Below are 144,179 nucleotides of genomic sequence, written 5' to 3'. Positions count from 1 at the left end.
GTCTCCATCTCCCATGTCCCTCTAGGCTCCCTGGGATTAAAGATGCACACTAGCATAGCAGGCTCTTTCTGGGTTCTGAGGAGTTGAACTCTGAATGCTCGGGCATGTGTGGTAAGTATTTAATACCTGAGACATGTCTGCAGCCATGAATTATTAAGACTATGCCATACAATGTCAAAGACACAAGCATATTTTCCTTGTATGCTTCAAAACTGTCAGATGTACAATTTTGTGTTTCTCTTGCATTAAATGAGAAATAAACACCCTTAAATGTCCTCACTACAGGGAAAGACAGGCCCACCAACTGGATTAGAGGTCTAATTCAAAGTGTTCTGCACACAGAAGCCTTAGCTCCACAATTAGCAATATAATAATTTCTTTAATTTAGGCTCACAGTCTTCTTCAAAAATGTTGGTTTTAGGGCCAGAGAGATGGATCAGCAGATATGTATTCTTGTCACACTTGCCCAGAATTTGAGTACCTGGAAATCCAGAAAAAGCTAGAAACTGTGCGATGTGTCCATAATCCCAGCTTTTATAATGGATGGGAGGTGGAGATAGGAAAATCCCAAAGAGGCTCCCCAGCCTGCTACCTGGAGTAAGTGGACAAGTGCCAAACAAAAACAGAAACTTTGCCCCCAAAAAAGATATAAGATAAAACCATCACACACTGTTGCTCTGTGACTTGGATAGGAATATCATAGCATTCATGTCCCCTGACACAAAAACAAGTCCATGCAGATGAAGGAGGGTAAAACCACGATCAGAGTATATGGTATTTACAAAAATATATTTTTAATAAAAATAAAGTACACAAACATACACTCAATTTTTTTAAATTAACGCTTTTACTTTTTAGTTCATCTGACTGTAAACTGACATAATGGACAAAAAGAAAGAAATCATTTGCTTTTTATTGCTGAACTCATCTTGAACACCAAATGTCCTATTTAGAGCTGCTATTACTATGCTGAAACAACATGACCAAAATCAACTAGGGGGTGAAAAGATTCATTTGGCTTTATGGAAACATCATAGTCCATCATTGAAAGAAGACAAGGAAGAACTCAAATGGAGCAGGAATCTGGAGGCAGAAATAGAAGCCATGGAGGGGAGCAGCTTACTGTCTTGCTCATTCTGCTTGCTTATAGAACTGAGGACACCAGCCCAAGACTGGCACCACCCACAGTGTGCTGGACCCACCCCACCCCCATCAATCACTAATGAAGAAAATGCCTGACAGCTAGATCTTATGGAGGCATTTTCTCAATTGACTTTTTTGGGGGGGTTCAAAGACAGGATTTCTCTGTGGCTTTGGAGACTGTCCTGGAACTAGCTATTGTAGACCAGGCTGGTCTCCAACTCACAGAGAGATCCACCTGCCTCTGCCTCCCGAGTGCTGGGATTAAAGGTGGGAGCCACTACTGCCTGGCTCAATTGAGTCTTAATTCTTTGTACTCTTTGTGGATAACTGTCCCTAAATATATTAGTTGTTTCAGGAGTTTAGGTGCAGAGATTCACATCTGACCAACACAGTGTCAAGACATTTCAGACAAGAAAAAAAGGAATAGCATCTGGAAATAACATTTAATTGTCATGATAGATAACCTAATTATTTGATTATTCAAAAGCCATTTAAAGCATAGTGATAAAAGAGACAGCATGATTTTCAAAAACCGTTTTTTAAAATTATTATAGATTTCACTGTCAAAAATTAAGTTGACACTTTTAAAAGAAAACATGACTAATGTGAAGCTGTCTTAAATAGTAGAAAACCACCAATAAAATCAGATTATGGATGACCAACTGTTGTTTATAAATGGGAAGCTGAGCCCTGGTACACACTGTTCTTTTGTTTTGTTTTTACAGTCCTTTTTCCAGCTCACACTCCCTGTGTGCTAGGTTTTCCCAATGTGTGCTTCTGAGTTGAAGCCATCGCCCTCCAATCATTTTAGTCGTCCTTACTTAAGCAATTGTCACCCCCAATAACAGCACTAGGATTGTAAAAAAAAGACTCTACCTTTTTGACTGAACTTCCGAATGTACATTCGCACCATTCTGTATTAAAAACTCTGCCATCTGTTGTTGGTTTTCATATAAGGCAAGTTTATATGGTGTCAACCCATACTGCAAAGAAAAAAATTTCATTTTATAAATCCACATAGATTTTCTTTCCTCACTGCAGTTTCACACACAGCTGCCCTCTTCCTTCTGACACAACTTTCCCCTGTTAAACACTGCCCATGAAGACCAACCCTCTCCAGAGCTCTACACAAACACTCCCTGGTTCCAAGCTTCTGAGCTCCATGGAGCTGGACCTCCATTGCCCCACCCTAAAACATGGAGTGTAGATTTGCTATACCTCTGTTGAATGAGAGAGGTCAAGTAGCATCTCTGGAGCAGTTCTCAATCTGTTTTCCAAAACTATTTCTTCCCTAAACTAAGAATTATCTCCCAAACTGAACATCACTTCCTATTGTAGTGTTCCAAGGAAATTCTGGAGGAAGACTCCAGACTCAGATAGTATGTACACACAAAGAGCCTTTATTCAGCAGAAATAGCCACTGTGCAGGGGTCAATCACTCATCGAAAAAATTGAGGACCCAGATGAAGGCATGCAGGCCCTTTTGAAGAGACTTGGGGAATTCTAGGCATCTTTGTTCTAATTGCCCAATCAGGGGCACATGTTGATTGGATGGAGCTAGTAACAGTTTCATCCATCGTGGGCTTGCTTTGTCACATATGCTCAGTAGCAGCCAGATCCTGCAACTCTGGGTCTCCCAGCCTCATAAGGCCAGGTTAGGAGCTAGCTGATTGGCTAAACGTGGTGGACGACTTCCTAGATTCAAGCTTAGGCCATTAATTACAATGGAGTTGTTCCTTGTTTAAGATAGAGTCACATTTTAGCCATTTCACTATGTACATAGAAAATTTGAAACAGTTAAATAAAAAATGTCTTCATGGTATGTTTTCTTCAATGACCAAATTTGCAAATTTGCCTGTGTGCCTGTGACATTTCTCATTTTCCACTCTAGCCAAACCTCTGAGAGACAAACCACATCAGTAATGTATTTTCAACAGATTTGGTTTTTTTCTACAGACATATACCTTAAAATTAATTTATTTTTATTGTCTGTGTATATGTCAAGTGTATATGAGCCCAAATCCTTCATTTATTTAATTTTAAAATAAAGCCCAATTCTGAAACAAAATATGCTGTGCTGTGTTCTTTGAAACTACCTACAAAATATGAAAAACAGTATTTGGAGAAATATTTTACTCTCAACAGATTCATTGAGACTGCTTGCGCTTTTGAACGTGGAAAGTGGGTCTGAGTGGCATTGCTGTTAACACAATGGGAGGGCAGTTGACTGATCTTTACCTCTGTTTTGCCTTCAATATCTACATTGTATTCAAGCAGTTTGCTGACAATTTCTGTTTTGCCCCTGCACACGGCATGGTGCAGGGCTGTATGCCCGCTGAGATCCATCAGATGGGGATCAGCATCCTGTGTCAGTAATATAGAAACACACTCCACATTGTCCCGCTGGGCGGCCTGTAGGTATTGTGTAAAGAAAGAGATCTTCAATTCAAGAACATCAAGATAAACATTCCTACAATTGCATTGAATAGTTACCCTTAGATCAGACAAAGTGTTTAGGTTATGCCTATCATCCCACTCTTTTTAAGACAGGGTCTTCTTAAGTACCCCGGCTTGCCTGAATTCATCACCTCCCCACCAAACTTTCCAAGTGGTAGAATTTCAGGGATATGCCACCACACCTAGATATTACAATTCACCAGCATTGTCTGGTTGTTGTTGTTGTAGTTGGGGTGGTTGTTCACTTGTTTGTTTTGATAACTTGTCTCAGGCTGAAGACACCTGGAAAGAGGTGTCCTGACTGGAAGAATTGGCTCTATCAGACTGTGCTCTGGGGTGTCTGTAGAGCATTCTCTTAATCGTAGTTGCTGTGAGAGGCCACAGCTTCCTAGAGGCGCAGGCATGACTGGGCAGGTGGTCCAGAGTTGTATAGAAAACTGAGCAAGCCTTGAGAAAGCCATGGAAAAGCAGTGTCCCCACCCCATGAACTCTGCTTCAGTTCCTGCCTCTGGTTCCTGATTTGTGCTCCTGCCCTGGTTCCCCACATGTTGGACTGTGATGTGGAATTGTAGGCCAAAGAAAGTTTTCCTTTCCCAAGTTGGTTTTGGTCAGTATTTGATCACAGCCACAAAACCAAACAAGGACAAGATCTAATCCATTACATACCAAAACTGTTGTCCAATAGCTACCTTAATCAAGGGTGTGCAGCCTTCATCATCAAGGATGTCAATATTGGCTTTGTGGGATAACAACAGTCTTACAACATCAGGATGATTGTGCGCACAGGCGTAATGTAGAGGGGTCCTGCAAATTGAGAGGACATTTTAGGAAATTACAGGTTACTATGTAAATGTACATTCAAGTGTGATGCTAGACAGCAAAGTTCCTTTCCTCCTGATGGAAGAGAAGTAACTGGAATTTTCATATTTGCACATTTCTCTACTCAAGTGTTCATTTGCTGCATGTATCTGTGCCATTCAAGGCAAGTGCTCTGTCACAAGCTTCATCCTTCCTCAGAACAGCCTTGCTGGAGAATAGGAGACCACAGATATTCTGAACTCAGCTTGGGTTTGAAACCTACTCTAGTCACTGTTACTAGTTACTCCTCAGGCTTTCTATCAGCTCCATAATCAATTTCCCATCCATAGGATGGGGATTCAACACTGTAGCTATCTTACACAGTGCTACTGTGATGCTTCAGTTCTCATCTTCAAGGGCATGTACAAATGTTTCCAACACCTGAGAGCTAAGTGTCTGGTGGGTACAACGATCACTAGTCTTCCTTCCGATAACTAGCACAGTATCTCAATGAAGAGAAATAACAGAATTCTACCTTATGTGCAGATGCAAAATTTTTATTCAAATAAGTTTATAGTATTTTAAAACTAAGGCTGGAGAGATGGCTCAGTGGTAAGAGCACTGTCTGCTCTTCCAAACGTCCTTAGTTCTATTCCCAGCAACCACATGGCGGCTCACAACCATCTGTAGTGAGATCTGGTGCCCTCTTCTGGCCTGCAGGCATACATGCAGACAGAAGACTGCATAATAAATAAATCTAAAAAAAATTTTAAAACTATATTCCCTAAGCTGGCCTTGAGCTTGACAATCCTCCAGGGTTGCAGGCCAGTTTCTCTGTGCCTACCTTACTTTTTACTTCACATTTTAGCATCACTGACATCTCTGCCACTTATAACACATATTTTATGACTATAATTGGCAATAATTTTAACTTTGCTATTTTACGAAATAAAAGGTTATCTTGCAGTCCGTTATGCCTTCCATGAAATCAAATATGACATAATTCACAGATCAATGGCAATTCTACAGGTCACTTGTATCTATGTAAATTTTAGCTCTTAAGTTGATGAAAGGGATACAGGTTTAGAATAACAATAACAACAAACAAGAATCTAAATCCCCACTAATCAATATTTTGAATTTTTCATTTCTTAATATCAAGAAGTAATGTTTGTTATTTGATGCCCACAGGGACACAGCTTAGTACTCAGACAATAGTCACAGTGTCCATGGTAATACAGACACCAAATGGCAGCAAAGCAGGCCATCACACTTTGCTTTATAGTTAGTTCTCAATGTGTCCATGACCTCACACCAAAATTGAACAAATCTCTCTATAAGGAGATAACCCATAGCATCATAGTTCCCTTGCTTTGATTTTCAAAGAGCGTTAAATCAAAATCTTTCTCCTTTTACCAATGTTTAAATTTATAGAATTTAAATTTATAGAAATTAAATTTATAGAATCCCCAAAGCTTGCTTGCCTGAAAGTCTAGATGAAATCAGTATACTCCAAGACAAAAAAATCAAACACAGTGGGGATTTGGATGAGAGAACCTATCTTACAATCTGAGGTGTAGGGACCACAGGGTTGTTCATCAGGTGGAGGGACCTGCCAGAAGACTTAATGGCCTGAGATCAACCCCCAGAACCCACAATGTGGCAGAGTACAACTGTCAAATATAGTTCTCTTCTGAACTTCACACACACCAGCATATGTTTGGGTTACATGTGCTCGCACGTGTGTGTGTGTGTGTGTGTGTGTGTGTGTGTGTGTGTGTGTGTGTGTGTGTTTTCAATTTGATGTAAAGCAACTGAGAAAGAGAATTGTATACACATGTAGGGAAACGCTTTAGAGGCAATGATGACCACGAGCACATGTGGCTGGAAACACTAACCGCGCCCACTTGGGGATGGACACAGGTGTTGCTGACCACGCCCATTTGTGCATGGCCAGAGTGACATGGGAAAGGTTTAAGTAGACAGGGGTGGAAGTAGAAGGTGCGGGGCACCTTCTCTGGCTCCCTGCCACCTGGCTAGGCAGACTTGCTTGAGAACTATTTTCTAACAAACTACCTGTCATTCAATGTAGATCTGGCTGCACATTGCTTTCAGCTTTATACACACAGTGTGTATACAAGGGAGGCAAGGGGCAGAGTCATAGCTCCAGCTGAAAATTTTCATAACGATGTTTAGATTCTTTTTCTGTCTTATTGTTGCTATTATGTGTGAAAATTCATCTCACAATACAATTTTCTGGATTGTATATAACAGCTGGGTCTAATTCTAAACTTGAGGGCTAACCCTAACGCTAACCATAACCCTAACCCTAACCATAACTCTAACCCTAACCCTAACCCTGGGTCTAACCCAAAACCTAACACAACTGATATCCTAAGCCTAACAGAGGACTAACCCTAGGTCTAACCCTGGGTCTGAAACTAACCTTAACCCCAACCTCAATTTCAACATTAACCCTAACCCTAACACTATCCCTAACCCTAAAAGGCATATACATTAAGAACTGGAGAGATACAGTGACATTTATTAGTCTAGTTTTTCTGGTAAGGGAATGGGGGTTGATTCCCTGCACCCACACCGCAGATCACAACTGTCCATAACTCCAGTTCCAGGACATCCAGCGCCCTCTTGTGACGAATGTGGTGCATTGAAAATACATTCTGGGAAAACATTCAATACATAAACCTCAAAAATTTTAAGTGTACGCAGAGAAATCAATTAAGTGCAGTTATATTAACTAAGTTACTTTAAAGTACCCAATAAAGTGCTCTTAAAGGGACAATTTAAAACTTATAAACTGAAATTCGTGGCTTTGCTTTGCTTAAAGAAGGCCTAGGAGCTGCTACTCCAAGATGTGCAGGTCCCTGATGGCTAGTGACCTAAAACAGTGGGCTACACAAATGAGAGCCTTAAGTATAACTACTCCTCTCCCACAGGCTGAGGCCCTGATGGGAGTGTTGCTCCCTGGTTGGCCCTGACTGTCCCCAACAGCTCCTGACCCTCCTGCCCCTCACCTCTCTCCAGGCCCCATTACCTGCCCCTCCTGTCAACTTCGTTCACATGGCATCCTTGGACACTGATGAATCTCTCCACCGACGCCACATCACCCACGCTGGCCGCCCTTTGGAATTGCCCCACGGGGTCATACCCGATCAAGAAGAGTGGAAATTGCTGCCTATTACGAGACAGGCACGCAGGACGCAGGCAAGCAGGTAACAGGCGGGTGTACCAGCGAGCCCGCCTAGGGGCTTGGAGAGTTAGAGAATCATACTCGAAGTCCTCCTCCATGTTGAGCCTAAAGGTCCTCCCCCTCCCTTCCCTGCTCTCCCTGCCCCCTATTTTTGCCACCCAAAGCCTCCCAAACCCCACACTAAATATTTGAAACACTGGTTTAACCTCGCCACTGAGCCAGAAATGCGTCCGTTAAGGACAAGTCCTTGGTTCAGTGTGAGCTGAACTCTGCTTCATCCTTAGCTACACAGCTGCTGGGGCATAGTGACGTTCTGTGAGCAAACAATGAGGCTCAGCGGCTGTCTACCCGCCTGGGCTCTGGGCATGCCCACTGCTGACTCGAGGGATAAAAGCCTACCATGCTCAGCACACGTGCAAAGCACTGTCAATTGGAATATTGAGGTGGAACTACCTTCATGGCCTCCAAGGAAAAACAGAGGAGAGTTGGGTGATGGTTCAGTTCCTTGCAGCCATGCAGCCCTGAGAAAATACTTCCCTAAGACTGGCCTGATGGAGTTAGAAAACATTCACCCTCATTGAGCAAACCCAGAACCAAAAGACAAATACTGAATGTTTTCTCATTGAAGGATGTTAGCTTTTAAGGTTCTGATATGGGAACTACAACTGGAATATAAGAGACCAGGAGGGAGGACAGTATCTCTCAAGGAAGGGGAAATAGTCTATAGTGATGTGAAGATATAAAGGTAAACTAGAATGAGAGGGTTTAATGAGAGGGGGTGGTACAGAAAGGTAAAAGAAGGAATATAGGGAGGGACAACCAATACTAAAGGTACTTTGAAAAACTGAATGGAAACCAACCACCCTATAAGTCTCCAATACATGTATGAAAGGAACCCAAATGGGGCCAAAAATTAACAGGGGATACAAGGCTCCAACTAGACATGTGTTACCAAATTAATCCTCCAGTGCCAGGAACAGGTTACAGCCTGTTGAGTCATTAACCAAAGGAACCCATGGAAACTTCGAGACAACACAGGCTATTTATTGCCAAGGCTGTTGATTGCTCTACACTACCTGGTGTTAAGGTATTGTTTTGAAGGTAACAGTTCTGCCATGGAAAGCAGAGAAATTGAGCTGGTGTCTAATTAGATTATTCACCTACTAAACAGAGTTCATGGTACTGGAAAGTACTCTGGATGCTACTGGGGAAGAAAGGTCATCCTCAGTATCTCTCAGCACAAACCCTGCAGCCTAAAATGGTGCCCACAGGGAAGCTCACAACCATCTGTAAATTCAGTTCTAGGGGGACCCGCACCTATTTGTACTTTTTTGCAGGCACCGGATACGCACACAGTTCCCATACATATATTCAGGAAAAACATACATGTCCATGATAGAAATGTGATTATTAAATAATGAGAGGCTTATTGAGATGTAACACACTATGTAGTAAGTTCACTCTTTTAAATTGTGCAGTCCAGTAGGTTCTTTTTTGTATGTTCTTAAAATTATGCAAATATCACCCTATTAGATTTTAAAATATTGTTATTCAAATAGAAACCCATTATTCATTAGTATTTACTCTTCATTTCCCCTGACTCTACCCCCTATCAGTTCCCAATCTCATGTTCTGATTAAAGTTTCTCTTTCTGGATATTTAATAGAAATCAAACCATCCAATATAGAAATATCCCATTCTTCAGTCCTTTGGCTACTTTCAACTGAGATTAATGATTGTAATGTTTACTTATGATATGGATTTTATCAGTTCTCTACCCCTTTCCGTGGCTAGATACTACATCATCTTATTAACACACTACCTTGTTTATCCATTCATCAGTCAGTAGGTATCTGGGGTTTCTCCCATTATCTGTTATCAAAACCGTGAATACACAGGTGCTGGTGTCTGCAACACGTTTTTTACATCTACAGTCCCAGCAGTAACATAGCAGGTTTCTGTTCCTCAGTTCCTTTACATACTCACATGTGCCCCAGGACTTGTGCGTGCTAGACAAGTGTTCTACCCCTGACCTATATCCCCAGCATGCAACATGAACTTTTCAGTTTTTATACCAGACCGTGCTGTCCAGCCTCAACCTCATATATGTGATATATATTCTTCTACCAAGTGCTGGGATTACAGACCCCGACCACCAGGATTGACTTAGTTCTTGTATTTTCATCATCTTAATCACATCAAGTATCATCTCATTGAACTTTGATTTGCATCGCTTGAGGGCTGATGGTGTTGGACATCTTCCAATATGTTAATGGGACATTTGGAAATGGAGAAATGTCTGTTGAGATTCATTGCCCACTGTGTCACAGGCCTGTCATTTTGGTATTTATTCTGATTTCTAAGACCCTATGTATGTTTATATATAAAATAAGGTAATAAATCAAAGATCAGGCAAAATATGGCTTCTTCTGGACCCAAATCAATAAGAAAAGCAGGGACTTGATCATCAGGCCCTGTGTATTATACAATTGCTGACTTATAGAAAATATTTAGTTACCTTAAAATGTCATGCTTCCTGTCAGTGTTAAGAGGGGAAAGCTGGAGCCTTCCATATATGAGGCAAGCTCACACTACCCCCAAGCTGCAGGCACTTTCCTGTGTGTTCTTTTATAGTTAGCATTTTGCAAGGGTTTGCTTTATTTATGGAGGGAGAGGAATATAAGAAACACTTCTCTATTTTTAATGGAAAAATATTCTTTGGTTCCATTTTTAATTTTTTTTTTACTTTACAAGCACTCTTTTTTCTGGGGGTGGGACAGTTCTCGTCAGGGTTTCTCTGTATTGCTTTGGAGCCTGTCCTGGAACTGGATCTGTAGACCAGGTTGACCTCGAACTCACAGAGATCCACCTGCCTCTGCCTCCCCAGTGCTGGAATGTAGGCATGCATCACCAACCCCTGGCTTCTTAGAAGCACTCTTATTTACATATCTCCCCATTCCCTCACACTCCCATCCTCCCATGCTCCCACTGACACCCCAACTCACCCCCCACCCATTCCTCAGGGATATTGAGGCCCTCCATGAGGGACCATCAAGTTCTGTCACAAAGTTACTGGGAAGAAAATTTGGTAAAGAGGTGATTGAAATGGCTCAGTACCTAAGATCACTCACTTTCCATACATTTTTATGACCTGGAATCCATCTTTGCAATCAATGATGCTAGAATGAAACCAGCTTTCTGATGCCTTCTGATCTCTACATATCTACCTAGACATGTCTCACACACACACACACACACACACACACACACACACCACACACACACACAGAGAGAGAGAGAGAGAGAGAGAGAGAGAGAGAGAGAGAGGGAGATTGTCTTCAATATGATGTAAAGAAATTGAGGAAGAGAGTTGTATACACGAGTAGGGGAACCTGTTTACAGTTAATGCTGCCCTCGCCCACTTGGAGCTGGACACAGGTGTCACTGACCATGTCCACTTGGACATGGTCAGAGTGACATGGGAAAGGTTTAAGTAATTAGGGGTGCACACTCAGGGCTCCTTCACTGGCTCCCTGCCACCTGGCTAGGCTAACACGCTTGAGTACTATTTCTTAATAAACTTCCTGTCATTCAATCTAGATCTGCCTCCACATTGCTTTCAGCTTTATACATACAGTATGTATACTAGGGGCACAGGGGACAGGGGGCAGAGTCATAGTTCCAGCTGAAAATTTTCTTAAAGATGTTTGATATTCTTTTTCTACCTTATTGTTACTATTCTGTGTGAAAATTTATCTCATGATATAATTTTCTGAATTATATATAACAGCTAGGTCTAACTGTAACTGTGAGGACTAACCCTAACCCTAACCCTAACCCTAACCCTAACCTTAACCCTAACCCTAACCCTAACCCTAACCCTAACCCTGGGTCTAACCCTAAACACAACCCCTACCCTAAGTCTAACACAGAGGACTAACCCTGGGTCTGAACCTAACCCTAACCCCAACCTCAATCCCAACATTAACCCTATACCTAACCATGTCCCCAACCCTGAAAAAGCATATACATTAAGGACTGGAGAGACACAGTGACATTTATTAGTCTAGTTTTTCTGGTAAAGGAATGGGATTTGATTCCCTGCACCCACTGCAGATCACAACTGTCCATAACTCCAGTTCCAGGACATCCAGCGCCCTCTTTTGACGAATGTTGTGCTTTGAAAATACATTCACATACATAAACCTCAAAAATTTTAAGTGTACACAGAGAAATCAAATGAGTGTAGTTTGTTTTGTTTTTGGTTTTTGTTTTTGGTTTTTTTTTCTTTGTTTTGTTTTTCGAGACAGGGTTTCTCTGTGTAGCTTTGGAGGCTGTCCGGGCACTCGCTCTGGAGAACAAGCTATCCTCTAACTCAAGAGATCCACATGCCTCTACCTCCCAAGTGCTGGGATTAAAGGCTTGCGACACCAACGCACTGCGGGTGCTCTTAAAGGGACAATTTAAAATTTGTAAACTGAAATTCTTTGCTTTGCTTTGCTTAAAGAAGGCCTAGGAGCTGCTACTCCAAGATGTGCAGGTCCCTGATGGCTAGTGACCTAAAACAGTGGGCTACATGAAATGAGAGCCTTAAGTATAGCTACTCCTCTCCCGCAGGCTGAGGCCCTGATGGGAGTGTTGCTCCCTGGTTGGCCCTGACTGTCCCCAACAGCTCCTGCCCCTCCTGCCCCTCACCTCTCCCCAGGCCCCATTACCTGCCCCTCCTGTCAACTTCGTTCACATGGCATCCTTGGACACTGATGAATCTCTCCACCGACGCCACATCACCCACGCTGGCCGCCCTTTGGAATTGCCCCACGGGGTCATACCCGATCAAGAAGAGTGGAAATTGCTGCCTATTACGAGACAGGCACGCAGGACGCAGGCAAGCAGGTAACAGGCGGGTGTACCAGCGAGCCCGCCTAGGGGCTTGGAGAGTTAGAGAATCATACTCGAAGTCCTCCTCCATGTTGAGCCTAAAGGCCCTCCCCCTGCCTTCCCTGCTCTCCCTGCCCCCTATTTTTGCCACCCAAAGCCTCCCAAACCCACTAAATATACTAAATATTTGAAACACTGGTTTAACCTCGCCACTGAGCCAGAAATGCGTCCGTTAAGGACAAGTCCTTGGTTCAGTGTGAGCTGAACTCTGCTTCATCCTTAGCTACACAGCTGCTGGGGCATAGTGACGTTCTGTGAGCAAACAATGAGGCTCAGCGGCTGTCTACCCGCCTGGGCTCTGGGCATGCCCACTGCTGACTCGAGGGATAAAAGCCTACCATGCTCAGCACACGTGCAAAGCACTGTCAATTGGAATATTGAGGTGGAACTGCCTTCATGGCCTCCAAGGAAAAACAGAGGAGAGTTGGGTGATGGTTCAGTTCCTTGCAGCCATGCAGCCCTGAGAAAATACTTCCCTAAGACTGGCCTGATGGAGTTAGAAAACATTCACCCTCATTGAACAAAAACAGAACCAAAAGACAAATACTGAATGTTTTCTCATTGAAGGATGTTAGCTTTTAAGGTTCTGATATGGGAACTACAACTGGAATATAAGAGACCAGGAGGGAGGACAGTATCTCTCAATGAAGGGGAAATAGTCTATAGTATTGTGAAGATATAAAGGAAAACTAGAATGATTGGGTTTAATGAGAGGGGGTGGTACAGAAAGGTAAAAGAAGGAATATAGGGAGGGACAACCAATACTAAAGGTACTTTGAAAAACTGTATGGAAACCAGCCATCCTAGAAGCCTCCTATACATGTATGAAAGGAACCCAAATGGGGCCAAAAATTAACAGGGGATACAAGGCTCCAACTAGACATGTGTTACCAAATTAATCCTCCAGTGCCAGGAACAGGTTACAGCCTGTTGAGTCATTAACCAAAGGAACCCATGGAAACTTCGAGACAGCACAGGCTATTTATTGCCAAGGCTATTGGTTGCTCTACACTACCTGGTGTTAAGGTATTGTTTTGAAGGCAACAGTTCTGCCATGGAAAGCAGAAAAGGTGAGCTGGTGTCTAATTAGATTATTCACCTACTAAGCAGAGTTCATGATACTGGAAGGTACTCTGGATGCTACTGGGGGAGAAAGGTCATCCTCAGTGTCTCTCAGCACAAACACTGCAGCCTAAAATGGTGCCCACAGGGAAGCTCACAACCATCTGTAAATTCAGTTCCAGGGGACTAGCATCTAATTGTGCTTTTCCAGGCACTAGACATGCTCACAGTGCCCATACATACATGCAGGAGAAACATACATGTACATGATAGAAATGTGATCATTAGCTGGTCGGTGATGGGGCACGCTTTAGTCCCAGCACTCAGGAGGCTGGATCTCTGAATTCAAGACCAGCCTGGTCTACAAGAGCTAGTTACAAACACAGCCTCCAAAGCCACAAAAAACCCTGTCTAGAAAGAACAACAACAAAAAAGAAACGAAATGTGATCATTAAATAATGAGAGGCTTACTGAGATGTAACACACTTATGTAGTAAGTTCAATCTTTTAAAGTATGCAATCCAGTAGGTTCTTTTTTGTATGTTCTTAAAATTATGCAAACATCACCCTACTTGATTTTAAAATATTTTTGTTATTCAAGTAGAAACCCATTATTCATTAGTATTTACTCTTCATTTTTCCCTGACTCCACTCCCTATCAGTTACCAATCTCATGTGCTGATTAAAGTTTCTCATTCTGGATATTTAATAGAAATCAAACCATCCAATATAGAAGTATCCCATTCTTCAGTCCTCTGGCTACTTTCAACTGAGATTAATGATTGTAATGTTTACTTATGATATGGATTGTATCAGTTCTCTACCCCTTTCCGTGGCTAGATACTACATCATCTTATTAACACACTACCTTGTTTACACATTCATCAGTCAGTAGGTATCTGGGGTTTCTCCCATTGTCTGTTATCAAAACCGTGAATACACAGGTGCTGGTGTCTGCAACACGTTTTTTACATCTACAGTCCCAGCAGTAACATAGCAGGTTTCTGTTCCTCAGTTCCTTTACATACTCACATGTGCCCCAGGACTTGTGCGTGCTAGACAAGTGTTCTACCCCTGACCTATTTCCCCAGCATGCAACATGAACTTTTCAGTTTTTACACCAGACCGTGCTGTCCAGCCTCAACCTCATATATGTGATATATATTCTTCTACCAAGTGCTGGGATTACAGACCCCGACCACCAGGATTGACTTAGTTCTTGTATTTTCATCATCTTAATCACATCAAGTATCATCTCATTGAACTTTGATTTGCATCGCTTGAGGGCTGATGGTGTTGGACATCTTCCAATATGTTAATGGGACATTTGGAAGTATGGACACATGTCTGTTGAGATTCATTGCCCACTGTGTCACAGGCCTGTCATTTTGGTGTTGATTTATAGGAAATCATTTTTTATTCTGATTTATAAGACCCTATGTATGTTTATATACAACACAAGGGAATAAATCACCATCAGGGAAAAACATCATGGTTTCTTCTGGACCCAAATCAATAAGAAAAGCAGGGACTTGATCATCAGGCCCTGTGTATTATACAATTGCTGACTTATGGAAAGTATTTAGTTACCTTAAAATGTCATGCTTCCTATCAGTGTTAGAGAGGGAAGCTGGAGCCTTCCATATATGAGGCATGCTCACACTACCTCCAAGCTGCAGGCACTTCCCTGTGTGTTCCTTTATAGTTAGCATATTACAAGGGTTTGCTTTATTTATGGAGGGAGAGGAATAAAAGAAACACTTCTCTGTTTATTTTTTAATGAAAAAATGTTATTTGGTTTTAATTTTTTCTACTTTAGAAGCACTCTTTTTTGACTTTTTGCTTTTTTTATGGTGGGGGTGGTTTCGAGACATCATTTCTCTGTATTGCTTTGAAGCCTGTCTTGTAACTGGATCTGTAGACCAGGCTGACCTCGAATTCAGAGATCTGCCTGCATCTGCCTCCCCAGTGCTGGGATTAAAGGCGTGCAACACCAACCCCTGGCTTTTTAGAAGCACTCTTATTTACATATCAATCTCCCCATTCCCTCACATGCCCATCCTCTCATGCTCCCACTGACACCCGAACCCACCCCCCACCCATTCCTCAGGGATATTGAGGCCCTCCATGAGGGGCCATCAAAGTCTGTCACGTTGTTACTGGGAAGAAAATTTGGTAAAGAGGCGATTGAAATGGCTCAGTACCTAAGATCACTCACTTTCCATACAAGCTTTATGACCTGGAATCCATCTCTGGAATCCATGATTCAAGAATTAATTCAGCTCCCAGATGCCATCTGAACTCTACATATATGCCTAGACATGTCTCACACACACACACACACACACACACACACACACAGAGAGAGAGAGAGAGAGAGAGAGAGAGAGAGAGAGAGAGAAAGGGGGAGGGAGATTGTTTTCAATAAGATGTAAAGAAATTGAGGAAGAGAGTTGTATACACATGTAGGGGAACCCTGTTTAGAGGTAATGCTGACCTCCCCCACTTGAAGCTGGACACCTCCCCCAGGTGTCGCTGACCATGTCCACTTGGATGTGGTCAGAGTGACATGCGAAAGGTTTAAGTACTTAGGGGTGCACACGCGGGACTCCTTCACTGCCTCCTGCCACCTGGCTAGGTGGACTTGCTTGAGTACTATTTCTTAATAAACTACCTGTCATTCAATCAAGATCTGCCTCCACATTGCGTTCAGCTTTATACACACAGTGTGTATAAAGGGGGAGAAGGGGGCAGAGTCATAGCTCCAGCTGAAACTTTTCTTAATGAAGTTTAGATTCTTTTTCTGCCTTATTGTTGCTATTTTGTGTGAAAAATTATATCATGATACAATTTTCTGAATTTTACATAAAAACTGGGTCTAATTCTAACCGTGAGAGCTAACCCTAACCCTAAGCCTAAACCTAACCCTAACCCTAACCCTAACCCTGGGTCTAACCCTAACTAAACCTAACACAACCCCTAGACTAAGCCTAACACAGAGGTCTAACCGTCGATATGACCCTGGGTCTGAACGTAACTCTAACTCCAACCACAATCCTAACCCTAACCCTAACCTTAACCCTAACCCTAACCCTAACCAACCCTAACCTTAACCCTAACCCTATCGCTAATCCTGAAAAACATATACATTAAGGGCTGGAGAGACACAGTGACATTTATTAGTCTAGTTTTTCTGGTAAAGGAATGGGGTTTGATTCCCTACACCCACACCGCAGATCACAACTGTCCATAACTCCAGTTCCAGGACATCCAGCGCCCTCTTGTGACGAATGTGGTGCATTGAAAATACATTCTGGGAAAACAATGCATAAACCTCAAAAATTTTAAATGTACACACAGAAATCAAATGGCTATAGTTTTATTAGCTAAATCACTTTAAAGTACCCAATAAAGTGCTCTTAAAGCGACAATTTAAAATTTGTAAACTAACTGAAATTTTTGCTTTGCTTTGCTTATAGGCCTAGGAGCTGCTACTCCAAGATGTGCAGGTCCCTGATGACTAGTGACCTAAAACAGTGGGCTACATGAAATAAGAGCCTTAAGTATAACTACTCCTCTCCCGCAGGCTGAGGCCCTGATGGGAGTGTTGCTCCCTGGTTGGCCCTGACTGTCCCCAACAGCTCCTGACCCTCCAACCCCTCGCCTCTCCCCTCTTGACCCTCCTGCCCCTCACCTCTCCCCAGGCCCCATTACCTGCCCCTCCTGTCAACTTCGTTCACATGGCATCCTTGGACACTGATGAATCTCTCCACCGACGCCACATCACCCACGCTGGCCGCCCTTTGGAATTGCCCCACGGGGTCATACCCGATCAAGAAGAGTGGAAATTGCTGCCTATTACGAGACAGGCACGCAGGACGCAGGCATGCAGGTAACAGGCGGGTGTACCAGCGAGCCCGCCTAGGGGCTTGGAGAGTTAGAGAATCATACTCGAAGTCCTCCTCCATGTTGAGCCTAAAGGCCCTCCCCCTGCCTTCCCTGCTCTCCCTGCCCCCTATTTTTGCCACCCAAAGTCTCCCAAACCCACTAAATATACTAAATATTTGAAACACTGGTTTAACCTCGCCACTGAGCCAGAAATGCGTCCGTTAAGGACAAGTCCTTGGTTCAGTGTGAACTGAACTCTGCTTCATCCTTAGCTACACAGCTGCTGGGGCATAGTGACGTTCTGTGAGCAAACAATGAGGCTCAGCAGCTGTCTACCTGCCTGGGCTCTGGGCATGCCCTTTGCTGACTCGAGGGATAAAAGCCTACCATGCTCAGCACACGTGCAAAGCACTGTCAATTGGAATTTTGAGGTGGAACTGCCTTCATGGCCTCCAAGGAAAAACAGAGGAGAGTTGGGTGATGGTTCAGTTCCTTGCAGCCATGCAGCCCTGAGAAAATACTTCCCTAAGACTGGCCTGATGGAGTTAGAAAACATTCACCCTCAGTGAGCAAACCCAGAACCAAAAGACAAATACTGAATGTTTTCTCATTGAAGGATGTGTCAGTTTTTAAGGTTCTGATATGGGAACTACAACTGGAATAACCACAGAGGTTTGGTACATAGTAAGAGAGCAGGAGGGAGGACAGTATCTCTCAAGGAAGGGGAAATAGTCTATAGTGATGTGAAGATATAAAGGAAAACTAGAGTGAGAGGGTTTAATGAGAGGGGGTGGTACAGAAAGGTAAAAGAAGGAATATAGGGAGGGACAACTAAAGGTCCTTTGAAAAACTGTATGGAAACCGGTCACCCTATAAGTCTCCTATACATGTATGAAAGGAACCCAAATGGGGCCAAAAATTAACAGGGGATACAAGGCTCCAACTAGACATGTGTTACCAAATTAATCTTCCAGTGCCAGGAACAGGTTACAGCCTGTTGAGTCATTAACCAAAGGAACCCTTGGAAACTTCGAGACAGCACAGGGTATTTATTGCCAAGGCTATTGGTTGCTCTACACTACCTGGTGTTAAGGTATTGTTTTGAAGGCAACAGTTCTGCCATGGAAAGCAGAAAAGGTGAGCTGGTGTCTAATTAGATTATTCACCTACTAAGCAGAGTTCATGATACTGGAAGGTACTCTGGATGCTACTGGGGGAGAAAGGTCATCCTCAGTGTCTCTCAGCACAAACCCTGCAGCCTAAAATGGTGCCCACAGGGAAGCTCACAACCATCTGTAAATTCAGTTCCAGGGGACTAGCATCTAATTGTGCTTTTCCAGGCACTAGACATGCTCACAGTGCCCATACATACATGCAGGAGAAACATACATGTACATGATAGAAATGTGATCATTAGCTGGTCGGTGATGGGGCACGCTTTAGTCCCAGCACTCAGGAGGCTGGATCTCTGAATTCAAGACCAGCCTGGTCTACAAGAGCTAGTTACAAACACAGCCTCCAAAGCCACAAAAAACCCTGTCTAGAAAGAACAACAACAAAAAAGAAACGAAATGTGATCATTAAATAATGAGAGGCTTACTGAGATGTAACACACTTATGTAGTAAGTACACTCTTTTAAAGTATGCAATCCAGTAGGTTCTTTTTTGTATGTTCTTAAAATTATGCAAACATCACCCTACTTGATTTTAAAATATTTTTGTTATTCAAGTAGAAACCCATTATTCATTAGTATTTACTCTTCATTTTTCCCTGACTCCACTCCCTATCAGTTACCAATCTCATGTGCTGATTAAAGTTTCTCATTCTGGATATTTAATAGAAATCAAACCATCCAATATAGAAGTATCCCATTCTTCAGTCCTCTGGCTACTTTCAACTGAGATTAATGATTGTAATGTTTACTTATGATATGGATTGTATCAGTTCTCTACCCCTTTCCATGGCTAGATACTACATCATCTTATTAACACACTACCTTGTTTATCCATTCATCAGTCAGTAGGTATTTGGGGTTTCTCCCATTGTCTGTTATCAAAACCGTGAATACACAGGTGCTGGTGTCTGCAACACGTTTTTTACATCTACAGTCCCAGCAGTAACATAGCAGGTTGCTGTTCCTCAGTTCCTTTACATACTCACATGTGCCCCAGGACTTGTGCGTGCTAGACAAGTGTTCTACCCCTGACCTATTTCCCCAGCATGCAACATGAACTTTTCAGTTTTTACACCAGACCGTGCTGTCCAGCCTCAACCTCATATATGCGATATATATTCTTCTACCAAGTGCTGGGATTACAGACCCCGACCACCAGGATTGACTTAGTTCTTGTATTTTCATCATCTTAATCACATCAAGTATCATCTCATTGAACTTTGATTTGCATCGCTTGAGGGCTGATGGTGTTGGACATCTTCCAATATGTTAATGGGACATTTGGAAGTATGGACACATGTCTGTTGAGATTCATTGCCCACTGTGTCACAGGCCTGTCATTTTGGTGTTGATTTATAGGAAATCATTTTTTATTCTGATTTATAAGACCCTATGTATGTTTATATACAACACAAGGGAATAAATCACCATCAGGGAAAAACATCATGGTTTCTTCCGGACCCAAATCAATAAGAAAAGCAGAGACTTGATCATCAGGCCCTGTGTATTATACAATTGCTGAATTATGGAATTATGTATTTAGTTACCTTAAAATGTCATGCTTCCTATCAGTGTTAGAGGGGGAAGCTGGAGCCTTCCATATATGAGGCAAGCTCACACTACCTCCAAGCTGCAGGCACTTCCCTGTGTGTTCCTTTATAGTTAGCATATTACAAGGGTTTGCTTTATTTATGGAGGGAGAGGAATAAAAGAAACACTTCTCTGTTTATTTTTTAATGAAAAAAATGTTATTTGGTTTTAATTTTTTCTACTTTAGAAGCACTCTTTTTTGATTTTTGCTTTTTTTATGGTGGGGGGTGGTTTCGAGACATCGTTTCTCTGTATTGCTTTGAAGCCTGTCTTGTAACTGGATCTGTAGACCAGGCATACCTCGAATTCAGAGATCTGCCTGCATCTGCCTCCCCAGTGCTGGGATTAAAGGCGTGCAACACCAACCACTGGCTTTTTAGAAGCACTCTTATTTACATATCAATCTCCCCATTCCCTCACATGCCCATCCTCTCATGCTCCCACTGACACCCGAACCCACCCCCCACCCATTCCTCAGGGATATTGAGGCCCTCCATGAGGGGCCATCAAAGTCTGTCACGTTGTTACTGGGAAGAAAATTTGGTAAAGAGGCGATTGAAATGGCTCAGTACCTAAGATCACTCACTTTCCATACAAGCTTTATGACCTGGAATCCATCTCTGGAATCCATGATTCAAGAATTAATTCAGCTCCCAGATGCCATCTGAACTCTACATATATGCCTAGACATGTCTCAAACACACACACACACACACACACACAGAGAGAGAGAGAGAGAGAGAGAGAGAGAGAGAGAGAGAGAAAGGGGGAGGGAGATTGTTTTCAATAAGATGTAAAGAAATTGAGGAAGAGAGTTGTATACACATGTAGGGGAACCCTGTTTAGAGGTAATGCTGACCTCCCCCACTTGAAGCTGGACACCTCCCCCAGGTGTCGCTGACCATGTCCACTTGGATGTGGTCAGAGTGACATGCGAAAGGTTTAAGTACTTAGGGGTGCACACGCGGGACTCCTTCACTGCCTCCTGCCACCTGGCTAGGTGGACTTGCTTGAGTACTATTTCTTAATAAACTACCTGTCATTCAATCAAGATCTGCCTCCACATTACTTTCAGCTTTATACACACAGTGTGTATAAAGGGGGAGAAGGGGGCAGAGTCATAGCTCCAGCTGAAAATTTTCTTAATGAAGTTTAGATTCTTTTTCTGCCTTATTGTTGCTATTTTGTGTGAAAAATTATATCATGATACAATTTTCTGAATTTTACATAAAAACTGGGTCTAATTCTAACCGTGAGAGCTAACCCTAACCCTAAGCCTAAACCTAACCCTAACCCTAACCCTAACCCTGGGTCTAACCCTAACTAAACCTAACACAACCCCTAGACTAAGCCTAACACAGAGGTCTAACCGTCGATATGACCCTGGGTCTGAACGTAACTCTAACTCCAACCCAATCCTAACACTAACCCTAACCCTAACCCTAACCCTAACCCTAACCCTAACCCTAACCCTAACCCTAACCAACCCTAACCTTAACCCTAACCCTATCGCTAATCCTGAAAAACATATACATTAAGGGCTGGAGAGACACAGTGACATTTATTAGTCTAGTTTTTCTGGTAAAGGAATGGGGTTTGATTCCCTGCACCCACACCGCAGATCACAACTGTCCATAACTCCAGTTCCAGGACATCCAGCGCCCTCTTGTGACGAATGTGGTGCATTGAAAATACATTCTGGGAAAACAATACATAAACCTCAAAAATTTTAAATGTACACACAGAAATCAAATGGCTATAGTTTTATTAGCTAAATCACTTTAAAGTACCCAATAAAGTGCTCTTAAAGCAACAATTTAAAATTTGTAAACTAACTGAAATTCTTTGCTTTGCTTTGCTTATAGGCCTAGGAGCTGCTACTCCAAGATGTGCAGGTCCCTGATGGCTAGTGACCTAAAACAGTGGGCTACATGAAATAAGAGCCTTAAGTATAACTACTCCTCTCCCGCAGGCTGAGGCCCTGATGGGAGTGTTGCTCCCTGGTTGGCCCTGACTGTCCCCAACAGCTCCTGACCCTCCAACCCCTCACCTCTCCCCTCCTGACCCTCCTGCCCCTCACCTCTCCCCAGGCCCCATTACCTGCCCCTCCTGTCAACTTCGTTCACATGGCATCCTTGGACACTGATGAATCTCTCCACCGACGCCACATCACCCACGCTGGCCGCCCTTTGGAATTGCCCCACGGGGTCATACCCGATCAAGAAGAGTGGAAATTGCTGCCTATTACGAGACAGGCACGCAGGACGCAGGCATGCAGGTAACAGGCGGGTGTACCAGCGAGCCCGCCTAGGGGCTTGGAGAGTTACAGAATCATACTCGAAGTCCTCCTCCATGTTGAGCCTAAAGGCCCTCCCCCTGCCTTCCCTGCTCTCCCTGCCCCCTATTTTTGCCACCCAAAATCTCCCAAACCCACTAAATATACTAAATATTTGAAACACTGGTTTAACCACCCCACTGAGCCAGAAATGCGTCCGTTAAGGACAAGTCTTTGGTTCAGTGTGAGCTGAACTCTGCTTCATCCTTAGCTACACAGCTGCTGGGGCATAGTGACGTTCTGTGAGCAAACAATGAGGCTCAGCAGCTGTCTACCTGCCTGGGCTCTGGGCATGCCCTTTGCTGACTCGAGGGATAAAAGCTTACCATGCTCAGCACACGTGCAAAGCACTGTCAATTGGAATTTTGAGGTGGAACTGCCTTCATGGCCTCCAAGGAAAAACAGAGGAGAGTTGGGTGATGGTTCAGTTCCTTGCAGCCATGCAGCCCTGAGAAAATACTTCCCTAAGACTGGCCTGATGGAGTTAGAAAACATTCACCCTCAGTGAGCAAACCCAGAACCAAAAGACAAATACTGAATGTTTTCTCATTGAAGGATGTGTCAGTTTTTAAGATTCTGATATGGGAACTACAACTGGAATAACCACAGAGGTTTGGTACATAGTAAGAGAGCAGGAGGGAGGACAGTATCTCTCAAGGAAGGGGAAATAGTCTATAGTGTTGTGAAGATATAAAGGAAAACTAGAGTGAGAGGGTTTAATGAGAGGGGGTGGTACAGAAAGGTAAAAGAAGGAATATAGGGAGGGACAACTAAACCTTCTTTGAAAAACTGTATGGAAACCGGTCACCCTATAAGTCTCCTATACATGTATGAAAGGAACCCAAATGCGGCCAAAAAATAACAGGGGATACAAGGCTCCAACTAGACATGAGTTACCAAATTAATCTTCCAGTGCCAGGAACAGGTTACAGCCTGTTGAGTCATTAACCAAAGGAACCCATGGAAACTTCCAGATGGCACAGGCTATTTATTGCCAAGGCTGTTGGTTGCTTTACACTACCTGGTGTTAAGGTATTGTTTCTGAAGGCAACAGTTCTGCCATGGGAAGCAGAAAAGGTGAGCTGGTGTCTAATTAGATTATTCACCTACTAAGCAGAGTTCATGATACTGGAAGGTACTCTGGATGCTACTGGGGGAGAAAGATCATCCTCAGTATCTCTCAGCACAAACCCTGCAGCCTACAATGGTGCCCACAGGGAAGCTCAAAATGATCTGTAAATTCAGTTTTAGAGGGACCAGCACCCACTTGTACTTTTGCAGGCACCAGACACGCACACAGTGCCCATACATACATGCAATAAAAACAAACATGTACTTGATGGAAATGTGATCTTTAGCCCGGTGGGGGGGGGCTCCCCTTTAGTCCCAGCACTCGGGAGGTAGAGGCAGGCAGATCTCTGTGAGTTCGAGACCAACCTGGTCTACAAGAGCTAGTTACAGCACAGCCTCCAAAGCCCACAAAGAAACACTGTCTGGAAAAAAACAAAAAAAGAAACGAAATGTGATCATTAAATAATGAGAGGCTTACTGAGATGTAACACACTATGTAGTAAGTTCACTCTTTTAAATTATGCAGTCCAGTAGGTTCTTTTTTGTATGTTCTTAAAATTATGCAAATATCACCCTATTAGATTTTAAAATATTATTGTTATTCAAGTAGAAACCAATTATTCACTAGTATTTACTCTTCATTTCCCGACTCCACCTCCTATCAGTTACCAATCTCATGTGCTGATTAAAGTTTCTCATTCTGGATATTTAATAGAAATCAAACCATCCAATATAGAAGTATCCCATTCTTCAGTCCTTTGGCTACTTTCAACTGAGATTAATGATTGTAATGTTTACTTATGATATGGATTGTATCAGTTCTCTACCCCTTTCCGTGGCTAGATACTACATCATCTTATTAACACACTACCTTGTTTATCCATTCATCAGTCAGTAGGTATCTGGGGTTTCTCCCATTGTCTGTTATCAAAACCGTGAATACACAGGTGCTGGTGTCTGCAACACGTTTTTTCCATCTACAGTCCCAGCAGTAACATAGCAGATTTCTGTTCCTCAGTTCCTTTACATACTCACATGTGCCCCAGGACTTGTGCGTGCTAGACAAGTGTTCTACCCCTGACCTATATCCCCAGCATGCAACATGAACTTTTCAGTTTTTACACCAGACCGTGCTGTCCAGCCTCAACCTCATATATGCGATATATATTCTTCTACCAAGTGCTGGGATTACAGACCCCGACCACCAGGATTGACTTAGTTCTTGTATTTTCATCATCTTAATCACATCAAGTATCATCTCATTGAACTTTGATTTGCATCGCTTGAGGGCTGATGGTATTGGACATCTTTCAATATGTTAATGGGACATTTGGAAGTATGGACACATGTCTGTTGAGATTCATTGCCCACTGTGTCACAGGCCTGTCATTTTGGTGTTGATTTATAGGAAATCATTTTTTATTCTGATTTATAAGACCCTATGTATGTTTATATACAACACAAGGGAATAAATCACCATCAGGGAAAAACATCATGGTTTCTTCCGGACCCAAATCAATAAGAAAAGCAGGGACTTGATCATCAGGCCCTGTGTATTATACAATTGCTGACTTATGGAAAGTATTTAGTTACCTTAAAATGTCATGCTTCCTATCATTGTTAGAGAGGGAATCTGGAGCCTTCCATATATGAGGCGAGCTCACACTACCCCCATGCTGCAGGCACAACCCTGTGTGTTCCTTTATAGTTAGCATATTACAAGGGTTTGCTTTATTTATGGAGGGAGAGGAATATAAGAAACACTTCTCTATTTTTTAATGGAAAACTGTTTTTTGGTTTTATTTTTAAATACTTTTTCACTTTAGAAGCACTCTCTTTTTTATTTGGTTTTTTTTTGGGGGGGGGGTTCAAGACAGGGTTTCTCTGTATTGCTTTGAGCCTGTCCTGGAACTGGATCTGTAGACCAGGCAGATCTCGAACTCACAGAGATCCACCTGCCTCTGTCTTCCAAGTGCTGGGATTAAAGGCGTGCAACACCAACCCCTGGCTTTTTAGAAGCACTCTTATTTACATATATCATCTCCCTATCCTCCCATACATCACACTCCCATCATCCCATGCTCCCACTGACACCCCAACCAACCCCCTCCTCAGGGATATTGAGGCCCTCCATGAGGGACCATCAAAGTCTGTCACATTGTTACTGGGAAGAAAATTTGGTAAAGAGGCAATTGAAATGGCTCAGTACCTAAGATCACTCACTTTCCATACAAGCTTTATGACCTGGATTCCATCCCCGGAATCCATGAAGGATGATGGGAGAATTTAACCAGCTCCCAGATACCCTCTAATCTCTACATATCTACCTAGACATCACACACACACACACACACACACACACACACACACACACACAGAGAGAGAGAGAGAGAGAGAGAGAGAGAGAGAGAGAGAGAGAGAGAGAAGGAGGGAGAGAGAGAGTCCATGGTGAAACACTGCTTATTGACCTGTTCTCCATCGCTTTCTCAGCCTGCTTTCTTATGTGAATAAGGAGCATGTGCCCTTACCTACAGTAAGCTGGGTCTTCCTATGCCAATTATTAACCAAGAAAATGTCCCCACTGACTTACCTACAGGACAGTGTGATGGGAAAGATCCCTCCCTCTTTCCAAAGTGTTTCTTGATTTATGTCGAGGTGGCCAAAACCACTGCAGCATGCAGGGTTGAGGTACTGCTGTGGAAGAGTGAGTTAGAAAAGACGTGAGGGTCAATACTTGCGGGAATTGTATGAAACTTGTTCTTTTGGATGTGACAAAGTGACTGTACTCATGAATTCAAAACTGCTGTGTTTTCCTGAAGTAGAGATACACAATATTGGGGCTTCACCATTCTCATGTGTTGGGAAGAGCTCATAAGGCCCCATGCCTGTATGAGGAATTAGGCATAGCTGATGGAGACTAGGTGAGGGAGCAGCATAAAATTTTTACAGATGAGAAAAATTCAGGTAAGCCATGGTTCAACTGCTTTTTCTCTCTACCAGAGTATTACAGGCAACCTGGTAATATGGAGAATGTTTAAGGAGGTAGCACTTGGCCAGAAAGACTGGTTTTCATTGGAAAAATCCACTAAAAAGCTATTAATGCCATAAAGGGTTTAAAATTAATGATTTTTACTTGATGCATTTTAATAGAAAACTCTTAAAATGGGTATACAAGTAGACTCAACAAAATTTTCTGTCATCTTTCAAAAAAATATTTTCTTTAAAATTTGTATATGTTTTCCTACTTCCTGACAGGGAACAGTGAAGACAAAGTAAGCCATAAAGACAGAAGCGGTACCTGTAAACAGCTAGACGTGAGAAAACACATGTGTGCTATGACGCTGAAGACAAAGGAGTGCACTGTGCAGTAGGTCGAGATGAGGATAAATAACTAGACAACAGCCTAATTGACAAGGATGGGTCATTGCAGGCTGAGGAAGCTGATACTTTTCCTGAGGAAAGAGCATAACAGTGACAGGGGTTTAAGTGGTATTTGGTTTTTGTGCACAGAGCGAAAAAACTACTATCTTGAAAATGCAACTCTTTTACCTTTGTTGAAATTGTAGGCTTCTAGCTGTATTGTTTCACATCTGGGTTATTTGTTCTCCTCAGACAGTTTTTCTGATGGTGCAGCGCTGGCTTCGCTTACAACTTAAAAATATATGCTGACTCCATGAATTTTGGTCTCTTGAAATGTGGTGGTCTGTTCATAGTCTATGTCTTTCTGGAGTTTTGATATTGCATGTGAATGTAGCATTGCTGTGTCATTTATCTCTGGGAAACATCATTTGAATTTTACTAGAAATTTTATTGGAGATTATATATATATATATATATATATATTATATACATATATATTATATATATGCACTATTGGCTTGCTACCTGTCTAATTTCTAAAATGAAATATGTGTTAGTTTTGGGTACTGTGGTTACAGAGAGATATGGATATTTCCATGTGTTCTTTTTGGTCAAGTTCCAAGTCTCTGGCATTTTACCTTATGGTAAATGCATGAGAAGTTACACTTCTCTTCACACTTAGAGAGTTTGTTCACCAAAACTCAATGAGTGCACAGTAAATCCTACAGCTGTAGACTTGACACAGTAAAGTCAGAGTAGATCCTGCCATACATTTGTTGTCAGTGTAAACCAAATATCACATCTGTCTTGTTGGTGGCTAATATTTTATATTCATTGAACTTCAGCAACTACTGTAATAAAGTACCTGAGTTGAGACATGCATTTTGATTTTTGCTCACTATGAGTAAGGAGAAACACAGGGGAGTACATAGGTGGTGGTCTTATTGCTACTATCTCACCTCTGCCATAAAGCGCTGTATGGACAGACCTCTACCATCTTTCATTATTTCCATACAATGAGTCTGGCCTCAATCTGTTCCTGTTTCCAGGATCTGGAGCTGTAGAGTCAGCCATTTTCTAGAGTATTTATTACTCCTTTGTGATGGAGGTGCTTCGGCAGAATTCCTTGTGAAGACAACGCTTGATGAATTCTTTTCATTCTAGGAAAAAGCAAGACCATTTTAATGTATTTTCTGGACATTTTTAACTTCACAAACTTTATTTCTAAATGGTAATTCATTATTAATTCAGATCCTATTGGTTCCTTAGTATTATTTCACATATTCTGTATTATTTTTTCTTGGAGTAATACAATCTTTCTTCCTCATTTTTGTGGAAAGAACTGAGCCTTGAGGGAAGGGCTTTGAAGAAGTCATCCCATTTAAAACTGGGCTCACATTTACTCTGTACATTTTGCACTTTGGGTCTCTGTGTTAGTTTCCATTACCCAGGGCTGATTGAAGAACAGATATATGGGTATAACTGTCATTTCATTGGTTTGCTACTTTGGCAGAATAATAGTATTGGGCCTTGCCTTAGGCTCATGACTTATCTATTCTCAGGCTCTTGGCTGTGTTAGTAGTATTGGGCTTGGGTTCCATTTTATGAATTCTCCTTAAATACAATCAGATAGGTTTGATCCTTCCATATCATTTGTGCTACTATTGTCCCAGAATATCTTACAGGAAAGTCTCTATTTTAGGTTGCAGTATTTATAGCTTAGTGATATTGATGTTTACCCTTATGTTCTGGTGGGCATGCAGATACTGTTCATATATAAGGAACACTAGTGAGTAGTGCTAAATCTTCAAGTTAGGCACCAGATCAACTTCTTAATTTTTCCAACTTTCTGATTTTTGTCATTTTTTATTTTATGTACCTTGGTGTTTTGCCATGGTTGTCAGGTCCCCTGTAACCTAAGTTACACATAGTTGTGAGCTGCCATGTGAGTGCTGGGAATTGAACCTGGGTCCTCAGAAACAGCAGTCAATGCTCTTAACTGCTGAGCCATCTCCCCAACCCCTGCTTTTTGTTTTTTTATAGTTAATATTTCAGTTGCTTTTTTGGTTATGTTTTGTTTTTGTTTTTCGAAACAAGGTTTCTCTGTGGCTTTGGAGGCTGTCTTGGAACTAGCTCTTGTAGACCAGGCTGGTCTCGAACTCACAGGGATCCGCCTGCATCTGCCTCCGCCTCCCAAGTGCTGGGATTAAAGGTGTGCACCACCACTTCCCGTCCTTCAGTTGCTTTTATATTCTGAATGTTATCTCTCTCTGATATGGAGCTGGTGAGATTTTTAACCCATGCTGGTGGCTTCCTTTTCACTCAAGTAATGGTGTTCTTTGCTGTACATAAACTTTAATTTCATGAGGTCTGATCTATTAGATTTTGTTTTTAATGCTTTACTATTGGGCTCCTGTTCAGAAATTCCTTTCCTGTATCAATGAGGTAAAGCCCATTCCCTACTTTCTCTTCTGTCAGATTCATGACATCAGGTCTTGAGTTCTGGCCTTTGGTGCCTGTGGAATTGACTTTGTGCTTGGTCTGGGTAAAGGACTGAGTTGCATTCTTTTCACTATAGCCATCTGGATTGATCTGTATTATTTGTAGAAGTGATGCCAATTCCTTGAGGTGCGCTGTGTATTTCTTTCTTAAATGATGCATGGTTATATGTGTATAAATTTATGTATAGGTGCTTAATTATATTTCATTAGTCAATTAAACTTTTTTAATAAAATTCAATACCTTTTAAAATTCATATTGCTCTGTAGTAAAACTGGAAATCTCTGATGGTAATACCTCAGTTACTATTACTGTTGTTTATGACTACTTGTTGTTTTGAATAGTCTCAGTCTTTTGTATTGAAATATGAAATTTAAGATCGATTTATCAATTTCTGTGAAGCATTGTGTTAGAATTGTTGTACTCTATAGAGTGAGTTTTTAGAATGGTCATTTCCACCATATTAATCCTGTCAATCCAAGAGCGTGGGGCCTTTCCTGCTTACTGTATCTCCTTCTGTTTCATTTCAGGAAGCTTACAGTTTTCACTGAACAAGTCACTCAAATCCTTGGTTGTATTTAATATAAGATATTTGTGAGACTCTGTAAATGGTATTTTTTATTTTCTTAGTGTGTTCTGTATGTGTATTTATGAAGGTGACTGTGCTTTGTGTATTGATTTTTAATTTTTAATAAATGAAACAGGGAGTTGGTTCTTAAAGAATATTGATAAGAATGACAAACCCTTATCCAAATTATCTAAAAGTCAGAGAATATTCAAATTAACTACTAGAAAAGAAGGGGATGCTCTTTTTGGCTGAATCGGCATTGGGTCTAGGAAAAAAATGAATAAAGAAATTAAAGACTTCCTAAATTTCAATGAAAATGAAAGCACAACATACCCAAACTTATGGGACACTATGAAAGCAGTGCCAAGCGGAAAGTTCATAGCACCAAGTGGCTACATAAAGAAGTTGGAGAAATCTCACACTAGTGACTTAACAGCACACCTTAAAACTCTAGAACAAAAAGAGACAAACTCACCCAGGGGGAGTAGATAACAGGAAATAATCAAATTGATGCTGGAATCAGTAAATTGAAACAATACAAAGAATTTGTTCCTTGAGAAAAATCAACAAAATAGAAAAACCTTAATCCAAATGAACCAAAAGGCAGAGAGAATGTCCAAATTAACAAATTCAGAAATGAAAAGGGAAACATAACAGATACTAAGAAAATCTAAAGAATTGTGTCATACTTCCAAAACCTATACTCCACAAAATTGGGAAATTTAAAATAAATGAACAATTTCTAGATAGGTACTACATAGCAAAAATAAATCAAGACAAGATTAATTGTTTAAATAGACATATAACACCTAAGGAAATAGAAGTGGTTATCAAAAGTCTCCCAAGCCAAAAAGCCCAGGGCCCAGGTGGATTTCACTTAGAATTCTACCAGAATTTTTAAGAAGAGCTAATACCAATACTCCTCTTAAATTGTTCCACACACTAGAAATAGAAGGAACATTGCCAAAGTATTTTTACAAGGATATGGTTACCCTGAAACACAAACCACACAAAGAATCAACTAAAGAGAATGACAGACCAATCTCCTTCATTAACACTGATACAAAAGTAATCAGTAAAATACTGGAAAACAAAATGCAAGAACACATCAGAAAAATCATCCATCATGATCAAGTAGAATTCATTCCAGAAATTCAGGGATGGTTCAACATACAAAAATCTGTCAATGTAATCTACCATATAAAAAAACTGAAAGAAAAAAAAAACACATGATCATCTCACTAGATGCTGAAGAAGTCTTTGACAAAACACAACACCTCTTCATGATAAAGGTCTTGAAGAAATCATGGATACAAGGAACATATCTAAATATAAGAAAGGCAAAATACAGCATGTCAACAGCCAACATAAAATTAAATGGGGAGAAACTCAAAGAAATACCACTATAAATCAGGAGCAAGCCTTGGCTGTTAGCTCTCTTTATATCTGTTTAATACAGTACTTGAATTTCTAGCTAGAACAATAGGAAAACAAAAGTATATCTAGGGGATACAAACTGGATGGGAAGAAGTCAAACTTTCACTATTTGCTGATGATACGATAGTTTACATAAGTGACCCCAAAGATTTTACAAGGGAACTCCTACAGCTGATAAACACCTTCAGTAATGTGATAGGGTACAAGACTAACTTTAAAAATCAGTAGCCTCCTATATACAAATTATAAACCAGCTGTGAGTAAATCAGAGAAATGTTGCCCTTAATAGTATCCAGAAACAACATAAAGTATCTTGGGATAACTTTCAAAAAAGAAAGAAAGATCAGTGCAACAACTTTAAGTCTTTAAAGAAAGAATTTAAAGAAGATATCAGAAAAAAGAAATATCTCCCATGCTCTTGGATAGGTATGATCAGCATAGTAAAATATGCAGTAGCAGATCAGTATTTATCCCTAGTGTACGAATGGACTTCGGGAGCCCATTCCAGGTAGAGGGTTACTCCCTCAGCCTAGACACATGGGGGAGGGCCTAGGCTCTGCTCCAAATGATATGACAGACTTTGGTGATCCCCGTGGAAGACCTCACTCTCCCTGGGGAGCAGAAAGAGCATGGGATGGGGGATAGGTGGGAGGCATGGGAGAATGGGAGGGAGAGGGTACTGAGATTGTTTCTAATTTAAATTTCAAAAGAGAGAGAAAAATGGCAATCTTACCAAAAGCAATCTACAGATTCATGCAATCCCCATCAAAATACCAGCACAATTCTCCACAGACCTGGGAAAAACAATACTCAAGTTCATATATAAAAAACAAAAACCTGGGATAGCCAAAACAATCCTGTACAATAAAGAAACTTCTGGAGGCATCACCATCCCTGACTTCAAGGTCTACTCTAGAATTCCAGTATTACAGAAACAGCTTGGTCTTGGTACCAAAACAGACATGTGCACCAATGGAATTGAATTGAAGACTCTGACACTAATACCACACACCTATGAACACTTGCTTTTTGACAAAGAAGCCAAAAAGGTACAATGGAAAAAAGAAAGCACCTTTAACAAATGGTGCTGGCATAACTGAATGTCAACATGCACAAATCTTAAGTCCAAGTAGATTACGACCTCAACATAAGTCCAGTTAAACTAAAACTGATAGAAGGGAAAGAGGTAAGTAGCCTTGAATGCATTGGCACAGGAAACCATTTCCTAAATATAACACTACTAGCAAAGACATTGAGAACAACAGTCAATCCTGAAACTGAAAAGCTTCTGTAAGGCAAAGGATATGGTCAACAAGACAAAGTGACAGTCTACAGAATGGGAAAAGATCTTCACCAACACCAACCCCACATCTGACAAAGGGCTGATCTCCAAAATACACAAATAACCCAAGAAAGTAAACATCAAAATACAAAATAATCCAATTAAAAAACAGGCACAGAGCTAAACAGAGAATCCCCTTGCAGAATCTATAATGGACAAAAGACCTTTAAGGAATTGCTCATCATCCTGAATCATCAGGGAAATGAAAATGAAAATGACTCTGAGATACCATCTTACAACTGTCAGAATGGATAAGAACAAAAATACTGAGGACAGCTTATGTTGGAGTGGATTGCAGTAAGGGAATCACTGCTCCACTGCTGGTGGTAGTGCAAACTTGTACAGCCACTTTGGAAATCAGTATGGTGACTTCTTAGAATATTGAGGATCAATCTACCTCAAGACCAGCATTACAACTCTTGGGCATATACCCAAAGGATGCCCAATCATACCACAAAGACACTTACTCAATAATGTTCATAACAGCCTTATTCATAATATCCAGACTCTGGAAATAACCTAGACGCCCATCAAGGGAAGAGTGAATAAAGAAAATAAGGTACATTTACACAATGGAGTATTTCTTGGCTGTAAAAACTATGACATTATGAAAGTTGCAGACAAATGGATGGAAGTAGAAAAATCCTGAGTGAGGTAACACAGACACAGAAAGACACTCACTCTTAGTGGATACTAGATGTAAAGCAAAGGATAGCCAGAGTACAATCCTCAGCTCCAGAGAATCTAGGTAACAAGGAGGACCATAAGAGGGATGTGTGGATCACCCTGGGAGGGGGAGTTAGGTGAAATATTCTGGGTAAACTGGGGTTTGGGGGGGATGGTAGAGAGAAGAGGGTGGTGAGTGAGAATACGAGGGGGGGAAACAGGATGGTCAATTTGGGGAAGGGATGGAGGGGGGAGCAATGAAAGATATTTTGATAGAGAAAACCATTATGGGGTTAGGGAGAAACTTCATGCTAGGGAAATTCCTGAGAATCCACAGAGATGACCCAGATAAGAGTCCTAGCAAAGGTAGAGGGGGTGCCTGAACTGGCCTTCCCCTGTCATCAGATTGGTTAATACCCCAATTGTCATCATTGTGCATTCATCCAGTAACTGATGGAATGAGACACAGAGATTCACAGCCAAGCACCAGGCTGAGCTCCAGGAATCCAGTAGAAGACAGAGAGGAGGAATTTTATCAGTAAAGGAGGTCAAAATTATGACAGGGAAATCTACAGAGACAGTTGACCTAAGCTCCTGGGAACTCTGTGGAGACTGCATGGGACTGAACTGGGCCCTCTACATATGGGAGACAGTTGTATAGCTTGGTCTGTCTGGTGGGCCCCTGGCAGTGGGACCAAGATCTCTCCCTGTTGCATGAGATAGCTTTTTAGAGCCCATTCCCTATGGTGGGATGCCTTGCATGGCTTTGATGCAGGGTGGAGGGGCTTGGTTCTGCCTCAACTTGATGTGTGAGGCTTTCTTGACTACTCATGGGAGGCCTTACTCTTTGGGAGGAGTGAATGGAGGGTGGTCTGGGGGAGAGTAAAGAGGAGTGGGAGGAGTTGGGGGAGGAGTACTGTGTTTGGAATGTAAAATGAAATAAAAAATAAAAAGCAGACAAGTTTCTAAGGGATACTAATAAACATAACAATATAAAATATAATATGATAAAATATGCTGAGACCTACCTGCACCCACCGGGAGAGGTGAACAAGGGGCTTTCTGAGGCCCACCCACCCCCCTCCTTGGAGTCTCCTGATCTTGGAACCATATGTAGTAGTCCTGTCCCTCCCACCAAATTCCAAAAATCTGGGGGAAGACCAAACAATCCAGTGTCTCCTGCAATTGGAGTCTTAGACCTGTCTGCATCCACTGGGAGAGACACCTGGGTGCAGGCCAAACCATCCAGCTTCTGCCACCATTGGAATCTTGGACCCACCTGTACCCACCCAGAGAGAGCCTTGGACCCTTATGCACTAGGAGAGTGACAGACCCACCTGCACCTTCTGTAAGAAGGGATAGGAAGACAAAAGTGTAAAAACACATTCAACAACAGAAAGACTAATACAATACAACCAGAGTATAGGGGCTCTACACCAGCAAGACCTGAACATCCAAACGCAGATGAAGCAAAAGAGAAAGACCTTAAAAACAACTTTATGAAGATGATAGAGACCCTCAAGGAGGAAATGAGAAAATCCCTTAAAGAAATGGAGGAAAAGACAAACCAAAAATGCAAGTAATAAACACATTTCTTAAAGAAAGCAAGGAAAGACAAGAAAAAATGACCAAATAGGTGAAAGAAACAATTCAAAGAGTTCAAGGCTTGAATACTGAAATAGAGACAATAAAAAATACAAACTGAGCGAATGCTGAAAATAGAAAAGCTGGGTAAATGATCAGAAACTACAGATGCAAGTATAACCAACAGAATACAAGAAATGGAAGAGAGAATCTCAGGTGTTAGAGAAACACTAGAGGAAACAGATTCATAAATCAAAGAAAATCTTAATTCCAACAAATATCTAACACAAAATATCTAGGAAATATTGGACACCATGAAAAAACCAACCCTAAGAATAATAGGTATAGAAGAATGTGAAGAAACTCAACTAAAGGTGCAGGAAACATATTCAACAAAATCATAGAAGAAAACTTTCCCAATCTAAAGAAAGAAATGCCTATGAAAGTACAAGAAGTTTACAAAACACCAAATATACTGGACCACAAAAAAGTCCCCTCAACACATAGTAATCAAAACACCAAACATACAGAATAAAAAAAGAATGTTAAGAGCAGCAAAGGAAAAAGGCCAAGTAACATATGAAGGCCTATCAGAATTACACCTGACTTCTCAATGGAAACGCCGAAAGTCAGAAGGTGCAGGTAGATGTTCTACAAACACTAAGAGACCATGGATGCGAGCCCAGACTACTATACCCAGCAAAACTTTCAGTCAATATAGATGGAGAAAACAAGATATTCCATGACAAAGCCAGATTTAAACAATACATGTTTTCAAGTCCAGCCCCACAGAAAATACTGGAAGAAAAATTCCAACCCAAGGAAGTTAACTAAACTCACAAAAACATAGACAACAGATAATCCCACATTACCAAAGGCCAGAAAAAAAGAGGGAAATCCACACACAATACCACCTCCAAAACAAACAAGAATCAACCCGATGGTCATTAATATCCCTCAATGTCAATGGTTTTAACTCACCTATAAAAAGATGCAGGCTAACAGACTGGGTAGGAAAACAGAATTCCATCCTTCTGCTGCATACAAGAAAAACACACCTCCACTTCAAAGACAGATATTACCTCAGAGTAAAGGGTTGGGAAAAGATTTTCCAATATGGAAATGGACCTAAGAAACAATATTTATCAAATTAGACTTCAAACTAAAATTAGTCAAAAGAGAGGAAGAAGGGCATTTCCTATTCATCACTGGAAAAATCCATCAAGATGAACTTTAAATTCTGAACATCTATGGCCCAAATACAAAGGCACCCACATACATAAAAGAAACATTACTAAAAAAACTCAGATCCCACATAAAACCCCACACACTCCTAGTGGGAGACTTCAACTCTCCATCCTCATCACTGGACAGGACTACCATCAGAAAATTAACAAAGAAATAAAGGAACTAACAGAAGTGATAACCCTGGGTTTAACAGATATCTATAGAACATTCTATCCAAACACAAAAGAATATGCCTTTTTCTCAGCACCTCATGGAACCTTCTCTAAAATCGACCACATTCTTAGCAGCAAAGCAAACCTCAACAGATACAAAAAAATTAGAATAATCCCCTGTATCTTATCAGATCACCATGGTTTAATGTTAGAATTCAACAACAATACAAACTGCAGAAAGCCTTCAAACTCATGGAAATTGAACAATGCTCAATTTCATCACCCCTGGGTCAAGGAAGAAATAAGAAAGAAATTAAAGACTTTCCAAAATTCGATGAAAATGAAGGCACACATACCCAAACTTACAGAACACATTGAAAGCAATGCCAAGAAGAAAGTTCATAGAACTAAGTGCCCACATGAAGAAACTAGAGAATAGTAACACTGGAGACTTATCAGCACACCTGAAAGCTCTAGAACAAAAAGAAGTAAACTCACCTATGAGGAGTAGATGGCAGGAAATAATCAAATTGAAGGCTGAAATAAAAAAAGGAGAAACAAAGAAAACAATACAAAGAGTTGGTTCTTCAAGAAAATCAACAAGATAGACAAACATTTATTAAAACTAACCAAAAGGCAGAGAGAGAACATGCAAATTAACAAAATCAGAGATGAAAGGGGGGATATAACAACAGAGAGTGAGGAAATCCAGAGATTCATCAGGTCATACTTTGAAAACCTATACTCTACAAAATTGTAAAATTTAAATGAAATGGACAATTTTCTGTGTAGATATCACTTACAAAATTTAAATCAAGAACAGATAAGCAATTTCAATAGACTTATAACCCCTAGTGAAATAGAAGCAAGAGGAAGGCAGGAGCTTCAGGCCAGAGATCCAGGAACCTCAGAATTAGGAGCAGTGTCAAAGGTCCACCACTGCCCTGCTGAGTTGTAACATGTCAATATCTGTAGAGAAAGGATTAATAATGTAATTTTGGAATGAAATCTTGCCAAGTGTAAACAGAATTTGGGAGGTATTTTCCAGAACAAGAGCTTAAAGCAAAGAGAAACAAAAAAAGTCCCATAAATTTAATTTCTTAGCTCTTAACTAAACTAATTGTGCAATTTTGTTAAATTTCCAGGTTTATTTTGGAAGTGGGCATGGATTTATTTGCAGTCACTTTGAGTTTCCTAATGGCTGTGTAATGGCAGAATGGTGAGAACTAAACTGAATTCTCTTGGGTAAAAAGTAAAAAGCTTTGTTAGACCAGTCTGTTACACCAGATCTTCAGGTACAAGTACTGTATAAAAACAGCATTTTGGAGAGAAAACTGCCCTTATATGTTTTTGAATGTGCCCTAATGGGTAATGATCTCAACCTGTTTGTTGGTCTCTTTCTATAAGTTCTGTTCCTTAGAGAACCATGACTCCAACTGAAGATTGCTGGCAAGGTATTCAACACCATTCTCAGGGACTCTGAATTTTCAAAAAATTACGCATTTCCCTATCATGTTGCCTTTCTTTTTTGCCTTCATGTATGTATGTGTATTATGTGCATTCATGGTGCCTGCAGAGGTCAAAAGAAGGAGTCTGATGCCCTGGAACTCAAGCTTTAAGCAGTAGTGAGTTGTTAGGTGGGTGCTAGAAATCAAAGCCAGGTCCTCTGGAAGAGCAGCCCATGTTCTTAACCACTGAACCATCTCTCCAGCCCCCATCAGGTTCTTATAGAACCTCATGACTTATGACCATTTGGGGCCTGTTAATGTGTCCTGTCATTTATAATGGGAGGAGAAAATAGTGATATTCACAGTGAAACCCGTTTCCATCCATTCTAAGTTATCCTATAGTACACAGATAACTGGGTTTTGTTGTTGTTGTTCCTGAAAATGACAACTTAGTGACTCACTGTTTTCATTGGGTAGAAGGTGATGGCCCAGTCTTTTCTTTTTCCCTTCCAGAGAGAATTGGGAGAAGAAACAAAGCGCCATTCCTGAAAGAAGGCCATGAGAAACAGAAGTTCTGGAAACCAGTGCATTTGAAGTTACTTGAGGGTGGTGATTTACCATTATCTGAAAGTGCAGCAGAAGATTGAAAACTTAAGTGCGCTTGGTGACAAATATTAGCTTAGGGACTTTACATGTGACATAAATTCTAGACATCCATCTAAGAAACCTGGAACATCTATGGGAGCCAGGCCATCTTAGACAACACGTGTGCTGTATAAGCATGGATGTTCAAGCATAGAATGGAGCATGGACAAGCAGGTCCCAGCCCACTGTAATAGTGCCATTGGCCCATCGTAAAGGACGAGGGCCCCATAGTTGTTGTTCCACATACACACATGCTTGTTTCCACACAATACACGTATACATGTGCCCACATTCAAACATTGCAATACACGTGTGTTTCTGCGCGCGCGCGCACACACACACACACACACACACACACACACACACACACACACACACACAGAGCCAGATGTAAATTTGAAATTGAATTAAATGTACAATTAAGTAACCTAACAAGAAATTAGAAGAAAACAAGCATGCAACTTTCCTGGGGGTCAACTTGATAAACCAGCCTGCCTCCATCTTGGGCTTCAAATCTGTCTTACAATATAACAAAACAAAAGTGAAGAAAACTGAGACTCGTTCCTGTTTATATGTAAATCTGTTTCTCAAAGTCCGGGCTTTGGTCCACCTGTAACCTTAACTACACGTGGTTCTGTACTGCCTGTTCCAGTAATTGACAACTATGCCTCTTCGGTGGCTTCCTTTCCTCCATTCCTTTAACATTTTTAAATATTAGTTATTTTCACTGCCAGTGTTGTTTCTTCATGATTCTAGAGGCCAAAACTAGGACTTCTTATGTACCTAGGGCATACTTCATCACTAAGCTACAAACATTGTCCATCAGAAGAGGGCCTCAATGGAAAACACTTTTGTTCTTTCATTCACATATATGGTCATTGGGTGATTTTTTAAAAGTCCACTGGCACGGAACATGTACCACACACAATAGGCGCCCATTCCCTCGTTTCTTGTGAGCTGTGAATGGGTTTTGCTGCACAGCCACAGGGACAGTGGTAGGCGACAGAACAGTGGAGAATGTGGAAGGTCCCCACACCCATACTTACTGCCTGAACACAAGCTAAACGGAAATCTTTCAGTCCAGAGTCTGCAAGTTTTCATTCATCAAACTGAAGTCATATGTGCAAAACCTGTTGCTACATGCCACCCGAGAAAACCCACAAAGACAATAATTGAGTAACTGTGAAGTGGTCACCTTGGTGGCTTACAGCCACCTATTACTCCAGTTCCAGGAGACCTGACACCATCTTCTTACCTCTGTGGGTATCTGCACATACATGGTGAATGTATAGACAGATATTTATTTATGAATACTACATAAATAAAAAATAATAAATGACAATTTTAAAGATGACACTGTTCTCCATAGAACTATGTGTAAGAATAGATTGTGCCTAGTAGGGAATAGTGGTGACAATTGTGATCAAAACATCAAGGGGCTGGGGAAGGAGGATTATGAGTTTGAGGCTAGCCCAGGTTACAAAGTGAGACCCTATCTCAACATACAAACAAATAACAAGAGTTTTGAGCACAATGTATCCCTAACTATGTATGCATGCATTCAATACTTGAGTTTGTGTGTATATGGTATGTATGTTGTATGCAGAAGTATGTCTATAGTTATGTGCATGATTTTTTAAGTACCTGAATTTTATAGATAATATGCACAAACATATCTAACTTGTATACATGTGTATATATAAATAGAAGTGAAAACTGCAATCCCAGCTCTCAGACACCAGCCACGGAGAAAGCAGAACTTTCCAAGGAGAATGGCCAGCTTGCTGTGTTTGTTGGGCCCAAAAGAGGAACCAACTTCGGGAGGCACACCCCACAGAGTCACTGACAGAACGCTAGCAAAAGGATTTTATTCCAACGCATTGGGGTCTTTCTCTGAGAAGAGATAGACAGACCATTTCAAGTGTTCTTTTTCCCAGAGCTCTGTGTGTGGCCAGAGTGATTTTCAAATACATGCTGGTGGGTATCAGACTGGGTTTGAGTTGGAGTCTTTCATGTTCACTCTTTTCAGCTTATTATGCTGAGTTCCTCTTATGTTTTATTGAAAGGAATTGTTTTCATTCATAACAGAGACATTACACTTGCCTTATTAGATAATATGTAAAATGTAACTTTCAAGAAAAGGAAATAAGAGAAATAAACTTTGCTTTAAGCATCTAGAGATAAATATTAAAACCACTTTCAAGACTTTTTCCTCTTTGTTTTTTTTTCTTTTTGAGACATAGTATTTTTGTGTAACAATGCTGGCTGTCCTAGAACTCATATTGTAGACCAGGCTGACCTCAAACTCAGAGATCTACCTGCCTCTGCCTCCTGAATGCTGGGATTAAAGGAATGCGCCACCACTGCCCACCACTGCTTTTTACTATGCCTGCGTATTATTCCACTGTTTTAATATTAGTCATATTTTTAAAATCTTTTTATCTCCTGAATAATACAGTCTTAAACATATTTAAGTCATAGCTGGGCAGTGGTGGTGCGCACGCCTTTAGTCCCAGTACTTGGGAAGCAGAGGCAGGTGGATCTCTGTGAGTTCCAGACCAGCCTGGTCTACAAGAGCTAGTTCCAGGACAGCCTCCACAGAGGCTCTGTTTTCTCCACAGAGAAACCCTGTCTTGAAAAAACCAAATATATGTATTTGTCATGAGGAATCATTCTCCATGGCTGTAATGGCCACTACCATCCCTATTTGAGACAGCTTCTCATTGCCTAGAAGTAAAGTTGTTAATTTCTAAATGTACTAGTTTATGGTTCTGTGTACACATTTATTACACTAGGCTTTGAGGTCACGGAGGTCACTAGGGTGAGTAGCATGGGAAGAAGATGGCTTGGGTGGACTGACTGCATGTGTTCAGAAAGTTCTAGTTAAACAGGTGAAAGGTCATGTCCAAAGGAAAAGGAGGGGAAAAGACAAAGAGAAAGGTATTCCTGACTTCATTCTGCTAAACAGTGCAAAGCAGCAGATCAACACTTATCCACTGCATGATGCGTGGCTGTTGAAGATTTCCACTTTAGCAAGGTGAATTTATTGACCTTGAGCTGATGGGGAAAGTACTTCTGTGTATGTTTATCTTATTGATTGTTAAATAAAATGCTGTTTGGCCAATGAGACAGTAGATTAGACAGGACTAGAAGTCAAAGAGGATTCTGGGAAATGTAGTAGATAAGTGGTGATCCAGGCAGGAAGTGACATAGCAAGGAGACTCATATTTAAAGAAGGAGAAACAGGAAGCATCCCTCTTTTCCCCTCCGCTCCTGCTCCAGTGGCACAATGTGATCCACCAGCAAGGAGGGATGCCAATATGGCATCTGATAAGGTAAGTCTTAAAAGCTATATAGATTTATGATAATTAAGACTGAGCTAGTAGATGAGAATCCTAGTCATTGGCCAAGCAGCTTTGAACCTAATACAAGTTTCTATGTATTCATTTGGCCCTAACTCAGGCGGGCAGCTGGAGTAAAGCTCATACCCAGCGGTGGGGCTCAGGTGGCTTTTGGCGGAAAGATTTATCATAACATTGAGCTTTCTCTGAAGTGTTGTCTGTGTAGATGATACAGATCTCAAAGTATTTGTAACAAATACAGCTAAGTGTACATCCCAAATACCTACAAGGCAGTCTGCATCTGATCTTGTTTATATCAGAGATCCATAGCAAAGGGTGTTCCAAAGCTACAATTCTCTTTTGGGTCCATTGTTCTCTTTAATTATTTTGGATGACTCCAAGGTATCCTTAGAAGGAAGAATAAGGCAGCTTTACAGTGGCTCTAATAGATGTTTTTGAAGAGGAGAGCACTTTTTAAAAAAGAACACTATTTTGTTATTATTTGGCCCACAAATATGAGCTTTACAAGAAAATTAGTAAGTAGAGGAGGAAAAATGCTTTTTCCTTCTACCCATCTTAGGTTCCTTGTCAGGAACTCCACAACAAATGGAGAGACTAAGCCGGGCGTTGGTGGCGCACGCCTTTAATCCCAGTACTCGGGAGGCAGAGGCAGGCGGATCTCTGTGAGTTCGAGACCAGCCTGGTCTACAAGAGCTAGTTCCAGGGCAGCCTCCAAAGCCACAGAGAAACCCTGTCTCGGAAAAAAAAAAAACAACAAAAACAAAACAAAACAAAACAAAACAAAACAAATGGAGACTAACAAGAGAAAAGCATGAAGACTTCCCTAGTGCAAAGTTTCACAGCACCAGAGCCTTCCTAAGGTAGGGAAGGCCCCAGCAAGTGCTTCAACCTGAGATTTTATGCTAGAGTTGTTGGAGAGTGGAACATTGTGGGTTGTGTTACAAAATTTATAAGCCAAGCAGATGAATGGCGAATAGTGAGGGCTTCGGCTCGTGTCCCATGTGTGTGTCTTCATCAGTCTTCAGACATGAGGCTGCTCTTCCCTCCAGGGAGGAGCATGTGGTGCTTCTCACCTGCCTTTCCTCTTAGCTGGTTGCTTTCACCTTGTTAGCAAGTCTGACACTCCTTCACTGGCATCGGAGCCAACTTCTTTGGGATTCCAGACTCTACTAAAGGTATGCTGAGACATCCAGGCTCATGGACTGAGCAACTCCTAGATTCTTGGACTTTGCCATCATAGCCAGCCAATGTTGAATAGGCTGGACCACACAGCCTCTAAGTCATTCTATAATTCATTCTATAAGTTCTTTTACCCCATAGAGCGCTGACCAATACACCAGACATGTACAGAAGAATTTTCAGGGTAGGCTGGTCCTCTAAACAGCCTCATCTCAGTTACAAATTCCAGGTGTTCACATTCCCTTAACCTGTTTTCCAGGTTAAGCTTTGATGCTGGCCTTCTTGGTTTCTATAGCTTCTCGGCAAGAAAGTAAAATAACGAAAGTCTGAAACTTCTCACATGGAACACACAGTAATATAGTTACATGAGAAATTACATGAGATGGAGAGATTCAAGTTTAAGGAATGGAAAACCAGGTGTCTTAGCTTCTCTGACCCAAGATCTGGCACTCCCACCCACATGAAGATCCGGGGACAGTGGGTTATTTTTACCCTTGGTGTGACAGATCCAGTCTGCAGACCCACAGGATTATTACCTTCATACATTAAACTCTGAGACTCACTGTCTGTCTCAAGTCAGATCCATTCCAGGGGAGCTTCACAAGAATAAAACAGTCATCTGGAAGAAACACTTTCTCAAAATAATCTGAGGTCCACTGCGGAACAAGTGCAGTGTAGCAAGAGTTCTAATTGGTCTTAACAATAAAGACACAGAGTCAGATATGGGGATAAAAGCTGAGCAATCGGAGAAGTAGAGAAGCCAGCCAAAAGAGACTTCTTACCTCTACTGAATCTTGAGACCAGAAGGTTTGAGCTCCTATCTCTCCAAATCCTCAGTCTGAATGTGCTGAGATCCTGTCTTCATCTCCCTATGAAGTGCTGGGATCAAAGGCATGAGATCCCAAGTTCTGGGATCAAACGTGTGTGACACCACTGCCTGGCCTCTATGGTTAACTAGTGGCTAGCTCCACACTGATCTTCCGGCAAGGTTTATATGTTAGAGTACAAACAATATATAAATACAGAGCAGCATCAACCACTCTCCACCAGAGGTATGTGGCCCGTGATACAGTCTCCTTTTACTGCAGCTAGTCATAAGGTTCCTCCCAACATCACTTAGCTGGACCATGAAGAGGGATTTGTTACCCCACTTTACCCCCAGTAGGGTCTTCTCAATTCTGCATTTCATCAGACAGACCTAATCTGCATTGTCATCCTAGATGAGAGGTGAAAAATCTGTTCCCATCTGACAGCCAGTGATGCTGGGACAGGATCTTGAACCTGTGAGAGCCCTGCATGGATGTGAGGCAGCCTGAGATGGATAGCATGCCTACCTCCTGTACCTGTCCCTACAGGTCTCAAGAGACCTCCGTACTTGGTTGGAGATGCTCCTATCCAACTACTAGAGCACATGTGGCTGGGAGGACAAAAGTCAAGTGCAGGGACTGGAGAGATGGTTCATGCATTAAGAGCATTTCTTGCTGTCTCAGAAGACCCATGAGACAGCGAGCCACTTTAACTTAAATGCCAAGTGGACTCCACTGCCCTCATGTGGCCTCTACAGGAATTACACATATGTCATGGCAGAAGACTCAAGTAAATATAGGTGGGGAGTATCCATGGAGTAGGCCATGACATTCATACCCAAGGTGCCATCTGCCGGTGTAGCCCTGAGACCCATGGCTGGGAAGTCATTGTGCAGCCCAAGCTGCCTGGAACTTGCTGAGATACATCCATGCCTGAGTTCTGGGTTCGAAGGAGTGTGACTTCTACATGTCTAAAGAAGAGACTTAAGAGTGGAAAGTTGCAAATGGCTTTTTTATTCAAAAAATTCATTCATTTTATGGGGGCTTCAAAACAGCACTCATTATATACAGTGAAAAGCCTTAGCAAACTATCAAAACATTGAAAGGAATAAAAGAAATAACAAAAAGTAACAAAACTTTAAATGAAAATGAAGAAAACCAAAAAACAAAAGCACAAGTATCCCAAGATGTAAACTAATAATAACATCAAACAACAAAATTAAGCATAGCTCCCGGGTTCCTTTGGAACTTTCTGTAGGAAAAAGCAAATGAATAACATGAGGTCGAGGAACTGGATTAGTCTCTCAGTGAGTTATCTTCAGCAGCACTTGTGCGTGGTATGGAGTCAGCCTCAGCACTGCACTACAGAGAGAATGTTATGCTTTTGTTGCGGTCTGTCTGGATAGCAGTGTGACGTAAACACAGTCCCCTTGTCAGATTTCCCATCCCATATGGAGTCAGCTTGGCAGTAGGCTCACAGAATAACTCTTGCTCACCCGCATAGCCTTCTCCATGCTGTTTTCCCACACTGGGCCACTTGCTGATGGATGTCAGGCTTCTGAGTAATTTGTGGCGTGTCCTCTGTATCTCAAGCTTCTGTCTGATGAATGCTTTCTCTGGGATTAGTGAGCCAGCAGATGTGGAACAGATTGGGGCTGGATCCTCTGATGTTAGGTTGGTATTTGCCTCACTGGTGAGTTCACAGCTGCAAGGAGGTGGCCTTTTCTGAGGAGGCCTTGATCCTGGAGTGTAGAATGTCATGCCTGCAAGGTGTCTCTGGCTTCCTCCAGACTTCTTGGTTCTCTTAAGCGGTGCTGTCAGAGAAGGAATGGAAAGATGTCAGACATAGAAACAGTCTCTCGTTAGTTTTAATTTAAATACAGTTAATTAAAAAGAAAAAGAAACAGTCTCCCTGGGCTGCTGGCATGAAAAAATTCAGGGCTTATGCACCCCTAGTAAACAAAAGTTAAGGGAGAAAACGCACCCCATGAATACCCTGGTTGCTGGGAATGGTGCTCAATGGTGGCTCACCTGCCTGGCTCATAGTGCTCCTGCTTCAGCAACTCTATCTGCAGGAGGCTCTCCTCCTGGGCTGTGGTCTGTTCCAGATCATGCTGGAGGAGTTCAAACCTAGGGGAGAAAGAAGCTGGGACAGAGGCCTGGTGGGGACCTGCCATGTCAGCTTTTGAGCCCCCACCAGCTAGACCATCCAGCATTTCCTTTCAGCCAGCTCATTCCCTGCTTCCCCGAGGAAAAAGAGTCAGAGAGCCCGGGGCTGGAATTTTGTTCTCACCTTTTAAAAACTGCCAGAAGTTGAACTCAAAAATACACACTATGCTGTACTACAAAAAAAAAAAACAGCATTTTCTCCAGCAGTCCGTATTATTTGGGAGAAATATCAGCATAGCAACGTCTGAGTCACAGTTCAGAAAAGATACCCATGGCCTGGCTTAGATACCAGGCAAATGTGTTACCTGGGAGGCTCTATGCCTGCCCTCTAGTGGCGCCTACACAACACTGCAGAGACGGCTCTGATGATTCCTACAGCTCAGACCCTGCCTGGGAGTAATTTGTCAACTCCTAATCTGTTTATGACCAGAGAAATCTTCTCACAGGAAACTGATGAACACCACAGAGAGCCTGAAAACAGCAGGAGTGTGCTGCATGCTGATCTACTGAAGGGTAGAAACTTACCTCTAAAGGTGATGTTCCTGAAGGAACATAAGGTGGTGGACACCCTGTCCTTCACAATTTCCCCTCCTGCTTCAGGGTTTGAGATTACCATGGGAAGGAATATTTGTGGGGAGACCTAACCTAAGGGGTGAGATTCTCAGACCACACTGGAGATCTCAGAAGGGAAGAATGGGACGCAATCCCCACAGGAATAAAGGTCAAGCATGTTGTTCCCTAGACACGAGTTCCTGTTCACTTAGCCAGCATCATAGTCTGAGGTAATCTTTCCCTGGCTGTGCCCAGGAGCCTTGCCAAATGAACACAAACCCAAAGAGGACAGAGAGCCTGGCAAAGGGGACACACTTGACTCCACCTGCTTCTGCCAGCCTGGGCTCCTACTTCATCTGGGACACAGTGAGGTGATGTTGCAGCTTTACTGCCAAGTCCTTTTTCTGGGTAACCAGTCCCTTCTGCTTCAGCAGGGATTGACGACTTTCCTCCAGGCTTTGATGTTCCTGTCCATTAGAAGATTGTGTTCTCAGGGCAGGGTTGTCTGCAGCCATGTACACATGAGTGCATGCTTGTGGGTACAGATACACACACACACACACACATGCACACACACATGCACACACACACACACACACACACACACTCCTGAACACAGAAATGCATGGATACACACATACAAGCACGCTGCACTGTATCCTCATGTTGAGTTCCTAGATACACTAATGTAAGAAAAGATCCCCTGAGACACTATGGAGAAGAGATTTAACTTTCATTAACCCACACGCTATATTCCAACCCAGAGGCAGGAAAACAGGATGCTCTGAACACAGGGGTGTGGTGATGTGGAGAAGATTGTGTACTTTTGCTGTTTTGATCATTTTTAATTTTACTTTATATGTGCAGGTGGTTTGTATGCCTGTGTGTCTGCAACAATGCATGCCTGGTAAGCTGGGAGAAGAACCCAGTGGGCAGATCAGTCAATGTAGTGCTTGCCTTGTAAACCCAGTGCACAGAATGGTGGATGCCAGGGTTCCTTGACCAGTTATCCAAGATTGCATAGCAAGTTCTCCAGTCTGTGCACTGAAGGCTTAGTTGCCCAGCACAGGACCACAGCATGATGGTGAACCAGCCTCTTGCTCTCACTCAGTGCTTCCCAGTGGCTCCCAGCTTCCTCCAAAACAGCTTTCTAAACCACAGGTTGCCTCAATTTAGGCCCAATGTGTTCAACTAATGAGCTCAGAAAGCTAGCAAATCTCTCCAACCAGGTGTCAAAATAAACTTTGCTCTCAGTAAGATGATTATTATGTCAGGGTTTTCTTTAAGTAAAAGAAGACTGACTGGCTCATGGACAAATAAGTGTGTGTATTTTTCATGCTTAACAATATTCCATGGAGGTGCTGGACCACATTGTCTGTTTTCTCATCAGTGATGGGCATTTGAATAGTTGCTGGTTTGGGGTGCTCTGAGGAATGCTGCTATAACCCTGTTGTGCCCTAGATTCTCTACTTCTCATTATGGAATCACTGGGACACTTGGGGACCGCAGTTCAAATTTGTGAAAAATTATATGCAGATTCTCACAGGGCTACACAATTTTACAGCACTAGCAATGCTTGGAGGTCCTCATTCCATCCACCCACCCCCCATCAGGCCGATTTTAACTCAATATGAAGAAGTTTGGAATAAAAACAGTTTCTGAGTCCTGCAGACACAACATGGAGTTGTGTCTGTGAAACTGTGAGGAGCCTAAGTGGGCTTCACAAAGAGAGCCTGTTGTCTCACCTCAGCACAGCTATGGGACTTCTGCTGGGCAGAGATGCAGCCACAAGTACCTCTGCAGCTCAAATTTCTCAGAGAATAAAATCCAGGCCACACTCCAAGAACAAGGTTAACTGAGCCAAGGTTAGACGAAGGCAGAAGGAAAATGGCAGCAGGCAATGAGGAAGAGAAGAACAAAACAGGATTCAGGGAAGTCATCAGAGGACAGTCACCATTCACCCAGAGCAGAGAAGGACACCAACTGTCAGGCAGCCTCTCCTGCCTCTCAGGCACCTTGGTGCACCTCAGTAGCCTCTTTCTTACCTTCATGTAGTGCAGTTCCTACCATTTGCTCCTGCTGCTTCACTGCAATAGGTCTTGAGTGTGTTTGTTCTTTTCCTTCTTGATATTTGATATACTTGATATTTGCTTTGTATATAGTTTTGTATCAACTCTAAATCTTTTTCTTTAGACTAAAAGGGGAATTGTAGTGATATATCCACTCTGCCCTCACCTGTAGCCCTGACCAGGCCCATTTGGGTGTGGTCACAGGTGCAGACTTGATGGAGAGTGGGTTTAGGTCTGGGTCAGGGCACAGGTGCTCTCTCTGTTACTTCAGATCTAGTCCTGGAGAGTGGCCTGGGTGGATCCTTGAAGAGGGAACCCACAGCGTCACCTGCTTTCTCCCAGAATAAAGTTATATTAACCTGTTTTGAGACTGGTCCCAGGACTTCTCTGCTAGCACCATGACTCCTTACTCTATGTGACAATCCCAGGGGTGTTCAGTCACTGCCCACATCCTCCTGGTCTCTGCTCTCCACAAATTATTCCTTCCTGCCAAATGTGTGGACAGTTGTGATGCCTGTGGTTTGTGTCCCTGTGGCCTCTGTGGCCCACACTGTGGAATTGACATTCAGAGCTTCACACACAGCTGCCCTGTCAACCTGAGGCAGGGCTCCCCAGAGAGCTCGACGTCCCAGGAATATATTGTGCTGGCTTTTCAGTTGAGATTTGCATCTCGAGAGTGATTTTGTAAAGACAATAGAGGTGGAAACTTGAGATTGTTACCTCATGGGCTCTTCTTAGCAACCCAGCAAGCACTCCTCTGGGGAACCAGGAACTGATGGACAGGACCCACTGAACCATTCTTTTTTCTGAGGTCATCAAACATCTGCCTGTTAGAAACATTCCAGCCTCACAGGAAGCAGCTGCAGGGTGGAGGCCTGGCCTTCACTGACCTCCATGCTCAGAAGCTCCCAGGGTCCTTTGCAGCAGGAAGATTCATGTCAATTGTATCAGTCAAAACTAGGGGAACACCAAAGTTGTTAAGAAACACTCCCACCCCATGCTGTTATGACTCCCCCAATTCTGTTCCCCAACACTGCTTCTCTGCTTGAGACAGGGTCTCACTATATTGGTCTCATGACTCCCAGGGCTCAGGACCTCCAGCTTCAGCCTACTCATATTTGACACTGTGGCCTCAGTAGCTATGCTGTCTCCACCTCCCTGTGATGAATGACAGCTGGGAACCACTTTGAGCTGGGGATGGAACTCACACATTTGTGCCTGCCAGGCAAGTACACTACCAACTGAGCTACATGCCTATCCCATTTTAACTTCTCAAGACAGGGTCTTATGCAGCCCAGGATAGCTTCAAGCTTCCCAGGAAGCTGAGGATGACCAGAACTCTAGTTCTGAGACAAGGTCTCACTGTGCAGGGCTGGCTGGCCTGGAAATCTGTATGTAGACAGGGCTATCCTGACTCTGTCATGTGAATGCTAGGATTGAAGACACATGTGCCACTACCACTGGCTGGGTTTGGTTTCTTTTAAGTTTTCTATTTATTGTGTGTGCCTGTGTGTGTAGAGGTCAGAGGTCAAGTTGCTGGAGTTGGGTCTTTCGTATGTGTCCCAGAGATGAAACTCAGGTCACCAGGCTTGGCAATAGGCACCTTTACCATCTTTCAACATCCTAATTAGATATTAAGAGTCCCCACAAAAGCTTGCCTATTAATGACGTGGTCCACAGTGGAAGGGAGGAAGTTGGGCCATTGGAATGTATACTTGAAGGCTGTTCTGAGACCACAACCATTCTCTTTTTTATTTGCTCCCACAAGATGGTCAGGATAGCTAGGAAAGGGAAAGGGCCATGACCTTAGACTGAAACCTCTGGAATCTTGAAACAGAGTCAGCCCCAGGCGATTATGCCACTATGTAAGTGTGAGGGGCTGAGTTCAGTTCCCAGAAACCAAGTGAAGAATCCAGCACTGTGGAGGTGGAGACAGGAGGATCCTAGAGCTCAGTGGCCTGGCAGCCTAGGAGGGTGCTGTAGTCATGGTCTTTTTAGGGGATCAGTATGAGGGGTGAATATTTGAAAATGTATCAACCAGAATTTAGTAAGGTGGCTTTAAAGCAGCAAGGACAGTGGCTGAGTTCCCCATGGTCACTAGGCTCCCAAACAGTGAGGGCTCTATAGAGAGGCCCTGTCTAAAACAAACAAACAAACAAACAAACAACAAAACAGAAGAGCTGATGATGTCCAAAGTGGAAGGTATAGAAAGAAAGTGCATCAGATTATCTAAAACACTGCCTCACCTGCACTTCCTTCAGTCTGTGTGAACAGGGCACAGAGGAGATGCAAACAGACCGGACCTGCTCACAAAGTGGCAGGATTCTTGAATCCTGCCTGCAATGTGATTAGCCCTGTCCTGGGAGGGGGCTGTGGTCCCTGAAGGCATCTGGACTGAAGTCACACTGGCTGCAGGTGGGGATACCCTGGGCCTCTTCCCAGACCCTGGTTTATCAAGGCTGCTTCTTTACTGGCCTCGGAGGGAAGTTCCAGTACCTGGCTGACATCTGTGGACCCAGGAAAGAGAAGGGACAACTTTGCTTGTGGCCACAAACTCTAAAGGAGCCCTTAGAAAAGCAAACTTTTAAAAAGACATTTATTTGTTGTGTGCAGCTTTCTTGTGGAGGATAATGATGACTTAGAGAAGTCGGTTCTCTCCTTCCATGTAGGTCCTGGGGACTGAACCCGGGTCATCAGGCTTTACTTGCTTAGCGATCTCAGGATCCTAATGGTGTCTCAAGAGTCAGGCAAAACTGTAATCACCAGCCCAGGCCGGAGGTGATGGTTTCTCTGGAGTTGGAATTGCAAGAGTTGTGCTGCCAGATGTTTGTACTGGGAACAGAACTTGGGTCCTAGGTAAGAGCAGCATGTGCTTTTAACTGCCAAGCCATCTCTCTAGCCCCAACAAATCTCTTATCAGAAGAGCAAATTACTACCAGGCATAATTTAGTAGCACACTCCTTTAGTCAAGCAGTCAAGAGGCAGAGGCAGCTGGATCTCTCTGAGTTCCAAGACAGTCAGGGCCATATAGTGAGACCTTGTCTCAAAAACAAAGAAATAAAAGTAAAAACCCTGCCAACTCTCCAGGCACAGGCATTCTGCTGCATTCACAGACTAAAGGGCACCTGGTCTAACCACTAACATTAGGCTGTGTTTCTTCTTTGTGGTGCTGGATATGGAAGTCACCTCCTTCCCCAGATGGGCAAGCCCTGGGGCTGACAACACCCACAAACCACAATTTGTAATGCCTAAATATAAACAAGACTCTATGCAAAGTGGTGGCCTGTGGGAGGTTGGGAGGGGCTCTATTTTACTGCTTTTACTGCAGTGCTGTTCATCAATAAGTCAAGAACCTTCATTTTCTACAAAGTCAGGTGGAGTGGTGACAGCAGCCCTTCCATGTCCTGGAACTATGAAGTTAGCAGCTCCTATGCTAAAGGCCCAACCCAGTACTCAGGAATTCAGGGTTATCCTCAGTACAGGACAAATTCTGGGCCAGTCCAGGATACATGAGACCCTGTGTCAAACAAATAGGGGATGGTTTGGCTGGTTGACTGGCTGGCTGGCTGGCTGGCTAGCTGACTGGCTGGCTGGATGGATGGATGGATGGATGGATGGATGGATGGATGGATGGATGGATGGCTGACTGTCTGTCTGTCTGTCTGTCTGTCTGGCTGGCTGGCTGGCTGGCTGACCCCATAAAGGTGCTTCCTTGCCTGGCAAGCCTGATGATGGGAGCTCACAGGAAGCTGGAAGCAGAGAAGGGCTCCACAGAGCTGTCATTTGATGCCACCTGTGCCAAGGTGCCAGGAACAACTACCAACAAGAACCAACAAAAAGAAATTTAAAAAACTTAGTTCCTCAATTTTGATAACTGCTAGTCAGGTCCTGGCCAGAGGCATACTGTGCACCAAGGACTCAACCAGAAGCTGGGGCTCCATCCACAAGTGGCCAAAATCCAAATAAAATGTCTGCATACTTCCCTTAAGGGCCAGAGTCAGTGTTAGGTGAGCATTCCATTTAAGCACAGGCAGGTCCTGGCCCCTGACTGACCCAGCTTCAAACACAGCCCTTGTTGGAACCTGCTGACCCCACCCTCCTGATGATGGGCAGGGCACACCCAGTGGCATGGCCATATCACTGCCATGTCGTTTGTTACCGGGTGCATAGGGACTCAGTATGCGTGTGCAAGCTTCCCCTTTTAAGTGAGCACCTCCACACGGTCGGTCCTTCACTCTCTTCTCCTCTCTCTCTTGCTCTACCCTCTCAGTCTCTTTCTTTCTTACTCTCCCCCTTGAATAAACTGGTTAACATATCTTGTATTTCATTTTCCATGTGTGACCTTTGTCTTCATTTAAACAAAAGAACAACAGCACTCACTGAGTGACATGAGAAAATACTAGCCAAGCTTTTGTGCACCTCTCATCCCTACCTGGAAAAAGAGAAATTTTGTTTTGTTTCGTTTTGTTTTGTTTTGTTTTGTTGCTTTATAGTTTTTTGAAACAGGGTCTCATGTAGCCCAGGCTGACCTCAATCTTACCATGTGGCTAGGGATGACTTTGAACTCCTGATCTTCTGCTTCCACTTCTCAAGTGCTCAGATATCATGCACCCCACTGGCCTGTAATTTCTGCAGAGCCCCTAAACTATTAACAAGCAGCAGCTCTTAGCCAAACCCAGACTGCACCCTGGATCTGGAAGTAGTTCCATGAACATATGACTGTGCCTTCAGACACTGCCCTGTGCTCCCATCATAAACACCTTTCTGACAGAGAGCCCTTGATGGTCACTTTTCATTGCCAACTTGACACAATCTAGGATCACCAGGGAAGTGAGGGACTGCTTGGATAAGGCTGGCTTGTGGGCATGTCTGTAAGGGGATGTCTTGAATACCCTGGGGGAGGCCTGGAAACCCCTTCCCTGGTCCCAGAGTCCCTGTCCCCAGCTGATGCCCCCGACCCCCACCCCTTTACTCCTAGGCATTACACTGGCCTTCTCTCCCTCAGGTGGCTTCCTTCCTTTGGCTGATACACAAACCTTCTCTTTGGTGCATTTGTGTCTGAAGCTATCTTTGTGGGCCTGCAGTCAGAGCCAGTGGAGGAGCCTGAGGTTCACACCTGAGAAGGGAAGTGTGGATGGGAGAAAGGCTAGGTAAAGGGGTTAAGAATACAAGACAGAGACACAGGATAGCAGTCTGGAGGGCCATTCCATCCATACTGAATGCCCTTAGTTTATTCTTTCACCATCTTATGTACTCAACCAACAGTGAGGACAAAATGGAGAAGACTTCTATTATCATGTATAAGGGGCAAAGAGATTTACTTACCTCAATCCTCCAGGTAGCCATTTGGTAGCCACACCTGCCATTCAGCCTTCAGGGTCCAGAGTAAGAACACCTGGGCCCAAGTCTATTGTTAATTAGATAAAAGACATCCACCACCAAGGCCAAAACATCCTGTAGCTGCCAAACTAATGTCTTATGGACAATAAGATAGACTTGAGCTCTCTGAACTTGAGGCAAGATGGAATGGACTCCTTTTCATGGGTCCTGACACATTTGCTTAGAGGTCAGAGGAAGATGCAGGAGTCTTGAAACTGTGTACACAGGACAATCAGGAATTGATTAACAGGGGACAGTCGCAGGCACAGGAAACTAATGGCAATCTGCTGTAATGCCTTTAACACCTCAGCCCTCTTGATGGGCCTGTGCTCCTGTGTGCTGTGGAGGTGCTGGCAATGGACTTCTATGACAAGCTTGTTTTCTCCACTTACTACTTTGGACTTAAGAAGACACCAAATTTCTACACTAGTATCAGCTTTCACAGCTCACAAACAACAACAGCACCACCACAAGCAACAGCGGGTGTCAGATTCCCAGTTACCACAGATGCCATCTTGTTCCAAAATTGCTTGCTCCTGTGTCCTCCTCTCGGTGCTCATAGCTAATCTGCATAGGAAATACATGTGAGTAGTGCACACACATGTACACAAGCATGCACACAGGAGATCTGACTCCCTGTCCTGGTAGTACTGTTGTGCCCAAATGCTGAACCCCAAAATCACCAAGAGGCCCATTTTGATGCAAAAGCGAAGAGTCTTTTTTATTGCAGTTGTTTAACGAGCTAACCCCCTTAGCTCGGGCCTTTCATCCACCCACCACATGGATGGCTGGAGAAAGACCATGAGACAGGGATCTTATAGGGCAATGTAAGGAGTGTGTCTAGGGGTATACAACAGTCTCAGGATTAGTACATTTCCAGGCTTGGACGACCTGCCCTGTGCTGACGGGTCAACTGGTTGTTACGGCCCATAGGCCCTCCCAGACTGGTTGCTATGCTCTGCGCGTCACTGTTGTGCACTTGTGGTAAAACAGAGCCCCACCAGCTAACTTCTCATTGGTTCCTTGACATAAGGAGGTCATCTGACCTCCTAGTGACCAGGACATGCCCAGCAAGGTCAGGCAAATACATGTTAGCCTGTCATGGCTGCCAAAACAGGGGGCTGGTCCCTTCAGTACTGTAATAAAAGGCTGTGGGACTTAGGGTCAGTCCAACTAAGAGAACCCAAGGTGAAAGTAACTGGATTGGGTGTGACCAAGAAGTTGAAGTGTTGGCTCCATGGTAAAGGGCACTTGCTGCTCTTATGGAGGACCTGAATTCAGCTCCCAGAACCTTCATGATAACTCTGGCTCCAGGGGATCCGATGTGCTCTTCTGACCTCCAATGGAGTTATACTGCACATGACACACAGATATTCATGAGAAATATTCATGTACAAAAAAAAAAACACAAAGAAAAAAATTTAAAAAGAAGGAAGAGAGGGAGGGAGAGGGGAGAGGGGAAGTGAAAGAGGGTGAGGGTCACCATGAGGCTTTCTCAAAAAAGGAAGGATTGGCTAGGAGACATCTTGCCTAGCATGTGTGAGTCCTATATTTCACCCAGCACCAGGAGCTAAAAACAAAATGTTGGGCCTATGAGATGGCTCAGTGGGTAAAGGTGCTTGCCACCAAGCCTGACAACATAAATTTTATCTGAAGGATGCGTTCACTGGAGGGTGAGAACAATTCCACAAGTTGTGCTCTGACAGCCATATGTATATGTTGACTTGAACACTGCCGCTAATAAAATGAAAATGTAGTAACTTTTTAAAAGTCACCATGAAACTCATTGTACAATCAATGCTAATTGCAATTTTCAGCAGGACGGTGGTAGCACACACCTTTAATCCCAGCATGCAGGAGGCAGAAGGACACAGATCTGAGTCCCAGGCAAACCTGGTCTACAAAGAGTGCCAAGGCAGACAGAGCTACACAGAGAAATCGTGTCCCAGTAAATAAATAAATAAATAAATAAATACTACAAAATTTAAAAACGTTCCAGAATCACACCTTAACATTTCCAGAATGAAAATGGCATGTGATGAAACCAGATTCCCCCCCCCCCGAAATGTCACACATGAAACCCCATGGGTAATCCCAAGAAGAGCCACATGCTAAGGAGGACACAGGGTTTGAGTCCTAAATTCCCTAAGATGGCAGCATGTCCCTGACACTGACTCAGGATTCCACGCAGTCACAGCCCACACAAGTACTGGGGCTCCCACCAGGCATATGAGAGCCCTGGGTTCCATCACCACCATGACACAGGCCTAGGTAGGATGTGGTGACCTGTGCCTTTAATCCCAGTCTTCAAGAGATAGAAGCAAGTGGATCTCTGTGAATTCCAGGCTGCAAGTGCTATGTAAGGAGAACCTTTCTAAAAGAAGAAAGGAAGAAAGGAGGGAGGGAGGAAGGAAAGAAAGAAGGAAGAGAAAAACCTGAAATGGACTATTGGTCATTTGTAAACAAATCTAGGACTTGTGCTCACTGAGACAGACTTTCGGCTGTGGCTTCTGACAACTGGCATAAAGGCTGACTACAGAAAATCCTTATGCTCAGTAGTGAGGAAATATTTGACTTAGAAAACATTTGATCACACAAGTCAGCAGTGCTGTGAGAATTTAAATGACCAACAAGCAGGGCTGTGTGGTGGGTCTGGCTGTCACTCTGCAAACCTGAGGACCTGAGTTTGAATCTCCAGCATCTACATAAAAACAAATCCATGAGAGCCTCTAACCCTAGCAAGGGATGAGGCACACAAAAAGATCCTGAGAACTGGTAGTTCAGTGAGACTGTCATAAAAGGAAGACACCTGATATTTCACTCTGGCATGTACATATGTACATGCATGGTTGTACAATCTGGCACAGTCACAGCTACATCACACACAGGCACACACACAGCTGGTGGAAGATTGGCAGCAGACAGATCCCTGGAACTCTCTGTCTGGTCCAGCCTAATCCATGAGCTGCAGACGCTGTGAGAGAACTTGTTTGCAGACAAGGCCTCTTCTCTGAGTCTGTGGCTCCTCTTGCTTCCCTCCCCCTCTCCTCACACCACCCCAAGGAAGTCAGCTACATCCACAAGAACACAGGTAATAGAAGAGCTTACAGCAGCAAATCCCAAAGAAGGGAATTGAACATACCATACCATCATCAACAATAAAAACAAACAAACAGAAAAGCCAGGAACTAGCAATCACTGGTCATTAATATCCATTAATATAAATGGTCTCAATTCACCTATAAAAAGACGCAGGCTAATAGACTGGATTCAAAAATAGAATCCATCTTTTTGTTGCATAGAAGAAACATATATCAGCCTCACAGATAGATACTACCTCAGAGTAAAGGGTTCAGAAAAAAATTGTCCAATCAAATGGACCTAAGAAACAAGCTTGTATAGCTATCCTAATATCTAATAAAATAGTCTTCAAACTAAAATCAGTCAAAAGTAAATAAGGGTATTTCGTATTCATCACAGGAAAAATTCATCAGGGAAAATCTCAATTCTCAACATCTATGCCCCAAACACAAGGGCTCCTGCTTCTGTAAAAGAAATGTTACTAAAGCTTAAATCACAAATCAAGCCCCACACACTAATAATGGGAGACTTCAACACCCCACTCTCACCACTGGACAAATCTGCCAGAGACAGAAGCTTAACAGAGAAATGAGGGAACTAACAGATGTTGTGACTCAAATGGAATTAATTAACAGACATCTATAGAACAATCCACCCAAACACAAAAGAATATACTTTCTTTTCAGCATCTCATGGAATCCTCTCAAAAATAGAGCACATACTTGCTAACAACGCAAACCTCAACACATACAAAAAGAATTGAATAAGCCCTGTATCTTAAAGTTAGAATTCAAAAGCAACATTAATTTCAGAAAGCCCACAAACACATGGAAGTTGAACAATGATCAACTGAATCACTGTTGGGTCAAGGATTTAATTTAATGAAATTTAATGAAAATGACTGCACAACATACCCAAGCCTATGGGACACAATTAAAAACAGTGCTGAGAGGAAAGTTCATAGCAATAAATTCCTATGAAAAGAAGCTCGAAAAATCCCACACTAATGAATTAACAGAACAACTGAAAACTCTAGAACAAAATTAAGCAAAGTCACCCAGAAGGAGTAGACAGCAAGAAATAGTCAAATTGAACCCTGATAATAATAAAATAAAAACAAAGGAAACAATACAAAGAGTCAATGAGACAAAGAGTTGGTTCTTTAAGAAATTCAACAAAATAGACAAACCTTTATACAAACTAATCAAAAGACAGAGAAAGAACATCCAAATTAACAAAATCAGAAACAAAAAGGGGAACATAACAAGAGACACTGAGAAAATCCAGAGAATCATCAGATGATACTTCAAAAACCTATACTCTACAAAATTGGAAAACTTTAAGGAGATGGGCAATTTTCTGGATAAGTACCTCATACCAAAATTAAAGGAAGAACAGATAAACAACTTAAATACACCTATAACTCCTAAGGAAATAGAAACAGTTATCAATAGTCCCCCAACCAAAAAGAAAAAAGTCCAGGCATAGATGGTTTCAGCAGAGAATTCTACCAGATGTTCAAAGAAGATTTAATACCCATACTCCTCAAATTACTCTACACAATAGAAACAGAAGGAACATTGCCAAACTCTTTTATAAGGCTATTGTTACCCTGATACCCAAACACATAAAGATCAACCAAGAAAGGGAATTATAGGTGAATTTCCCTCATGAACATAGATGCAAAAATACTCAATAAAATACAGGCAAACAGAATCCAAGAACATATCAGAAAAATCATCCACCTTGACCAAGTAGGATTCATCCCAGAGATGCAGGGATGGTTCAACATATGAAAATCCATCAATGCAATCCACCATTTAAACAAACAGAAAGAAAAAAAAAACATGATCATCTCATTAGATGCTGAAAAAGCCTGAAACAAAATTTGACACCCCTTAATGATAGAAGTCTTGGATAGAATAGGGATACAAGAAACATAACTAAACATAATAAAGGCAATATACAGTAACCCAACAGCCAGCATTAAACTAAATGGAGAGAAGCTCAAAGCAATCCCACTGAAATTAGAAACAAGACAAGGCTGTCTACTCTCTCCATATGTATTCAATATAGTATTCGAAATTCTAGCTAGAGCAATAAGACAACAAAAGGAGATTAAGGAAATACAAATTGAAAAAGAAGTCAAACGCTTGTTATTTGCCTATGATGATATAATAGTTTACATAAGTAACCCAAAAAATTCCTACAACTGATAAATGGGCTGATAAGGATATCAAAGAAACACCACCTTTTCAATAGCCACAAACAACATAAAATATCTTGGAGTAACTCTAACCGAACAAGTGAAAGACCCATATGACAAGAACTTTACGTCTTTAAAGAAAGGAATTAAAAAAGATATCAGAAAATGGAAAGATCTCCCATGCTCTTGGATGGGTAGGATCAACATAGTAAAAATGGCAATCCTACCAAAAGCAATCTTCAGATTCAAGGCAATCCCCATCTAAATCCCAGAACAATTCTTCACAGACCTTGAAAGAACAATACTCAACTTCATATGAAAAAAACAAAAAACCCAGGATAGTCAAAACAACCCTGTACAATAAAAGATCATCTGGGGACATCACCATGCCAGACTTCAAGCTCTACTATAGAGATACAGTAATGAAAACACCTTGGTATTGGCATAAAAACAGACAGGTGGACCAATGGAATTGAATCAAAGACCCTGATATCAACCCACACACCTATGAACACCTAGTTTTTGACAAAGAAGCTGAAAATATAAAATGGAAAGAAGAAATCATATTCAACAAATAGTGCTGGCATAACTGGCTTTCAACATGTAGAAGAAAGCAAATATATCCATATCTATTGCTATGCACAAAACTCAAGTCTAAATGAGTCAGAGACCTCAATATAAATCCATACACACTGAACCTCATAGAAGAGAAAGTGGGGAATACACTTGAATGCATAAGTACATGAGACCACTTCCTAAATACAACACCAGTATCACAGACACTAAAAGCACCAATGAATAAATGGGACCTCCTGAAACTGAGAAACTTCTGTAAAGCAAAGGACACAGTCAACAAGACAAAATTGCTCCCTACAGAATGGAAAAAGATCTTCACTAACCCCACATATGACAAAGGGCTAATCTCCAAATACACAAAGAACTCAAGAAACTAGACGTCAACCAATCAAATAGTCCAATTAAAAAGTGGGGTGCAGATCTAAAGAGAAAATTCTCAACAGAACAATGTCAAATAGCGGAAAGACACTTAAGGAAATGCTCAACATCTTTAGTCATCAGGGAAATGCAAATCAAAACAACTCTGAGATTCCATCTTACACCCATCAGAATGGCTAAGATCAAAAACATCAATGACAGCTTATTCTGGAGAGGATGTGGAGTAAGGGGAACACTCCTCCATTGCTGGTGGGATTGCAAACTTGTACAGCTGCTGTGGAAATCAGTATAGTGATTTCTCACAAGATTAGATATCAACTCACGAGCCTACAATACCACTTTGGGACATATACCCAAAGGAGACACATCCACACTACAAGGACATTTACACAACTATGTTCACAGCAACATTATTCATAATAGCCAGATCTTGGAAACAACCTAGATGCCCCTCAGCCAACGAATGGATAAAGAAAATGTTGTACATTTACACAATGGAGTACTACTCAAAGGTAAGAAACAATGACATCCTGAAATTTGCAGGCAAGTGTACAGAACTAGAAAAAAACATCCTGAGTGAAGTAACCCAGACCCAGAAAGACAAATATAGTAGGTACTCACTCCTAAGTGGATACCAGAGATAAAGCAAAAGATACCCAGCCTACAATCCATAACCCCAGAGAAGCTAGAACCCTCTTCCAGAAACAGATGGAAGCAGATGCAGAAATCCACAACTAACCATTGGACCAAGCTCCTCGAGTACAATACAAGTGAAAGAAGAGCAATAATATGAACAAAGGAGTCAAGACCATGATGGGGAAACCCACAGAATCAGCTAACCCAAGCTAATGAGAGATCACTGACTCCTGTCTGACATATGGGGAACCTGCATAAAACTGAACTAGACTCCCTTAATATAGGTGACAGTGGTGAGGCTGGGACAATATATGAGGCCACTGGTAGTGGGTCCAAGATCTAAATCTTAATTAACAAACTGACTTGGTGGAGCCCATTCTATGTGGAGAGATACCTTGCCCAGCCTAGACACAGGGGTGTGGAGGTGGAGAGGTGCCTTTGTCCTGCCTCAACTAGATGATGGGACAGACTTAGTAGACTTCCTAAAGGGAGGCCTTATCCTCCCCAGGAGCAAATGGAAGGTGGGGGGGGAGGGACAGGGGAATGGGAGGAGAAGAAGTAGAGGGAACTGGGATTGGAATGTAAAAATAAATTAATAAGAAAATTTAAAATATTTTATGAAGAACTTGATGTAGATCATTTTTGAAAATCTGATAGGTTTCAGCTGTGAATCCATCTGGCCCTCAACCTTTTTTTTTTAACCTGAAAGGCTTTTTATTACTATTTCAGTCTCCACATTTGTTATGAGTGTGATATTGTTGACTTTTTGGTTTAATTTTGGTGGTTTGGCTGAATCTGGAAATTCAGCCATTTCTTCTGTATTTCCCACATTACTAAATCACAGGTTTTTAAAGTATCCCCCATAATAATCTGAATCAGTTTAGTGCTTTTGTGTTTCCCTGTTCATTTCTGATTTGGTTGCTCTCTTTCTTTTAATTGGTTGAGACAATGATATGTATCTTGTTTATCTTCTCAAAGAACCACATCTTAAAATCTTTGGTTCTTTGTATTTTTTCTTTGTTTCTATTTCATTGATTTCTGATTTGATTTTTATTTCTTGATATTGACTGAGTTTGGGTTGTTTGTTTGTTTGAGGGTTTTGAGACAGTTTCTCTGTGTAGCCCTGGCTGTCCTGGAACTCACTCTGTAGACCAGGCTGGCCTGGAACTCACAGTGCTGGAAATAAAAGGGTGAGTCACCACCACCTGGCAAGTTTGGCTTTAATTTGTACTTGCTTTACCAAAATTTTTAATTTATTTGTGCTGTTTTTGCTCTTTTAGTATAGGCACTTTGAGGATGTAGATTTTAAACAGACATTGGATTTTTTTTAAGAGACCGACATGTAAACTATTTGACTTTGTAAAGACTGTGGGATTTTTAAGTTCGTAGTGTTCTTTATATATTCATGGGAGTGAATAAAAAGGAAACGGTATTGCTAATTAGTGCTGTATTGGTGTGTCATTCAAAAAGGGACCCATTGTTTTGGCTGGTTTATGTCAACTTGGCACAAGCTAAAGTCATCTGAGAGAAGGGAACCTCAATTTAAAAAATTCCTCCATAAGATTGGGCTATGTGCTAGCTAGCCTGTAGGATATTTCTTAATTAGTGATTGATAGGGGAGATCCCCCAGCCCATTGTGGCAGGGGATAGATACCCATGGTTTGGTACCAGGTCTTGGTTGTATATGAAAGCAAATTGAGCAAGCCAGTATCAGCACTCCTCCATGGTCTCTGCCTCACCTCCTGTCTCAAGGTTCCTGCTTTGAGTTCCTGCTCTGACTTCCCTCAGTGATGGAATGTGATACTAGAGTTGTAAGACAAAATGAACCCTTTCCTTCTAACCTCCCAAATACACACATGCCATTAGGGCAAGATAACGGATTTCTTTTTAACTAAAAGATCTCTCTAAATGTTGTTTTATGTTGCAGTATTTTTTCACTAAAGTTATAAAATTTGCCTGATATGTGTTTCAGTATTAATAAAAGTTCTAATATCAATGAGAAAAAAATGAATACCCATCAAAGGAGTAAAAAGTACTTCATATGCAGTTAGGTTAAAAACAAAGAGTTGGCATCACTCCTGCTGTGTATCTGACTGGGGTAGCATAGTGAATGTACAAAGATTGCAGAAACTAAACACCAAGGAAGCAAACAACCTAACTGAATGCTATGGCATTGATCTAAAAGAGAAATCTCAAACAAAATAAGATGGCAAACAAAAAAATGCTGGTGTTCAACATCCTGAGCTATCAAGTTAATGTAAACTAAAATTATTTTCATATTTCATTGTACTCCAGTCAAAATATCTATAAAATGTGGTATCTGTGCTATATCTACAAAATGTGGTATCTGTGCTATAATCTATAAAATGTGGTATTTGTGCTGTATTTATAAAATGTGGTATTTGTGCTATATCTATAAAATGTGGTATTTGTGCTATATCTGTAAAATGTGCAAAAAATCCATATTTATTATCTTTAGTTATTTCACTTATGAAAACCCTAAGAAATACAAAGTGCAAGGAGTAATTAAACTGTATTCTTATCAATCAACCTTCAAAAAATAAATTCCAAGTGGATCAAAGACCTTTTCTAAAACCTGAAACCCACAAATTCAAGGAAGTTCCTAAAGCTAAAACTACTCATAAGAGTACTCCCAAAAGTTATATTAGCAGCATAAACTGTTAGGAGAATAAACATTCCCAACTGTGGAACAGCCTGCAAGTGGTTCAGAAAGACCTTGGGATACAGGTTTGTGAGAGTTCACTGGGGATGCAGGAAACCTGGTGCCCTCAGTGGCAAAGCATAAAATGTGATTGATACCCATCACTGGATTCTGGGCCCAGACATGGGTGTTGCTGGCTAATTTTATGTTAACTTGACACAAGCTAGATTCATCAGAGAAGAGGAAGCTTAAACCGAGAAAATGCCTCCATCAGATCTGGCTGTAAGCCAGATGTGATGGCCCCAGCCCATTGTGGGTGGGGCAACCCCTAGGCTGGGGTACTGGATTCTATAAGAAATCAGGCTGGCTTCCTTCCCTTTCCACCAACTGATCCGAAACAAGGTGAGTGACCCCATGCTCTTACCCAACTCCCGTCCAAAGCTTAATTCACCCAGATCTCCCTGGGCTTGTGCCTGCTTGGAGTAGACACACCCAGGCAGGGAGAAGCTCCCTGAATCTGGGAACAGGCTACTCTTCCTTCCATTTCCGACGACCGATCCGCAACGAGGTGAGTGATCCCTGCTCTTACACAACTCCCTTCCAAAGCCCCATCCACCCTGATCTCCCCGGGCATGCTCCTGCTTGGGGTAGACCTGCCCAGGCAGTGAGGAACTCCATGAGCCTGGAAACACCCCACTCTTCTCTCCCATCCCCCCCCCAGACACCTGACCCCTACAAAGGCCTAACTCCTTCAGAGTGAGGTGACTACCAGGAGAGGCAAGACCATCCAGAGCTGTACATATTGAATTCCTGGCCCACACATACCACTAGGTAACAAGAGGAGATAGAGAGACCCCTCCTGCACTCACTGGAAGAAGATATGGGAAGAAGACAGAATAAGAACTCACTCAACAATTGAGAGACCAATATGACACCACCAGAATCTAGGGACTCCACACCAGCAAGATCTGAAAAGCCCAACACAGAGCATGTAGAAGAGATGGACCTCAAAAATTATCTTAAGAAGATGATAGAGCCCTTTAAAGAGGAAATAAGAAAATCCCTTAAAGAAATAGAAGAAAAAACAAGCAAAAAATTACATGAGATGGAAGAAAAGACAAACCAAAGAATTCAAGAAGTAAACAAATCTCTCAAAGAATCTAAAGAAAGACAAGAAAAAACAACCAAACAAGTGAAGGAAGCACTCGAAACAGTTCAAGGCATGAAAGCTGAAATAGAAACAATAAAGAAAACACAGAATGAGGTGATGCTGGAAATAGAAAGGCTGGACAAACGATCAGGAACTAAAGATGCGAGTATAACCAATAGAATACAAGAGATGGAAGAGAGAATCTCAGTTGTTGAAGACTCTCTAGAAGATATACAATCATCGACCAAAGAAAACGTCAAGTCCAACAAATCCCTAACACAAAATATCCAGGAAATATGGGACACTGTAAAAAGGCCAAACCTAAGAATAATAGGTATAGAAGTAGGTGAAGAATTACAGCTCAAAGGTACAGAAAACACATTCAACAAAATCATAGAAGAAAACTTTCCCAACCTACAGAAAGATATGCCTATGAAAGTACAAGAAGCTTACAGAACACCAAACAGACTGGACCACAAAAAGAAGTACCCCTGACACATAATAATCAAAACACCAAATCTACAGAATAAAGAGAAAATATTAAGAGCAGCAAAGGAAAAAGGCCAAGTAACATATAAAGGCAAACCAATCAGAATCACACCCGACTTCTCAACGGAAACTCTGAAAGCCAGAAGGTCTTGGATAGATACCATACAAGCATTTAGGGAGCATGAATGTCAACCCAGACTACTGTACCCAGCAAAACTTTCAATCACTATAGATGGAGAAAACAAGATATTCTATGACAAAAACAGATTTAAACAATACATATCCACAAATCCAGCACTACAGAAGGTTCTGGAAGGAAAACTCCAACCCAACAAACATAACTACATACACAAAAACACAGGCAATAGATAATCTAATTTTACCAAACACAAAAAGAAGCAGGAGGGCAAAATCCACACACAATGACACCACCAACAATAAATCCAAAACAAACAAGAACCAATGAACAATGGACATTAATATCCCTAAATGTCAATGGTCTTAACTTACCCATAAAAAGATATAGGCTAACAGAATGGATACGAAGACAGAATCCATCCTTCTGCTGTTTACAAGAAACACACCTCAACTTCAAAGACAGGCGATACCTCAGAGTAAAAAGATGGGAAAAGATTTTCCAATCAAATAGGCTCAAGAAACAAGTTGGTGTAGCAATCCTAATATCTAACAAATTAGACTTTAAACTAAAATCAATCAAAAGAGATGAAGAAGGGCATTTCATACTCATCACAGGAAAAGTCCATCAAGATGAAGTCTCAATCCTGAACATCTATGCCTCAAATACGAAGGCACCCACATTTGTAAAAGAAACTTTACTAAAGCTCAAACCACACATAAAACCACACACACTTATAGTAGGAGACTTCAACACCCCCCTTACGCCACTAGACAGGACCACCAGACAGAAACTTAACAAAGAAACAAAGGATCTGAAAGAAATTATGACCCAACTGGGGTTAACAGATATCTACAGAGCATTCCATCCAAACTCAAAAGAATATACCTTCTTCTCAGCGCCACATGACACCTTCTCTAAAATTGACCACATAGTAGGCAGCAAAGCAAACCTCTATAGTTACAAAAGAATTGAAATAACCCCCTGTATCTTATCAGATCACCATGCATTAAAGCTAGAATTCAACAGCAATATGAATTGCAGAAAACCTACATACTCTTGGAAAATGAATAACACCCAATTGCACCATTCCTGGGTTGAGGAAGAAATAAAAAAAGAAATTAAAGACTTCCTAGAATCTAATGAGAATGTAGACACAACATACCCAAACTTATGGGACATTCTGAAAGCAGTGCTAAGAGGGAAGTTCATAGCACTAAGTGACCACATGAAGAAACTGGAGAAAAATCACATTAGAGAATTGACAGAACAACTGAAAGCATTAGAGCAAAAAGAAGTAAACTCACCAAGGAGGAGTAGACGCCAGGAAAAAATCAACCTGAGAGCTGAAATCAATAAAGTAGAAACTAGGAAAATATTACATAGAATCAATAAAACAAAGAGTTGGTTCTTTGAGAAGATCAACAAGATAGACAAACCTCTACCCAAACTAACCAAAAGGCATAGAGAGAGCATGCTAATTAACAAAATCAGAAACGAAAAGGAGGATATAACAACAGACACTGAGGAAATCCAGAGAATCTTCAGGTCATACTTTGAAAACCTGTACTCCACAAAATTCAAAAATCTAAAGGAAATGGACAGTTTTCTGGATAAATATCACTTACGGAAATTAATCCAAGATCAGATAAACAGTTTAAATCGACCCATAACCCCTAATGAAATAGAAGCAGTCATCAAAAGCCTCCCAACCAAAAAAAGCCCAGGGCCAGATGGCTTCACTGCAGAATTCTACCAGAAATTCAAACAAGAGCTGAAACCAGTACTCCTCAAAATGTTCCACATAATAAAAGCAGATGGGATGTTGCCAAACTCTTTCTACAAGGCTACAATCACTTTGATACCCAAGCCACACAAAGATATGACTAAGAACGAGAACTACAGACCGATATCCCTCATGAACATCGATGCTAAAATACTCAATAAAATATTGGCAAACCGACTCCAAGAACATATCAGAAAAATCATCCACCACTATCAAGTAGTCTTCATCCCAGGGATGCAAGGATGGTTCAACATACGAAATCCATCAATATAATCCACCATATAAACAAACTGAAAAAGAAAAACCACATGATCATATCACTAGATGCTGAAAAAGCCTTTGACAAAATCCAACATCCCTTCATGATAAAGATCTTGGAGAGAACAGGAATAACAGGAACATATCTAAACATGATAAACTCAATATACACCAAACCAATAGCCAACATCAAAGTAAATGGAGAGAAACTCAAAGCGTTTCCTCTAAAATCAGGAACAAGACAAGGCTGTCCACTCTCTCCATACCTCTTCAATATTGTACTTGAAGTTCTAGCTAGACAATAAGACAAGAAAAGGGGATCAAAGGGATACAAATTGGAAAGGAAGAAGTCAAACTTTCACTATTTGCAGATGACATGATAGTCTACATTAGTGACCTGAAAAACTCTACCAGGGAACTCCTACAGCTGATAAACACCTTCAGCAAGGTAGCAGGATACAAAATTAACTCAAAAAAATCTGTAGCCCTACTGTATACAGATGATAAACACAATGAGAAAGAAATCATGGAAACATCACCTTTCACAATATCCACAAGCAACATAAAATATCTGGGGGTAACACTAACCAAAAAAGTGAAAGACCTGTACAATAAGAACTTTGAGACTTTAAAGAAAGAAATTAAAGAAGATACCAGAAAATGGAAAGATCTCCCATGCTCTTGGATAGGTAGAATTAACATAGTAAAAATGGCAATCCTGCCAAAAGCAATCTACAGATTCAATGCAATCCCCATCAAAATCCCAACACAGTTTTTCACAGACATTGAAAGAACATTACTCAACTTTATGTGGAAAAATAAAAAACCCAGGATAGCCCAAACAACTCTTTACAATAAAAGATCTTCAGGAGGCATCACCATCCCTGACTTCAAGCTATGCTATAGAGCCATAGTTCTGAAAACAGCTTGGTGTTGGCACAAGAATAGACAGATAGTCCAATGGAATCGAATTGAAGACCCAGATATTAACCCACGCACCTACAAACACCTTATTTTTGACAAAGGTGGTAAATCTATACAATGGAAAAAAGATAGCATCTTCAACAAACGGTGCTGGCACAATTGGATTCAGACATGCAAAAGACTGCAGATAAATCCATACCTGTCACCATGCACGAAACTTAAGTGCAAATGGATCAAAGATCTCTCCATAAATCCAGCCACACTGAATCTTCTAGAAGAGAAAGTGGTAGATACCCTTGAACAAATTGGCGCAGGAGACCACTTCCTGAACATCACGCCAGGAGCACTGACACTGAGGTCTGTAATTAATAAATGGGACCTCCTGAAACTGAGAAGCTTCTGTAAGGCAAAGGACACAGTCAGTAAGGCAAAACGACTGCCCACAAAATGGGAAAAGATCTTCAGTGACCCCACATCTGACAGAGGGCTGATTTCCAAAATATACAAGGAGCTCAAGAAGCTAGCCACCAAAACACCAAACAATGAAATTAAAAAGTGGGTGCAGAACTAAACAGAGAATTTTCAACAGAGGAATCTGAAATGGCTGAAAGACACTTAAGAAAGTGCTCAAAATCCTTGGCCATCAGAGAAATGCAACTCAAAACAACTCTGAGATACCACCTCACACCTGTCAGATGGCTAAAATCAAAAATACCAATGACAATCTATGCTGGAGAGGATGTGGAGAAGAAGGAACACTCCTCCATTGCTGGTGTAAGACCACTCTGGAAATCAGTATGGCGGTTGCTCAGAAAAATGGGAATCAATCTACCTCAAGATCCAGCCATTCCTCTCTTGGGTATATACCCAAATAGTGCATGTTCATACAACAAGGACATGTGTTCAACCATATTCATAGCAGCATTGTTTGTAATAGCCAAAACCTGGAAGCAACCTAGATGCCCCTCAACTGAAAAATGGATAGAGAAAATGTGGTACATTTACACAATGGAGTACTACTCAGCGGAAAAAAAGCAATGGAATCTTGAAATTTGCAGGCAAATGGATGGAACTAGAAGAAACCATCCTAAGTGAGGTCACAAAAATACAAACATGATATGTACTCACTCATATATGAATTTTAGACATAGAGCAAAGGTTTACCAGCCTATAATGCTCTTCACCAAAGAAACTAGGAAACATGAAGGTTTCTAAGGGATAAATAGACCCCAGGAATGGGAAGTAGCATGAACTCCTGAGCTAATTGGGAGCGTGAGGGTAGGGGAGAGGGTGCTGCCACAATAAGAGCACCAGAAGAGAAATAGAGGAGAGGAAATGGAGGAGCAGAGATATTGAGTAGGGGGAAGAATAGAGGAGAGAGAGCAGGATGAGAGATATCATATTAGAGGGAGCCACTATAGGTCCGAGAAGAGATCTGGAACTAGGGAGATCTCCAGAGACCTACAAGAATGACATGATCTGACAATCCAGGCAATGGTGGAGAGGATAACCTAAAAGCCCTTCCCCTAAAATGAGACTGATGACTACTCTCTATGCCATCCGAGAGCCCTCATCCAGTGGCTGATGGAAGCAGAGACAGACATCCACAGAAATACACTGTGCTGAAATCTGGAATTTAGTTGAAGAGAGGGAAGAATGAAGATCGAAGGGGTCTGTACCAGGTTGGAGAAACCCACAGAAACAGTTGGCCTGAACAAGGGAAAACACATCAACCCCAGATGCTATATGGGAGGCCAGTACCAGACTTAGCCAGCCCCCTGAACATGGATACCATTAAGGAGACCTCTGCACTCCAGGGAGCTTCTGGAAGTGGATTAGCATTTTTCCCTGGTGTAAGAAGGGACTTTGAGAGCCCATCCCACTTGAAGGGATACACTCTGGCCCTGGACACATGGGGAAGGGCCCAGGCCCAGCACAGGAAGATTTGGTGGACTTTGCAGAGCCCCTGTTGAGGGCCCTACCCTGCCTGGGGAGTGGTGGGTGGATGGGGTGGGGGGTAGGTTGGGGGTGGGGGAGGAGGGATGGGGTGAGGGGAGGGAGAGGGAGAAGCTTGTGAAACAAGCTTGTTCCCTAACTTGAATTAATAAAAAAAAGAAAAAAAGAAATCAAGCTGAACAAGCCATGAGGAATAAACCAATAAGCAGCACCCCTCCATGGCCTCTGCATCAGCTCCTGCCTTGAGGTTCCTGCCCTGTTTGAGTTCCTGTCCTGACTTCTTTCAATGATGAACAATGATGTGGAAGAATAAGCCAAATAAAACCTTTCCTTCCCAAATTGCTTTTGGACCAAATATATATATATTCACTGACATAAAATACAAGATATTTGTTCTTTCAGAGTTAAGGTATATACTTCAAAATTAGAACATTCAAATGTCTGTCTCATGCATCCTTTGAACCACTAGATAGAATTCCTCTTGCCTTTTATAGTGCCTGATGGCGCCACTCTTGAATATCAGCAATCCCTGCATTGCAGCTGTATCACACCTTTTTCTGTATCTACATCCTAAAAATCTTTCCAAATCATATAGCACACCTGTCATATAGGCTGGGAGTACAGTCTCAGGACCTCACCCTAATGTAATTGCAGCTACAAACATGTGATACTGAATAAGGCCATATAGTCAGAGATTCAAATTTTAATATATTCATTCTCATCAAACACCAGATAACAATAAAATTTCCCTAGATTTTAGGAGATATGTTTGAGTGTGACAAGTCATAATTCTCCTGGTGGATCAGCCATGCACTGGGTGTATCATGCAGTGTAATGCCAAAGCTAGTACAGACCAAACTCTTCATTATTTTTTATTTAAACCAATAATCCCAAAGTTTCAACATCATAGCATCAAACCAGATAAGGATTTTTGGACTGGAAATATCCCTTAGTGAAAAAGCACCTGCCTAGCATATAGGAGGCACTGTATTCAATATTCCGTGCTGCAAATTAGAGAGTGGAACAAAATAAGATGTACAGCAGTTAAGGAAGACATCTAAATTCAACCTCTGGCCTGCACATGATGTCCACACACAAACACAAACACACATATACACACACAAAAAAAAAACCTAGCAGTCTCTATTTCAAAGCATTACTAGGTCTGGGGAAAATTGAAAACAAAGGACAGATAGGTCCCATACACTCCATACTTTATCCTAGCCACGTGATTTCCCATATTATTAACAATTTACATGGAGTAGACTGTGCCACAATTCATAAACCAAACTGGATACATCATTATTTAGTAAAGATATGATAATATGATACACCACAAACAACATCACACTGAATGATTTCACTTCCTGGATATGTTTCTGTGCTCCAGGGCAATAAAGATATGTCCACATATTTTGTTCTCAATATTCTTACTGGTAGAATAATTTACTAATATTTTCAGTTCATTTTCTTCTGTTTAAGAGGGAGAAAGGGACAGATACCTCACATACTCTAAGAAAACCACAAAAGTGGGCAAAATAAATGCTGTGGACATATAGATGGATTATAACAACACTTTTTGAGACAGAATCTCTAGTAATTATGGATCTCAACTATCCTATGTATATAAAGATGGTCTTGACCTCCTGATTCTCCTGCCTTTTGGTCTGCCAGTGCTGGGATTACAGATGTTTATAACAATGCCCTGTTTATGTGGTGCTGAAGAGTAAACCCAAACTTTGAACATGATAAAATAAAACATAGCTATCTGCTGTCATATACCCCCATCCCTCATGGCAATATTTTCATCCATAGCTGAAGGTAAAAGTTTCTTAATGCCAGCTTGGCCAAGTCTTTCCAGAAGGACTTCATCTCAGGAGGGAGCCCTGTTGTCAGTGGAGCTGAATGACATCATGACACCTGGGACTGGAGAAGATGAGCCTCAAATATGTTTTCCATTTTGTGCTTTTTTTTAACCTGAAGTAGGACCGCAGATGTGACACTACAGGGAAGAATAATTTTGAGAAACCTCCAGGGGATATTAGAAACTGAGTTGAAGGAGCTGTGGGAATAGGGTGGCCATCACAGTCAACAACAAAATTGGAATTTACATGAATGGACACAAATACATGGGATATGTATACACCTGCTGGCTCTGAAAATTTGAACTCTATGCAGAGTAAGACTTTGTAGATACTTCCATGATGCTTGTCCTGCTCTCTATGTTCCTGGTCCTGCAGTATTCCAGCTATGTCTACTCCTTGGACCGTTCTTACTGTGCTGCAAAGACAAAACCCAGTGTGTACAAGGATGGGGAAATGGTGGTTGCTGCATTTTTCCCACTTTTTACTATTATTTTAGATTCCATGGCTGAAGATCCAAGAAATATGACCTACTATATTCAGTAAGTTCATTTTTCTTCATTTCTTCATTGTCGGCCTTATTTTTAAATAGATAATGCCTAGAAATACTATGTGTGCGTACATCAGTGCTGTCTACATCCTTCATAGTGCTCGTTCTACTCCATATCCCAAGAATTGCTTGTGAGTTATTTTTACTATTTCTATTTACTAGCTTCTTTGCCTCAAAAGAACAAAAGTATTCTAGTTTCCTTAATTCTGGCTTCTCCTTTATGGGACTCAATAATCTCCTTATTACTTCACCATTCCTGGCCCTCTTCCAGCCTTTGTTGCCACTGAATAATATCCATCAGTTTTACCTAGAATCACAATACCAGCCTTTGGCATGGATTCTGTAGAATGAGTATATGAAAAATTCTCTTCCTGGATAGTAAAGGATCTTTATTTTTTAGTTATTTCTATTACCTTCTTTGAATTATTTGTATTTATATTGGTTTTAAATCTCTGTTAAATGTATAGTTGGCAAAGATTTTCTTACTCCATGGGCTTTTTCTTTACCTGGTTGATTACTGTGCAGAAGACTTTTAGTTTCATGAAAGCCCACGTTATCAACTGTTGGCCTTAATTCTTGGATGAGCATAGTCCTTCCCTACAACTATATTATGGAGGGTACTGCCTATGTTCTCCTCTAGAAGCTTTAGTGTTTCATTTAGGTCTTTGATCCACTTTAGTTTTTTGTGAAAGTTGATAGGTACAGGTTTAATTTCATTCTTCTGCATGTGGACACACAGTCTTCCCAGAACCATTAGTTGAAGATGCTTTCTTTTCTTTGGAATAGGTATTTCTGGCATTTTAGTCAAATATTAAGTTGCTGGGGTTACATGTACTCAAGTTTGGGATTTGATTATGTTCCATTGATCTACATGTCTGCTTTATGTCAGTACCATGTTGTTTTATTACTATGGCTCTCTAATATATATTAAGATCTAGAACTGCAATCCCTCCAGCATCATTCTTTTTTCTCAGGATTGATTTGTGTTTCATTTAAATTTTAGGATAGAATTTTTATTTGTTCCTGAAAAAAATGAGATGGGATTTTGTCTATGATTGCATTGAATCTATAAAGGGCTTTGGTAGAATGGTCATTTTCATTATACTACTTCTACCAGTCCATGAGCATGGGTATCTTTGCATTTGCTAGTGTGTCTTTCTTTTTTTGGAACTTTAAAGTTTTCATTAAAGAAATATTTCACTTCCTTAGTTAGATTTATTCCTAGTTTATTTTCCTTGAGGCTATTGTGAATGGGCATGTATATATGGTATCCTTCTTTGTATGTTTGTTGTTGGTGTGTCAAAAAAAAGCTATTGATTATGTAAGTTGACTCTGCATCCTCCCACATTACTGAATTTGACAATCATTTCTTTCCTGGTAGAATTTTTAGAATATCTAATATATAGTATCTTGTCATCTGTAAATAATGATAGTTTGGCTTTTTCTTTGTTTACTTGCATTCCCCTAATTTCTTTCTCTTGCCTCATTATTCTAGCTAGTATTTCAAGCACAATATTTAAAAGGAATGGAGATGGTGGATAGCAATGACTAATTTTTTAGTGTGATTACTCCATATATGTTGGCAATGCTGACTGTAGGTTTTCTTATATATATCTCTTATTAAGTTGAGGCCTACAGTTCTTTGGGACATTGATCTTGAAAGCACAATGGTTTTTTATGCATCTATGGAGATAATCACATGATTTTTGTCTGTAAATCCATTATGTAATTTATTTCATTTATTGACTTGAGACATATGTTGAACCATCCCTACATTTCAAGGATAAAGCCAACTTGACCATTGGTGGTGGTCTTTTTTGTTGGATTCTGTTTGAAAGTATTTTGTTGACTATTTTTTAGACTATGTTCATTAAGGATATTGGCCTATGATGTCTTTACCTGGTTTTTTGTATTAGAGTGATACTGGCTTCGTAGAAGATGTCTGGGAGTGCTCATTCTGTTTCTTTTCTTTTTAATGGTTTAAGAAGGAATGGCTTAAGAAGGATCTGAAAGATTAATCATCTGGTAGAATATGAGGTGAAACCCTCTGGCCCTGGTCTTTTTCAGGTGAAGACTTTTCATTATCATTTTAATCTCCTCATTTGGTGTGGTTCTATTTAGATGTTTGATTTCTACTTGGTTGAATTTTTGTGATTTGGCATAATCTGGAAAGACATTTTTTTTAATTTTCCAGATTAACAAAAAACAGGTTGTAAAATTTTCCCTCATGATAGTATCTATTTCTTAGGTGTGTGTTGTAATGTTTCCCTTTTCATTTCTGATTCTGCTAATTTGGTTCCTCCCTTTTTTGTTTTGGTTAGTTGGGACAAGGGTGTGTAAATTTTGTTTGTCTTCTCAAAGAACCAGCTCTTCGATTCACTGATTCTTTGTGTCGTTTTGCTTGTTTGAATGTTTGTTTTTTGGTGACTTCTTCTCTGGTTCTTATTATTTCTTGCCCTTGACTGGTTTTGGATTTGGTTTGGGTGGGTTTTTCTTTTCTTCAAAATTTGACTTGTATCATTGAGCCATTTATTTGTGTTCTTTCTAATTTTTAATGTACATGCATAGAGTTTAAATTTTCTCATAAAACTGCTCTCAATGTGTCCAAAGGTTTCTTTGTGCTGTGCTTTCATTTTCATTTAGTTCCAGGAAGTTTTCTTATTTAATTCTTAATTTCTTCATTGACTCATTTATCATTCAATAATGAGTTGTTTAATCTCCATGAGTTTGTATATTTACTAGAAATATTTTGCTGTCAATTTTGCTTTATTGCATTGTGGTACAAAATACAAGAAGTAAATTTAATCCTTTTGAATTTGGTAAGATTTGTTTTGTGTTCTAGGATGTGGTCTATTTTAGAAAAGTTTCCAAGTGCCACTGACTAGAATGTGTATTCTTTTTGGTGTTTGGTTAGAATGTTCTGTAAATATCTGTTAAGGTTTGGTTAGAATGTTCTGTAAATATCTGTTAAGGATACTCGATGTATGATGTCAACTAATTCTAATGCTTCTCTATTTTTTGTCCAGTTGGCCTGTCTATTAAAGACAGTGGGAATGTCCCAGACTTTGGAGAATATATGTTTAGGATAATAATATCTTCTTGTTAACTGCTCCCTTTATTAGGCTGAAGTGTTCCTCTTCATCTCTTCTGATTAATTTTAGTTTGAAGTCTATTTTGTCAGATACTCATTTATCAATGCCTGTTTCCTTCTGTGTTCTATTTGATTGAAATAATTTTGTCCAACATTTTACTCTAAGCTGGTGACTATATTTAAAAATGAGATGTGTCTCTTGGCAACCAAAGATAGATGGACTTTGTTTCTTGATCCATCAGGTCAATCTGTGTGTTTTAATTGGAGAATTGAAGTTATTTGCATTTGATGTTATTGTTTTTCTATTGAAAATAGATTTTTTCATTCAACATATTCTGATTATGGTTTTGCCTCCACACCTCCTTCCATGTCCTCCCCACTTTCCCACCCATCCAAACCGCACCTTTTCTTTCTCTCTTTCATTAGAAAACAAACAGGCATTTAAAATAATAACACAAGATTTAAAAACAAAACTGAACGAAACAAACAGAAAAAGGTCAAAGAATAAAAAACACAGACATGCTGGGCGCTGGTGGCGCACGCCTTTAATCCCAGCACTCGGGAGGCAGAGGCAGGTGGGTCTCTGTAAGTTTGAGACCAGCCAGGTCTACAAGAGCTTGTTCCAGGTCTACAAGAGCTTGTTCCAGGTCAGCCTCCAAAGCCACAGAGAAGCCCTGTCTCGAAAAAAAAAGAAAGAAAGAAAGAAAGAAAGAAAGAAAGAAAGAAAGAAAGAAAGAAAGAAACACAGACATAGAGACACACACATTCACCCACAAAAAATCCCATAGAAACAAAATTAGAAACCATTATATATATGTGTGTGTATACATATATGTGTGTGTGTGTATATAGACACACATATATGAATCTGTGTAGATAGACAACAGATACATATGGAGAGAGAGGGAGGTCTTTAAGGGAGGAAATGTCTAGGCAAAGCATTACAAAACAAAAAGATCTCCAAAAATATCACTGGATTCAATTTTTCTTGACCACCTACTGCTGGGCATGAGACCTGCTTTAAGTGTGGTTTGTATACCCAATTAGACTCCATTGGGAAAAAAAACTGATTTTTCCTTTGCAAGTTGTTGTCAACTGGAGATAATTTTTAGATTAGGGAATGGGGCTTGTGTCAACTTTACCTTTCAGTGCTGAGACCTCATCTGGCTAGACATGTGAAGGTCCTGTGCATGCTGCCGGGCTCTGTGAATTCATATGTGTGTGTGTCCTGGTGTGCCTAGTCCTTGTTTCCTTGGTGTTCTCCATCCCTTCTAACTCTTCCATCTTTCTCCCTCATCTTCCATAGGGTTCCATGAGCCCTGTGGAGAGGGATTTGTTGGAGACATCCCATTTATGACTAAGGGTTCAAAGGTCTCTCATTCTCTGCACATTTTCCAATTGTAGATATCTGTATCTATTCCAATATCACATGGAAGAAAGTTTCTGTGATGATGGCTGATCAAGATACTTATATAAGATTACAGTAGAATGTGATTAGGGGTCATTTTATTGCTATGTTCTTTTAGTAGAACAGTAGAGTTTTGTTTTCCCTTAGGATCCTGGGCTACCTAATCTTGGGTTCTTAGCCACCCAAGCAGCATTAAATATTGGTTAATTACTCTCACAACATTTGGGGCACTGTTGTATTAGTGGATCTTATAGGCAGGTCACCATTGTAGATCACAGAGTTTGTAGCTGGGTGGGTGTTTAACTTTTTCCTCTGAGAGTGTGCAATAATACTAGACAGTAGGGGTGAAGGTTCTAAGTAGGCACCAGTTCAAATTCTCCTAGGTTGAGTCTAGAGATTGGAAATGACCTGGGTGAAATGAAGTAATATGAAAAAATGGGACAGGGCTACTATACAGGATATAGATTCTGTTTCTATGTCTAGATTGTGGGGGCCAATATGGATGGGTGGAAAGTTTAGATATGGTGTAGAATACTCCGATGGGTTCATGCATAGCTGTGGAGAATCCTAGCCCAAGCCTTTTTACGGTGCAGGCAGGAAAGGTCAGACTGTGCCGGTACACTGGTTGTGGGACCCAGTCTAGTTCTGGTGGGTTGTGGGGAAGGAATGGAGGTCCGGGGTATTTACCAGGCTAGAACCTGAAGTAAGACATGGGAATACTGGGAACTTAGTGAGGTGATATAGGCAATGCAGAAAGGACTTGTGGGTGGTTGGTTGCAGGTAGAGCAAGTCCTGGAAGAAGCCTAGAGCTTTTCTGTATTTCAACTGGGCTTTTGGCTTAGGAGTGGGGGCATGTGTCCACTTCTCCATTCAGCCCTTAAGATCCCACCAGGACACAGGCCACCCAGGGCACAGGCCCTGAGCATTCTGCTTCAGACTCTGTGAGTTCATATGTGCACCAGCCCTGTTATGCCTAGGAACCCTTGAATCCTTAGTGTCCTCTATCACCTCTGGCTGTTACACTGTTGAGTCCTGAGGGGAGAGATTTGATGGAGACAGCTCTTTTAGGACAAGGACAAGTGTTTCAAGGTCTCTCACTCTCTACATACTGCCCGGCTGCAGGTCTCTGTATTTGTTCCTATCTGCTGCAGGAGGAAGCTTCTCTGATGATGACTGAGCAAGGAACAGATCTATGAATATAACAGAATGTCATTAGGAGTCATTTTATTGCTATGTTCTTTTAATAGAACAGTACTATTTGGTTTTCATCTATGTCCCTGAATTATCTAATCTCAGGTTATTTGTCACCCAAGCAGCATTGGATGCTATCTCATGGTGTGGGCCTTAATTGAAACCACTATTGTACCAGCATATCTTGAAAGCAGGTCATAACTGTATATGGAAGAGTTTGCAGCTGGGTTGGTATTTACCTTTCTCCTCTAATAGCATGCAAAATACCCTCAAGTCCCATGAATAATCGTCCATAGAAGTAAAATCTCCAGATAGACACCTCTCTGTCTTCTCCATCTTCAATGAGTTGTGTAGAACCTGTCTTCAGCAATAGTGCCTTTCTACAAGTTTGTGGAGACCAAAGACTACTAACCTTGGCAATAGCTTAGGTTGTTTGGGGGTTGTGCTGGGACCCCTATGACCGACAACACAATTAGATATAACCTATCCTGGTATTGGATGTTGCATTTGTGACAAGAGATGTCCATTTTGGACTCTGTATTACCATCATTTGGCAATTTCATTTAGAGCACTTGCATATATGTATATATTATAGGTAGCTTCTACTGTATTGTTTTCTTATGACCCTTCATAGTTTGAGCTGTCCCTCCCACATTTTCTCCCTCATCCCCTCTTCCCTCCCCTGTCACTGTTGAACACCCCATTCCAGGCCACACTCATCCAATCATAACTGTCTATACTATGTCCATCCCTTAGGGAAGGGAGATCCATCCCTTCCCCTACCCAACCCCTTACTTTCTACCTAACCCTGATGTTATATGTATTGTAGCTTGATTATCAATGATTTCACAGCTAACATCCACATATGAGCAAATGCATACCATATTTATCTCTCTGGATCTGAGTTACCTCACTCAGGATGATTTTTTTCTAGTTCTATCAATTTATGTGAAAATTTCATGATTTCATGTCATCTGTACATTTATGGTTTTATGTACACATATAGGACTTACCAATGAAAAATCATGTGATATTTGTCTTTTTAAGACTGATGTAATCCACTTAATAGGGTTATGTCCAGTTACACCCATTTTCCTGCAAGTGACATAAATTCATTCTTTACAGCTGAATAAAATTCCATTGTACATGTATATCAGACATGTATAATGTACATGTGCATTTTTCTTTATTCTTAGCTCTGTTAGTGGACACTATGGTTAGCTTCATAACTTAGCTTCTGTGAATAATAATGAATATGGATTATGAGAGAGATGTGCTTCTCCTGGAGTCATATTTCAGAACTTCTCTTATAGCTTAGTGTGTGGATGTTGCTTCTACTTTCACTCTTGCTGCCAAGGAACTAAATTGCTGAGGTTGCGTTTGGTTTATCTCTCAGTGTCCTGTTTTGCTGTTTTCTGCCATCCTTTCACTTCTTTGTGGGCCTTTGAAGCTCTTTGATGGGGGATGTCCTTCTGTATATATATTTCTCTTATTGGTTGATAAATAAATAAACCAAACACTGTTTGGCCAATAGATGCAGGAAGATAGGGGCCTAGGAGATGAGGAGAATTCTGGGAAAAGTAGGCAGAGGGAGGCTGAGACAAGATGCCATGAAGTCACCAAAAGTAGTAACAGGTCCAGACCCTTTTCCGGCAAGTCAAGACCAAATAGAAATATACAGATTAATAGAAAAGGGATAACAATTAAGATAGAGCTAGTCAATAAGAAGCCCTATCCACCAGCCAACAGTTTTATAATTTATATAGGGCCTGTGTGCTTATTTGGGGCTGAGAAGGGCTGTGGGACCTTGTGAGACAAGAAAAACTCCAGCAACAGCTCTTCCTCTATTCTCCTCAGAAACAAAAGTTCTGGGTGCATTTTTAAATGTCTTTGCTTTATTGAGATGAATATGGGAACTTTTAAATTATAATTTTTAATTTCTTTTTATGTTAAAATGACATTTTTCTTTAAAAAATTTTTATTAATTTTACATACCAACTACATTTCCCATTCCTTCCTCTCCTTCCGCTCACCCCCCACTTGCCCTGAACCCACCTCCCATCCACTCCTCAGAAAGGGTAAGGCCTCCCATGGGGAGTCAAAACAGCCAGGTACATGGAGGCAGGACCAATACCTTCCCCCACTGTATCAATGCTGAGCAAGACATCCCACCATAGGAAATGGCTCCAAAACCCAGATCATACACCAGGGATAGAACCTGGTCCCACTTCCAGGAGCATCACAAACAGACCAAGCTATACAACTGTTGCCCACATGCAGAGGGCCTAGTTTGGTGCCTAGAGTCCCTGAGCTCCTAGAGGCTCATGTCAGACGTCTTTGTGGGTTTCTCCATTGTGATCTTGACCATCTCCCTTGCTCACATAATTCCTCCTCCCTCTTTGACTGGACTCCTGGAGCTCAGCCTGGTGCTTGGCTGTGGATCTGTATCTGCTTCCATCAGCGGAAGATCTTATGATAACAATTAGAGTCACCAATCTGATTACAATGGAAGGTCAGTTAGGCACCCAACTCTCTCTCTCTCTCTCTCTCTCTCTCTCTCTCTCTCTCTCTCTCTCTCTCTCTCTCTCTCCCTCTAGACAACTTCTCTTTATGTATCTCTGGCTGCCCTGGAACTTGTTGTGTATATCAAGTTGGCCTTGAATTCGCAGAGATCTTCTGTCTCTGCTTCCCAGATGCTGAGATTAAAGGTATGCACCATGATGCCTAGTACTCAAATTTTAATTTTTTTAGAAAATGATATTTATAATACTTTAAAAGTAATTCTCAGGTCTACCTTAAGTATTCATGTCTCTCTAAAAACTTTCTGATGTTCCCTCTCTCCATCATACCTCCAGTATTCAGAGATGAGTAGGCTTTTCAGATGTTCCAAATTTTTGTTTAGACTTGACATATTACTGTAAGGCTTAAAAGTATATTGTATATGTTATCAACTTAAAGCCTATTATCTTGTGTTATTTTTTTCTTTTAAAAGCAAATGTAGTATATGTTTTTCCTCTTGTTAATATTTCTTTTCCATTACCAAGATAAAATACCATAACAAAAACAAGTTAGGAGAAAGTAGTTTGTTTGGACTTACACTTCCAGAGAGATACTATTCATCATGTCAGGTAAGACATGATAGTAGGGAGAGAAATCACAATAGCAGGAGCAGGACTTTGGCTGGTCACATTGTATTTTCACTAGGGAAACAAGAGATTGGACATGAACTGAAGCCAATGCAAAGCCCAAAAGCCTCTCCCCAGTGACCCACTACCTCCAGTGAGGGTTAGCCTTTTGAAAGATCCACCACCTCCATTAATGTCATCAACTGAGGTCAGAGTCCAGATAAGATGATGTGGGAGATACCTGACATTCAAACCACTGCACCCCTAAATACTCTTGTGTCTTCTATTCAGGTTAAATTCAAAGAACTACCAGATTGTTCTGGCGATGGTTTTTGCCATTGAAGAGATCAACCAAAACCCCCACCTTTTACCCAATGTGTCTCTGGGATATGACATCTATAATGTCCTGTTCACTGAATGGTGGACACTGGATAGATGCATCACATGGCTGTCAGGGCCAAAGAAGTATGTACCTAATTACACCTGTAGGAGAGAAATGAAGTCTGTTGCAGTACTCACAGGAGTATCAGGGATAATATCTTCCCATATAGCAACACTGCTGGAACTCTACAAATATCCACAGGTGAGAATGAGTGGAGTGGAGAGACATAAAAACACTTAAGTTCAGTGCCATTCCAAGGACTCAAAAGATGGTGAAAGAAAATTGTGCTTATGCTATGTCAAAGCTTATAATCCCAGAGTAAGTATCCGGTGACTCGGTGAGTGACATATCCACATTTTCTTTGTCTAGGACAGAGAAACCGGAAGGCAGGAGCAGACAGTGATTACCTGGAACTCTGCATGATCAGGAATTTTCCAGAAAGCTCTCAGGAAGTAGAATACCAGAATTTTAATGGTATTATGGTCTAGAGATGTAGCTTTAGGAGTAAAGTATTTAATCCACAAGCATGAGTTTGGATCTCTAGCACTCAAATAAAATCTGGCCATGGCAGTATACATCTTTAACTTCAGTTCTGCTAAAGCAGAGAGTCCCTCACAGAATATTCAGGCTACCAAAAAGTGAGCTGCAGGTTCACTTAGAGAACTGTGCTCAAAAGGAAAAGAAAAAATAAAGTGAGAAATGAGAGAGTAAGAATTCCAATATTAACCTTCGACCTCATGTGCACATATATGCAGATGTGATGAACAAATACTCTTCATCACTCCAGCTGCTTCTAAAAGCCTGGGAGGATTGGGCATGTACATTATGTATGCTTCCTCCTCTTAACTCTGCTTCTCTCTTCTTTTCTTTTCAGCTGGCCATTGGGTCTTTTGATCTTAACCTCAACAATCATGACCAGTTTCCTGATCTCTATCAGATGGCCTCCAAGGATACATCTCTGCCCCATGGCATTGTCTCCTTGTTGAATTATTTTCACTGGAATTGGGTGGGGTTGATTGTGTCTGAAGGACAAAAAGGTGTTGAGATAATCTCAGACTTGGGGGCAGAAATGGACAAAAACAGAATATGTGTAGATTTTGTGGAAATGCTCCCAGTCAGTGAAGTATCCTATTTAGCAAGCAGACAACTGATTCCTACACGGCTTCTGAAGTCATCAGCAAATGTGATCATCGCCTATGGTGACAGTGACTTTCTGAGAGGTTTCCTGTTTTATTTAAAACACAGTTTAGTTACCATGAAAGTCTGGATCATGAACTCAGAATGGGATGTTTTCCTCCATTCAAAGCATTTCATTTTGCAGTCATTCCATGGGAGCCTCATTTTCACACATCACCACAAAGAAATCTCTGATTTCAAAAATTTTATCCAAACAGTTCACCCTTCCAAATACCCAGAAGATTTTTACCTTACACGGTTCTGGTTCTACTTTTTTAACTGCTCATTTGCTGACGATGACTGTAATACACTGGAGAACTGTGTACCTAATGTTTCCTTGCTTGAATCACCTAAGAACTCTTTTGATGTGGTCATGAGTGAGTACGCTTATAACACATACAATGCTGTGTATGCTGTGGCCCACAGCCTTCATGAGATGCTTTTTCATCAAGTAGAAGTAAAACCAATCAGAAAGGCAGAAGATCTGATATTTTCATCCTGGCAGGTAATGTGTCTCCCATAGGATTGCTCGTAACTTCAACAATGTGATTTTTCTGAATTTATTCTTTAGGAGGCCACACTACTTGTCTTAGGATCTCTAAGAGCACAAAATAAACAACTTGTAACACTGAAAAGGGGGTAAGTCAAGATATATACAGAAATGGTTAAAGGAACAAAAGTATCTGTGGAAAGAAGGAAATGTGTTCTAAATCCACATCAGTGTTTTGTGTTTCCATATCGATGATTTCTATATGAAACATACAGAACATATCTAGTCTTATGAACCCCATAGGATGCAGTGGAGGCTGTGGACATAGGCTGGGGGGGCAGGGCTGACTGTGGAGGACAGAGTGCCTAGGCACATGGAATCATGGAGAAAGGAGTCTGCAGAGAAAAGCTGGGGGGAAGAACCAATGAGAGTATTATACTAAGTATGTGGAGTCCCACCCATGGACAAGAGGCTTCAGAAGAAAGGGAAGGGACTGAGCTGACTGGAGATGGAACACATCACAGGACTACCGCAACATGCAGCAAAGCCTGTGGAGTCAGGCTGGGCAGCAGAGATGAATAAGGGTAGGGTGCCCAGGTATATATAATTCCACAACATTCAATAAAGACTACAGAAGAAGGTAGGGGTGAAGCTGTCCCAGGGTAAGGTGCTCAGACACAGATAGATAAACTAATTTCAACAGCATCAATAAGTTAAGAAAAGGAAATGAAGGATACAAATATGAATAGGTGAAGTCAAAACATCCTCCCTTGTAGATAACAATATTCTATACATACAAGACCCTAAAGACTCCATCAAAAACTCTTAGACCTCATAAACACTTTTAGCATATTGTCAAAACAAAAAATATTAACACAAAAATCATCAATCTTCCTGTATACCAATGTTTAATGTACAACCAAAAAAATGAGGAAATAATCCCATTGACAATAGCCACAAAGAAGTTAAATATCTGAGAATAAACCTGACCAAAGCAATGAAACATCTCTACCATGAAAACTTTAATACACTGAAGAAAGTAATTGAGGAAGGCATCAAAAAGTGGAAAGACCTCCCATCTTAATAGATCATGTAAACTGATTTTGTAGAATGGTCACCCTATACAGAGAAACTGACATATTACATGTAATTTCAATCAAAATTACAACACCGTCATGAAATGTCAACATGCATAATGAAATCACCAGCTGCTCTGTCAACCTGGACAGTGGAAATTCACAAAGTCCCACAACTAGGTGAAAACCTTCAGGCAATCAATGCCTACTGAGAGAGGGAGAATAAGTTTTCCTCCAAGACGTGCACCCTGATAGGTTATCCTATCCCAAGTACATAAAAAGAACACAAAATGGACTCAGTATGGTGTGTGTGTGTGTGTGTGTGTGTGTGTGTGTGTGTGTGTGTGTACAAAGGTCATAAGATTAAGAGGGAGGTGGGGTCATGGGAGGAGTTGAGATGAAAAGGGGGAATAGAAATTATGTAAATGCAGTTTTGTTTAGTCAGGTATGAAATTCTCTAGAAAATAATTTTTTAAAACAGCATATTCTTCACAGGCATATCAAAATTCTTAAAACTAATATGAAAGCGCAAAAAAACAAGGACAGTCAAAACAATCCTAAACAAAATGAAGTGAATACAACTGGAGGTATCATCAAACTCCCACTATACTTACACACTACAGAACTGTGAGTCATTTTACACTGCAGAGCTATTGGTGATTATTAAATAAATAACATGGTCCCAGCACAAAAACAGACATGTGATCAATGGAATAGAATAGAATGGGATAGGATAGGATAGGATAGGACAGGATAGGATAGAAAAATAAAGAGCCTAGATACAAATCCACACAATTACAGCCAACTCATTTTTTAGATAAACCTTGCCAAATACACATTGAAGAAAAGGCAGTATTTCAACAAATGGTGCTGTGTGGAAACTGGATTTTAATATGTAGGAAATGAAACTAGATTCTTGTTTCTTACCCTGAACAAAACTAAACTTAAAATTGAACAAGGAACTCAACATAAGTCATGACAGTCATGATGCCCTGTAACTGCTAGAGGGAAAGGACCAAGAATATGCTTCAACTCATGGACACATGTAAGAGTTTTCTGAAATGACTCTTGTCATCATAGGAAATAAGACAACAAAACAAATGGGATATCATAAAACTAAAATTTTCTGTACAACAAAACAAACTTTCAAGTAAAGAGGCAGCCCACAGAAAGAAAAATATTTTCCAGCTGTATATCCAATTAAGAATTGATATGAGCCTAGTAGTGGTGGCACACACCCTTAATCCCAGCACTCGGGAGGCAGAGGCAGGAAAATCTCTGTCAGTTCCAGGCCAGCCTGGTCTACAAGAGGTAGTTCCTGGACAGTCTCCAAACCTACAGAGAAACCCTGTCTTGAAAAACCAAAAAAAGAGTTCATCTAACCCCAGTTAGAATAGTTATCATCAAAAAACTAAAAAACCAAATGATAACAACTGCTATTATAGATGTGGAGAAGAGGGGCCCTTATACACTCTGGCAGTAGTGGAAACTAGTGCAGCCACTCTGGAAATCAATCTGGAGGCTTCTGAAAAAGCTCAAATGGAGCTACCATATTACCCTGCTATACCATCCCTGGTAATACAACAAAGGACTCTACATCTGACTACAGGGAAGTAGAGAAGAACAAAAGAGATGGTTAATCACAATGAAGAGCATATAATAAAGCCACATGCAAAGCTACTATGTGAAACCCAACTTAAAATAATAATTTCTTAAAGTTAAAGTGTAGATGCACTGCACAGCTGGGTAACTTGCATGTTTATAGAAGCACCTAAACATGGTATAACTATGCCATGTACAATTGAAAATGCATTATATATTAAACAAGATCATAATTATGCCTAACATGATATTACTATCACCCAAACAATAACAAATGCATTATAAATTTAGAATAGGTAGCAATGTTCTTTTAGGGACAATCTCAAATTTAAATATGATAACCATTGATATTCTCTTAATTGATGCTTTATTACATAAAACAGAAATTGAAGAAAGAAAACACAAAGATCTGTACAAGTGAATCCCTAACAAAATATGACAGAAACACTCAGGTCAATTATTGTGGTGGTTTGAAAGAAAATGTCCCACAAAGGGAGTGGCACTATTATGAGGTGTGGCTTTGTTGACGTAAGTGTAGCCTTTTTGGAGAAAGTGTGTCACAGTAGGAGTGGCTTTTGAGGTGTCTTTTCTCAAGCTTCACTGCCTGTGACACACATAGTCCACTTAAGTTGCCTTCTGATCATGACATAGCCAGCACCATGTCTGAAACTGTAAGCGGCCATCTCAATTAAATGTTTTTCTTTATAAGAGTTGCCATCATCATGGTGTCTCTTCATAGCAATTGAAACCCTAAGACAGAAGTAGGTACCAGGGCCTGGGGTATTGCTGTGATAGACCTGAGCATGTGTTTGTTTGGAGGAATTTGGACATTGGTACTTTGGGTTAGCAAAGCAGTGGGATGCATTAAGCATCGCTTAAATGAGCCATAGTAGTAGAAGCATGGAAAACAGTGGTGCTAAGAGTTTGAACTGAGAGGGGCCTTGCTCAAGATGTTTCAGAGAAGAAGAATTTTAGCATGTTGCCTAGAGATTGTACTTGTGATATTTTGTTGAAGACTGTGGCTACTTCTTGCCCTTCTCAGAAGAGTTTGTGTGGGGCTAAAGTGAAGAGTTGGATTAATCCCATTGACAGTGGAAATCTTAAAACAGCCTGGTATAGACTCTGTTGGTTGGTTATTAGTGAAAACTCTAATGAAGATTTATAATAAAAAGGAGCAAGCTGAGCAAATAAAAATATAAATGTACAAATTGAGAAAGGGCCACCAGGAAGGGGAAAAAAGCTAAATCCTGTATTCAAGGAGATAAACAGATTAAGAAATGTAATAAAGGGAGTGATGACCTCAGGGCAAGATCCCATCCAGCTAAATTTCCAACTTAAGAAAAAAGAATTAAAGAAAAGCTTAGAGGTGGGTGTGGTGGTACACGCCTATAAGACCAGCACTTGGAAGTCAGGGGATGGTGGATCTCTGAGTTTGAGGCCAGCATGGTCTACAGAGCAAGTTCAAGGACAGCCAAGCATAGGCAGTAAAGGTAAAAATCAAAAACAGAAAGCTACATTCCCCACCAATCCCACCAACCCATCACCCACCTCCTCCCCAGGAATAATGAGGCCCTCCACAGGGCCTACAAAGACCTTCAAAGACCTTCAAAGTCTGTCACATCATTTGGGGGAGAGCCTAGGCCCTCATGCTATATCTTGGCTGCAATAGTATCCCTCCATAGGGAATGGGCTCCCAAAGTCCATTTGTGCTCTAGGGATAAAGGCTGGCTCCACTGTTAGAGGTCACACAGACTGTCTTGGCCTCCTAGCTGGCACCCACATTTAAAGGGCTTGGTTTGGTCCAGTGTTGGTTCCCCAGCTTTATGACTAGGGTCTCCATGGTCTCACTAGGTCAGGTAAACTGTTTCTGCGGGTTTCTGCAGCACCATCTTGGCTTCTTTGCTCTCCCTCCTCCCTCTCCTCAACTGGATTCCAGGAGTACGGTTCAGTGCTTAGCAGTGGGTGCCTGTCTCTGCTTCGAGAGCTACTGGATGAGGGCTCTAGGAATGGTAAACAAGGTAACATTAATCTCATTATAGGGGAAAGGGCATCAATGGCATCCTCTCCACCACTGCCTGTATTCTTAGTTGGGGTCATCCCTGTGGCTCCCCTAACATTTCCCCTGTGCCAGACCTCTCTAAAAACCTGTACTGTCTCCCTCTATCAAGGCATCTCCTTTCTTGCCCTCCTCTATTCCTCCCTCGTCTCAGTCCTCTTTTTCTCCTCCCCCTCCCCTTCTTCCCTTCCCACATGGAGGATGGGAAGGTGAGGGAATGGGGAGGCATGGATATGTAAATATGAGTAGTAATTAAAGAATTTAAATTAAAAAAAGAAAAAAAACAGAAAGCTAGTGGAGATGTCATTTAATGAGGGGGCATGTTTCAGCCCCAGCAAGCAGCAGAACTTGGCAGCTTCAACGACATTGTTCTGGCTTTAGAGTTAAGGCTAAAAGAACAGGATTTAGAATTTGCTTTTACACCTAAGGAAGGCTGCTGAGGCCAGGCATGTGTCAGGAGTGATCCTGAATGGAAGTCTAGAGAGGCCATTACATGAAGTCATGAAGGTGAAGCCTGGATTGCCTTGGAGACCCCAAGATGTTAGAGATGCCACAGCTATGGGATACCTGCCAGGAAAGCTGACAAGGGAATGGAACTAGCCCAAGAGAAAGAAGTGTGTTGCAGTCAACAAAGCTGAAAGGAATTGGAAATGTGAAGACCATTTCAACATCAGACATGGAGATGCGAAGTTTAGAGTTTGCCCAGCTGGCTTTTGGTCTTGCTTTGGTCCAGTATTTCCTCACTATATTCCCTTGTTTTGAAATGGTAATGTACATCCCATGCCATTATATGTTGGAAGTATGTGATCTGTTTTTATTTATTTTGATCTTACAGGGGAATTGCAGTTAAGACATTACATGAGTCCCAACTTTGGACTTTATAACAAGTTTGAGACTGTTATAGACTACGGGGACTTTTGAAGTTGTAATGAATGCATTTTTGCATTAGGGTATGGCTACATACCATTGGGGGCCAGGGAGTAGAATGTGGTGGACTGAAAGAAAATGGTTGCCAAAGGGAGTGGCACTATTAGGATGTGTGGCTTTGTAGAGTAGGTGTGACCTTGTTGGAGGAATTGTGTCACTGTAGGGATGGTCTTTGAGGTCTCCTTTGCTCAAGATTCACTCAATGCGACACACAGTCCACCTCCTGCTGCCTTCTGATCAAGGTGTAGCCAGCACCATGTCTGCCTGCACACTTCCAAGTTCCTCACCATGATGATAATAGGATAAATCTCTGAAAATATAAGCTGCTCAATTAAATCTTTTCCTCTATAAGAGTTGCCATTGTCATGATGGCTCTTTGCCAAAATTGAAACCCTATCTAAAATAATTATAATCCTCCCATCCATAGCTGGTCATGTGACCTTAGCTGGTATTTATTCACAATATTCTTCTACTACCCACTCTGTTTTTCCTCCAACCTTGGCAGGTACCTCAGCAGGTCTTGGTTCTTTTCCTGGAGGAGTGTGATCCATACCCCTGTGGCTTTTGTCACTTGGCTGGATTAGGCTGTAGCAGTTTCCCACTGACTTTAATTGTCACCATCCTTAGAGGAGCTCCTGCACTCCAGTCATAGTATTTCATACATCCACTGTGGAGAAGCACTCCAATTTCCCCATGGAGATCTGGATCAACCACTCCTCCTAACTCTTATTTCTTTCTAACCTGCTCAATGAGCAGGGTATTGCTATGACAGGCCTAAATATGCTTTGTATGGGCAGAATGTGGGCTTTGTGGCTTTGTATTACAAATTCAGTTAAATGTTTTAAACAGGACTTAAAAAGCCATCCTAATAGAAACATGGAAGACAGTACTGCTGAGAGCAATGTAGATTTTGATGGCCTGAATCAAGAGGTTTCAAAGGAGAAGAATATTAGTAAATGGCCTAGAGACCATTCTTGTGACATTTTGGGAAAGAACATGGCAGTTTTCTGCTCTTGTCCAAAAATAATGTCTAGACTTTAGTCTTCAATTTATTCAAGAGTCCTGGATTAATGGCATTGGCAGAAGAGATTTTAAGAATAGCCTAGTGATGACTCTGTTGTGTGATTATTAGTGGTCAGTCTTATGCAGGTTTATACGGAAAAGGAGCAAACTAAGCAAGGAAAAATAAAAATGTACAGTTTTAGGAGAAATGAAATATCAGGAAGTGTAATGGAACTAAATCCTGTGCTCAGGGAGATAAAAAATATTAAAGAAAAGCTTGATGTTAAATAGAATAAAGGGAATGGTGACATCAGGGCAAGAACCCATCCAGCTAAGCTTCTAACATGTGAAAAGTAAGGAAGAAAAACTTATGAAGTAAAGGAAACCACCAGAAAGTGGTGGCACATGTTTTTAATGCCAGCACTATGGAGGCAGAGGCAGAGGCAAAGGCAGGTGGATCTCCATGAGTTTGAGGCTAGTCTGATCTACAAAGTGAGTTCGAGGACAGCCAGAGCTATACAGAGAAACCTTGTGTCAGGAAGCAGGAGGAGGAGGGGGGAAGTGGGAAGAGAAAGCCATCCAAACAGAAATCTGATGCAGATGTAATTCAACAACAAAGAGACCATATTCCAGTACCAGAAAGCAACAGACCTTGACAGCATAGGCCACCTGTATTTTGCTTTAGAGTCAAGAACACAAGAAAGGGAGTATGGATTCTCCCTCCATAACTAAGAAAAGCCAGGCATGTGTCAGGGGTATCCCTGAATGGAGGCACAGAGAGGTCATTGTGAGAAGCTATGAAAGTTGAGTCTGTATTTCATTAGAAATCCAAAAAAATTTGATTCAAAATGAGTGGGACACCTGCCAAGGAAAAGTATTAACTGGGTGTGGAACCAGTCCAAAACAGAGGAATTTGCTGTAGTCAACAATGCTTAAAAGAGTTGGCGATCTGAAAATTACTTTGACATCAGACATAGAGAAGCAAAGTTTGGTGTTTGCCCAGCTGGGTTTCGGTCTTGACTTGATCCAGTATTTCTTCACTATGCTCCCTTTCCTCCCTTTTGGAATAATAATGTATATTCTGTGACAATATATGTTGGAAGTATGTGGTCTGCTTTTTTATTTTAATTTTATGGGGGTTACAATAAAGAGTATTTTGAGTCTCAGAAGAGACTTTGAACTTTGGATTTTTAAACAGTTTTGAGACTGTGATGGACAATGGGGACTTCTGAGGTTGGAATAACTGCATTTTGCATTATGGTATAGCTATAAGCTTATGAGGGGCAGGGATGGAATATGGTGGTTTGAAGACTCCCATGGGCTACTATATTTGAATGCTTAATCACCAAAGAGTGGCGCTATTGAAAGGATTAGTAGATATGGCTCAGTTGGAGGAAGTGTGTCACTGGGGTTTCCAAGCACAAGCCAAACCCAATGGCTCTCACTTCTGCTGCCAGATAGCTGACCCAGATATAGAACTCTTGCTCCTTCTCTAGAACCATATTTGCCCTCATGTCACCATGCTTCCCACCATGCTGATAACGGGACTAAACCTCTGAAGCTATAAGCCAGTCCCAATTGAATGTTTTTTTATAAGAGTTGCCATGGTCATGGTGTCTCTTAACAGCACTAGAACATTAACTGAGACAATGATGTTACCTAATTTTGAAGCCTGTAATCTTTAATACCAGCTTGTTGAACAAGATGTACCCATTTGTACAATAGTGGCACTGTTTTTATGGGCATAAACAGTCTCTAATTGCATTTGAAGCCTACTCCACATCAGGGAATCCTTAGATAGTACTCTAAAACTACTCAAAAATATGTAACTTTGGAAATCATAAGCCCTAATGGGGAACTTATTACTGTTTAGCTAAATTTACATAGTACCAAACTGCCTTTTAAATATCTGCTTAAGGCTGCATAGCAATGCTAATCTCAGCCTTAATGTGAGAAGCCTCTCTTTACAGTCCAGTTACACCTGCTCCAGTTGCTGAGAATAAGTGACTTGTAAGTGTTAATTCCTACACTAGACATTTGCAACAACCCCTCTAAGGCCCAGAGAACATTGCAGAAGAGGAGGATGGAAAGAATATTGGAATTGGAAGACAGAGAGAATGCTGCAAAATGCCATCATCTAAAAACACGACCAAGGCAATGTTGAGCTCATAGCAGTTGAAGTCACTTGTGCCGGATCTGCACAAGACTAGCTCTAAACAAGAAGTTATAGACATGGAGGGTAGCCTACTCTCCATGATGAACTATTGGGTATTAAAATGTTGGGAAGATTGGAAGTCATTGCCTTCAATTTTGTACTAACTGGCAACCTACTCCCAAGCTCCAGTAAAAAGCATGATCAAAGAGAAGGCCCCAGCTTCCGTCATGAACTCCCTAAATAACAGAAAAAGGAAGTCACCTTTTCTGTCATTCCTAGAATATAGTTTTTCAAAGTTTTTGATCATTTATTACATTTCTATAATGAGCTTTTGATATTTTCACCCTAATTAATCGATCTAATCCCCTCCTGCTCCTGTTGAAACCTCTTCCCAATAGACCCTCCTCCCACTTTCACACCTTCTTTTGTGACTCACTGAGTTCAACTATGATTCTTCACATAAGCATGAGTAGGAGTTATTTACTGAAATATGGACAACCTATTATCAGCTACAACACAGAAAAGACTCACTCACACACACACATACACACACACACACACACACACACACACACACACACACACACACACACACACAGCAGCCACTGACTGCCTGTAATCTTTCAGTCAGGAATGAATTCCTCCCCACTGGATAATGGATGGTGATGAGTATAATTTCATGCAGAACTTGTATAGGTAATAACAGTTGCAATAAATTCATGAATGCAACAACAGAGTCTTATACAAAATTCTCATCCTCTGGATCTTATCTTCTTCGGGTCCTCTCTTTCACAATATACCCTGAACCTTCATGTGAGTGATTTATATGTCCTGTTCAGGACCAAGCACTCCATATTAGTTACTTTTCTGTTGCTATATAAAATACCATAGCCTGGGAAAATTATAGAAGAAAGGGTTTCCTTGTGCTTATATTTCCAAAGAGTTAAAGTCTATGACAGTGGATAATATGGCATCAGGCATGAAAGCTGGAACAGAAAAATGAAAGCTCACATTGTTTACCTCAACCACAAAGCAGAAGAGTAACCTAGAAGTTGAATAAGTTTTTAAACTCTCAAAACCAAACTCCAGTGACATATTTCCTCCAACAAGACTGACCTTCCTAAACATCTCAAACAATGCCACCAAGTGGGAACCAAGTGTTCAAATATCTGAGCCTATGGAAATGTTTCTCAATCAAACATCCACATTGTACTTCCTAGACCCAAAAGGTTTATGGCCATAACAAAATTTAAATTTTCCCCATAGTCTTTCACAGTGTCAATACTATTTAAAGGTCCAAAGTCACTTCTGAGACTCAAGGTAGTCCCTTAATTATAAATCCATTTAAAAGAAAAAAGAAAAAACGAGTTACATATTTCAAATATATAATGGCTCAAAACACACATTACCACTACAAGAAAGAAATGGGAGCTTAATAACAAAATTCTGGATGAAAGAAAGACCAAATCCCAGCAAAACAAACACTACATGCTCCAGTTCCTTGTCTGATGTCTGCAAATTTCATTTCAAAGAGCTCTACCTCTACAGCCTTGCTGCCAGCAACATACATCTTTCTCGTGGAATGGTTCTACTCCCTATATGCAGCATCCTTGACAGAGCTCTCGAATATCTGACACCTCCAGCATCATGGGGTCTCCACTGAAACCAAGGCTTCACATTCACAACTTCACATAATGGCATCTCAGGGCTTCCTGCTCGATCAGGTTCTACACATGTGGACTTCTCTACCACATGCTTCCTGTGGAAACTATCATAAACCTTGGAGGACAAATCACTCTTATACCCTATATGTCTCTAAAGCCAATACCACGTAGTAAACACGATCGACTTTGGCCACCAATTCAGAAGGCACCCTCCCCCACCCTCATTCACATTAACAACAACGCTTTTGTTCACTTGATTTTTAGGATCAAAAAATTGATTTTAGGCTCTTTCCCAGGTTGGAAGCCTGTCTAGGATCTTGACCTGAGGCCACCCTTGTCTTTATTACAAAGCAGATAACTCTTCTTAATGGCACTAATCTCCCAAACCATCACAGCCTCACTTTTAACATGTGCCTTGTCTTCCCAGTGTTCTTTTTCTCTTCAAACCACATTTTTACTTCTTTCTGCCACACTTACACTTTTTCTTTCTAGATCTATGTAAGAGTTATTAATAATGATGATGCCAGGGAATCAATATTAGGCTGTCTTGAACTTTTCTTCATCAAATGAATTAGTCCATTACTTTTTAAATTATCCTTGGGCATGTTTTTAGGACAAAGGCAGAGGCAAATGTATTTTTTCCCAACATAACTTAGGAATGACCTCTAATCCAGTTGCTGCTATTGTTCCTTTCTGCAACCCCTTGAGCTGCCCCAAGAGTAGACATTGTTCCACACCACTGTCTTCCAAGCTCTTATTAGGAAGGTCATTTAATCTCTGCTTACAGCATCCAATGGTTTTCTATTCCAAAAATCCAAAGACTACCACATTCCTCCATAAAAAACATGTATGGGTTCTTCACATCAATACTTACCTCCTGACAAAACTTCTGTGTTACTTTTCTATTGCTATGATAAATCACTGTAAAGAAGGCAACTTTCAGAAGATAGAGTTTATTTCCGCTTACAGTTCCAGAGGTTCATAGTCCACAATTGCTAGCATGGCAGCAAGCAATAGGTATGGTTACCAACTAGAGCAGCAAGCAGAAAGCTGACACCCTGTACCTCACTCAGAGCTAGCAAACTGGAAGTGGTATGAATCTTTAAACTCTCAAAGCCCACACCCAGTAACATAACTCCTCCAACAAGGCAGCATCTCCTAAACTTCCCACAAAGAGAAAAGCAACTGGGGACCAAGTGTTCAAATGTCTGTGCTTATGAGGAACATTTTATCATTCAAACTGCTGTATGTTTCAATCACTTGTTCTTAACACTTTGACCAGTTGAGAACCTCTGCTCATTCCAAGAAATGTCTCTAATGACTACTGAAAGCAGCACTAATCTATCAGTACAAGCATAAGTGTTTAGAAAGCAGTTTGACACCGCATCCACTTAGCAAAATAAGAAAAGGGTATCACCTCTAGGGTCAACGGCCTCTTCAGCCATAAGTAGCAGCTGTTAATTTCCTCCTACGGTGTGTGCTTCAAGTTCACCATTCCATTCACACTACTATTGTACCAGTGAGTGTATCTTGACTGAAAGGTCATTATTACAATCAAGGGTACTGCAAGTACATAGGACCAATGATGATTTTGCTTCCCCAACAGCATCCATGGCATCCACCACTAAAGGCTAGCCTGAAGGAAGGACTTCCAGCTCAATTATAGCTTTGTCTCTTCAACAATAGTATCTCAGTTATGGACAAGTAGGAGCAATGGCAGCAGCCTCTATTGTTTGGGAGATCTCTGAGCCTCCCTGGCAAACAACTCATAAAAAGTTCTCTATACCAAATACTGGGATTTTGGCTTCTGTGGGAAGCGATATTCAATCACGAGAGGTGCCTCCACTCAAATATTGAGATAGAAGGGAAGTACCACAATGCCCAGTTTTATGCAGAACAGGGATCAAACCCAGGATTTCACTCATGCTAGGCAACTCTATCAACTGAGCTATATCCCTGCCCCCAAAACTACTTAAGTGTCTAAGTGATGTTGCAACTACTCTTGACATTTTACATAAGGAATCTCATCTAACACTCCAAGATACTCAAAGCCTCTTTTCAGACACTCTCTGGGCAATATAAAGGTTACTTTTTGTCCATTTGACACAAATGAGCATCACTTGGGAAGGGGTAACCTCACTTGAAAATTATATCCATCAGATTGGCCTATGGGCAAGTCTGTGGGGCATTTTCTTGACCAATGATTGATGTGGGAGAGCCCAGCCCACTGTGGACAGTGTGATCCCTGGTCAGGTTGTCCTGGGTTGTATAAGAATGAAAGCTGAGCAAGCCATGTAAAATAAGTCAATAAGTGCATTCCACCATGGTCTCTGCTTCATTTCCTACCTCCAGGTTCCTGCCTTGAGTTCTTGATTTGGCTTCCTTCAGTGATGGATGGTCACATGTAAGCTTTTATCCCAGAAATAGAGAGAAAAACAGGATGAGTTAATTCTGAAAATAAATAGACATGGCTAACTTTTGTTACACAAATTGACAATTGCCAGGTTTTCTTTCATTTACTTATTATTTTGGTGCTTGTGATTGAGAACTACTGTCTGTTGAACAGATTAATATTTTTGGAAATGCTGTAATATTTTAGTTATTCATGGGCTTCCATTTGTCCTACATTCTTGATACTTGTGTTAAGTTTGTTTTATGCATCAAGGATTTAAACAATAGGAGACTTTCCCTAACACCAGGGTTACTTGTCTGCACTCTGGTACCAACTTCATAAAATAATGCAACTTTTTCAGCTGCACCCGTTTCTGAAGAACATGCAGTTTACTAACCCTGCTGGAGAACAAGTGATTTTGGATGAGAAAATGAAATTGAATGCAGACTATGACATTCTCAACTACTGGAACTTTCCAGAAGGTCTTGGACTTAAGGTGAAAGTTGGACAGTTTTCCCCATATGGTCCACTTGGTCAACAATTATCTTTATCTGAGGACATGATAGAATGGGCCACAGAAATTGCAGAGGTGAGTTGAGTATAATTGTAACTTTATGAATTACACATAATAAAACAAATCTCATTGTGGATGCCCTAACCAAAAAGCTATCTGCAGTGGACACCTTCTTGCAAAGCAAACAGTAATTTCTTCCAATGGAGTCTTAATTCAGGGAAGACTCCATATCCAAGAAACTCAGTGTTATCTTTGTACAACTTTTATATCATATTTCTTTTTGTCTTATTGGTCTTTTGCTTTATGTGTGTATGTGTCTCTTTGGGTTTTGTTCATTTTCAGCTTTGGTTGCTTGTATTTTAAACAGAGAGAAATAAAGGGCTTTGAATTGAATGAATGTGGAGTTGGGAGAGATATGAGAGGAGACACATCATCAAAATACTTCAGTTGAAAACGTTTTTTAATGTTTTTATACTATATTATAATTTTTTCTGTATTTTTCTTTTGCCTGAGAGCTTTTATTATTTTTTGATATGCTGATATTTTGAAGTTTTCCATATAAACTTTTAAAATATAATTAGGGTATTAAAATAATATAAATACATAAAATATTATATGGTGGTTTTTTTGTGGACCCATGTAAAATTTACAATACTCCTATTTCTGTGAAGAACAAAATAGGGATCTTAATTCGTATTGTACTGAATCTGTAAATAGTTTTCAGGACATTGGTCATTTCCACAATATTAATTCTACCAATTCTTGAGCATGGGATGTCCTAACATCTTTATGGGGGGAGTCAATTACAATAAGAAATGCAGTGAAAAGAGGATGGAATTGGGAAAATGAGAAAAGAGAGAGTAAAGTATGAATGAGAAGCACAGTGCACAGTTTAGGGGCATGAATGATAGTAGAGAAATTATTTCACAGTCAGTGACGGGGTGTTTTCTGCTCAGACAAGTGTCTCCAGGATGCCCAGGGAGAATCTCAGCTCCAAACTCCTCTGCCTCATTTCAACTTCCTTCTGTTCACCCAGTTTGCTCCAGTCATCATTCCACCCACTGCTTGCATCTCTGTACACTGGTTGGCATGTTCCAGCCTGCTGTTTTTCTAGTGTCCATGTCTAACAGTGCCTCACTGGCTGCTACTCTTGTCCTTGACCTGGTGCAAGCAAGATGCTGAAACAGTGCCTGCTTGGTTGTTCCTTTTGGAATTAAAATTTCCATATAGGCCTATTTCTTTTTCCTTCAATTCTTTTTCTGCTAAAGGTAGAGTATTTTTTTGGATTTTACTGTGACTCCTGTCTTTCACTGAACCTCACAAAGGCAGCTTTTAATCCATTATAATGTCCAGAAATCCCTAGAACCATAAATGTGCTTTTTAAATTTTATACTTCCAATTTAAGGAAGATAATTTTCTTATATACTGTATGTAACTAGAGCATGTTGATTTACCAATATGCATCTAAATGTTCACACTTTTCCTGTCAAAATATGCACACCATCTGTTGTGGGTTTTCATTGCTGACATACCTCTAGGTTGAGTTTGGTGATTTCTGAGATCTGTTAGCTGTTACTATTGAGCCTGTGATAAGGCACCATAGTGTGGTTTGTGGCAGTAGAAACCACTCATCTCTTATCAGCCAGGTAGCAAAACTAGAGGTAGGATTAATCATTGGTCCCAATATGCCTTCCAATGGCCAGCCTCCAATCACCAACTTCCTCACCTTTTAAAAACTATTTTGTTTTTATTTTTCATTATTTGTATGCATTGGGGGAAGAGACAGTCTTATGCATGTTGAGTGCGGGTGCCCACAGAGGCCAAACGAGGCTGTTGGGTCTCCTGAAGCTGGAGTTGCAGGCAGTTTTGAGTCTATAATGTGGGTTCTGGGAACCAAATCAGAACCTCTGCAAGAGCATCCCATGCTGTCAATACTGAGCCATTTCTCCCACCCCACGTTCTCTCCACTTCAAGGCTTCGCCATGTCCCAGAAGCACCACGTGTTGATGGTCATCATCATTAAGGGGACATGTGATGACCAAGCCACAGCGACATCTCATCAGTTGATTGTTTATAATGATTATTATGATTATAATGAAAAATCTGTGTTCATTAATGACCCACTTCTGTGGACACTGTGCTTAATATAGGAGTAGGCAGACATCTGAATTGTAACTTGCCCACATCTGATTTTCCTCAGATTCCCCAGTCTGTATGCAGTGAAAGTTGTGGTCCTGGATTCAGAAAATCCCTCCCAGAAGGAAGTGTGGCTTGCTGTTTTGTCTGCACTCCCTGCCCAGAGAATGAGATTTCCAATGAGACGGGTAAGTGTGAGTTTTATGGAGAAGAAATTCTCTACCTCTAATTGATCGCCTTTTTTTTTCCTTTGGGCTTCTGGGCATCTGGACTCAGATTCTCACATTTGCACCTCAAACACTTCCCACACTAAGCCATCCCCCTCACCCGAGATGTTTGCTAATAAGAAAAAGAATGTTAAGTAAAGTGTAGTGCTGTGCACCTTGTGCACACAAGAGGCAGAGGCAGAGAGGCAGAGAGAGGCAGAGAGGCAGAGAGAGGCAGAGAGGCAGAGAGAGGCAGAGAGGCAGAGAGGCAGAGAGGCAGAGAGGCAGAGAGGCAGAGAGAGGAAGAGAGGCAGAGAGAGGCAGAGAGGCAGAGAGAGGCAGAGAGGCAGAGGCAGAGGCAAAGGCAGGCTGATCTCTGTGAGTTTACAACCAGCCTGTTCTACAGAACCGGTTCCAGGACAGCCAGGGCTACATCCCGAGAACTGTTTCAAAAGTAATTTTAATAACAAATACATTTCCTTCACACTGATGTTTCTAAATGCTATCACGGGGCTAAGAGGGCTGCAGCTATGTTCATCAGTGATGCCCTATATGTCTTCTGAGGTTGTGTGCAACACACACGGAATGACTAGCCTATTTCACACTCACATTCACACACGCTCTTTCAAGTCTGGGTACACAAACGGTAGTTAGCTGATGTAGTTTGAACCTGTATGTGGTAGAAATTCCTCTCTGCTTGTTTACAAACTGAAAGGAGCTGATGGGGGATTTGAAATTAACCAGACAAAGATTATCTCTAAATTTTTCACCACCCTGGAGTCAGGGCAATGTTCTTCTATGGGGTATGTCTGAATATGGGCAAGGGGTGACAGGTCTTTCAAGATCGGTGCTGGGAGAGGGAAGAAGAACAAACATGATCTGCCAACTGAATTCCTGGAGCCCTCACATTTGACTCCCAGCTTAACACATAGGCAGCCCTCGACCCCACCCACCCACTCAGAAAGGTTTAACCCATTTTCAGAGGAAGCATCTTTCACCTCATTCTGTAAGTCTGAACTCCCCACAGTACAGAACTCTTAACAGGTTTATGCCAGAGGTGTGCCCCAGAACCAAGACTGCCACACGAGTGACCACTCACTGACAATTCCAGAAATAAGAAAAGGCAGATGTTTCTGACCCCAGAAAAGCTCAGACAATAGGACCTTTCTCAGCCAGCATCTCGTATGGCACATTGAGAATCTGCAGCGTAAAACAGAGGCCTCTTCTTCTAAATGACCCTGATTGACAGGTCTTGAGTGGTTATTAGATTCTATGCCAATAGAGTGCACTTTATCTCTCTCTCTCCCTCTCTCTCTCTCTCTCTCTCTCTCTCTCTCTCTCTCTCTCTCTCTCTCTCTCTCTCTCTCTCTCTCTCTCTCTCTCTCTCTCCTCCCTCCCATAACCCACTCCTGCAGCAATATTGTCATAATATGGGTGCCAGGTGCTATTTTTATGACCATTTCACTATGTAAAATCTCTGGGTTGCACTAGGCTGGAACTTAATTGTTGAATCCTAGAGCTTTCATGTAGATCCCTGTTAGCATCTACCCAGCCAATGTTGTTTCACTTCCATCTTGTTGGAAAGTGTAAGAGGACTCTCTGCTTCTTTTCCACTATATTTCCTCTTTCCTGAAGTTCTTTACACCTTTAAAAATGAAATAAAAGACACTCATCAGTTACTGAATACTAATAGTTGATAAACATTATAGAAATTACAAGATTAATGGAATCTAGTATTGTAAAGATAAGTAGAAATGACAAAGTACGACACATTCTCAATTCTCTTAGTACTGAAATCCCAAGGGATACATGATGGAGTATGATGTAAACTCAGGGGATCAGAAGGCAAAGGTAGAAGGATGATTTCAGACCATTAGTTCAAAACTAGCATGGGCAACATGGTGAGACATGTCTTTGAAAGAGTTTTTAAATGGCTTCATATACAAGCCATTGGGTAATGACAATATCAACATATATACTAACTCGGAAGGGTGAATTATTATGGGGTCCCACCCCAAACCAAAAACTGCTGGCAAGGCAACTGGTGACTGCAGAAAGGGAGAATTAGCCTCTTCCTGAGGATGAGACCCATGATTGCCTGTCTAATACAAAATGGACAGCCCTGAAACCATGTACACAGACAAGAAAAATGGACTTGGCAAGTTGCATTTGTATATGTGTCTGTGAATATGTACGTGTGTGTGTGTGTGTGTGTGTGTGTGTGTGTGTGTGTGTGATTGATGAGGGAAAGAAGCTATCAGTTTGAGAGTGTGGAAACATGGGGGTAGTTGGGAGCAAGAACGTGGGAGGGAGGGACTGGAGGGAAGAAAGGGAAGGGGATAAGCAGTATAATTATACGGTAATTTAAAATGTAAATCATTAAACAAGTGTCTTTAAATGAGGCTCTATAGATAAGAACATTTGCTTGCTCTTTCAGAGGACAGAATTCAGTTCCTAGAACTCACATCAGGTGGTTCACAACTATCCATAATAGTCCAGTTCCTTGGGATCCAATGCCACTGGCTTTCATAGGCTCCTGCACTCATACGCATATGCCCATATGCAAACATACACTCCTTACATATATGTTAAGATAATAGAAATATTTTTTTAAAAAAAGAAAGACATAGCAAGAATTTTTATTTTTATTTTTAGAGGCATCATTCAGGCTTCTACAGCTGTGAAGAGAAGCAATGACCATGACAACTCTTATAAAGGAAAACATTCGATTGGGGCTGGCTTACAGCTCAGAGGCTTAGTCTACTGTCATTATGTTAGAAAACATGGTGGCACCGAGGTATACATAATACTAGAGACATAGCTAAGAATTCTACATCTGGATTTACACAAAGCAGAAAAAGGACTGAGTGACACAGTGAGACCTCAAAGTCCACCCTCTAGTGGCACACTTTCTCCAGTCAGGCCATACCTACTCCAACAAGGCCACACCTCCTAATAGTATCACTCCTTATGGGCCTATGGGGAGGACATTTTTATTAAAAACACCACAATCTCCTTGAACACTGGACTGAGCTCTATTACATTTTCTGGTGCTCCTTTTCTCCTCAAACTGTACATTTTGTAGTTTTCCTTATTCAACTTGCTACTTTTCATTATCGATCTGTGTAAGAGTGACTATCACTAACCATGTAGCACAGTCAATACTAGGTTGTCTTGAAATCTCCTCTGCCAGTGCCATTAAACCAAAACTCTTCAATTTAGTATCAGGCAGATTTTTGGACAAAAACAGAAAGTAGCCACATTCTTCTCCAAAATACCACAAGAACAATCTCTAGGTTATTTACTAATATTCTCCTCCTCTGAAACCTCTTGAGACAGGCCATCAAATGTACATTGGTCACAGCACCACTATCTTCCATTTTCCAATTAGAATGACCCATTAAGCCTCACTTAAATCATCCAACCACTTTTCTAGTCTGAAGTTGCAAATTCTTCCACATTCCTCCAACAACCATGGTCAATACTGTCACAGCAACACCCCACTCCTGGTATCAGATTCTGTCTTGGTCATTGTTCTGATTCTGTGAATCAACACCAAAACCACAGCAGCTCTTATAAAAGGAAACATTTAATTGAGATTTGCTTATTGGTTCAGAGGTTCAGTCTATTTTCATTATGGCAGGAAACAGTGTGGCATGCAGGCAGACATGGCGCTGGAAGAGTAGCTGAGAGTTATACATCTGGATCTGCAGGCAGCTGGGAGAGAGCCACTTGGCCTGGGTTGGACCACTTTTGAAATGTCAGTGCCTACCCCCAATGACACACTTTCTCTAACACACCTCCTAATCCTTCCCAAGTAGTGTCACTCTCTGACATCTAAGTATCCAAATGTGTATGACCTTTGAGGACCATTCTTAGTCAAAGCACCACAACACACATGGCATGCATGTGGAAACCAGAAGGCAACTTTGGGATATCAGTCCCCTCCTTTCACCTTTTTGCAGGTTCTAGAAATCAAATTCAAGTTGTCAGGCTTGCAAAGCAAGTGCCTTTCCCCACTAAATAATATTGCTAGACCAGCCACCAGGTGTTTTATCAAAGCTCAGACTGCATCCCCACAGGTACCCTTCAGACTTTATGTGAGTGTGGTGGTATACACTGAACTAGTAGAGTTCAGGTCAGTTTCTGTAGCTGTTCTGTGGACCCTTGCTTTCTTAGTACATGAGATAGACTTTAGAGACAGAGGAGAGCCAAGTTTTCTACTTTCCTAAGCACAGTGGTGATGGTGCTGCTGTTGCTTGTGTGTGTTTGTGTGTTCATGTGTGTGTACATGTGTGTGCAAATATATGTGTACTTGTGTGGGTGAGTGTACTCATCTGTATAGAAGCTAGAGGCCAATGTTGGTATTTTCCTCAATCACTCTCCACCTCCTTTTTATGAGACATGATCTCTCACTGAACCTGGAGCTTGCCAGTTTGACTAGATTAGCTAACTAGCATTCCCCAGAGAACTGCCTGTCTCTGCCAAATCAGTTCTGGGATTACAGGTGCTTGGAGTTGCAATTGGACTTTTATTTGGGTTCTGGGAATTGAATTACATGACAAATATTTCTACTGACTGAGCCATTTTTCCAGCCCCCATGTAAATGGATGTTTCCTCTCCCAGAACTGCTCGGTCCCAAATACCCAGCAGCTGCTTCCCAAATTACCACACAGAGGCTTACATTACTTATAAATGCTCAGCTCACACTTGTTACCAGCTAACTCTTACACTTAAATTAACCCACCATTCTCATTAATGTTTAGCCTCATGGCTTGGTGCCTTTTCTCAGTGCAGCTCTCTCATCTTGCTTCCCTGCATTTGCCAGCAACTCTCTGACTCCTCGCTTCCTCTTCCCAGAATTCTCCTAGTCTGGCTCTCTCACTCAACTTCTTCCTGCCCAGCCATTGGCCAGTCAGATTTTATTTAACAATGAGCATAATTCACAGCACCCCATCGGTGGATTTTGTCTATGATCTGCTCCCTCGTTGTCTCAATTTCATAAGTAACTTGACCCAACTGGCACCATTCCTCTTCTCAGCAACTGTTTCAAACAGAATATTAGAATTGTTTCCAAGAATCTGCTTCTAGGACCTGCCATCCAAAAACCTTTAAATTTGTCCTCTAGTGATTTTATACATGGCTCCCCCCACACCCTCCTCTCAACTTCATGTCCTCTTAATTATTTGTTTGTTTTTATAACTCACTGAATCCAATTATTGCTACCCAAATACTCACCTACTAGAACATGGTTGACCTACCAGGGACTGCAACCCTGAAAGAAACTTATTTTCCTTCCCCTCCCAAAAAGCCATCAACTGCCAGTAGCTCAGCTAGGGGTGGGAGCTAATAAGCCCCTCCCCTCTCCATGCTAGAATGTTAGCTGTCTTGATCATATGCACATCTTATGCAGGCAACCACCATTGCTGTGAGTCCATGGGTGCAATTGCCATGTCCTGTCCAGAAGATAGTCTTGCAATGATCCTCCTCACCCTTTTACTCTTACAGTCTTTCCACCTCCTCTTCCAAGATGTTCTCTAGCTTTGGGAGGAGTGGATACGATATAGATGTACCATCCAAAACTTTGTTTTGCTGTGGTTGTTTCTAGAGAGTTACCTTTTATCTTTTGTTTTTTAACCTAGAGTGAAGGCAGACATGATAACCCCCCTTCCTTAACATTTTGCTCAGTGGTTTATGTTGGAGTTGTTTGAATCCATGTAAATCTAATATTTAATATCTTTTCACCAAGCCATAGGCTAAAGAAGAGAGAATAAGGTTGGGGATATGGCTCAGGAAGTAAGGTACTTACCCATAAACATGAGGACTTAAGTAGATCCCAAACAATCACATAAAAAGCCAGGTGTGGTGATGGCCTGTGCCTGAAATTCCAGCACTAGGGAGGCAGAAATAGGCAAACCCCTGGCACTCCCTTACCAGCCAGCCTAGCCTAATCAGCAAGCCCCAGAAAGACCATATTATAAAACAAGATAAAGGATTCATGAGGAATGCATCTGAGGTTGACCTCTGACTGCCACATGTACACACACAAGCATATATACACATCCATGCACACACATATGCCTGCACACCCACAAATATGCATGTACACACAGATACAGATATACACAATTAAAATGAGAGACAAAACACACATTATAAAGACTTCAGGATTAAAAATATCACATCCTTAAATAAGGATGAAGATAAAATTATCTTTGGAAAGAAATCTATAAGACAAATAGTGTATCCCCATGGCATACATGTTTTTATTGTGTTTAGTAAAGAAAAGCTTTAGTTCTACAAATAAAAGTTTTATCTATAATGAAACTTTGATTATTAGAACTTCAGAGCTATTACAAGTTTAAAGAGAAATCTGTCACTAGGGAAATGTCCAGAGATCCACCAGAATGAACCCAACTAAGAATCTAAGCAATAGTAGAGAGGCTACCTTAAATGCCCTTCCCTTATAATGAGATTTATGACTACCTTAAATGCCATCCTAGAGCCTTCATCCAGTAGCTGATGGAAGCAGAAGCAGAGATTCACAGCTAAGCACTGAGCCGAACTCCTGGAATCCAGTTGTAGAGAGGGAGGAGGGATGAGCAAAGGGGTCAAGACTGTGCTGGGGAAACCCACAGAAACAGCTGACCTGAGCAAATGGGAGCTGATGGACCCCAGTCTGGCAGCTGGGGAACCAGCGTAGGACCAAACCAGGTCCCCTGAACCTGGGCAGTCTTTGGAGCCTCTGGTAGTGGAACCAGCATTATCCCTAGTGCACAAATGGACTTTGGGAGCCCATTCCCCCATGGAGGGATACTCTCTCAGCCTAGATACACAGGGGAGGGCCTAGGCCCTGCCACAAATGATGTGACAGACTTTTATGGCCCCCTATGGAAGGCCTCACGCTCCCTGAGGAGTGGATGAGGGATGCAAGGCAGGGCTCGGTGGGGGACATGGGAGAATGGGAGGGAAAAGGAACTTGGATTGATATGTAAAATAAGATTGTTTCTAAATTAAATAAAAATTTGTTTAAAAAGTTTCATCTAAAACTAGAAAAAAAACAAAATTGAATACAACAAAAGTAAAGTAGAAGAGATTATTAACAAAAGAACATCTTCAGGAAAAGAGAAGGTAATGAAAAATGAGAACACTAAAAACTAAATTTTGTGGTAGGAAAGATGAATCAGTGGTTAAGAGCACTGGCTGCTCTTCCAAAGAACCCAGGTTCAGTTCCCAGATCCCATGTGGACTCTCACAATGTGTAACTCTAGTTCATCTCTCTGTCTCTTCAGACTCCTGTGGATACTGCAAACACGTGGTCCACAAACATACATCCAGCAAAACACCCAGACAACTTAAAATAAAATAAATTAAAACTTAAAATTTTTTAACTAACCATAAGGAGAAAAACTGAAAAAAATATTAATACTGGAAATGGAGTCATTGAAATTTTAATAATATGACATGTGATATAAATAATTTCACATTCACATATTTGAAATTCTAGGTGAGTTGACAAGCAGAAAGAAAATAAAATTAACAACTGCCCAAACAATACACAATTAAATCATCAAGAGCCCACTACCTAGGGACTGGAGCAAGAGCTCAGCAGTTAAGAACACTTGCTGCTCCTGCAGACCTGAATTCAGTTCTCAGCAACCACATCCAGTGGCTCACAACCACCCATAACTCCAACTCCAGGGTGCCGAAGGCCACCTACAATCATGTGCACAAGCCCACACACATGCACACTTACAAATAATTAAATTTTAAAGTTTTCCTTAGTAAAGGTTAATCTTTACAAGAAGAATACAATGTCTATAGATGAAGTGAGTTCTTTCCCACAGTTTTCATGTTAACACCTTTAAACAGTCCCCTTTTTTGTTGTTTTCCAGAGGCTGTTCCCTAACTTGCCAAATAGCTGAGTCTGGCCTTGTACTCTTATTTCTCCTGACTCCACCTCCCAATTGCAAGGACTACAGATACGTGCCACCATGTGACAAACTGTTAGAATGCAATCCTTACTTATTTAAGTTCCTTCAGATGGAAGAAAAGCAACTAGGGAAGTCAGTTCACATTTGAACACCATATCTGAGAATACTGCTTGTGTGTGTGTGTGTGTGTGTGTGTGTGTGTGTGTGTGTGTGTGTGTGTGTGTATGTATGTGTGTGTGTGCGCACGCGCGTGCAAGTGGGTGTGCATGCACAGATGGCATTGGAGAGCCAGTCATTCCTCTTTCTTTTTGCTTGAGACCACATCTCTTCACAGATGCATCAGCCAGGCTAGATGCCCCAGGAGCTCCTGGAAGGATTGTCTGTCTCTCATCTTACTACAGAGGTGCACATGGGTTACAGATGCTTGTGCTGCTGCATTCAGCTTTTATGTGGGTCCTGGGAATCCAAACTCAAGCTATGAGGCTTGAGCAGAAAGTCGTTTACCCCCTGAATCAGCTTCCCCAGCCCAGGAAATATTTCATATGAAGGCAATATTGTGACCAGATTGAAGCCGTATAGTGGAAGTAGGTATGGAAGTTTCTGGAAAGGGGGAAATGATACCAGAATCTTCAAAACAACACACAATTGAATTAGGAGAAACTGTAGCTTTGTTCATGTCACCACGCAGGCAATGGCAGTAGTCACATTACCCCACATTGCATTCTTTCATTTGATGTCTGAAGTAACAAAGGAGGGCTACTAGGCTCACCTACTCAAATGAGAGAGTGGAGTGGACAAAAGAAAAATAATGAATGTGAAATATCATACATGTTTTCACCAGATATGGATCAGTGTGTGAAGTGTCCAGATCATCAATACGTCAACACAGAGCGAAACCATTGCCTCGAAAAATCTATGGCCTTCCTAGATTATGATGACCCCCTGGGGATAGGTCTGTCATGCACGGCCTTGTGCTTCTCTGCACTGTCAGCTCTGGTTCTTGGGATCTTTGTGAAGAAACAAGACACTCCCATTGTAAAGGCAAATAACCGCACTCTCAGCTACATCCTGCTCATCACCCTTAACTTCTGTTTTCTCTGCTCTTTTCTCTTCATTGGCCATCCCAATACAGCCACTTGCATCCTACAGCAGACCACATTTGGAGTTCTGTTCACTGTAGCTGTTTCCACTGTCTTGGCCAAAACTATTACTGTGGTTCTGGCTTATAAGGTCACTGCTCCTGGAAGAAGAATCAGGTGGTTGTTGGTAACACGGGCACCTAACTTCATTGTTCCCATCTGCACCTTGATCCAAATTATCCTGTGTGGGGTCTGGCTGGGGAAATCTCCCCCCTTCATCGACACAGATGCACTCTCTGAACACGAACACATTATCGTCCTGTGCAACAAGGGCTCGGTCACTGCTTTCTACTGTATGCTGGGATATCTGGGAGCCCTGGCCTTGGGAAGCTTCATTGTGGCTTTCCTGGCCAGGAACCTGCCTGACACCTTCAATGAAGCCAAGTTCCTGACATTCAGCATGCTGGTCTTCTGCAGTGTCTGGGTCACCTTCCTCCCTGTCTACCACAGCACCAAAGGGAAGGTCATGGTGGCTGTGGAGGTCTTCTCCATCTTAGCATCCAGTGCAGGGCTTCTAGGGTGCATCTTTGCCCCCAAGTGCTACATCATTTTGTTAAGGCCACAAAGGAACTCTATTCAGGGTCTCAGGGACAAAATACATTATAGGTACAAGGCTTAATACATTTTTTATTAATTTTCAAGTTAGTACATGAAGGAAATTTCATTATTACATTTTCATACATGTATTTTGGTCTTATTCATCCCTTACCCCATCCGGATCCTCTACCTCTTTGTTTCCTCTTTATCTTAAAACAATCCTCAGTTCTACATCCATCCATGTGTTTCTTTACTCATGCCCTTTTGCACCTCCCTTACTTTCTCCCCTCTCTTGGCTACTTTCTTCTTTCAGGTTGAGGCAAAAGAGAGAATGCCAGCCCCCTATGGTACTTAACATATGACCATGGCTTAAGTCACCAAATTTAAAATTTTCCAGTTCCAAAATTTTCCTTTTAAATGTCATGACTTTATTCTTCTTTAAGGCTGAACAAATGCCACTGTGAACACATTCCACATTTACTTTATCTATTCATCTGTTGATGGATATCTTCATGCTTCCTTTCTTAGCTACCATGCAAGTACAGCAATAATCACGGATGTGCAGATGTCTCTTCAGGTGTCTTCTGGGTCTATATACCTATGAGTGGTATGTTAGATTGATTGGTAGTTCTACATTTAAATTTGTTAGTAACGTCTACACTGTTTACTACAGCGGTAAAAAAAAATTCCTACTAAACATGTAACAAAACTCACAAAGGAAAAAAGATGAGGTGTGGGGTCAACTTTCTAAGGTTTTAGACCTTAGAGACTGGCAAAGAGATTAGCTAACTTGTAGTGCTTACTTTCCCTATAGTCTAAGCTGCTGCTGAAATTCACCAACACTGCCACCTCTCCAAAATCCAGGAGAGACATAGAAACTAGCAGATGTGCAGGCTACAACACAAATACAAGAACCATAAAAAAGGAAGTCAATATAATTTCCCTAAAAGAGCATAACTCAACCAGTGAACTCAACATTCTGAAATAGGTAAACTATCAAACATTTCAGAAGTTTTATTGCAAAAAAAAAAGTGACCTCAAAAGGATCTTCACAGGCAGATTAATTCAATAATATCATCAATCAATGGTATAGAGAAAACCATTAAGACAGAGGAAAAAGGCAGCAAGACAGATGAAAATAGGTCCTCATAAATAGGTCATCCAAACTAAAAGTCTACAAAGATGCACCAGAGTTAAATTATATCATAGGTTAGATGGACTTAGCATATACCTACAGAATATTCCATCTGATCAATATTAGCCATCGTATTTGGCTATATACATTCTTCTTAGCGGGGAATGATTCTACCCACAGTGGGCAGGTCTTCTCACTTCAATTAACCTAATCAAAATACTTCCTTATAGGTATGCCAAGAGGCCCACCTTGCAGGCAACTATATCTCATCAAGCTGACAAATGGAGGTTAATATCGAAACTACTAATCCCATTTTAAGACTCCAGCATTACTCTGTACTATGGTTATTACTAAGATCAGTGTGTGTTTTAGGTTTATTGGTCCTGGTTTTTTTTCTAAATTTACATAAAAAGTATTGGGTTTTACCAAAGCCAAGCATGGGGCTGAGCTTCTGGAGTTCATTTGAAGAGAGGAAGAAGAGATCAGATGAACAACAGGGGTCAAGAGCATGATGGGGAAAACCACAGAGACAACTGACCCAAGCTAGTGGGAGCTCATAGACTATGGACTGACAGCTAGGGAACCTGCATGAGACTAAACCAGGCCCTCCAAATGTGGGTGACAGTTATGTGGTTTCATCTGTTGTGGGGGGACCCTGGCAGTAGGACCAAGACCTATACTAGGTACATGAACTGGCTTTTCGGAGCCCATCCCCTATGGTGGACTACCTTGCTCAGACTTGATACAAGGGGAGGATCCTGCCTCAACTTTGTATGCCAGACTCCCCAGGGAAGGCCTTACCCCCTCTGAGGAATGAATGGGGGTGGGAAGGAAAAGGTGGGGAGCAGGAGAAGGAGAGGGAGGAGGAACTGGGGTTGGTATGTAAAATGAAAAAAAATAGAACAATGGGAAAAAACAAATAAAAAGGTAACAAGTATGAATGTAGCATTTTCATACACATGAGTAATTATATTTTGTTCTCATTCATTCACTCTTCCTGTGCCCCTCCCCCATGTGGTCCCCTCCTGGTTGGTTCTCTTGCCCCTTCTGTTTCCATGTCACATGTATTACATTCTTCATCTCTCTGAAGATTGCTTCCTCCTCTCTTATGAGTCCTTATATTTTCATGACCTACAAACATACAAATGCAAATACATACACACACATACACAAATGTTGATAATTTAAAATCTAAGTTTGGCATAAAAGAAAACATTCAGTATCTGTCTTTCTGAGTATGGCTTATTTCACCAAACATGGTTTCCAGTTGCATCCGTTTTCCTGAAACTAACATGATTTATTCTTTACAGCTCCAGAAGCCCCATTGTGCCCATGTACCTCCATGCATGTCCACTCTGAGCTTTTTGTTGTTGTTGCTTTTCATGGTTGGTTCTCCATCCCAGACTGGCCTCAAACTGTTGTAGAATAATCTTTTTATACACTGTTAATATGTCACTCTGATTGGTTTGATAAAAAGCTGAATGGTCAATAGCTAGGCGGAATTTTTAGGACATAGAGAACACTGGGAAGAAGATGAGGAGTCACCAGGGACTCAGAGCAAGCAGCATGTGCTTCACAAAGTAAAGGTAAATGGGTCATGTAAAAGAACATAGATTTAAAATTTTTGAGTTAATTTAAGTTATAAGAACTAGTTAGAAACAAGCCTAAGCTACTGTCCAAGCTTCTATAACTAATAAGAAGTCTTTGTGTCATGATATGGGATCTGGCTGGCTAGACAGACAAAGACTCACAACATATGACACCCAGTGTGGGACCATGTATATCCACATTAGGCCTAAAAAGCTTTTTAAAAAATGCGAGTTCTGAATGTGGAGTCAAGCACAGCTTCTTGGTGACCATAGTCTCTCAGATAGGTTCAGTGCTAGTGTCATACAGAGGCATGGCTCTTTTAATAGGCTCTGCTACTGAACACTGGAATGCGGTTCATGAGCAGTGAACAGCACACTACTCGGTGGCATGAGACTAGGTAGAAATGCCTACAGCAGCATGGACCCAGAAACTTCCCAGAGCTGGGGCAGTAAACATGGCTCCAGCCAGGACCTCCACCATGAGGCTAGCCTCTCAGGGAACAGAGTTGGGGTAGAACCAGCTACAAGCACACCATGAGCTAACCTGAATTTAAGATTTTGCTCATGCAGACAGAAAAGGTTACAGATACACAGTAAGAACAGGTTCATATGGGGGAAAAAACCTCTAAATAAGATACAGTGTGTTTAACAAGGTGTGTAGGCATAAGAAAAAAAGAAAAAGGGTATAAACAATAATTAATAGTTTAAAATAATAGTCTTTAAAGAAAGAATGAAGTCATTTTAAAAAGAATAAGCCATATAGAGATGGGAAATACACAGGAAGTCTGGATCCTGTGTGTGATTGTGCTGTCTTTGAACCTTTTGATTGCTGATAAGCAAATGAGCAGCTTCTGGAAGACACAGAATTGTGAAAGGGACTGCTAAAATAAACCAGTTTAGAAACTTTAAGAATGTCTTAACTTTAAAATGGAACTCAAAAAAATCTTGCTTTGGGGAAGAGGTTGTGCTTTTCCTTCCATAGAAAACAAAAGACTGTGAATTTCTTCAAGTTTAATAGAGATCAGATTTGATCATAGAAGACCCCCTGAAAGCCTGGCTACAGACATAAAGAAATAAGCCTAAAATAACTACAAGATGGGTGACGGACATATATTTTACCTGCTCAAACAAACAAACAAAAATCTCTGGCTGGCTTGTGTACAATACACAGTCCTTACCTGTGTTAATGCAGATATGTGTGTTACCTTTGAAAGTTTGTGTTTTCAGAGCAAGGGGGCCAGACACCAATGAAAATGGGTGGTCCAGGTGATCTCGCCTCTTAGAATGTCGTTGTTGCAGTTTCCTCAGAGTTCTGCATCCAGAACAGCTTTAAGGTTGCTGGCTGAGATGGTCCAACCTCACAGACTATTCCAGCTGGAACTTGACCATTATCCTAATTATCTCAGGGTCCCCGAAAGATACCAAAGCATCCCCAGACAACAGAAAGCAGCCTAGAAAACACAACACCCACATTCCCAAGAGGTGGGGTGGGTGTTTTGGGCATTTGTTGGGTTATGGATGTTTGTCATCATTTATGGGTTTGGTCACAAATTGTTACTGGTCATGGTCAGGAAGAAAGCTAAACAAAGGAGATGAGATTCAGGGATCTCTTTCTGAAAAGAACAGGGGTGATATAGTATAGACATGATGGAATAAAAAGGTGGATTTTGAGTCTACTTTTGAACAATGACTGTCTCAAATATTTTACATTGGTGTGTATTTTTGCATATTGATACAAATTTAAGGTTATTTTTGTTCTACTGAATTATATTTCTACTCTTGTTTGGGGTATTGTTCTTATGCAGCTCATTTGAAAATATAATGTATAACTAAGAAATGCAGGTTAGTGGTTTATCATTTATAATAATCAAACTTGTAGTCATATTAGGTATAATTTCAAGGTTAAACCAATATAGATAGATGGTCTTCAAAGACGTCAAAGACCTACAGAATATGACATTTAAGATGTTTAATAACCTGAGGCTGTTCATAACAGTGAGACAGGTCTGCTCCTGGCAGCACCAATTTACTTCAGAGAAAATGATGGGAATCGAAGAAATTCCTTATGGAGTTTGCTTTCATTGTGGCTAGGTTAGTCACTGGGCAAAGAAACTGTTCTTGCCTTGACTGCTGACAATATGCTGTACAAACTAGACACAAAGGAAAAAGACTATTGAACTTTGCCAAGATAAGGCAAGACAGTCCTTCAAAAATTCCTATTTCAAATATAAGTCTGCCAGTACAAACGGGACAAGCAGAACACAAAGGAAAATTTGTCAATGTAAGGCAGGGCAGTACTTAAAAATTCCTGCTTCATAGAAAAGTCTGCCAGATATTCTAGGCCTGTATGTTGAAGATAGATGCCCCAACATTGCAAAAGAATCTTGGGTAACTGTCCAAGCAGCCAGGTGTCTGTCATTTCTATAGGTTTGGAAGCAATTTGCACTGCCCTTCCTGTTTACTCAGGTAATATTATATCCTTCTAGGGTCTTTGATGGAATTGAAGACTAGTTATAGTTTTCCTTAGTTATGATAGAAGATAAATTAATACAAAACTTTGGACTCATCAAGAGAAGATAGATAATGAAGTATTTTCTCAAAATTTGCCAAATACAAATGGACTGGACATTGTAAATGTAATTCTTCCCTGATAACTATCCTTATTTTATAGTTTCATTTGTTAAAGTTAGTACCTTCCCTTTCTATTTAGATAATACCTGATAATTGTTCTTATTGTATATAGCTTTACTATATTAGACTTAAAACCTTTCCTTTCTATTTAGACAAAAGGGGAGAAATGATGTAGAATAATCTTTTTTACATTGTTAATATGTATCATTCTAGTTTAATAAAAATCTGAACAGTCACCTGATTTTTGACAAACAATCTAGATTTATACAATGGACTAAAGAGAACATCTTCAACAAATGGTGCTGGCATAACTGGATACTGGCATGTAGAAGACTGAAGATAGATCCAAGTCTATCACCATGCACAAAACTTAAATCAAAATGGATCAAAGACCTCAACATAAACCCAGCCACACTGAACCTACTAGAAGATAAAGTAGGAAATACCCTTGAATTAATTGGTACAGGAGACTGCTTCCCTCACCAGTAGCACAGACACTGAGATCAACAATTGATAAATAGGACCTCCTGAAACCGAGAAGCTTCTGTAAGGCAAAGGACACAGTCAGTAAGACAAAACAGCATCCCACAGAATGGGAAAAGATATTCACCAACCCCACATCTGACAGAGGGGTTGTCTCCAAAATATACAAATAACTCAAGGAGCTAGTCTCCAAAACACCAAACAATCCAATTTAAAAGTGGGGCACAGAATTAAATAGACAATTCTCAATAGAGGAATCTAAAATGGCTGAAAGGCACATAAGAAAGTGTTCAACATCCTTAGCCATCAGGGAAATCCAAATCAAAACAACTCTGAGATACCATCTTACTCCTGTCAGATGGCCAAAATAAAAAACACCAATGACACTTCATGCTGGAGAGGATGTGGAGAAAGGGGAACACTTCTCCACTGCTGGTGGGAGTGCCAACTTGTACAGCCACTTTGGAAATCAGTATGGCGACTCTTCAAGAAAATGGGAATGAGTCTACCACAAGATCCAACAATTCCACTCCTAGGCATATACCCAAAATAAACACATTCATACAACAAGGACATCTGTTCAACAATGTTCATAGCAGCACTATTTGTAATAGCCAGAAACTGGAAGCAGCCTAGATGCCCCTCAACTGAAGAATGGATAGAGAAAATGTGGTACATTTACACAATGGAGTACTACTCAGCAGAAAAAAAAAAAAAACAATGGAATCTTGAAATTTGCAGGAAAATGGATGGAACTAGAAGAAACCATTCTGAGCAAGTAACCCAGTCACAAAAAGACAAACATGGTATGTACTCACTCATATGTGGATTTTAGATATAGAGTAAAGGATTACCAGCCTACAATCCACACTGCCAGAGAAGCTAGTAAACAAGGAGGACCCTAAGAGAGACATACATGGTCCCCTGGAGAAGGGGAAAGGGTCAAGATCTCCTGAGCAAATTGGGAGCATGGGAAGAGGGGGGAGGGAGCTAGGAAAATGAGAAGGCGAGAAGAGGAGGGGTACAGAGGACATGAGGGAGCAGAATGAGTCAAGGGAAAAATAGAAGATAACAAGAATGGAGATACCATAATAGAGCGACACATTTTAGGTTTACAGAGAAATCAGGCACTAGGGAAATGTCTGGAGATCTATAAAGATGACACCAGCTAACAATCTAAGCAACAGAGGAGAGGCTACCTTAAATGCCCTCCCCTGATAATGAGATTGATGACTGACTTATATGCCACCCAATAGCCCTCATCCAGCAGCTGGTGGAAGTAGAAGCAGACAACCACAACTAATCACCAAACTGAACTGGAACCCAGATGCAGAGAAGGATGAGTGAAGAGCAAAGGGGTCCAGACAAGGCTGGTGAAACCCACAGAAACAGCTGATCTGAACATCAGGGAGCTCTTGGTTCCCAGACTGATAGCTGGGATACCAGCATGGGACTGATCCAGACCCCAGGAACATGGGTTTCAGTGGGGAAACCTTGCAAATCTATGAGACCTCCTGTAGTAGTTCAGTACTTATCCCTAGCATAGGTGTGGACTTTGGGAGCCCATTCCACATAGAGGAATACTCCCTGAGTCAAGACACACAAGGGTGGGCCTAGGCCCTATCCCAAGGATACGATAGACTCTGATGACACCCTATGGAAGGCCTCACCATCCAAGGGGAGAAGAAAGGATATGTGATAGGTAGGGTTTTAGTTGGGATAGGGAGGTAGTAGGGGAGGAGGGGAGAGAGAGGGAACTGGGATTGTCATGTAAAACAATCTTGTTTCTAATTCAAATAGAAAAATATCCATTGTAAAAAAAAAAATCTGAACAGTCAACAGCTAGGCAGGGTTTTCAGGACATAGAGAACACTGGGAAAAGGAAGGGCAGACTCAGTGAGGAGATGCCAGAGATGCAGAGCAAGCAGGATGAGCTTCACATTATAAAGGTAACTGAGTGACCCACATAAAAGAATGTAGATTAAAAGATACAGGTTAATTTAAGTTATAAGAACTAGTTAGAAACAAGCCTAAGCTATCAGCCAAGCTTTCATAAGTCTGTGTGTCATGATTTGGGAGCTGGCTGGCAGAACAGAGAAAGACTCTGTTCAAACCTACAATCTTTTTGCCTTAGCATCCATGGTACTGTGATTTCAGGCTTGTGACCATACCCCATTTTCATCCCTCAAGTTCTCTTGGAGCTGTTTCTCTCTTCAATATTCCTCTTCCTTCCTTCCTTCTCAAATGGCCTTTCCTATTCTTTTCCAGGTTTCTCACCCATGCACTATCTACATTTTTCTTTCTCCTTTCCTTTTTTTCCTTACTCTTCTTTTTGTCTCTTCCCCCCTTGACCCCTTTCCTTTCCTTCTGTTACCTTGTCTTCCTGGCTCTTTCACAAGTTTCTATGAAGTCTCTACCTATGTTGCTTAACTTTGGTTGCCCTTGAACTGCTATTCTCTCAACAGAAGCTATATTTCTCTCCCTTTCTGCCATATCTCCCAAGAAAACAAAATCCACGTCTCATCTCACCATCCCACTCTGCATCCAGAGCTGGCCCTCATTCTTCCGCATTTTTCCATCTTTTTTTTTTTCTAGCTGTTCCTATCTCAGATTTTTGTCCAGTTTTCTCTTCTGGGTACCTGTTCCTCGACACTCCCTCCCATTGTTTGTTTGAGACTGGGTCCTGCTTTGTACCCCAGGCTTGTGTGTTTTCCAGTCTATTGGTTTCTTCCTCCCTGGTGTTGGATGATAGTCATGAGTTGCCATGCCAGGCTCTGCTCTTTGTCCCCAGAGCATTTATTTTTGGATATCCCCCAAGGTGGCCCTATTCTCTCTGCTTTTCTTTCTTCCATGGCACTCAATCCCTCTTGCATACTCCCAAAGACAGCATAGTCTAACCATGAATATATGCAGTGGCTTTGATTTCTGAGTTAATTGACACTGGTTGCCCAGACTGTATCTTGGAGGAAGATGTTTTCCTATAACACTTCTGAAGACAGTGACCTCACACTGACCCTTGTGTCTCCACTGTTCCGAGAGCATAAAGACCCCAGGGTGGGGCTGCAGGTTGCTTTAAGCAAGGGACTACAAGGACATGCTTGGGTTTCTGCTCTACCTTCTGACTTGGATCAGGAATGGTGTGTGACTCAGACAGAGGAGCTGCATCTAAGTGCAATAACTTCTTTCCTGTAAACCAGAGCAGGTTTTTAGAGAGGTCTGGCACAGGGGAAATGTTAGGGGATCCACAGGGATGACCCCAACTAAGAATCTAGGCAGTGGTGGAGAGGATGCCTTTGATGCCCTTCCCCTATAAGGAGATTGGTGTCTACCTTAGTTACCATTCCTAGAGCCTTCATCCAGTAGCTGTTAGAAGCAGAAACAGGCACCCACAGCTAAGCACTGAACTACCTGGAATCCAATTGTGCAGAGGGAGGAGGGATGAGGAAAGAGGCCAAGACGGTGCTGCAGAAACCAGCAGAAACAATTGACCTGACCTACTGAGAGCATGGAGACCCTGGTCATAACGCTGAGGAAACAGCATTGGACCAAACCAGGCCCTCTGAATGTGGGTGCCAGCTAGGAGGCCAAGACAGTCTGTGTGACCTCTAACAGTGGAGCCAGCCTTTATCCCTAGAGCACAAATGGACTTTGGGAGCCCACTCCCTATGGAGGGATACTATTGCAGCCCAGATACAGCAAGGAGGGCCTAGGCACTCCCCCAAATGATATGACAGACTTTGACGGTCCCTAGTAGAGGGCCTCACTATCCCTGGGGAGGAGTTGGGGGATGGGTTGGGGGGGGTGTGGGGAGCATGGGTGGATAGGAGGGCAAGGGAATGGGGGGACGGATATGAAAATATGAGTAGTAGTTAAAGAACTTTTTTTAAAAAAAAGTGGGGGGGGCTCTCAGCTAATACCAACGTCCTGGGGAGCTACTCTGGAGGAGAACATGGTGTAGGAGCTGACTGAGGGGCAGGGAGTATCTTTACGCCATGATGCTATGTGGGTAGGGGTGGACATAAATCCTGATGTGGCAGTGAGAAATCCTGTCAACTGGGTAATGGAGAGGAAGAGCTGGGAAGGGAACCAAAGCTCTCAGGCAGAGAATCCATCTCTGTTGAAGTTTTATTGGTCCTTGGAGCCAAGGCTCCCCACAGCCCCCAGGCTACAGCCTGCCGGTGACTCTGGACAGATGCAGAGTCCACTGCTCCCCCAGGCTCCGTCCAGTTGCTCAAAGGGATAAAAGGATAGGAGGGAAGTACTGGAAACAGATCATCAGTCCTCTTCCTACTTTGGGAAGGGCCTCCCTGTCTCCCAAGGTCACCAACCCAGCATCTGGATAACCTCAACGCTGGAGGCAACCCCTCAATGTCAGTCCTAGGCAGCCTGGGTGTGCCCATTGGCCAGGCGCCCAGCTGCCCGGCTCCGTGGGCCATTGGCAATGGCTGGCCCAGACCCTGGAGCCATTCTGTTCTTCAGCTGAGGACCTTCAGGAACTGCCCCGTCATCACTGGAGTCTGATTCTTCTGCATCACTACGAATGTCCTTTCCCATCTGTGAAAACAGATGGTTCCAGAGCTCAGAACAGAGCAAGGAGCACTGAGCCAAGGAGGGCCACTGGGAGCCGACCCTGCCAGGCCTGCATACCTGACCCTTCCTCAGGAAACCGAAGATCATGCGCATGATGAGACAGAACCAGTACACATTGAGAATCAGCAGTACCAGCAGGAGCATATTAAAGTAATAGTAGCCGAAGAAGGGGCCCGAGTTCTTGATGGAGTCAAACAGAGTAGAGTAGATGACCCTAAGGCAGGAAACAAGAAAGAGTTTCACCAATCTGTGTGGCTCCCCATTCTAGGAACTTGCATGGATCATCTGTGCTCCTGAAACTCCCCAGTGCCCCATCCTGAGATGGTATCTCTCTTGACCTGCTTATTCTAAGTCAGTGGAACACACCACTTTGCCAACTGGCCTTTCTTACCAGAAACTCCAAGGCAGTACCTAGTGTCCTACTGGCCCTCCTAGGTGACCCTTTCTGATTACTGATCTGTCCCTAGATACACAATAACTCTCTATCTCAACCTGAGACCTACCTACTCATCTCACAGAGTCACCAGATGACAGTCGGAGACAATGTTCCTGAACCCACTTTTCCTGCACCTCTACCCTCTTGCCAGCTGACCCAAGCTCTGCCCATGTCAAACGCTTTGCCAGGTCATAGCTTTGTTTCCTACACACCTTTTACCGTCAAATCCAACCCTGCTGTTATTCCACATGCAAAAAAAGAAAAACCCTTCATCAGTCTTTGTCCCTGGCCACTTCATCCCCGCCCCCTTGAGGCTCCTGTGACTTCTAGGAGCCCAAATGCCCACCCCTCTTTGCCCCTACTGCCTCCTCTTCCTCTGCACTCATCTCCCTTCCTCTTCCTCCCCTTCCCCCTCCTCCCTGCTCCTTCTCCTACTCCATCTTCTTCAACATCCACTTCCTTCTTTATTCTTTCCTCCCACCTTTTTCCTTCCTCCTTTCCTCCTTCCACTTTCACCATCTTTTCTTCCATCCTTGCCCTTTACTTTCTTTCTTTCCTCATCCTTCTCTCTCTTCCCTCTGACTCCCTCTCCTCTAGGAGATCTTTACCACTGAAATTTGCTACAACTCCAGTCTTCACCTCTCATACCTTTTCCATCAGTCTCCAACAAAAATCAGAAAACTCTAGGAATTCACTTTTATCCATACCTTAGCCCCAGATGGCACTGCCCAGCCTCCAGCAGCAAATACCTACCTACCACAAGCTGGCAACTCCCACATTTACACCCCGGCCTTTCCAGAAAGCCCAGCCTGCCATGCCATCTGCTTCCCTTGTGTCTACAAATGAGCATAAGCCCTTCAAAACCAGCTCAAAGCAGCTGGGAACCTGATGCCTGCTGAGGTCTCTCCTAGCCCTGATGGTGTCTCTTTCAGGTCTTCTCTTACCTGCTCTGGTCCATCTGTCCCAGCTTCCTACCCTCGGCCCTCGCCCTCCATGGCTTCCACATCCCTTCAAATAACATCCCATAGGGTCCTTCGTGACTTCCCCTGGTCACCTACCTGCATTCACCTTATCCTTCTCTGTGTTCCAACCACATGAACTCATTTCCATTCTTCCAACACTGGAACACAGTCCAGCCTTGGAGCCTTTGCATATGCTGTTCCCTCCACCTGGACCACCTTCCTCTCTGATCAGTATGGTTCTTGAGCCCCATTCACTCTCTATGTACAACAGGCTATCAATAAAACATCCCTGAAGATGGGCTCATCCAGGGCCAGCTACCTACAAGCCTGCTTCCTGGACACCAGCTTGATTATCTCTTAAGTGCTATCACTCCCTTGTGCCTTGGTCTGTTTGTTTGCCTGTCTATCCTCTGTCTCTCCCCCGACATCAGTTTATCTCCATGACGAAGGAATCTGCATTGCTCTCTCTGATATTTCTTCACCCCCCCCCCCGGACACATTCCAGGGGCTCAACAAATACCGCAAGATATTTACTAGACAATTTTAGTGAGTGGGCACTTAGACAGCCTCCTCCTCTCTCTCCCTGTCCAGTGAGTGCACTGCACTAGTGCTGCACTCCGTTTCTGCTTCTCTTACCTCTGAGCCTTCACACATGCCGTGCTCTGGGCCAGAGACACCATTTCCTGCCTCCTGCAGTTTCCTGAGGCACAGCACCAAGGGGGAGGCCTGCCTGGCTCCTGGACACACCCTCCCATCTCCCTAACCCTCAGGACTCACTGGGTGGGGAAGCATATGAGGCGAGTGTAGAAGAAGACTAAGGAGAAGATGATGAAGAGAGTGTTGCTCACTCGCCGGAAGTGGGTATAGTTGAACATCTTACAAGCCTGAGGAGAGCAGCAAAGAGAAAAAGCCTTAGGACCAAGAATCCGTGGACAGTGGTCGGTCAGACGAGGGGATCCTCAACTTGGGGACAAGAAGCTATGGGGTGAGGCCAAACGAACTGAGGTAAGGCCGTTATCTCCAGCACTACCTAAGAAGGGCAAAGAATGAAAGAGTAGCAGAGACAAGACATAGACAGAATATTCCATCTCCAGGGAGACTGAGGCATGGTGCCTCTAGTCCCTGAAAGGCTGAGAGGGGCAGGGTCTTATATACAAATGAGTCAGACAGTGATGGGGAATTCCTGTCCCAGAGAGACCAAGACTGAAAGGGCCTTATGTCACTGGGAAACTAAAGAGGGAAGGGCAGGGTTTAGAGGCAGTCACATCAGATAGCTTAGTTGTGGCAGGGCCTCCTCTCCATGGCCAGGAAAATAGCAGGCCTGGCAGGGCAATGCAGAGGTGAACCTACCTCCAGCAGGTAGTCAGAGGAATCATGCACCATCAGTACCACGGAGCCAATGCGCAGCAAGTTGGAGCTGTAGGAGAAGGCTATCAGCCCCATGGCCACAAAGTGGTGTACCACCTGCTCCTTGAAGTCCTGCAGAAGACAGTGGGTCACCCCTGGGACAAGCCTCTGTGGCCAGAGGGCCACATGCCTGGAAGCAAGCCTTTTCAGGAGATCCATCAGGCTGCTTGAACCCATACCTTCTGACAGATATCAAGGGCATCTCAGGGTACAATGTCAAGGCCAGTTCATCCCTCTTCAGCCCCTCCCCAGAGATTAGGAAGCATCTCTCCCATGGTGCCCACACATCTAGCAGGATTTGTGGCTCATAACTCACCTTGCGTTTGATGTCAAAGGGCAAAGTGATTAGCAGTGAAATGTAGAAGCCCAGCTCCACGAGGTACCACCAGTACAGGGCCAGATTCAGGGTCTATCGCAGGATAAGGAAAGATTAGCTATGACGTGTAAAGGCTCCTAACTGGAAGCGACTTGGATGGAGATTCTCCCAGGTTGCCCAAAACCTGGACACTTGAATGCCAGTAAGTGAGCAAAGCATACACTCCCCATCTCTGGAGTGGTCTGGGGAAGGTCCTGGTCTTATTGTCCTCCCTTTATAGAAGAATCAAAAACGGAATTAGGAGTCTTCACATTCAAAAGGCAAAGAACAGGATCTCATGGCCCAGAGAGGCACCAAGAGGTGGGCCTTCACGGTCCAGAAAGTTGAAGCAAAGCTTCAAGTCCCAGGAGACCAGAAGAGACTAAGCATCATAGCCAAAGGAGTTTAGGGGGCGGTGGAGGGGGGTCATGTCTCTGGGAAGTTGGAAAGGACATATCTGCCTGGGACACTAAAGAACGATGAGGCCTCACATTCCAGGGAGGTTGTGAGAGTCAGGGTCTCAAGTACCAAGACTACTAGAAAGAATGGGCCCTCAGCACCCAGGAGGGCTGTGAAGGGCCAGGCCTTACCACTCAGACAGGAAGGAGGGGAGAAGCCTCATCATGCAAGCAGCTAAGAAGGGCAGGACAACATCATAGAGGCAGGTAGTGAGTGAGGCTGCGCCTCTTTTGCCTGTGACCACAAAAGCTGAGTTTCCCCACAGCCCACTTGCCACTCACCTGTTGTGGATAATCTTCCCAGCACAATGCCACCGTCCAAAACCATGGCTCCTATGAAGAACAAAGGATCTCAAGCTCTCTGAAGGCAAAAGCCAGCCTCTTCGCCTGGATCTGAACACCCAACTACCAGAGCTTCCATAGCCTTCTAGTTACTGACTCCACTCTGCCCTGCTTTTATATTTTTCAAGCAAGGGTCTCACTATGTAGCTCGTGTTGCCCTCAAATTCATGATCCTTCTGCCCACAACTCCTGACTGTTAAGTCTGACAGTGGTTTTAACCAAGTTGACCCAATTGAGAATCACCTGGGAAGGTGGTCTCAATGAGGGGTTATCTAGATTAGGTTGGTCTGTGCAGACACCTACATGAGAGATCTTATTTGGGTTAATTGAGATTGAAAGACCCATCCTGAATGTGGGCAGCACTATCTCATTATGTGTGCCTTGGACTGGAAGAGAGTGAGCTGAACCCTACCATGCATGCACTTCTTGCTGACTGTTCTCACTATTGATGTAACCAATTCCCTCCAGTTACTTCCCCTGCTATGACAGATGGTAACCTCGAACCATGAGCTAAAAGAAATCCTTTCCCCCTTGGCTGCTTTTGTTAGGAGATTCTATTACAGCAACAGAAAAAGAAAGTAGGGCAGCATGGTCACTCCCCCACCATAGCTCAGGCCTGCTCTCTCCTCCCTTGTTCCAGCTCTGCCTCCCAGCAGATTGATTCATTGCAGATGGCCAGCTCCCAGTGCACAGTAGGTCTTCAGGAGGCACCAGTAGAAGCTTGTGGGACAGGTGACCCTCTGGTTTACTCACATGGTAGAGGATAGAGATGCCACCCACGAAGGAACACTGATAGAAGACAAACCTCCAGCTGCAGAGGGAGAGGAAGCTAGTGAGGCAGCTGCCAAAAAGCAGTGTCCAGGCCCCAGAGGTGGAGCTTCATCTGCCAGGGAGGCTAAAAAAGGGTGGGGCCTCACATCTCAGGGAGTCTGGAAAGGGAAGGACCACAAGTAACAAGGAAGCTAGGAGGGGTAAAGTCTCATCACCCAGACAGGCTAGGAGAGGCAGGGCTTCATTATCCAGACAGGTTTGGAGGGATGGGGCCTCATCACCCAGGCAGGCTAGGAGGAGTGGGGCCTTTTCTTTCAGATGGACTACCTCCCCTGCACCCCACAATTACCTAGCTTCACAGAATTTCTTGGACAGGCAAGGCCGTTGTTGGTTCCGACGTCTCCTGAACCAACGCTGAGTCTGTCGCAGTGTGAGACCACACTGGGCAGCCAGGAGGACCATCTGGGTCTGAGGAGAGGGTAATGAGGGAGAAAGGTTACACAGCCCTGGTGCTGGTTTTCCTGCCCTTGTCCCCAGGTGCACGGGTCCCACTTTGATTCACGCCCTCTCCCCTGAAGCTCAAGATCTTTCCCACAGAGGCATATCCACTGTAGTGAGAGGAAAGAGAAGAGGGTTGGGTGGAGAGAGCTCCAGAATACTGGCCCTAGTTGTAGAACACACAGGTCACTGGTGGAACCTGGCATCAAGAATGAGGCTGTGGTACTTGCCAGACATGAACAAAGTCCTGGGTTCATCCCCAGCAAAGGGGACAACATTGATGAAGATGAGAAGCAGGCTTTCCCGCAGCCCCTTGGGGAGCTGAGTCTCACTCTACCCCCTGGTTAAATTTATGGTTCAACTGATACCCACCAAGAGTCACCCGGAAAGAGGGCATCTCAATATCACCCAGATCAGCTTGGGCTGTGGACATGTCTTTGGAGAACTGTCTTGATTGTTATCTGATGGGAGAGGTATCACCCCTAGACTGATGGAACTGAGCTGTGCTAAGAAATCCGGTTGAGCACAAGCCAGAGGGAGCAAACCAGTAAGCAATGCTCCTCCGTGGCCTCTGTGTCAGTTCCACTTCCTGCCCTCACTTTCCTCAGTGATGGCCTGTTCCCTGAAAGTGTGAGCCAGAATGAACCCTTTCTTCTCCAACTTGCATTTGATATTTAGTATAGCAACAGTATAGTAAAGCAGACTAGGCCACTACCCCGGGCAGGCACTTAGCTTTCTGCTCTGTAGAAGTCACCCTGCCAGCCAGGCAGTGGTAGCGCACACCTTTAATCCCAGCACATAGAAGTCAGAGGCAAGCTGATCTCTGTGAGTTAGAGGCCAGCCTGGTCTACAGAGCAAGTTCAAGGACAGCCAGAGTTATACAGAGAAACCCTGTCTTGATAAAACAAAACAAAACAAAAACAAAAGGCTACCCTGTCCCTAGCCAGGGTACACAGACTTCACTTCCACTTTACCCTACAGAACCTGGCTCAGACCAGGCCAATTGGGTAACCCCAGCCAGGATGAGTACAGAAGCAGAGCTACAGGGCTGCTTCTGGCATTCCAGTCACTCCACTGGAACAGAGACATTGTGTCCCTCCTCAGAACAGGGAAGAAACCTACTCTTCTGACTGTGATCCCAGATCTGTTTGTTGAGTGATGTCCCACACTAAGAGGAGATTCATACCCCGGGAAGCCTTACAGGGCTAGGACCTTGTGTCCCAAGAATCTTGGGAGCAGCAGGGCCTCAAGCCCCAAGAGGCCTAGAGGTGCAGGGGCTTATGACTCAGGAAGGCTGGGAGTGTCAGAGTTTCAAACCTTGGGGAACCTGAGAAGGATGGAGCCTTCAAGTCTCTGGAAGACCAGGAGGTACAGGGCCTTCATGTCCCAGGAAGTTTAAGAAGGAACAGGTTTAAGCCTCAAGACCTTTAAAGGAAGGTTTCCCCCAGGTCCTAGGGAGACCAGAAGGGGTGGTGTTTCATAACCCAGGAATCCTGAAAGGAGTGGACCCTCATGGCTCAGAGAAATTAGGGGTGTGGCCTCACATCTCAGAAAAGATGAGGGCTTCAAGACCTAAGGAACCTGAGACTAGGAAGGGCAGCCTCATGTTGGGACAGAAGTGGTGTCAAACCCCAGGGAACCTGAGAAGGATGTGACTAGTCTACTAGTCTCAGCACAGCTGGGAGAGGTGGGGCCTCACATACCCGGAGACAGAGGGGTAGAGCCTCGTGCTTCTGTCAGGGAATCTGTGGACTCAGGTTGAATGTAGGGTGGGGGCACTTATGGATGAGTCAGAGGTCCCTTTCCAACCTCCAATAAGTGCCACAAAGGACTTCTACTCCCAGGTCCTAGGGAAACCATCATGCAGACATCAAGAGGATGTGGGGGCTCACCTCCACAGGTCTCTGCCCCATCCTGAGGAAGTATTTCTCCAGCACTGGGTTAGGTGTCATCTGCCTCCTGATTTGGTCCTTTATACCCATCCACCGGCTCAGGGGCAAGGCCACAAATCTGAGTGCAAGGGAAACAGAAGCCAGTAGAAGTCAAATGAATGGGATGTGACTATAGCAAGAGGAAACCAAGGGAGCCTGAGGCTTAGGCAAGCCTCATCAGCAAGTATAGTTCAAATCTATCTGAACAGAGGATTTGGAAACCCAGAGCCAAAATGCCCACACAGGCAGGGGATTTTCTACCACTACTCCCAGCCACAGTCCCTGGACCAAAACCAGGAAAAGATGCCTAGCATCATCTTCAGGATAGGGATGTTCAGGTCAACTCAACGGGGAACCAGGTTCCTTCACCCATCCTCAATCAGAATGAAAGGCCTCTGTGTCCTGGTGATCTGAGTCTTAGTCTCCCTGCATCAGGCTCTTCATGGGAGAGGCACTGCCTGCTACCTGTTAAGTCTGATATCCCACAATCCCTACTCCCATGAAGGTACCTGGTTAATCAGTCCCCACATTGCCCACAAGAGGGTGCTCCAAGGCTACAGATGGAGACTGAACTCCATCTCTGGGGTTCTAGCATCTTAACTTCACTTAAGAAACTTGAGGCCCAGATCAATCTAGCAAAGAACTACTGTTAGAGTTCACTGTGATGGGGGAGTCCAGTCTTTATTGAGTACTTACCCTCTGCCAAAAATGGAGAAGTCCATGCTATGACCAGGCTCACTTTAGCACTCTTATCTCCTTGCTTGCTTGCTTGCTTGCTTGTTACAGTCTCCCTATGTAGCCCAGGCTATTCTCAAACTGGCAATCCTCCTGCCTCATCCTTTCAAATGCTGGGACTGCAGGCAGCCTAAGATCACCACTTAAATGTGAAAAAAAAAAACACCTATCTGAGCTCCAGTGGTGAAGTTGGGCATGTACTATGCACCCTACTCTCCTGTAGTGGTTTGAAAGAAAATGGCCCCCACAGGGAGTGGCACTATTAGGAAGTATGGCCTTGTTGGAGGAAGTGTGTCACTGTAGGGGTGGGCTTTGAGGTCTCATATATGCTCAAGCCATACCCAGTATCTCAGTTCACTTCCTGTTGCCTGCAAGATGTAGGAAACTCAACTATTTCTCCAGCACCATGTCTCCCTGCAAGCCACCATGTTGCATGAAGTTCATGGACTAAACCTCTGAAAATGTAAGCCACCCCAATTAAATGTTTTCTTTATAAGAGTTGTTGTGGTCAAAATCTACGGGACCTCCTCTAGTAAGTAGTTCAGTACTTATCCCTAGCATAGGTGTGGACTTTGGAGGCCCAATCCACATACAGGGATATCCCTGAGCCAAGATACACAGGAGTGGGTCTAGACCCTATCCCAAAGGATATGATAGACTCTGATAACCCCCCCCATGGAAGGCCTCATCCTCCCTGGGGGCTAGAGAGATGGCTCAGCAGTTAAGAGCACTTGCTATATTTCCAGGACTGTAGTTTGGATCCAGCACCAAAATCAAGTGGCTGTAACTCCACCTCCAGGGAATCTGACACCATTTGCTGACCTGTGGGCAACTGCATGCACCTGGTACACACACACACACACACACACACACACACACACACACACACACCGGACTCCACGGACTCCACCAGCCACAACATGGCACTCACCTCTCAAAGATGATGCGCACAGCCAACAGGACCAGAGCCATTGGCAAGGCAGCAAGCATGTGATGAGGGTGGGCGAACACCAGGCCATCTCGGTCCTCCAGTTGTGCCCATGTACTGTTGGGTGGTAACCAGTACCTCTCCTGCCACAGCCACTCACTCAGGCTGGACAACATGCTGTGGATACACAATCAGGTGAGAGCAAGTCACCTCCCAGAGCCACGGTGCATTCAAGAAATGTCAGAAGAGGGGGAAACTGGTGTAGAGTACTGACTGCTCTCCCAGAGGACCCAGGTTCAATTCCCAGCTCCCACACAGCAGCTAACAACATCTGCAACTCCAATTCCAAAGGAGCCAATGCTCTCTTCTGGCTCTCACGGGCACTCATGTGCTGCACTCCATACGTGCAGGCAAAAACACCCATACACATTGCAGTGGTTTGAATGAGAATGTCTCCCATAGACTCACGTATTGAATGCTTGGCTCCTAGTTGGTGGAGCTGTGGCCTTTTGGAGAAGCCGTGTCACTGAGGCGCCAACTCTAGGCTCAGTGTCCCTCTGCCTACTGCCTGCAGGTCAGGACGTAAGCCCTCAGCACCATGCCTGCCACCTCCCTGCTGCCACACTTCCTGCCTGGTGATAATAAATTAACCCTCTGAAACTGTAAGCAAGCTCTAATTAAATACCCTCTTTTATAAGTTGCTTTGATCATAGTGTTTCATCACAGCAATAGAACAGTAACTAAGACACACATAAAAAAAAGATAATTCTTTGAAAAGTCAGTAAGCAATACTTCTGGTTTGTCTGGGAAGGTATTTCCACGGTTAGATCCTGGAAGTTCTGACTCAGTGGCTCATCTTTGATGGGTTCTTTGATGGGGGTGATGGGGAATGTCCTCAGGCTGTATCTTGCCTGAGTCCTTCCTCTAATCCTTTTTTTTTTTTTTCTGTTTCCTGTCCACCCTGTCTCAAACTGCTCTGCTCCACTCTCCCTACTCTCAAACACTCTCCCCAGATGATGTAATGACACTTCCCAAGAAGGAGCCCAGAATAAATCTTTCTTCCCAAGAAGGAACTAGAATAAATCTTTCTCTCATTAAATTGTTTGATGCATGGTTTGTCACAGTGATGAGACCACTTAACTGAGGTTTGCCATCTGCTGGTGTGGTTTGGTTTGGTTTGTTTCGGGGAGGGTTGTTTTTCTTTTCTTTCAAGATGAAATTTACTAGAATGAACCACATAAAAGCCAGCTGAACATGACAGTTTATCTGTAAGCCTGTCCCATGGGAGGTGAAGACAGGAGCTTCCTGGAGCATGCTAGCTAATCCGAAGAGCTAAAATAGCAAGCTCGGGTCCAGGAAAAGACCTTGTACGGATGAGTAAGGTGGAGGAGAATTGAGAAAGGAGTATAAAATCAACCAAGAGCCCCCTGTATGTGCACATGCCCACATGTATGTGTGCACTCTCACACAAGTAAACATGCATACAAAATTATGCACACCACAATGCAAAGAAAAACAAATCACCTCACAAAAGTGGGCATGCGGCATGTTCCTGCAACCCCAGCACTCAAGACATGAGAAGCAGGAGACCCTTGGCTGCATAGTGAGTTCAAGGCAAGCCTGGGCTATGTAAGACCCTAACTCAAAAAAGAAAAATCAAATTTACAATGACAAACAAGAATAACAAAATCAATACCAAGGTCAGGTGTGTCTACACAATATACTATCAGCTCAAGTTTGATCCTCAGCACTTTCCCTTCCCCCCTCCTCCATCCTACACACACACACACACACACACACACACACACACACACACACACACACTGTCCACACAAAATGCTATCAACCTAAAATTCAAAATTAGGTCAAATACATTTATGATGCTTTGGTTGACTATCCTACAGCTACTCTTGCAAACTGGTTATCTGACAGTTCTGTAGGTCAGAGGTTTCAAATGGATGTCATGGGCTTAAATCAATGTGCCAGCTGGCCCGCCCTGAAGATTCCTGGGAGAATCTCTTCCAGTCTCAAAACTCTGAATTCTACAGCTGAGTTGTGCCCACTGCTCCTTGCTGAGGGAAGGTGAGATGAGAGCTTCAGGGTTCCTCAGTTTTCACATTTTCTTTTGAAACTCAGCTCCATCTCCTCATCCATATGTGTTGCTGTTTTTGTTTTCTGGTCAGGCCCATCACTGCTTAGCCCCAAATAAACACACAGAGACACTCTATTAATTATTAAACCATTGGCTGATGGCTAGAGCTTCTTATTGGCTAGCTCTGTCTTAATTACTAACCCATAACTCCTAATCTATGTATTTTCATGTGTTGCTCCTGTTACTCCTTTGTGGTCTACATAGTGTCTCCTGCGGTACCTCTCTGCCTACCTTTGCCAGAATTCTCATCTCCTAGTCCTACCTATCTTCCTGCCTCTATCTGCCAATCAGTGTTTTATTCATCAGCCAATAAGAAAAACATATATACAGAAGGACATCCCCCATCACATATGTCCAATCTGAAAAATGAGTACAGCAAATCCCTACTTTGCTGGGTTGTGGTGAGGGCTGGAACGGAGAGGAGGTGGGGCATAGGTGGTGACTCATCGGTTCCCGAACACTCCATCTTGGTTGGTTTAATTCCTGGATCAGTCGTTCACCAGTTATGTAACCTTGGGACTTAATCCATGTCTCAGTTTCCCCAAATGTAAATGGGATTCACAATAGTCCCTTCCTCCTCGTAAGATGTTGGGAAAAATTCCTAGAGTGGTATAAGCATGGGTGAGTGATGGTGACAAAAATAGTCACCAGAGAGATTGGTGGTCTGAGAAAGACTGAGGGGTCAATGGTATGTGGCGGCTTCTAGAAGATTCTCTTTGTTGTGGGGGGGTATGTGCATACATGTGCAAGTGCATGAGCCCATGCACGTACACGTGGAGCCCAGAGATGGTGGCTCTCACTGAACCTACAGCTCACCAGCTAGCTGACTGGCCAGTGAGCTCCCAGTATCTTCCTGTCTCTGATCTCCAGCATTGGCATTACAGGACTTGAACTCGGCACTTTACCACTGAGTCATCACTGAGGCTTTGGATGATTTTCTTCATGTCCCCACTCCACCCCAGTTCTGAAAGTAGAACCCAGAGCTTTGAACAGGCTAGGCAAATGCTCTACCCCTAACCAGCCCTAACCAGCACTCTACCACTAATCCATGACCCTACCCCCCCATGGTGGGGGGGGTGCTCTAAAATGGTGCTCTATCACTGAGTCACACTCCCAGATCCACAGTGGTGGATTCTAAGCCTGAGCTCTGCTGCCAAACCATGTGTCTACCTCTTACGGGCCCAGCCCCCGGTAGATTCCATGTAAGGCTGAGCTACACACTCCCAGCTCCTCTCTGGAGGATGCTAGGAGTATATGCTCTACTGCTGAGCCACATCCCCTACCCTTGATTTCGAAAGACATAATCTTGCCCAGTCTGGCCTCCACCTCTCAAATAATAGGCCTAAGATAATAGGATACATCACCACACCTGGCATAAAAAATATTACTATTATTTTTGCAGTGTTGGGAAAAGACCCATGGTCCCTCATATGATAAGCAAGCACTCATAATTGGGCCACCCCCAGCCCCACCCCAATTCCCAGTATTTAAACTCGGGGTGGGGGGTTCCCTCTGTAACCCAGGATGTCTTGGCATTCAAAACCCCCCTCTCTCTGCCTCACCAGTGCTAGGATAGTAGCTATGCATCACCACAGGCTTTCTAAATGATTCCTAGGCAGTTCCCAGCAGGCTCAGGCTGCCTGGAATCCCTCCTGACCTCTGCTGTCCTTCCCTTAAAGTTTGGTTCCTGTGCTCAAGCTGGGTTGGGCTAGAGCAGCCCACAAGGCAAATGAATGTGAGTGAGGTCAACCGGAGAGTCAGTGTAAGTGGCTGTGCCAGCATGTCCAGCCTCAACCTTTATTATCCTCCAGGTCCTCTCCAGCCATGAGTTCCTCCTCCTCCCCCCACCCCACCCCCGCCTGCCTGCTCTTGGAAGCCTAGCTGGCCCCACTCCCAGCCAGGCCCCTGCCACCTGGGACTCAGCTGATAATCCCTGTTACTAACTAAAAATATCCCTGTGTGCAAGGAGGGAGAGACCAGGGCTTTGTGCTGAGGGGCCCAACGGAGGGGCCAGCTAAGCTGAGGAGAGAGGAAGGGAGGAGGGGAGACAGGAAAGGCAAGTGGAGTAGAGAAAGGAGCTAAAAACCCTACCCTGCCATGCCTACCAAGGAGCCTTTGTGTTTAAGTTTGGTACTTACTGTCCTGAGAGTCCCAGTGTAACCAGCCTAACAGAGATGAACACATCTACACAAAAACTGTGTCCTTCACTTTGGCTCTCAGACTATTGAAACAATGGGCCCCAAGAAACTGGAACCCCACCCCCACCCAAATCTCCTGCTGGGAGAGAAGAAAGCCTAAAGCCAGGGTCAGCAGAGGGGCACTTTCTCCAGGAAAATGAGGTGTCACACTGTGCTGAGAACTTCTCATACCACCTAGCTGGGGAGACTGCAGATCTGACAACATCGGGTGGGACCACTCCTTGACTGGGGACTGCTTAGACATGCATAATTCTGGTATCTAATTCTTAACCTCACTTTAGGACCCTAAACATAGATTTGGGAGAATCATTAAATCTCTTTGCCACTCTTCACATAGAATAAATCTGCTTTTCACTACTAATGTGGCTGTTCTAATAGACATATGGAGGATAAGTGGCCAAACCTGCCTTCTCAAGGCACAGGTTGCCACCCCATGTCCTATCACACCAGTGCCCAGCACCAAAAATCCGAGCTTTGCAGGGGGCAGAAACTGCTTTTACCTTGTTTTCTGTCTTCCTGAAAACCAGATTATGGAAAAGGAAATCAGTTCAGACCTTACCAGCACATTTACTCCGTGAATGCTCCACTCCTGCCAAGGGCCACAAGATTCTTACAGCCTGGAGCCCAGACCTTAACACACCAGGGGCTCTAGCAAGGTGAGGCCAGTGTTTATAGGTTGCTAAGGCCTAGGGGAGGCCTAGCTGTTCCTTCCAAATGCCCCTGGCTCTCCCAGAGCAATCAGGGAGTGCTAATGACCAGACATACAGAAAGTCCAGGATACAACGCACTGTTACCACACAAAGATCCCAAGGAGGGCCCAAAGTCTAAGGCTCTGCCTTGCCCAGGCCCCTCATGTTTTACTATGTTCCTGTTCTCCCCTGTTGGACCCAGTGCATAACCCTCCCAGTTCAATTTCCCAGCAAGGCAGTTTGCTGAACTTCCAACTTACCTTACCTTGCTCATGGCCCAGGATCTCAGGGGATGGGGACATTTGTTGCCAAACCTGACAACCTCATTGTGGAGGAGAGAACAAACTACTTACTGCAAGTCGTCTTCTGAGTGACACACACACACACACACACACACACACACACTTTCAAACCCTGTTTTAAAGGTTAATTTTAGAAGCTGTGTATGGCCCACATCTGTCAACACAGCTTTCAAAGAGCAGAGGTAGGAAGAATGCAAGTTCCAGGTCAGCAGCTTGCTCTATATTTTGAAAAGGAAAAGAAAAAGAGGACCAGGCTGTGACTCCGTTGGTAGAGCAATTACCCAGAATGCATGAGGCCCTGGTTTCCATCCCCAGCACTTCATAAGAGTGGTAGTGCACAACTGCAACCCCTGCCCTTGGGAGGCAGAGGCAGAAGGATCACAAGTTCAAGACTACCCTTGGCTAAACAGTTTGAGGATAGCCTATGCTGTAAATCATGAGCACGCTGGACTCCCAAGAAAACTGATTCACTGATGGATTCACAGTTGTATGGGATACTGAGAGCAGTGGACACTTAGACGTGTCAACAAAGTTAAACAGGTCACTGACAAAGGAGCTCTCTCTCTCTCTCTCTCTCTCTCTCTCTCTCTCTCTCTCTGTGGGGTGTGTGTGTGTGTGTGTGGGTGTGTGTGGGGGGGGGGGGGTGGGGGGGTGTATGTGTGTATAAAATCTTGCTGTTTCTCTGTATCTCCCTATCTCCCCCTTTCATCCCTCCTCCATCTCCCTCCCTCCCTCCCTCCCTCCTCCACTCCTCCCTGTTCACTCTCTTCCTCCTCCTTTCCCCCTCCTACTCTTTCCTCTCTGCCTCTTATCCCTCCCTCTCTCCTTATCTCTCTTTCCTCCTCTCTCCTCCATAACTCTCTCTGTCTCTCCATCTCTTCATCTCCTTCATCTCCTTCATCTTCTCTTTCCCCTGAACCCCATGAGGTGAGCAGTCTGCTCTGCCTCATCACAAGCCAGGGACCACAACCTCTGAAACCAGGAGCCCAAAACAAACCTTTCTGCCTTCTAAGTTAACTATCTCAGATATGATGTCACAAGCCTACGTAAAAGCCACCACCCTAACCACCCACCACCACCACTTCCATGAAGACTGAAATGAACATGGCTGGTTCTGGGTCCACACACAAATTTTCTCCAGGTATCCCAGCATCATGGTGCATGAGAGCAAGGCCACTCAGGGAAGCTGGATATGATGGGGCAGGTCTGTCATCCCAGTACTTGGGAGTAATAAGGCAAGATTATGGTAAATTTCAGGTAAGCCTAGGCTACAAAGTGAGACGCTGGGAAGAGGACAAAAGGGAGAGGTAGAAGGAGAAAGGAGAAGGGAAGGGAGACAGGGGAAAGAGAAGGGAGTGGGAAAGGAAAGAAATAAAAAAGAAGAACACGAGATGTTTTTTATCTTAAATCCTTTAATCAAAGGCGCACATCTTTGATCCCAGCACTCAGGAGGCAGAGTCAGGAGGATCTCAGTGAGTTCGAAGCCAGCCTGGTCTACAGAGCAAGTGCCAGAACAGCCAGGGCTACACAGAGAAACTCTGTCTTGAAAAACTAAAAGGAAAAGGAGAATACAATAACTAAGTTTTTAAAATTTGTGACTATATACAAATGCACACACATTATTTTGGAGGGGGATGAGACAAGGTCTCATTATAGCCCAGATGACCTCAAACCCGCTATGTAACTGCTTCTCTTGTCTCCATCTTCCAAGTGTTGAGAGGTCACAGGCACGCACCATCACTCCCAGCACGATCTCATGTATCCTGACATATATCAAAACCCATGATGTCATCAGCTCAATTGTGATAATAAACACATTCATTCCTCCCCCCAAAATGCCCGTGTCCCTTTGGAGGCCCTCCTTCTCTCCTGGTAGAAGCAGTCTTAATATGCAGCACTTGGGGTCAGAAATCTTAGAATTCTCCACTATGAAACATCACAGGAAAGTTGAGAAGGAGGAGAAAGCTACAGCTTGGATGAGGCATGAAAGCATTAAAGTAAGTGAATGAAGATGAGATAAATACAGCCATGATTCCAATAACAGGAGGTCCCTAGAGCAGTCAAAATTAAAGAAGGCCCGGGACATGGCTCAGTGGGTAAAGAGTTTACTGAGAAAGAATGAGGGCCTGAGCTCACGACTGTCTGTAACTCCAAGACCTGACACCCTCACACAGACATACATGCAGGCAAAACACCGATGTACATAAAATTAAATTTTAAAAAATTAATTATTTTACAACAAGAATGGGGGCCTGAAGCATATCTCTAATAATAAGAAAAATGAGACATGCTAGCATATACCTTTCATCCCAGCTCTAGAGAAGTGGAGAGAAAGACAGGGTTCCTAGGGCCTGCTGGCCAGCCACTCTAGCCGAATCAGTAAGCTCTGGGTTCACTGGGAGACTCTGTGTTTAAAAAAAAAAAAAAAAAAAAAAAAAAAAAAAAAACTAGATAAAGATCAATTGAGGAAGAAACCTGATACCTGATGTCAACCTATGTATGTGCATGTCACACACACACAAGCACACACACACACACACACAAACACACACACACATACACACATACACACATACACACATACACACACACACACACACACACACACACACACCGACCAGAGATGGCCAGAGCTGGGCAGGAAAGAGGGAGAACTGGGAGTTAATGTTTAATGATTATAGTTTGAATTGTGCAAGATGAAAACATTCTGTAAACTGGGGCACGGCTATGTGAATAAATTAGGAATGCCGAGCTGTGCACTTAAAAAAGTTAAGGTGGCTCACTTCTACATGTAGTTCAACAAGATTATTTGCTTTAATTAACAAAAATTTGCTTTAATTACCCAAAGCTGGGTAGAGATGACGGGAGAGATGAATAAGTTATGCTGTCTGTGTAGGTGGATCAAAGAATTAAAAAAAAAAAAAGCAAAATGCAGGGAGACACTAATGGCTCCATTTCTAATTTATGTAATGGAAAACCACCAACACAGTTCAGTTTGGGGTAATGGCAGAGGCAGCCTCCATCAGACTCACAGATGCTAATGATAAGTCCCAGGCAAGATATAAAAAAACTACCTGAGTTGGATGAGATGCAGCATGACAGGAAATAGAGCTACAAGGGGAACTGAGGCCAGAGAATGACAAGTTCCAGGAGAGACTGAACTACAGAATGAATTCAGTGATAGAGAACCTGCTGGAATCCACTAGTAGGAGTTGGGGCATGGCTAGATGTCAATGCTTGCTTAATATATAAGAAACCTTGGGTTCAATCCCCAGCATCACAAATAATAATAATAATAATGTTTCTTCCCAATAATGATAGTTATTATTGTTGTTTGTTATTATTGTTGTTGTTTATTATTGTTGTTGTTGGAAAGAAACATAGTATCTAGAAATTCTAGTCCTTGTGAAGTTTTTAAAATTAAATTAATTAATTAGAGATAGAGTCTTGCAAGTAGTCTTGGCTAGTCTGAAATTTATCATGGAGCTTCCTGCCTCAGTCTCCCAAAAGCAAGAGGCTCTTTAAAGTTAAACCAGCTTGTCCTGGGAGCTTGGTTAGCTTAGTTGTAGAGCTCTTGTACTAGGCACTAAGTTCTATCCCTGATAACATACACACACACACACACACACACACACACACACACACACACACACACAGAGTTCCTCAGTCTTACCAGCTATATATGTATATACACATATTCCACTGCCACATATGGCTAGCAGCCACTGTGCCTGCCAATGCTGATGTGAGAGGTTTCTATCATCACACATGGTACTTGACAGGACTGCTCTAGACAATGACCTGAGCCAGGAATGAACCAAATGAAAATTCATATACTTGTAATCTAGCACTCAGGAGGCTGAAGCAGGAAAACCATGAGTTACAGGCTAGCATTAGCTACACAGCAAGACCCTGTCTCCTTCAAAGGGAGAGAAGGGAAGGAAGAGAGGAGGAGAAAATAGGGAGAGGGCAGGGAAGGGGAGGGGAGGTCCATTTTATGTTTTACACAGTTTACCATTATGTAAGCATGTATAGGGGCCATCAAGATATTTCTGCAGGTAAAGGCGCTTGCTGCCAACCCTGATACCCTGAGCTCAACCCCTAGGACTTACATGATAGAAGGAGAAAAACTGACTCCGAAAAGTTCTACTAGAGAGAAGGCTGTGGCAGACTTGCACCCAAACACAATAAAACAAAACTTAAAAAAAAAAAAAAAAAACTAAAAATGTATGCAGCCTGAGTAACTTTTAGGGCAATGTCTAAAAGGTCTCTCACACATGCACACAGGATTAGAATACTAGAGGATGAGGGGCGGGGGATGACCAAGGGAATGTGGCTCAGTTGGTACAGCTCTTGCCTAGCATGCTTGAAGTAATGGTTCCATTCTCTAAATAAAGCCAGCTGAGGTGGTGCCTTGTTATGCAGAACTTGGGAGGTAGAAAGAGAATCAGAAATGTAGAAGCCAGCCTCAGTCACACAAAAACCTGTCTCAAAAAGTGAAATTAAAAAAATAAAAAAGTTAAAAGGCTGGGAGATGGCTCAATGGGTAGAGCTCCTACTGCAATAACATCACCCTTGAGTTTCGATGCCCACACCCATACAAAGCTAAAAGTAGGTGACTATAATTTCAGCACAACTTCATTAAGATGGGAGGTTTTGGGGATGCTCCCCTGCCTCAGTCATGGAATGCAATAGTTGTCCTTTGAACTTTACACGTGCATGGTTGGGAGAGGGGAAAGAACCCTTTATTGCATTGACCCAGTCAATACCTACCGTTTCCTGGTCCATTATCACATTTAAATCCTTACCGGGGGCCTGGGAGCCCATGTTACCCAGCTTTTCCTAGGAAACAGGCTATGGTTCTGAAACCAGGATACAGAGGCAGGAGGACGAGAAGTTCAAAGTCATCCTTTGCTACATAGCACCCACATAGCAGTCAGGTATGGCACTGTGTGTTGTAATCCCAGTATAGCGGTAACAGGAGAGTCCCTACACCTCACTGGTGAACCAATCTAGGTGAATTGGAGAGCTCCAGGTAAATGAGAGACTCACCTCAGAGGGGGGAGAGAGAGAGAGAGAGAGAGAGAGAGAGAGAGAGAGAGGAGGGAGGGAGGAGGGAGGGAGGGAGGGAGGGAGGGAGAGAACGAGAACACAACTGAGGAAAATGCCCAGTGCTTACCTCTTGGCTTCACAAGTCTATGTATGTGTGCAGGCACACAAAAAATAATGGGAAACAAAATCAAATTTTGAAGAAATAAGAAAAAAAAAAAACAAAGGTTGGTTTGGGTGCTTGCTTGCTTGCTTGGCTTTTACTAATTTGTTTATCAGTACTCGTGGGCCACAGCATGTATGTGGCGGCCAGAGCACGACCTATAATAATTCATTCTCTCCTTCTACTGTGTGGGCTCTGGGGATCAAAGTCAAATTGTCAATCTTGGCAACAAAGTGCTTTGTCTGCTGAGCCATCTCAATGAGCAGGTTTCTTTGTCTGTAGCTCAGACTGGCCTCAAAGCTGAGATCCTCCTGCCTCAGCCTTTCGAGCACTGTGATAACATGTGCGCCACCATGGCCAGCTGGAAAGTAAGTCCTCTTCTTCATGTTTCTGCCCTACACCAGTGGCCTTGCTTTTTACACTTTCCCATTAAAGCCAATCCCAGCATGGATTCTTTGCCCAGGGCTTATGGCCCTTAACAGGGTATCTAGCTATACTTGCTTCCAAGAGCCTCAGCCTTCTTGTTCACCTCCTCTCAGCTACTCCAGCTCCAATCTAGGCTGCTTCTTCCCTTTTGTCCTCAAATCATGCTAGTCTTTGATGTGTTGTCACTGTCCCTGAGGAACCTCACCCACTCAAAAGTTCAGTACACCCACACCATATTTTTCCAGGTTTCTCTGTCAAGACCAAACCCACGTATCCAACATTGCCTCATCATTTCTTGTCCAGAAATGTCCCCAGAAGTCATCCCACCACTATACTTGGTTTCTTTTCTACTCATGGCTGCTGAGCCAAGAATCTACCATCTACTCCACCTTCAAGAACAGGAGTGCTATATACCCACCCAGTCATAAACTGGAGCTACTAAAAGTCTCAGGCAAAACACACCTAGCAGAAAGCAGACTAACACAATGACAATGAGAGCCTATGTTGCCCGTTTACATTTACTATGCTATGTGTATTTGGGGTGGGTGTGGGCATGGAACCGGGGCTGTGTGCAAGGCAAACACTTTATCACGTAGCTACATCCCAGAACTCTACTCTCAGTGTTCTAATTATTTATTTTCTCGATTATTTATCATTTACTTATTGTGCATTTGTGCATGGATACATGCCACAGTGTGTATGTGGAGATCAGAGAACACCCTTCAGGAGTCAGTTCTCTCCTACAATGTGAGCCCCAGGGATCAAACTCAGGCCTTCAGGATGAGAACCCGCACTTTTACCCACTGGGTCATCTCACAGGTCCTCTATTCTCATTTTCTTTTGCTCCCCTGCCCCACTCCCAACCGTGTGTGTGTGTGTGTGTGTGTGTGTGTGTGTGTGTGTGTGTGTGTGCACGCGCGCGTGCGCGCACGCACTCGCGCGCATGCATGCATTCGTGTGTGCATTCATGCATGCATTCAGACTTGCTATTCTCTTGCCTCATCCTCCCAATGTATGCATCAACACACCTAGCTTATACATTTTTAAGAGTTTGGGTTTGTTTGTTTGTTTGTTTAAGAGTTTTGCTGTTACCAGGTTTTTTGAGGGGGTGATTTTTGTTTGTTTGTTTTGAGATAGGGTCTCCTGTACCCCAGACTGGCCTCCCTATACAGTCAAAGGTGATCTTGAACTTCTCATCCTGTCCTCATATTCTGAGTGCTGAGATAGAGGTATGCACACCCTGCATGGAGTTGAACCCAGCACTTTGTGTATGCTAAACAAGCCCCCTACCAACTGAGCCACATCCCCAGCCCAACAGCTCTTGCTTAAAGTCTCTATATTAAAACAAGAAGTTACATGGAATAACTATTCATATTACAAATGGACTCACCTACTGCCAAATGTCCCAGGGTGCCTCTAGGTCATTAAGGACACATGACTGTTGTTTATTTTCAAAAGAGACTTTCCCTTCCTCCCTTAGCAAACCAGCATCTGCATGGAGAGCAATGTGGCCATAAAAACAAACACAGCAAAACAAAGTCAAGTTCCATCCTGGTGCTGAGGGTTCAAGAGGAGGTGCCAAGTAATCATTTAGGTTTGATTTGGTTTTAGGTGTGTATGTGCGTGTGTGTGTGTGTGTGTGTGTGTGTGTGTGTGTGTGTGTGTGTGTGGTACTAGAACCCATAACTTCATTTGTTCTAGACAAGCATCCTAGCACTAAGCAACCCCCAGCCCCTCACTGGGAGGTGCTAGGCGGGTGCTCTACCACTGAGCTACATTCTCAGCCTCGTTTGTTGCTTATTTTGAGAAAATGTCTCACTAAATTTCCTAAACTAGCCTTGGGCTTATGATCCTCCTTCATCTGGCTCCAAATTACCTGGGATAGAAGGCCTGTGCTACAATGCCTGGGAAGTTGCTGCTTTTTGTTTTATTTTATTTTCAGTTATGAATACACATATATGTCTATGTGTAGTTATGTACACATAAATGCAAATGCATGAATAAGCCAGAAAGAGGCATTAGATTCCCTGGGGCTGGAATTCCAGGAGGTTGTGAGCCAACTGGGTGGTGCTGGGAGGCAAATAATCCATTGGAAGAGCATCTGCTCTTAGCAGGTGAGCCATATCTCTTGCCCCAGGACTTTCAAGTTCTAAAACTACAACAGCATCTATGCTGTCTCTAGCCCTGTATCAAGGGAAGGAAGCAGAGAGGAGAGTTGCAGTGAAGGATGCCAATATGTGGGTGGCCCTCCAGATGGCATAGACTTTGTGGGAACACCCTGCAGAGACAGGAACAGCATATGTCTTCCTTCTAAGCTGGATGGCTAGGCTGAGGGTCCTTGCCAACAATATAGCTCAAAAAGTGGGTTCCCAGTGAAAATATCGCAGCCCCTCAAAGGTTCAGGTGTGATACTCACTGATGGTACAGCAAGGTAGAAGGGGCCCACTCTGGTCCTCCTACATCAGTCCAATAGCAGCTCATAGCTCAAACCTATTCCTTCTGATCAAGAACCTGAGGCTTCTTATGGCTTCTGGCCTGTCAGTAAAGGTTTCCATGGTTACCTAGCTCTTTCGACCACTCCACCCATCCCCACTGATCTCCTTTGACTCTGTGGTTCTCAGTCTAGGTCCACAGATTCCCAAGATCCATTCAAACTTCAGAAACAGCATCTTGGACAGCCCTATGATGCCAGGCCTTTGCCTTGGCTGTTCTCTCCATCTGAGCCCTTCAATCACCATTCCCACTATCTGATACTCACTTGACCTTGCAGGTGAGAAGTTTGCCTGCAACTGCTTCCAAGAAGCCTCCAGGATTCCCACACTGGCTCAAGGGATTCATTGTCTCCAGGAACTGCAGTGCTTCTGCTGGGCCACAATTACTCTTCTTTGTAACTACTTACCCAGGCACCCATCTCTTCCCGTATGATAGGGCTGTCTAAGAAGGTACTAAATGCATCCAACCCTTACCTTAGTCTTGGTTGTCAAGTTGATCAGCTAAGAGATATGCCTCTTAGGATCAGTTGAAGATATCCCCTGAGAGGATTAACTGAAGGGAAAGGACCCTCTCCCGGTGTGAGCATCACCTTCTGGTGGCAGCATAGATATAAAGAGGTCTGAGGAGAAAACAGGGTTTCTTTTGCCTGCTTGTCTTCACTAGTTACTGGTAAGTGCATCTACTTTGTGGCTGCTATTGCTGCCACCATCCTGTGCTAACACTAGAACCTATCTCCTTTGGCTTTCTATTGTGGACTGAAGACTCTCCAAGAATCCTTCAGGCCTTCAGTGACAAACTGGGACAACTGAGGCACTCAACCTCTAGACTGCACAGCCTCTAGGTTCTAACCATCTCCAGTGTGCAGATAGCCCAGTGTACATCACTGACCCTACCTAACAAATCCCCTTTGTAATATATACTTTTTCTATCAGTTCTGTTCCTCTAGAACAGCAGTTCTCAACTTAGGGGTCACGACCACCACAGGAATCGCATATTTACATTACAATTCACAAAAGTAGCAAAATCATAGTTACAATGTAGCAATGAAATAATTGTATGGTTGGGGGGGGGGTCACCACAACATGAGGAACCGCATTAAAGGGTCACAGAATTAGGAAGGTTGAGAACCACCACTCTAGAGAATCCTGACTAACAAGTGTCTATTGCTAGCTCCAAATCTAACCTCGGCTCAAAATGTACCTTTCCAGGGAGGCCCACACCAACCAAAATAGAGGAATCCACCTCATCCTCAGACTGCTCCTGGAAAAAGAAAACACAGAAAAATCTCAAATGTTCTGCTTCTGAGTGTGAGGTCCAGGGACCTATGACTAAAACGGACTTGTCCCTGAGCCCTTCTGGCCCCTACCTATGTCTCCAGGAAGCCACAGTTGACATGTCCATTGAAGACTGGTTGCATCTTATCATCTTGTAGAATGCTTGGGAAACTGAGGCATCCAAGCTCATAAAGGAGGAAGCAGAAAGCCGAGGACCAGAAGGTGAGCTTACCTGTTTTATAGATTTATACCCAACTTGAGCCTCATCTCAACATCAAGCCTGAAGTACCTTAGAAGTACCTGGATGCCTATTATCATTTGATTTGGTACCTACCAAGAACCATGTACTGGTCTACACACTGTAGTCTCCACATGGAACTGAGCCGACTGTATTGTCAACTCGGGAGTTCATGTGTTTAAAAGGTATGGGAGAGACACATTGTACATTCTGTTAATCAGTTTGTTTCATTGTATCAGGCAGCAGCTAGTCTTGCGCAGAGAAGAATAAGGTCAGGAGGGGGATGTGAAGAGGCATCCAAAGGAACCCAGAGGCTGCATTTGAAAGACTGAAGTCAGAGAGGATCGCTTGGTCAGTAAAGTGCAGGCCACAAGCAGGAGGGCCTGACTTTCATCTCCAGAAACTACTTTTTAAAAAGAGAGCCAGGCCAGGGGGTGTGTACTTGTGATCCCAGAATTTGGGAGGCAAAGACAAAGGAGGATCACTTAGGCTTGCTGGCCAGCCAGCCTAATAGGCAAGCACCAGGTCCCAGTGAAAGGACCCATCTCAAACAAAGGTAGATGGCTCCCGAGGAAGAACACGAGCTGTCCTCTGCTCTCCACATGCACTCATGGAGACATGCACACACAAAGAAGAGAAGGAAGGAAGAAAGGAGAAAAAAAGAACAGACAGACAGACAGACAAACAATGGTCAGGAAAGCCTCCTTGAAAAAGCAACCTTTTAACTACAGGAGACAAAGAGGAGAAACAGTCGTTCTAGCCAGTCTAAAGAACCTGAGACAAGGCCATGCATTGGATTCAAGACACAGAGAAGGTGACATGGCCACAACAAAGGGAATGCTGGTTAGAAGTGAAGGCAGGCCAGGGTCAGCCATCCATGCAGAACTGTCCTCTCCAATCTCTCAGCCAGAGACCTGTATCTCTTGTCTCCATCACTGACTGTGTCACCTGTCATCTC

General features: G+C 42.5%; 2 protein-coding genes across 2 annotated transcripts; one reads left to right on the top strand and one right to left on the bottom strand.

The window, feature by feature from the left end:
* Positions 1 to 72,572: 72,572 nt before the first annotated feature.
* LOC100757905 (vomeronasal type-2 receptor 116) lies at positions 72,573 to 109,068 on the top strand. The gene is made up of 6 exons (XM_027416059.1): positions 72,573 to 72,775; positions 81,890 to 82,181; positions 82,855 to 83,661; positions 96,882 to 97,109; positions 99,235 to 99,358; positions 108,152 to 109,068. The coding sequence occupies exons 1-6, from the start codon at positions 72,573 to 72,575 to the stop codon at positions 109,066 to 109,068; spliced, it is 2,571 nt and encodes an 856-aa protein (XP_027271860.1).
* A 10,133-nt stretch (positions 109,069 to 119,201) lies between these two features.
* Positions 119,202 to 128,413, bottom strand: Cers4 (ceramide synthase 4). Its single transcript, XM_035444165.1, has 10 exons — positions 128,241 to 128,413; positions 126,536 to 126,653; positions 124,495 to 124,613; positions 124,128 to 124,185; positions 123,315 to 123,365; positions 122,536 to 122,628; positions 122,163 to 122,291; positions 121,590 to 121,696; positions 119,472 to 119,628; positions 119,202 to 119,378 (listed from the first exon to the last, which is right to left on the bottom strand). Exons 1-10 carry the CDS (start codon positions 128,411 to 128,413, stop codon positions 119,202 to 119,204), a joined length of 1,182 nt encoding a protein of 393 aa, XP_035300056.1.
* Positions 128,414 to 144,179: the final 15,766 nt, after the last annotated feature.

This window comes from Cricetulus griseus, chromosome 4 (assembly GCF_003668045.3).
Source record: "Cricetulus griseus strain 17A/GY chromosome 4, alternate assembly CriGri-PICRH-1.0, whole genome shotgun sequence".
Classification (NCBI taxonomy): domain Eukaryota; kingdom Metazoa; phylum Chordata; class Mammalia; order Rodentia; family Cricetidae; genus Cricetulus; species Cricetulus griseus.
The sequence above is the reverse complement of the archived record's forward strand: the minus strand, read 5'-3'. Positions and strand labels throughout refer to the sequence as shown.

Coding starts and splice junctions, on each gene's coding strand:
- LOC100757905 (XM_027416059.1), top strand. CDS start 72,573: ATGATGCTTGTCCTGCTCTCTATGTTCCTGGTCCTGCAGTATTCCAGC. Junction 72,776..81,889: donor AATATGACCTACTATATTCA/GTAAGTTCATTT, acceptor TCTTCTATTCAG/GTTAAATTCAAAGAACTACC. Junction 97,110..99,234: donor GGGCCACAGAAATTGCAGAG/GTGAGTTGAGTA, acceptor GATTTTCCTCAG/ATTCCCCAGTCTGTATGCAG.
- Cers4 (XM_035444165.1), bottom strand. CDS start 128,413: ATGTTGTCCAGCCTGAGTGAGTGGCTGTGGCAGGAGAGGTACTGGTTA. Junction 126,654..128,240: donor GTGCGCATCATCTTTGAGAG/GTGAGTGCCATG, acceptor CCTTGCACTCAG/ATTTGTGGCCTTGCCCCTGA. Junction 121,697..122,162: donor CCTCTGACTACCTGCTGGAG/GTAGGTTCACCT, acceptor TGCTCTCCTCAG/GCTTGTAAGATGTTCAACTA.